General features: G+C 45.9%; 4 protein-coding genes across 4 annotated transcripts; 1 reads left to right on the forward strand and 3 right to left on the reverse strand.

Annotated features, from left to right (window-relative positions):
- Window positions 1-2240: 2240 nt before the first annotated feature.
- Window positions 2241-49477, reverse strand: VANGL1 (VANGL planar cell polarity protein 1). Its single transcript, XM_030949180.1, has 8 exons — window positions 49383-49477; window positions 41283-41574; window positions 39405-39531; window positions 35553-36160; window positions 15538-15671; window positions 12158-12290; window positions 9402-9636; window positions 2241-8182 (listed from the first exon to the last, which is right to left on the reverse strand). Exons 2-8 carry the CDS (start codon window positions 41363-41365, stop codon window positions 7922-7924), a joined length of 1581 nt encoding a protein of 526 aa, XP_030805040.1. The 5' UTR covers window positions 41366-41574; window positions 49383-49477; the 3' UTR covers window positions 2241-7921.
- Window positions 49478-56345: 6868 nt separating this feature from the next.
- Window positions 56346-79123, reverse strand: CHD1L (chromodomain helicase DNA binding protein 1 like). Its single transcript, XM_030969732.1, has 23 exons — window positions 78991-79123; window positions 77342-77454; window positions 76504-76610; window positions 75120-75234; window positions 74736-74767; window positions 72604-72685; window positions 71204-71366; window positions 70632-70787; window positions 69437-69529; window positions 68899-68995; window positions 67486-67559; window positions 66284-66394; window positions 64590-64704; window positions 64010-64163; window positions 62754-62919; window positions 61289-61434; window positions 60805-60968; window positions 59996-60204; window positions 58857-58955; window positions 58038-58108; window positions 57665-57779; window positions 57384-57492; window positions 56346-56687 (listed from the first exon to the last, which is right to left on the reverse strand). The coding sequence occupies exons 1-23, from the start codon at window positions 79085-79087 to the stop codon at window positions 56609-56611; spliced, it is 2667 nt and encodes an 888-aa protein (XP_030825592.1). The 5' UTR covers window positions 79088-79123; the 3' UTR covers window positions 56346-56608.
- A 56-nt stretch (window positions 79124-79179) lies between these two features.
- LOC115916089 (fatty acid amide hydrolase-like) lies at window positions 79180-95899 on the forward strand. The gene is made up of 20 exons (XM_030969822.1): window positions 79180-79359; window positions 79442-79498; window positions 81019-81056; window positions 82312-82452; window positions 83848-83910; window positions 85066-85186; window positions 85582-85674; window positions 86680-86840; window positions 87907-87992; window positions 88206-88289; window positions 89121-89183; window positions 89327-89404; window positions 89498-89586; window positions 90281-90317; window positions 91534-91682; window positions 91901-91963; window positions 92277-92352; window positions 92730-92814; window positions 92976-93063; window positions 93571-95899. The coding sequence occupies exons 1-20, from the start codon at window positions 79207-79209 to the stop codon at window positions 93679-93681; spliced, it is 1836 nt and encodes a 611-aa protein (XP_030825682.1). The 5' UTR covers window positions 79180-79206; the 3' UTR covers window positions 93682-95899.
- Window positions 95900-96053: 154 nt separating this feature from the next.
- TMEM39A (transmembrane protein 39A) lies at window positions 96054-114907 on the reverse strand. The gene is made up of 9 exons (XM_030969914.1): window positions 114565-114907; window positions 104221-104414; window positions 102445-102667; window positions 101002-101085; window positions 99455-99597; window positions 98677-99019; window positions 97674-97861; window positions 97062-97182; window positions 96054-96538 (listed from the first exon to the last, which is right to left on the reverse strand). The coding sequence occupies exons 2-9, from the start codon at window positions 104331-104333 to the stop codon at window positions 96305-96307; spliced, it is 1449 nt and encodes a 482-aa protein (XP_030825774.1). The 5' UTR covers window positions 104334-104414; window positions 114565-114907; the 3' UTR covers window positions 96054-96304.
- Between the last annotated feature and the right edge of the window lie 9525 nt (window positions 114908-124432).

Below are 124432 nucleotides of genomic sequence, written 5' to 3' on the forward strand. Positions count from 1 at the left end.
TCCCTGCTTCTGCAGACACGTTGTGCTCAGTGCTGTCTTTTCTCTCAGCACCTCCTGACCCAGCAGTCCATGGATGCTCACGTGGAAGGGAATGGATGTCCTTGCCCCAGCGGATTATCTGCCAGTACCGGAAAGGACTGTAACCTAAACCCATCTCCTTCCCAGTCCAACATAAACTCAGGAGTGCTGTTGAAAGCCAAATCAAAGCACTTTGCTTAGCCAACTCCCAGTATGCCTTCCCTTCCTGGACACTTGTGAGACACCATGTCCTGCTGAGAGATCCCCTTCCCTTGCACCTACCCCACCTGTTCTGAGCTCCAGGACCCCGTGGAAACCCTTGAGTTCAACTCCTCTTATACTTCCCAGGAGCTGAGACCTGGGGCTGAAACAGCAGAGCCTGTTCATTGCACCAGGAGGTGTTTAGGGGTTTGAAGCTCTGCCAACCTTCACAGGTGTCTCACTGAACTATTAATTCAGCTAACAATATCACATGGTGAGGTACTGCTAGTGTAGTGCTTCAAGCAAGGCTCTGGAGCCAGTTGCTGAAGGTGACAAATCCCTTTCTTACCCCAGTTGTTATGTCCTGACTGGATGTGGCCCCTTTGCCCCACAGATTCCTACTCCACTCCCCACAGCTGATGTGTCCACAGCTGTGAGGCCTGGTCCCATCACCTACCAGAGCCAATCATGTGAATTAAGCCACAGCTCAGCCACCAACCACCCACAGCAGTGGTTGGTGCTGTGCTGTCCCAGGGCAGCCAGTGTCCTATGCCCATATGGTCAAGAAGGGCACTGCAGGAGAGGCATCTCCTCAAGTCCAGTATGTCCCTCAGCAAAAGGTGCTTACCTCTGGTTCAGGATGCCAGGTCCTCCAAGTGGTTGGTTTTTTCTGTCAGAGGTTTGGGTCTGTAATATGTAACCCAACATTGCACCTGAGGCTCCACCACATCTCAAAGGCCTGTGCAACTTCAGTGAAAAGACTTGACCAAACCAGATCAGCTCCCTCAGCTCTAATTTCTGCTGAGCTACATACCAGAGCCCTTTATGATTCAGGTATGTGTGCTCTGGGTGAAGGCCAAGGGAACTGGTCCCTCTGGCAAAGCCTGTTCCTTCCATCAGCTTCCACAGCCCAGCGCAGGACAGAAAGCGCCACAGCTGGCAGCAGTCAGGTGCTGATTTGGTATCAGCACTACCCCAGAAATGAAACAGAGCATGCTGAATTCACATGTAAAGACACAGCTCTCAAGGCTAAGAGCCTGGAACGAGGCTGACAAGCCCAGTATTTTGTTTATGCCAAATTCCTGCTGCTTTCACCTTCCCATGACACACCTGCAGCCAACTCCCACAGAGCCTTTCCTCCACGGCTCAGGTCCAACAAGTCAGCTCTTCCTCTGGTGGGCAGGAGGGCACCAGCAAGGGCTGCAGCCCCATCTCAGCCTCTGCTGGGCAGCAGCAGTGCTCTTCCCTTTCCTGGCCATTTCTGGGAGCTGACCTGCAAACACTGCAGGGCTGGGCACTGCCAAAGCACCAGGATGAGAGGGAGAGATCAAAAACAAAGATCAAGGGAGGGCAGGAGGCAGAACAGAGCACACCCCCATCCCACCCTTCCTGCTTCCTCCCAGGCCTTAGTTCAGCTCTCTCTAGCCCAAACACCAGCAGAGAGTTACCCATGTGGCTGTTTCTCTCCACAGGCATTTATGTCTGTGCTGCTTATCTTCACAACTGCTGCACTCTTTTTCACTGAAGAGCAGCATCCTGTGGATTTTTCCAGCAGCTGAAGCCACCAAGGAGATCTGCTGGGCTGGCCTGAAGAGGGGGCACCAAAGAACATCTAGACAAAAAAACTGCTCCCACATTTCCTTGGGCACAGCTGCTTGATCTTTCTGAGCTCTTGGTGTGCTAGAGATGAAAACTGATGGTGGGGAAAGCCACACCCAGAGATGCTGTTGAGGTGAGATTCTCTGCACCTTTTTTTAGCAGAGCATAGGCTTGCATCCACACAAACAAGGAGCACTGGCTTTTCTGCCTCTGCCACTCCTCCTCCCCATCAGAGCCAAATAAGGAACTCGGCAGTGAATCCTGCACTTAAATAATTTGTGTGCAAACTATGAGAACACAGGAGGCAGAAAAACCTGTTCCCACTCCAGCCATGCCCCCCACCACCACCCCACTTCCCCAGCTGCATTTGCTCCCCATCATTTGAGATTTCAGGTGTTCAAAGCAGTCACTTACCAGTCTTCCTTCAGGAGTGATAAATGAGTTTGCATTTTACTGTGGCAGGGCAGACCAGAAATGCCTAGAAATGAGGGTGACAAAAAGACAACCTCAAGAAAGCTAAACCACATGTTTGGAGGGCCCCTCCTGCCCACAGCTAAGGAATGCTTGAAGACCAGAAGAGCTTTTTCATCTGAAAGGGTAAGAGAAAGGAGTGGGACAATCAAATCTGGTTTCAGTTTATTTCCAGAATTTTACTGTACAAAATATGCAAAGTGTAAAACGGTTTTATGTTTCAGTTTAAAAAACAACAAAACCCCATCCAGCTATAACTTAAGAGAACCCAGCTTGGAACAGAACAATTTACAAGGCTAAACCCACAGTGCATTAATGTCACAGACACCAGGAATTTGCTTACTTAAGTTCACGATTAGAAAAGAACAGAAAGACCATGTACCACTGCAGTTAAAGTCACATGTGCAAAGAAGAGAAAAGAGAAAGAAATGCTGGTTAGTGTCTATTAATTAGAAAACCTTGGCAAAACCCTTCTTACTATACACAGTGTGTGTAGAAAAAGTATTACACAGTGATAAAGGAGGGTGAGGGAAGGGCATTTTGCTCCCGCCCCCTTCCCCAAGACACAATAATGCTGAATCAAAGAAACAGGCACAGAAGAGTGTAAGATTCCTTCACAGTTACGCCTGTTCAGGTATAGTGGCCACAGCATCTCCCCACTGTGCACACAGGAGATACCCCCAAGCATCGTCAGTGCTGGTGACAGGTGCCCAGGAAGCAGCCAGAGGGAAGGAAGGAAGGAAGGATCCCCTCCCTCCCTCCCTGGGCAGAGCACACCCAGGGCAGGGCTGGCTGCCTGCTGCCCACAGGGCTCCGTGTGCAGCAGGGATAAAACAATGCTGGAGGGACCCAGAGGGGCAGGCAATGCCAGCTGCACCGCTGGCACGGTGGGGACCCTGCTGGGGACGGGCCCAGAGCAATCCACACCGCTGACAGCTGTCGGAAACGGCGACTTTTGGTCATCATCAATGGGAGGCAGCAGCCTGAAGGCAGGAGGATGCACACTCCTGCAGGAGACATCATGGCCCAAAGCCATCTCTTTCAGAACAGAAATTTGGGGAGTTTCCTTTTTCTTTTGTTTGTTTTCTAAAACCAGCTCAATTCCAAGAGCACTTCCTTCTTAAGGACAGCTATAACACTGAGCCACCAAGTCTGGCTTGAGGCTTTAAACATATAATGTGCACACCAGAGGGGGAAAAGCACACAGACACACAAAAGCTGAATGAGAAAACACCTGCACACACACCTCATGAGCAGCTGGGCAGCACTGAGCCCATGTGAGGAGCCAGCCTGGGACCAGACTACAGCACTGTTGCAGAAGATCGCAAGACTTTTTTACCCTTTGAAAAGGGCAGAATTACAAGTTTGGGTGAGCAAGATGAAATTGGCTTGAATAGGTTTCCATGTTTAGCAAGTTATGGATCTCTTCAGTTCCTTCAGCAGCAAGTGTTGGAAGTGAGTACATCTCAAACAAGACCTTTCAAAGTTACTTATGTGGGGCAGGACCAGCTCCAGATATTCCTTCCCTACAGCTTTTGGCTGAACTCAGCAGCAGCAGATTCCCCAGGTGTTGCACAGAGAGCCCCATCCCATAGGAAAAGGTCTAGAGGCTTCATAAGGGCTGGGATTTGTTCAGATCTCCAAACCTGAGCCTTACTGTGCACTGCCTCCAAGCTTCCAAGTGCAGCTTCAACACCTCCCAACCCTGCAGATACGCTTTGGAGGGGAGTGCCACAATGCTTACACTTCCAAAAGTGCTGCCTGCTCAGCTTCCAGGTGTGGGAAAGGACACTGAGACCCAGGGCAGCCTCACAGAGTCTGCACTCACCCACAGCTGAAATCACATGGCAGTGAGAGGCCAACAGATGTGACAACACCACCTGCCCATGCCCAGTTACAGGACTGGCAAAGTATTAAGAGTAGTATTTGCCCCTACACTCCTGGGAGCTGCAAGAAATTAAAATATTTCAATTTATAGCCAGGAAAGAGAAAGCCAGCCTTCATGGAAACCCACAGCCATTTCCATCTGCTCTAGAACACTTGAAAGTCTCAGCTGCATCTGGTTTTGCAAGATCTCAGCATGGCTTTGGATTTAGGCTGTAACAAATCCGAGAGGAAAACCCCAAAGCCTTTAAAGTATCTGAGCAGCATCCTTGAGTTACAGGAAACGTGCCAACATGGAAGAGAGGAGTGAGGCACCACCACTCCTGGCTGGGCAACACAGCACCCTATGAAATGGTTCAGCTCCCAGTGAAGGACATCCAGTGCAAGGATCATCTCCAAGGGGGACACTGACCACTCCATCACCAACAGGACGATGTTAAAAAAGTTAAAAAAACCATTTGAATTCTAATAAACCCCCCCACAATTCCCAACCAGGTACAAACGTCCAGAGTGGGAGAGAGGAAGGAAAATATGTGCAAGGAGACAGTGCAGGATAGGAGAGGCATTCAGAGGGACAGCCTGCACTTGGCTGGCAAACTCTCCAAGTTGTATTTATGCTCAGCTCTTGGCAAGCTCGGCAGAAGTAAGGGCTGCAGGAATTGGATCAGAGCTTCATTCCCTATGACTCCATTCTTACTCATTAGCTGGCTATAAACAGAGTTAAACAAACCAGTCCGCACTCACCACTCAGTATTTTTTACAGAGTTTGAATTCCTACAGATGCCACAGATCCAACTGTGCATCTCAAAGCACTTGAAAGCAAGCTGAGTTTAGCCTCACAACACTCCAGTGAGGTAGGTATGACAGTGGTCCCCTGATTTTGCATGGAAAAGGGAAGCAAGAGAGACCCTGAAAAATGTCACTAAAAAATACCAGAACAGGGAATATGCAGGAATCATGATTCCCCTTTCAGTCTGTCCTCACCTCTAAGCAGGCTGCACCTCTAAAGAGACCATCTGAGAGTCCTCTCCTTCAGATTTCATCACGCAAAGCATTCATGCTGCTGCTATAAGGAAGAGCATTTAATTAGGAGTTGGCCCCTGTTGACGCTGTCCTTTTTGGCAGCAGGCAGAAAAGGCAGTGTTGAACCACAGCACAAAGATGAAGAAGCAGACCCAGACTGAGCACACGCTGCTTCCGTCTGGTTCTCCATGTGTTAAAGGATTTAACAAAATTAAGACATGAGTTTCCTGAGCAGATACTGTCAGACAACCCCTCCTCATGGGGCAGGGAAAAGGAAAGGGGAAGGAAATCCTGGGAAAGTAAAAAAGTTTTGCAGATGTGCCTGTGACAAGGTGCTCTCACACATAGGGCACACCCAAGCCCTTGGCAAGGTGGTTCTTGTTCTGGCTTCACAGAAATGAGCCAACTCAGCCACAGGCAGTAGCCTCCACACAGGTATTCAGCGTTCCACAGTCTCCCAAGCTACTCCCAATCTCTCCCACCCTGCTGGTTATGCACATCATAAAAGCCAGGTGTAGGCATCTTCAGGAGAGCCGAGTGTAAGATACTGTATGCTCACCTTCCTTTTTTTTTTTCTTTTAAAGTAATAAGCCAACCTATTTTTTTCAAAGTAAAACCCTGCGAAGGCCACAGTCAACAAAGGAGTCCTCATACAGACTACCAGAAAGCCTGATCTGACAAAAAACCCAAACACTGAGCTTAGAGAGGGGAAAACACTACCTACTTCCCATCCTTTAAGGGCAAAGGGCATAATCCCATCATGGGCAGTGCCAACCAGATTCTTTACAACCACATCTGGCACATTACACAGACTAAAAAGGACCCAGGAGACTACCACGTGCTTTTAAGAAAGATGCAGGAAACTGCAGGTGTCACTTGGATGGGGAATCAGCACTTTGGACCCTCACTCACCAGGGTGCTCCCTTGATCCCAAGAGAACTGTCGGACATGCCTCTCCACTGCTGCTGAAGCTGGAAGAGGATGGCCCCTCCTGCCCTGTTCCCAGCATCCCTGTTTAAGGTGGCTGCTCCCTGTGGACACGAAGCCAGCCCATGCCTGCCCTGGGAAGGGCTGGGAAAGGCCAAAAGGGACAGGAGGGGCTGTCACAGCCCTCCTCAGAAGACCGTGCAGGCTGGCAATGAAAGGCACCGACTTACACACTGCTGGAATTAGGGCCTTCTTGGTTAAGACACCCATATGGAGAGCAGGCTAGATCCTGCCTGATAAGGAATATTTGCATGGCAAAAGACTGAGCAGAATAAATTGATCATTTACATTCACATGGATCTCAAGGGACCTTCAGGTCACTGCCAGCCTTGCAGCTGGCTCCAGTCACTCCATGCTCTGTGCTGGCAATCACGCTTCAGACACCAATTTGGACTCGCCTTGACAAACAAACCTTCCAAACTCATGTGTGACTAAACTCACACATGAAAGCTGCACTGGTGGGCAAAGGCAGCCTCACAGACAAAACTGCATCTCTCAGAAGCAGATCCCAGTGCTGAGCAGAAACTCCCACAGTACAGCAAGGCCAAGAAAGGCAGGCAGATTTTTAACATTCAGGCATTGTTTGGTATTTCTTAGCTACAGCTGAAGGCGTACGGTGGGCAAGGACTCACTGCAGTGTTTTCAGAGCACAACAGTTCTCCAAAGCAAATGAATGAGGCAGAGGTCAGCCTTTCCCTGGCTGTTCTCCTGAAGGAAGTGTTTTTGCCCCTCTTTTCTCCAGACATACTTGAAGCTGGCTAGAGAGGGAGGGGCACATTCCTGCCTGCACCCCCTTCCCCTCAAAGAGGCTGTCAGATGTAGGGAGGGTCTGTGATTTATCTAAGGAGGAGCCAGCTACTTACTGACCCTGTCCCAGTGCAAATACACAGCCTTTGCAGGTGCAAAAGGAAGCAGCAGTGCCTGGAGAAACATTCAGAAAGCCAGACAGAGGAGACAGAAAAAGGAAGCCTTGGGCCTGCCTGAGAAAGATACTGACAAGCAGGACAGAGAGAAGCAAGGGAGAGGTAGCAGGGAGCCGTAACATGAAGAACAACTTGACTAACAAGCACTGATTAAGGAAAAAAAAATAAATTGAAGAGCTGCAAATGGGCTGATGCAGTTCAAGACAACCAATTTCACAGAGGGCAAAACCATCCCATTATGCCCATACAGGTCTGGCACTGACAGAAGAGGGACGTGGCAAGGAGGAGAAGCAGAATAAAGAATAAAAGTCCCCTCACATCCCCACCTTTTGATATCCCCTCCTCCCCAAGTGAGCAGGGACTGTGGTACCCTGTGCCAGGAGATTTCTGTGAGGGACAGGCGAGCAATGAGCCCTCAGGAGCAGCCACAGTGGCAGTGGCAAAAGCAGAGACACAAGGGTGCAGGTGTGCACGGTGTAAGGCAGCGCTCCAGCAACAACTCTGACACTGCAGCCGTGCAGAGAAAGAGAGCGTGAGGTTTACAGGATGCCTGGAAAGAGGGGCAAAGAAAAAAATCTGTTCTGTCTCCAAGGCTGAGCTAATTGAGCCAAGTCGCCCTGTTGCCTCTTAAGATACTTCTTCCTAGATAAGATATCCCAACTCCCCCCTCCCCTTTCCAAATAAAGTGCAGATGGTCAAATATTACTGGTCCATCATCTGCCAGTTTCAGTCAGCATTGGGGATATTAAACCCAAAAGCACGATATTGAAAAAAACAAAAATAAAAATCTCCCAACAACCCACCCTCAAAATCCCTTAGACTGAAGTCTCAGACTGTAAGCGGAGGACAAATTTATGAGATTTAGGGTCTATGAACTCTTCTGAGAGTTTGATGAAGGGGATTTTTTTCACATTAACAACAAGGCTGAAGTCCAAGCACTTGAGGACAAACACGACGCCATCTTGCAAGCCGCTTGTGACCGCTTCCTCGCTGACCAGTGTCCACTGCTTGGAGAACCAGCGATCCCTGTCATACTGGAGGGTTGGGCCTGGGTTGAGGTAACGCTCCAGGAATGCCTGCCAAGAGCGGGACACGCGTTAGCACCAGCCCCACAGCTCGCCCTGCTCTCTTCCCGTCCCCAAAAACAGCGCCGCGAGCACGGGCTTGCCATGCTGCAAATTGTTTCAGCTTTAACACTTCAGAAGACATCTTCTCCCCAGTCCCTCTCAGCTTTTCAGGCCCAGGAGGAGATACAAACATCAGGAAATCCTCTTTCAGTCCATCCCAGCAAGTTTGCAAAGTTATAGCCCTGACTTCTGCCATCAGCACAGCCATCTGGCAGCAGTTCAGTAGAGCAGAGGTCATTTCTCCCCTACCAGCCCCATTACCGATCCCAAAACTACAGTCCCAGACAGGATAGTGGCTCTCTCCTTCAGGCCAAGCTAAGGTGGTAAACAGGTGTCTCCATGTTTTCAGTCTGAGGGTGCAAAACTGAAAACAGAATGCAAAATGCCATTTGACCTTGTTTTTATTTTGAAGTCCCTCTGCAATCCTAATGGCAGCAGAAATCCCTTTGCATACCTGGGCAAGGTCCCAGGTGGCTCACAGTGAGAGGGTGCTAAGCCCCATCTCTTCACAGCATTTCTGCTCTTACTGCATTAAGTCCTGGGTGAATGTCCAGGAATAAATCCTTCTTTAGGACTGTGGGGTGTTCTTAGAAAGGAAGGTAGAGCGTGGGAAGGGAATTGTGTAACCCTTTTCCCTTATCATTCAGTCCTTCCTTGTGTCTGCAAGTCAACAGTCACAGCCTAGGCACAAAGCAGCAAACTATGTTTGATCAAGCAGCTCATGAATTAGAAACACTGTCAGAGAGACAGAGATTTAGGCAATCATTAGCAGTCCAAAATGCAGCAAGGCAGAGGGGGCAGAAAACCAACAAGATCCTTTGCAGGTTGCCACCTGCATCAGCCTGCTACCAGAAGCCAGCTGGGAAAACTCCTATGACTCAAAGCCACCCTTTCAAACATTTATTAAGCATTCCCTTTGCTGAAATGGATTCAAGAACAAATACCTCATAGGCACTTTCAGAAAAAAGGAGACCAAAGATGCTGCAGAGGAAATATTACTTCCCCGCAAGACCTGATGCAACCTACACCACACTGGTCAATTCACAGGGAGCAACTACGAAAGCCTTCTCCCACCTCCCTTGACAACTTTCTGTTCTGCCTGCACACACAGATGTGCCACCCCCTTCTCCCTCCCTCCTGCAGCAGCGTTAGAGAAAGCATTCACTACCTTTGGTGTCATGTTGTTGGTGATGCAGAAGGACAAGTGTTGCAGGATGCTCTCCATGCTGTGGTACTGCTGCTGGCGGGTGGTGCGAAGGTACTTCTGCAGGGCCCTCGCCATGGAGGGGAAGATGGCCTGGGCTGCTTCTCGGGGGTCCATCATCTCTCCTGGAGCTTTCTGCTGTTCCTCTGCCTGGAGGCGTTTGATGTGAGTGAAAGCCTCTTCTACTGCAACCACGAGCCTGCAGCAAAGTAATCAGGGCAGCAAGAGTCATAACAAGAAGTAGGATGGGCCTGTGGTTAAGGTAGAGCCTGGGAGTCAGGATTTACAAGGCTCCTATTCCCACCTGCTATCAAGTCACTGCCTGCCACCAATTTACACAAAATCTTCTCTACTGACAGTCTGAGGGGTAGAGAGCAGCTCTTCCTTCCTTGCCCAAGCCATCCAGCAACTGAGGGCCATAATCGAGGATTAAGGTTGTAAAGCCCTGAGCACTGCACTTGGTTCTGCCAGTGCAGCATAAACATCAGTGACGTGACTCAAACAAGACACAGCTGCCCTGGCCTTTAACATGGGTCTGAGTACAGCAGTCCCCACACACAGGACAGGCAGGCACCCAGGGGGAGGCTGCCCACACCCCAGTGTCACCCAGAACACAGCATGCTCTGAGACACTCTGTGCTCACAAGTGCAGTCTGCTCCCATTTCCACCCGCTGGGCACAGAGCTCCTGCTGCCCAATGACTGCCCTGCACCCCTCCACTGAACAGCAAGGGTGAAAACACTCCTCCATCTTCACTCCTAACACTGTAGCTTAAGGCATCCTCTGCAAAACACTCCTGTGTTGGCACAGATGAGCAAACATGAAGCCCACACCATAAAAGGGGAACAGGTGTCTTATGACACTCATTCCTTTGGGCTAACTTGCAAGTGAGGGGCTACCCTGCAGATAGTGAGGGAAAAACCAATAATGGAAGAGCCACCCAACAGAACTCTTCAGCCCCTTCAGACAGGACTTGTTTTATACTTAATTTCCTCTCAAATCACCAATGACTGTCCACAATGATTTTACTATCCAATGCATCTTAAAGCCAGGGGCAGCTCCCTCACCACAAGCAAAGGTACAGCATACTGCATTCAGGCTGTACATGAGGAACTGGACAAGATGTCCTGACCCTTGCCCATTTTGTTTGATTTGACATGGGGGAGGTAGGGGTGGAAATCAGTTTTAAACTCCTGGCCTGAAACATCTGGCCTTATGTAGTGACTGATGGTTTCCCCTCTGACTAAGCAGTTGCTCTAACCAAACTCAGCAGGCACAGGAGATGTGCCCAAGTTAGGATGCTACACTTCACAGCAGGGCAAGTTTAAGTTCCTATTGCTCTGAGGTGGAAGAGGGCCTAAAAGACAGAGGTTAAAGAGCACAAGTCAGACTGAAGCAGGCAAGGAGGGGATGTAGTACCAGCACTTTCCCAGTGAAACAAACTGCCAAAAGAAAACTCAAAACAAGTCAGCTCCTTCCAGTTATGACACATTCCTTCCAAACACAGCTCAGTTGCAAGCCTGCCCATAGGCAACTTGCCTCAAACTGTTAGGCATGCTAACTACAGACTGCAATTAGGCTCCTGAGCAAACAGGGGCACTGTCTCAGGTCACCTCAACAAAGCATCAACTCTGCAGCCTAAGCATGACTGGCAGAAGACATATCTATGTTTCAAAATAAAATGTAACTGCTTGTGGTCAAGTCCTTCTGCCTCAAAACACAAATATTCTCCTCACCTATGGATAGGCAACACCAACCACTCCACTGATCCTGTCCCTGGATTACTTCAGCTGACAAACTTGGGCATGAGCAAAAATAATGGGATTTCCTCCAGCAAGTAACCACAGACTTGTGAAGCACTGGACTGCTCCCTAATCCACGACACTGCATTAGCTTATCTGCCTCGTATACCTGAGCTCAGCTGCATGCACGTTCTTCTGATAATTCCAGTGGCAAGTGTCGGGATCTTTAGCTTGTCAGAGTGACCCCGATAAAAGTTGGAAAGTCTCTTTTCCCAGCCTGGTGCTTGAAGAAGGAGTCAGGGCTCTTCATTTCTCGGTCTCAAGGTTGTTTATTGTGTCTTATCTATAAAAAATTTTCTCCTGCGCCACCGAGGTCCGTCCAGCAGGACAGTTCCAGGCACTCTGCCTGCCCCCGGGGCGGTGTTATCTTTTTATACTAAAAACTATGTGTACAATGTTTACAATTACTTTCCAATACCTGTCATCTATCATGTTAGACCTTCTACTCTAGACCAATCTAAAAGTGCCAACATCACAGCAAAAGATGGAGGCCAAGAAGAAGAAGAAGGAGAAAGGCTGGACACATCCAGTTCCCTCCATCTTGCCTCCTGAACCCCCATACCAAAACCCCCAAAATCTACTTTTCCACCCTGTGATAACTTCGCTGTCATTCTACCTAAACTGTTATGGCTTGCTGATTTTCATAGAAGGTTGGTAATTTGCTTCACGGGTCATAATCAAAACCACAAGTATCTTGGGCTCTGTGCCAGGGCCTCTGAGCTCCCTGGCAGGGGTCCTGGCCATCCTGGATTGCCAGAGGGATGTTCTGTGTTCCCACAGGCAAGCTGCCACTGTCCCTCATGCATGTGTGTGCCACAAGCTCCCTCCCTGTGACAGACTTACAGGCAGCCCTCCATGCTGGGCTGGGGGCACCCACGTGGCCCAGCCCCACAGCAGCAGCTGGGGCAGGGTGCCTTACCTGGCCCGGCGTTTCCTGACGCGGCGCTCGTGGTCGGCCTCCTCATAGTAGAGCTCGTTGTGGCTGGAGTCCCTGCGCCGCGCGGCCGCCGCGATCATGGCCCGCGACTGCCCCGACGCGTTGTTACCTGGGCCTGCGGGGACAAGGACGGGCACACAGGGGACAAAGGCAGTGTCAGTGCCACAGGGCTGGGGCTGGGACACACCAGCACCCTAGGGCAGCTGTCACTGTGCTCTGGGGCTGCAGCCTTCCCAGCCAACGATATAAACCCCTCCCCGGCCCTCAGGAGCTCCAGCAGAATCCCTGCAAAGCAGCACAGGCTTGGAGAGGGCTTTCTGGCACATGGACAAGGGAAGTTAGTTGGGTTGGAGGGTTTCACACAATATACACAAAGGCAGAGTGAGGTGAACATGCCAAGGATGCAACTTACCCCCCAGTATATATGCTTTCAGCTTGAAGGCAAGGGCAGCTGGAGCATATCACATTTCAGCATCAAGACAGTGTGAGAGCACAAAAAGTGAGAAGTTGGAAAGAGGAGGGAGACAAACACAAGAACATAATGAGACATGGAGATGAATAAATGAAAGCCAAACTCCAGACAGTTATTCACAGGAAGGGGAAACAGGACACAAGGGACAGTAGGATCATCTTCAGACAAAGCACAGGGTTTTCCAGAAGGGCAGATGCTGGCAGAGCAGCAGTCCCACAACAGGGTAAGATGGGGTCTGTATGTGTACTAGCTTCTCATGGCACACTGAGCAACACCTGCCCCTAGAGCTTCTGCTGCTGTTAACAGATCCTACAAAGCCACAGGAACAGGGAAGCTGCAATCTGCTCTCTAACACCCAGTCAGTCCACAGAGCTGTCTACTACAAGACCTTAACTAGCGACCTTAAAATACAGTAGTTGGTTCTTCAACTCTCCCATGAAGCCCTCAGCTCTGGCTTTCCAGGCAGGGAGAGGGAAAAGGTTGCCCAAGAAGAGTTTACAAGCTCTTCTTTCCAGACAGAGGGCAGAGGTGGGTCTACCCAGAGAGAAGTGGTAGTCTAGGACTAACTCCAAGCCACCAAGAGCTGATTTGTGCCAAACTGCTCTGGCCCACACCCTCAGCTGGCAGTGGTTAAGGCAAATCAATTGCACAGACATGCTCAAAATTATTCTGCTCAAGCAAGGGCAACTCTTTTTAATTTTTTTCCTAAAAAGCCCAAACCAGATTCCAAGACAGAAGCCTGAAATTCAGCAGTGGGAAGAACAAGCACAAATAGCTTCTTAAGAGTCTAAACATTTCAGACTTTGTTTGACAGCCCTGAAATGGAGGATATGACTCAAGGGAGACACTAACTCCGAAATTTGGGTTACATCTGTAATTTGCCTCATTGACTACACCTGGCAATGAAAATCCTGGTTTTGAAGGTGAACCTCCCCACTCTGCATAAGAGAGATTACAGCAATATGTTTTTCTTTCCTGGCTGCTGCAGTATCAAATACAAAAGCTGTCAACAAATTAGGCTGCCTTAATAGCATTACTGTCTCTTTACAAGAAGGGTATAAGAGACTGTCAGGCTGCCAGGGTATAAGCTGCAGCCAGGACTACACTCTGCTCTGTAAGACGGATGGAATCTTCTTAAGGACATGCTTCTAAGCCTGAGATTTCCATGTCCACAAAGGCAGCAGCATTGCAAACTGAACAGCCCGGGCAACCAGTACTGCCCCAGAAGGGAAGGCAGGAGTTTCCAGGCCCTGGCAGGCTCACAAGCTTGACACTTGGAAAGGCTGCCAGCCACATCTGCAGCTAGCTTCTGGTTCCTTCTCTTCTAACAAAGCCACATGAGCCAGCAGCTTCTGAGCCACTCTACCACACTGACAGTCTTTCTCTGAGCCTGTCCCAGCAGGTGCTGCAGGAAAAGAGAGCACACCCACTCCTGAAGAGATGCTGCAGTTCAGGAGAAGACCAGCCAGCAATCAGAATGGCACACCCTGCAGCCAGTCTGGCAGGCAGTGGGGTCTCAATAGTGCGCAGATACCTGGGGCATCAGGAGGCCCTCACCTTCCCTACAGCAGGCCTCACTGACAGCAAGCAGCTGGAATGAATGATTGCACCCCTAGAAAAACACAGAGCACTTCTGTTTGCACATCTGATTCCTTTCGCTCTCCAACACAACTCAACCAAGAGCAGCACTCCAGGCAGCAAAGAACACATGACGGGCAACCTGTCAGTCCCCTTCCTCTGTCAGGATGGGAATATCTCACTGTAAGGATCTAAACCTCCAATTAATATTATGGACCCAGGAGTGTGACATGAGGTTGGAGAAGCCTTTAGGATAAGGTCTTCAAAACTCACCAAAAATGAAAAAAAAATCCAAAAAACCAAAGAGGAAAATGAAAACAAAATAATGCACACCCATAAGGCACTGAAACTTTGTTAAAAGCAAAAGAATCATGTCTCATGTTTTTCAATATGACAGATATTCTTCATATTTCAGTCTCCACAGAGCCACCTTGCCCAGCCAAGTCCCTTCAGTCTCCTCTTCCCAGCTCTCAAAGCCTTTCAATGCTAACAAACTCAAGGGCAGGACGTGCCTTTACCACATTTTGTCACAGGACTTCAGCCATCCTTCACCATAAAAGCTTTGCTACTCGACTCTGACTCCTCCAAAGGAATGTGCACCTCTATGAAGGCTGCTGGGCACACCCTGCTTAAAAAGCATGGCTTTCACCGATAGGGCTTAAGAGTGTCAAATGATTAAGTCCAGTTTTCACTTTGAGCTCCACATATCCAGCCATCCGTCCCCTTTTCTAAAGCCCCAAAGCTTGAAAACAGTTTGTAGAACAGACAAAGCTCAATGGGGATCGTTATCTGTGTTTGAATTTCCATGGCCACGGGTGAGCCAGGCTCATTTAGTGCTGAGGCTGCCGGCTGATGAGCAGCACTTTCATCAGCAACTGCTGCTTATACCGCGGCTCCTTCACCTTCCTGAAGGCTGCATGTGAAAGCAGCACAATAAACGACTGGGGAACTCATTTAAGTTAAAAGTTGTGTTTATTGTCCTATCACAGCTAAAGAGATGACCCAAGGGTGACAAAAAGCAGAGGCTGCTTGAAAGAAGCAGCGGTGCTGAAAAGTGTCAAGCCACACGACAATTAAACCCGACCCAAAACCTGGCCATTTCACCTGGCAAAGACAAAAGCCGTATTGTGGGCTAAACACATCTGTAAAGTCATCTGGAACTGGCAAACTCAGCACTGCTAGGAAGATTTCCAGCAAGAGACAAGGACTTGGCAAATGAAAAAGGTGAGAATGCGTGCATAACAAAGCATAAAGCAAATCCAGCCCTCCTCCATCCCACTCAGTCTCAGAGATCACATTTTACCTCACCTACCATCAACATTGTAGACTTTCAGGCCAGCCATGTGCTTGGCTGCTCGGGATTTGGAGGCTGTTAACAAGGCTGGGTTGTAGACTGTGAAATCTCGGTAGTAATTTTCCAGAACCACCAGTGCAGCTCGTTGGATGCTGGGGAAAGAAGAAAAAACAAAATAAGATAAAACCCCTTTGAGAATGAAATAAGCTTTCTTGTTTCCATAAAATATAAAAAAAAAAAAGGAAGGAAGAATAGTGATATTATGCAGAGCTGTCACACCTACAGGACCGTGCAATACACAGAATATTAATTACTCTCTCTAGGACCTGAAATTTCATTTGAGATGCAAGATAAGTACCTCTGCCCTCAGCTCAATAGGAGGATGTCAGGAAATCCCTAAACAAGGGTGGCAGCACACAAAGTGAAGCACTAGGCTGCCTGCAGCACGGGAAATGACAGAACAAGAGCTCAGTACAATCTCTGAGCTGCAGAGACCTTGCTCAGGCTGGAGACACAACACCACACGGGTTTTGCTGCAGCTGACCAGCCTGGATGGAGGGACCAGCTCCGGATGGATGCTTTTCCCTGAGAGTCATTTCCAGCCGCACCTCACAGCTCCCCGGACCTCCGCCATCCCAACTCTGGACAAGAGTGTGATCTCTTGAGCTTTCACAGCAAGATAAGATCGCTGCCTGAGGAGCACGGCTGCCGGAGACGGGATTACTCAGTACTGCTTGTTAAATCCCTGGCTAGGGACAGAATGAGGAGCAGTGACACTCCCTCCGTCCCTTTGAAGGGATGCCTCTACATAAAATGACGACATATGGGAGCAAAACAAACACACGCGCCAGCAGCAGGAATGGCTCAACCCAGAGGTATCTTGCTTTGCAACCCAGAGGTTATCTTCCTTTGCGATCATTTTGAATCGGAGAGAGATGTCTGTAGGCACCGTTACCAACAAACAGAGCATCACTTCAAAACAAGCCCGGGCTCTGGTGTTTAAAGATGCGGGAACAGGACACAGCTCTCTCCATGCTGCTCCGGCTCTGTGCCTCAGCGTGGCACCGGCACTCTCAGCAAGTCACCAAGATCACCCATTCAGCCAAAGGGAGTTTGCCAAGGACCACACTAAAAGTAATTTTTGCACTTCAAAACTGAAGTGTAACTGCCAACACATTTGTTGCCAGTTAATTGGAAAGCTCACACTCACCAACAAGACATCTCCGAAAGAAAGCAAAAAAGGTATTCTCACACATGTTAAAACACAGGAAGAAATCATTACAAAGACAGTAATGTGGGAAAATAAGACATTATCAAATTAAGCCCTAAATTCAGTGCTCGGCACTGGCACAGATTCTGCGTGTGTTCCCGGAGGAGCAATTTACATTTTCCTGCGCTTTGTGCTAATATTAAACTTCTGCATCACACCCAAGTAATTTAAACACACACACTCATCCCACCATCCTCACTCTACAGCTGCCACACTCCCACTGATCAGTGAATGAAGCACAGATGCCAGCCCATTCAAGAGATTCTGAGAAAGAAGAACAAACCCAGACCTGTTCACTGAGTACCTTCATCAGTCAGTATTATGGCACATCACCATTCACTTGCTGCATACCTTTAAGATGATAAATTTAGCTTTTGAAGCAAATTCCATCCTTAGGATTGTTTGGAGGGATCCAGCTAGAATGTCGTAAGGAAGCTTTACCTTTCAGGTGCCACTCCTTCGTATTTCCTCGGCTTACATTTGGTAAAAGCAACTCCACTAATGCACTCAGCTACTGATTTGTGATAAAGAGCCACTAGTTAACCAAGGAAACAATCTTCCTTTGATAGAGAAGTACAGACTGACCCACTGCCAGACACACATAGATGCTGACACAGAACAGATGAAAGCCCATTTATTTCTCCCTGCAAAGTTCTGATTTCTACTGTGAATTTGCTGCAGCCTATAAACAAAATTTCATAAAAGTAATAATGTGGCAGAAACACATATTCCCCCTTCTGACTGCATTCAAACATGATCAAGTTTTTCCATCTCTGCTTCTCAGGAAGATAAAACTCCATAGAGTTTCATCACAAAATACAATGTTTGGAAAATTAGGACCAACTCAAAACAGGAAGATAAAAATGAACAGAGTTATTCTCTGTTAATACACTGTACTCATATCAAACAGCACTGGAACTTCCATCCCAGCAGTGTGAAATGTTTGGGAGCTCCACTGACCAACTTGCTCTATTAGGACAAAACACAATGCATCACAGCAGAGAATAATTTATTTTTATACATACACATTCTCCCTAGACCCCACTGACAGCATTATCATCAGGATGCCAGCGTTCCCCACCCAACATCCCTTCTATCCCCTCATTAAATAACCTTCCCCACCAATTCATTGGCACATGCACTCAAAATCCAAACATAACAAAGCTTTTACATTGCAGCAAACAATGATTATTGTTCTGAAAATTAAAGCCCAGGTATTTGTTGCTGATGCAAATCCAGCAGATGCTCAATCCCACACATGAGACACCCCAGCCACACGGAGAAGTCTGTTTTCTGGAAGAGAAATGTAATAAACATCAGTTTCCTGAATTTCTGCCAGCCCATTTCTGTCTCCTGTGTAGTCCATCCTAAGTGTGGCAGGTTAGGAAGACAGCTACAACTACAACTTCCAATTCTCTGTTACAGGGAAAAAAAAATTAGAAGCTGCAGACAAGTAAATTAAAAGGGCCACAATGATTTGCAAGAGCAAGGAAAAGGCTGAATCAGGGCCTCCTGGGCTGTGTTGCTCAACCTCTTCCCCCACATCAAGGGGAAGCCTCACCCTGGCCGGCGCAGGACAGCCAGCCCTGCCCCACACGGTGCTGCAAAGCCACAAGAACCTGTGTCTCGGGACTCTTGCTGGTCAGAGTGACCCCGAGATACGTTAGAAAGTCTCTTTTCCCAGCCCAGTGGTCGAAGAAGGAGTTGGAGCTCTTCATTTCTCGGTCTCAAGGTTGTTTATTTTATCTTATCTATAAAATTCTTTCTCCTGTCCAGCCGAGGTCCGTTCAGCAAGACAGTCAGAGGCACTCTGCCTGTCCTCAGGGCAGTGTTATCTTTTTATACTAAAAACTACATGTACAATATTTACAATTACTTTCCAATAGCTATGTTAGACAGTGAGCTTCTGCTCTAAACCAATCTAAAAGTGCCAACATCACAGCAGAAGATGGAGGCCAAGAAGAAGAAGAGGAAGGAGAAAGGCTGGACATGCCCAGATTCCTCCATCTTACCCCCCGAATCCCCATTCTAAAAACACCAAAAATCTATTTTTCACCCTGTGATAAATTCACTGTCATTCCACTTAAACTGTGGCTTGCAGATCTTCATCTAAGGTTGGTAATTTGCTCCACGGGTCATAATCAAAACCACAAGCGTCTTGGGCTCTGTGCCAGGGTCTCTGAGCCCCCGGCAGGGGTCTTGGCAGTCCAGGACAGCCAGAGGGATGTCCTGGATCCTGACACCTGTGCCCACCCCGGCACAGCAGGGCTCTGGAGCAGCACCACGCCAGCAGGAGGGCAACCATGGGCACGGCAGCAAAGCAAGCCCTTGCAAGGAAATCTGCTGCCTCCCAAGAGCAATCCAGGCTCTTGGGGCTCCCCAAGCAGGGCAGACCCTCCGCTGCCCTGCGAGCAAGGTGGAGCGGCCGCAGGAAGCCGCCTCTCCACCCACACGGCAGTTCCAGCGGGAATGGGAGCTGGCAGCCTTCCTGGAGGCCTTGTCTGGAGAGGCGGCTTCCTTGCCCGCTGCCTCGGGAGGAGTTCAGCACCATGTCGGTCACTGCATTCATTCACCCCGCGTTTCAGCCAGCCGCGCCGGGGCTTCCCTTTTGTTCAGCACTTGGAAAGAATGGGGAGGGGCAGGAAGAGAACAAACAGAAAGTTTCGATATTTAATCGCCCGTATGAAAGAGGTCAGACTGAGGACTTGTTCGCACGTCCCATCGAGAGGGTCTGGCAGCCCAGCATATTTCAGGCATTGTAGCAAACTACCAGAACGCAGGAAAAGCGTATCACAGAAACACAGAAATCATCACAGAAAGGCTTGGGTTGGAAGGGACCTTCAAGATCATCTAGTTCTAACCCCACCCCCGCCATGGGCAGAGTACAAAATTCAGGACACAAAAAGCATTTCCATGGAACCGTTACGATTCAAAACTTATGGCACAAGAGGAAAACCTCTTGCACGACCCAGCAGCCGACTGGAAACAGAGTTTTCCTGGCAGGCAGCGTCAGTGAGGCTCTGGGCTTTGGTGCTCTGTGTTTTGTGCAGTTGGAGGGTGGCTTGTATCTCATGATTAGTTTCACTGCCCTGGAGAAGGCCATGTCACAGCATGCTGCCAGGAGGGAAAGCAAACAAGCAGGCCCAGCAGAAAAGCACACGGTACCCCAGCGGCGTTTGGCAGCAGAGAAATGCAGAGCCCTTTACTAACAGTAATGAACTAACTTTTACAGGGCATCCGCGGAAGTGGAGGAGGGGACTGTGCGACACAAAGGTAGCAACTACTTTTTTCTCTCAAAGCAGTTTTGCCTGAGTACTTGCTGCTACAAAAGATTTGAATATTTGTAGTTTTGCCATACGCTGCACATCAGAGGCCACTTAGTGTTTGCCTTCTGTGACACAACTACACCAACACTGAAATTGGCTCTTCTTAGTAGATTTCTAGGAAAACAGTCCAATACTATACTGAAGCAAAGCACAAGGAAAGAAGCCTGTTTATATCATCAAAATACTGGCTTTGGACACTGGTGGCTTCTAGGAAAAGGGGTTTGAGTTTTATGAAGTGGTGGCAAGGAGTTGGTGAAAATAAAAAATAAGGAGAGAAAAAAAGATTTAAAATTGAAGCCACACCTCTATGCACCTGTCACTCACATGGTTTTAGCAGTTTTGTGCTCTCCTGCTAAGCTAGAAATGCAGCCTTTCATGGTACTATACCAAACAACAGGAGACACTGAGAATCACTGAGGGCAGAGGAGTGCCCCACACTTTTGCAACAGATCTGTATACACATCCAGAAAGAGCTGAGCTGTTCTACCAGAACATTCTTGCTATGGATGCAGATCTTGCAGCATCAGGGTTTAGAGTGAGCCACACACACCTAAAACACACAGGGATAGTCAGAGGTTTGATGACTGCTGTGCTGATTGAGGGCTGAGGAAGCCTGGAGTTATTTAATCAAATGGCTCCCAGCCAGACTCCTCTCCTCCAAACAACATTTTTTTAACATTCCTCAAAATGGGCACAGTATCAAAACAAGCCAAGGTCTCTGGGCACATTAAACACTCGCCACAGCCAATTGGGAAGTTTGGCACTGCAAAGAAAAGCTGAGAAAAGATTCCACAACTCAGCCTTCCAAGGAGAGCCAGCTTTGCCTTACCAGATGCCTCCAGCCTACAACTGCATCGAGCTTGCCTACTGCAAGAGATACTGAGCTCTCCCGGGGCACTGCCCATCCACAGCACCTTGTACTCTCTAGCAGTGCTGTCAGCTCACACCAACAGGCTCAGAGCACTGCTCCGCCTTCCCTTGCAGTACAACCACATCTCCCTCCCAGAAAACTCCCTTTTTTTCCTTTCTCATACACTTTTGCCAGAGCACAGAGCTAGGGCTCAAGTTCCTGACCCTTCACCCTCTTGGACTGTTCTCCCAGAGCAAAGTCAACAGAGTGAGAAATAAAACTGGAAATAGACAACTGAAGTCAAAATGCTTCCCACACCAACATCCCTGCAGAAGATTATTACAGAAGGGACTGCCACCATCCTCAATGCAGACTTGCCTCGCTGCTCTGCCTGTCCTAGCTACAGATGAGGCCAGCACAGGCTGCCCAGACAGGTGACCCTGGGCAGCACTGCCACACCAGGGACCATGAGCTGGCAAGATGCAAGGGATTTGGTACTCTCTGTCCTTCCCAAGCAACACCTTGGAGCAGGGGTCCCAAGAAAACCATGGTCACGCAGAAGCACTTTGCAGTGCTGGCAGAAGCACAAATGCCTTGGCTACGGTTTTGTCCCCTCCAGTAAACAGAGCCCGAGTCAGATCTCAGCAGAGATGCCAAGACAAGGAACTGCTCCAGCAGCTGTGGCCAAACAAGCAGAGCAGAAAAATGCCTTTTGATCGTCATAACTACGAGAGCATTTCAGTTTGGTACAGTCAAGAGAACAGGACTGCAGCTCCTAGGAAAAGGAAAACCACATTTTCTTGTCAGACAACCACAACTGAGATCTCCACTTGGCTAAGGCAGACAAGCACAATCCTCGCCCTCCCTGGAACAGGCACTGGGCAACCAGGACACAGCAGGTTTGTTTTAGATACCCAACTTCTGGCATTTGTTGAGGCAGAGAAAAGAATTTGCAAGGTCAAACCTTTATCAGGGAAGAGAAGAAAACCTCATCAGAGTAGCAGGTTGTCAGCCTGCTGCCCCCAAGGATGCGAACATCCATCTGTTAATGGTGTCATTTATATGGAACCCAAACACACACAAGGTTTGCCCCAGTCTTGCAGAGACCCAGCTCCATCTTTTCCCTCCCCTCACAGCCTTTTTTAACTACACGGAAGGAAAAGGACAGGAATTTAAAGTGTGTCCCCATCTATATCCAACGCTGGACATCTGAACAACACATGGCTGCTGTAAATTTAAGGAAAGCACCAGCTGAGTTTCTAACAACAGATCTCCCCTTTTCTGCCCTGTGCAGTCCAAGACACATTGCTCTCCAACAGACATTTTAAGTTTCATCTTTTGCAAGACAAAAATCAGAATCAACACACCAGCTGAGCAATACTATAGTTCACTGCTGATGTAGAAGGAATTTCAACATAGAAATTTTATGAATGAGAGAGAGAGGAGTAGAATTAATTTTCAGGTTGGGTTTTAGGTTTGTTTTCCTCAAACCTCAAAAGCAGCCTAGTCAAAACCTTCCAGTACAGGTGAAAAAGATCCCTGCAAGTCTACTACTAGCTTCACAGTCACATTTGAATGTTTTTGTTTTGAAGGGACGCTGTGAGTATTTTTAAAAACCAGGATTTTACAGGAGGGTATGATCAAACTTGGGGGCTGGGGGGAAATAACTCCTTTACCTCATACAAACCAAACAAGCTACTTACTTAAGCCTTCCTGAGGAATCCTATAAAGGCACTCCCAGGCCAGCACTAAAAAGATGCTGCTACAGAAGTACAGAGCACGAAGTTTTAGCCAGCAGCTATAAAACCCCAGTAAACCCAATGGCATGCTCCCACTGCAGTTCTCCTTCTGAGAAACTTCCAAGCCTTTTACCTCAGGAAGTTAACTGGTCTTCAGGGTACCAGCGCACAGCCTGAATGTTTTCCCCAGTCACCTTTATTGGTAGAACCTCAAAACTTGATGAATGCTTTCCCAACAGCTGCACTGCCCTTCCTTCCACTTCCAACAGCTGAAGGCGGCAGCAAGTATAAAAGCCAAGGAAAAACCCCTGAACATGACTGGTAATATATAGTGAGTAGGAGGAAGAGGAGGAGAGCACAGTCCTCTCACTCAAGGAGTGGTCCAAAAGGTCCAATAATATGATTTGCCAGGAAAGAACAATCACTGTGTTGAGGTCAGATGCTGTGACAGCACCACGCTTCTCTTTCTCAGTAACACCGTGAACATCTCGTTTCACGGTATGCAGCTCCAAGGGACACAAAGATCATAAAGACACTTGTTACCTCCAACACCATATTCAACAGACAGAAAATGAAACAAGCTGTAAAAGTCTAACCTGAGTTTTAGAAACAACAGAGGTTCTGGAGCACCAGAAGAGCTTCCTATGCAAGGCAGAAGACTCTCTTTGGAAAAAACCAAGATTTAATCCCTTGCTGAGACTAAGCCTCCTGCCAGGTTCCCTGTATACAATTCTAGGAGGCTTTATTGCAGCAGGTCAGCCTTGGTAAGTGGAAAGGTTGCCTTCCAGTTCCGCACAGAATGGCAAAGGGAGTTTAACATGTGGGAAAACCACATGGCCCCAGTTGCCTCAGCTCATCCATGGGGATGGGTGAGTGTACAACAAGAGCAGCTTCAGGAGCTGCATCTGAAAGAGCAGCTTGTGAAAGCCTGAAGACGTAGTGCAACAAACATCTCCCTCAGAAAGCTGAGGGACCCAGATGCCCGGAGAGCAGGCTCCAAAGCAAACTGCTCACATCCTCTTATGCCGAGACCACCTCTCCAAGGGGAGCAGCATGTGTGGGGAGGTGTTGTCAAGCACTTACTCACCATGCAGATACCTAGCAGAACCACCAAACCCAAATAGCTCATGGATTAGCCAGGGCACAACAGCAGCTTTCAGGCACTCACAGCTTGGGCTGCATTTCAGCCAGCTCCTCAGACACCAATAACTACATGCAGATGCCCCAACAGCTCTCAAACTAGATACCCACTTCCCTTTGATGCCATGCAACACCTTCAAACAGGTGAAGGCACCACCTTCTCACCAAACAGAAAGAGAACACTTGCCACCAGCATCTCATTGCTCCAGGGTCTGCTGCAACACAGACAAGAAACATGAGAGGCAAAGGAGCTGCCTGTGCCCTGCCATGTATCTGCTATGTCCCAGACACCTGCAGTGAACCAAAACAACACCTGGCCAGACATCCACACCTCAAGCCCCACCCAGCACCCTCAGGAACCACTAGTAGTTTAACTGGACCTGGAGAGCAGCAGCTACTGGATCCAGGAGTTAAGAGCTTGGAAAGGGGTTTTCCAAGGGTGCTGCTAGCACACCAAACATTTGTCTCCATGATATGGTTTTGCCAGGTGGTGGGGGTATCCTCCAGGGAGCTAATGAGAGTACTATCTTGCTTATTCATGAGAAAAAAAAACACAAGCAAACCACCAGCTATTGTCTGCTCACACTAAAGCAAAGCCAAAACTGTGAAAGGCTTTCTTCATCTATTGAGCAAATGGGCAGTTTGGGAAGGAAAGCAGTGAGAGAAGAACACAAAGGGGACAACATAAGTGAAAAGGTGATGGGAAGAAACTGCTGCTAAGCTTTCCCCACAAACCTGCACAGCATGGTAGACACAGGCACCCCAGAAATACATAGGTGTTGACAAAGAAGGGACAAATTGGCTTCCCCAGGCACTGTGGGTGTTGCATCCAGGTGCCAGGAGTCCAAAGGGATCCACTTGTCCACATCCAATTCAACACAGACTCATGACCAATTTGAGAGAGTCAGGACACTGCTGAAGCCAGTCTTACAGTTAACATTTGCACAGCTGAGCAGATTATTGAGGCCAATGAGTCCTGTGGAAAGAGACCTGCATGACCCGAGATAATAATTTACAAAGTCCAGTCTCACAGCTGGAGATGTGACTATAAACCAAATCCACAGAAGTAAGTGCCATCCATTTGTGCACCATGTCCAGCTCTGAATCTTCAAGGACATGACCTGAGGTGCTCCAGACTAATCCCTCATGCCTGGCCCAAGGCTGGTCTCCTGTAGGTCAGATGGACTGGGGAGGAGAAGCAAGGACTTGGAGGCTCTCCTTTCCCCAAGGCTCCGCAGAGGAGCAAACTTGCAGACAGAGCTGTGCCCCACCAAGGAGGGCTCCCACAGACTGCAGGAATCTATGGGGCCTGATGGGATTCATGCAATACTCCTCAAAGAGGGGGCTGATGCCATTGCAAAGCCTCTCTTGAGGATTTTTGAGCAGTCACTGTCCCGATTTTCAAGAAAGTCAAAAAGGAAGATCCCAAATATTACACGTCTGCTAGTGTCACTTCAGTGCCTGGTAAAGGGACGGAGAAGATTATTCCAGGAGGTATTGAAAAAAAACCTGAAAGTGTGATGACAACACAGTCACCACTCACAGCCAGCACAGCTTCATGAGAGGAGAGTCCTGCTTATCAAACTTCATTTCCTTTCATGACAAGGTAGCCCAGCTAGTTGATCAAGGGAAGCCAGTTGGTGTCATCTTCTTGGATTTCAGTAAAGCTTTTGAGATTGTCTCTCACAGAATCTCACTGGACAAGATGTCCAGCATTCAGCTGGATAAACACATCATGGGATGGGTGAGCAACTGGGTCAGGCACAAAGGGTTACGGTCAATGGGGTGACACCAGACTGGAGACCTGTCACTAGTGGGGTTCCACAGGGCTCCATCCTCGGCCCCATGCTCTTCAGCATCTTCATAAATGCCCTGGACATTTATGAAAGGGATACTAATCAATTCTGCAGATGATACAAAACTGGGAGGAACAGCTGATGCCCTTGAAGGCAGGCAGGCCCTGCAGAGAGACCTGGGCAAATTACAGGGCTGGGCAATTACCAGCCATGTGAAGTTCCACAAGGGAAAGTGACAGATTCTGCAAGTGGGATTGGGCAATTCTGGATGTACAGACAGACTGGGGAATGAGGTGCTGGACAGCAGTGCCACAGAAAGGGACCTGGAGGTCCTGGTCAATGACATTTTGAATGTCAGTCTGCAGCCATGAGAGAATTCTATCCTGCATCTTTCCTTCAGCTCCACTAAACCCTTCCTCTGCCACCACAAGCCTTTGCAACCATTAAACACCACAAGGGTAGTTAAGAAGACTGCAGAAATTAGGCTGAGCAAAATAATCCAATCAGAAAAATACACACACAAACTGCAAAGCTACATGGACAATAGAGATATCAATTACCAGTTCTCCAATTCCACCAGTGCATTGCTGTGCAACTAGACAATATTTCTTTGGGAGGGGTGAGGAAGGATCAAGCTGTTGACAGGATTTTTTTGTGCAGCAGCATTAGCTTAAGAACTGATGCAGAACTATGATCAAACATTTATGCAATTGAGGGATGTACTGAGTATTTCTGAGGGAGGTGTAACCTCTTTCAAAAGTTTCTACACACTTGAGATTGTATTTAGAATTTAGGGAGTTTCACACAAGTCAGGGGGACAGAACAATACCAAGGTGTTCTTTACCTTCTGAACACAGGAGCAAGGTCACGAGATCACCCTGCATGCAAGGGTGGGCTAAGACAGGCACTTAGTGCAGACACAAGGGATGAAATACCAGACACCCCCAAGCCCTGAACTACAGGGCACCCATCCATCAGCTTCCAGCTCAAGCCTGTGTCCTGCTCAAGCACCCAGGAACCCTGCAGAGGTTGGGAACATATGGGACCTGGGTTACCATTTCCAGTTCCTGGTACATCCACAACAGTGATGCATTTCCTCTTCCCAGCACACACATGCCATGTCTCTGATTAGTTTGAGCTTCAAATGAAAAAAGTATATGCAGGAACTGGCAGGTATGGCAAGAAGTTTGTAAGAGTCTGCATTTAAACAAGATAATTTAAAGCCTGTTCATGCTTCAAATAAGGCCAGTCTTTAGCCAAGGAATTCTGCAAGCTACATGAATGGTGATGAAGTAACTAAGGGTGGGGCTTTTTGTTAGTAGCTTTTTGAGGGTGGGAGAAGGGGTTAGTTGCTGATTTAGGGTTTCTTTTAAGTCAAACTAAGAAGTACAGCTTTAACTCAAAGGAAATAACAAAGTGTTCAAAGCTTCTACTGGCAGTGAAACTCCAGTGCTGTAATAGGACTTTACATTTAGATGCTGCAGCCATGAAACATCAGCATTCAGCTCTTGATCCTACAGCTGCCTGGTCAGATGCTCTCTCAGGAAAGAGGACATCTCTTCTTTGATTCCCAGGTGGGGATGGGATTAACATGGCAGGACTTTGAATGAGGTTGTCTTTTGAGTCAATAGAGCAGCTTTAACTTGTTCTAGGGCTCCTCTAAAACACCTGGGCATGTTGTTCTCCTGCAAGCCACAAAGACAGGCCTGAAGAGGCAGCATCCATGTTAGCCACTAGCAGACCTTTGCACACAGAGAGGTATCAGCTCTCAAACCACAGCCCAGTCTGCCCTGCACAGCATCCCTCCACCACACAGCATCCATCACAAAGATCCACCCCAGCAAGGGGGTAGATAAGCAAGGGCCACCTGATTTTATAACCAGCACTCAGCAATCCTACAAACAACACTGGGGCCACAGGGACATGACCTGCAGCTCCAAGCTGAGAGAAAAAAATCCAGCCCCAGCAAGGATGCAGATAACCTTCTACCAGGACTAGAGGAATGCAAGCCAGTCAGCAGCCTGAAGCTCCAAACCACAGCCAAGGTCCTTACTGCTGTGCCAGGAATCTGTTTTCCTGTCAGACAGGGAATGGCTCTCCCCACATTGTCAGCTGATGTCCCCACCTGACCTACACTGAACAAAAGAAATTTAAGCACTGAAGTTCATTTACGCATGTACTGGAGGGGCAATCAAGTTACAAGTGAAAATATTGCTCTCAAATTTTATAGCCACTACTATACTAAAAAAAAAATTAAATTCTATTACTACCACAGAGCTCCCAGTTAGCTTTTCCTTACTTCTTCAGGATAGTGTCAGGAATTAGCTTCCATATTTATTGGACTTGTGCTGTATAAGAACTATAAATTCCTTGTCCTCTTAGCAAAACGTGAACCTCCTCTTTTCCCCCAAACGGCACACAGCTCACTTCTTTGCAGAATATTTGTATTTCATCATTCACCACAAGAAACAGACCGTCAAAGGCTGAGGGGGTGGATTTTTTTTTTTTTTTTGCAGCATTCAAAGATAAAAGTACCTTCACGGCCACAAAATTTGTTCAGCAGCTTAGGGAGGCCATCTGTCTCTGTGGGTGGTACACACAGGCACTTCAGAGGGCACGGACAGCGGTGGGACAGAAATCCCACAACAAACCCCCTAAGTACAGGGTAGGCTGGAGTGCATACCGTTCTTGGACTTCTGGGCAGTGTTGGTTTTGAAAGACAAGCCAACAAGAAAGGAAATCCCTGCAGATGAACCCAATGGCATTTCCTCCACATCATCTCTTTGAGAAAGACGAGCAGCTCCTCACCAGGGAGCAAGTAACACTGTACTGGCCATATGGGTTAATAATTGACAGCGGGCACTTCACCTGCAAGTAGGCTTGTAAACTTTTAAAGTATTAAGTATTCCAAAAATGCAAGAGTGCTCCAGGGTATAACAATCAGCCTGCACCACTTGCCCTTGCTGCTGGTGCATCTGCAGGAGCGCAAATAAGCCTGGTACCTGGCCTGGTGTCTAGGGCAGTCAGCTCACACTAGATGGTGTGAGCACAGAGGGTGCTGGGGGTGATCAGGGATCAAGATCAAGGAAGGGAGGAGAGAAGGGTAGAAAGATGTGGGCACTTCAGTTCCCCCAGCTCTCTCCCTTTTATCAAAATGAGAAGCAGTTCCATATGAAAAGCCATATGTAACGTCTGGAAACTGTATGCAGAGAGGTAAGAGGCTAGGAAAACATGCTCCTTTCAGAAAAGCACACCCTCCACGGCTTCAGAGGCAGAGTTTACCACATCAGAAACTCCCAGACAAGTTGTGCAGTTGTCAATACTTACAGTCCATCCTAGACTTCCCCTCACCTCTAATGAGAAGTACCTGGAGCTTGCTGTTGACTTCTGTCACAAACAAGCAGCCTCTTAATGAGGTGTTGCTCTGACCCGTGTCGTAAGTCCCAGCTGAACTTCGCTGGCAGCACATGCCTTGCACCACCAAACAGACCCTTGTAAAACAGAACAAGGCACCATTCCCATAACTCATCTGGAACATCAAAGGAGACTGCTCCCTACTTAGCAGGGAACAGAACTTTTTTTTTTTTTCCCAGAGGCTACTGGAAAATTTCCTTCTGCAATTCCAAGGGCACCCTCCTGGCTAGAGCAATCATATCTCTGCAGCACCATCCTCCAGAGGTGAGGCAGCAGACACAGGCAGAGGGGGAAAGTATGGCCTGTGACTAAAAATGGTTAAGAATGTGGCTGAAAATCTCTTCCTACATAGGTCATTAACAGTTCATCCACAAGTCAGAGCTTTCTTCCCTACTCCATGACTACTTCATGGCATGGGGTGTTTGAAATGTGCTAATGCTTAACTGCCCACTGTGAAAAAAGTCCAGCACTTTCAGGACTGGGAGCATGGAAAAGCAGCCCAGATGAGCTGCAAGAAGTCGCAGAGAAGTTGCAAAACGGTGGTCGTGAAAGCAGTTTTGTGAAGTGCTGCTGGAGAGACACTGGGTTGGGGGGATCACAAGTCTGACACCTCTCGGTGCTAAAGAAGCTGCTCTGGCGCAGACCCCTCAGTTTCCCCAGGATCTTCACACTGGCACATGCAATTAACACCCACTCAGCCGGCTATCCCAGAGCTTCTTGGGAGGGGAGACTCCTCAATGCTTGTGCTGTCCCGTTTGGTGATGGGCAGGAGAAAAATCACACAAGTGGGCACCAGGACACCTTGTACAGATTTCAGGACAGGGAAAACGAATTCAAGAACAAGGCTAATTTCACACAGGCTGGAGGCTCTGGCAACAGAGCTGGTCTGCAAAGTCTGTGTAACATGCTGTTACAGCAAGTTCCTGCAATCAAAGCAGCAGGACAGTTAATAATATGTTTTGCTACAGAACAAGGTAAAAACTCATCAGCTGAATCTGTTTCATCAGCATGCATCACTACAGAAGATGGTGAAGTTGAAGAAACCCCAAGGAGAAAGGAGGGTCAGTGTAATTCCTCAGGTCCCTGAGGAACACAGAGCAAACTGCACACAGGGGAGAAGGAAAAGACTGGAGTGTCTCCAGCAGGATTTAGCTGAGCAGGTAGAGCACTGCACTGTGGTGCACCAATGCTTGTCCTGCAGCCCCTTCTGACTGCCCTGCTGGAAACAGAAATATCCCACAAGTGTATGTGGAGGCTCAGTCCTTCGCCAGAAACCAGCAAGATTCCAGCAGCTCTTGTTCAGGGAAGAGATCCAACTGCCTAATCCCATGGTTACAACCATGCTAGAAACAGAAACCAAGGTGTCTATATTCCATGGAAGCTTTCCTTTTGAGGAGTAAAAAGATTTTAAAACAGCATAAGAATTGACACAACTCTAGACAAGAGGACACTGTACAGTTGAAATGCTGACCTCATGCTCTTCATTAGCACCCTTGATATGGGGAGGTATATTTGAGCAACAAGATCAGATGTCAAGACTTACAAATGCAGGCTGGAATATGGAGAAGCCTATTCCCACTCCTTAGCCTTCCACACACTCCCTCAGTGAGTGAACAAAGTACCAGTGGCACCAAGGAATGCCTGACAAGAGAGCACTCATCAGATTAATCAGTAAATACTGACAACCTAGAGATCAGCTTTATAGCAACAGGTCCAACAAACACCCAAAGCAGCTGGGAGACAGACTGAGTGTGATCCCCTTGCACAGAACATGTCTGCACCTCCTTCCTTTTGTGAGTGTGTGCAAGCCACCAGGTTCCTCAGTAAGGTATTGATAATTCCTGCAGGGAAGGTACTGGGTTTTCAGAGACGGGTACTTGCTTTGAGGAAACAGCTGTTCCTTTTATTTTTAAACCACAGTTTAATTTAATTTTTAAACCACAGTTCAGCAAGCACCCATGCAAATGGAGATGGGTAACAAGGGTACAGGGAATGGTCATGCATACTTTTGCCATACAGAGCTGCTACTTCTGAGCACCAAGCTTCTTTTGATTAGATTGACAAGAGAACACTGACCAGCTCACAGCCATAGGCAAAACTTGAACCCTGATTCCAAAGGTGTCACAGGCTTCCCCATCAGCTTCCTAGCCACCTGGTTCATAAAGGCAAGCCCACACCAGAGAGGACAGTGTCCTGGTTTTCTCTAGGATTGCATTACTTTTCTTCCAAGTAAACTGATGTTTGGGTTGTTGCTAAGCACTGCTTACTCTGAGTCAAGGACTTTTCATTTTCCCATGCCCTGCCATTCAGTGATGAGTTGCACAAGAAGCTGGGAGGGAGCACAGCCAGGACAGCTGGCCCAAACTGGCCAAGGGGATATTCCATACCACAGAACATCATGCTGGGTGTATCAACTGAGGACAGCTGGCCAGGAGCCACCAATCACTGCCTGGGAGCAGGCTGGGCATCAGTCAGTGGGTGGAGAGCAACTGTATTGAGCATCACGTGCCTTCCTTGGGTTTTATTTCCCTCCCTCCCCGCTCTTCATTACAATAACAATTACCAACGTCATTATAATCAGTATTATATTTTACATTAATTAAAATATTAAACTTTTCTTATCTCAACCCACAGATTTTACCTTTTTGCTCATTCTTATCCCCATCCTACAGAGCGAGGTGTGAGTGAGGGGCTGCATGGTACTTACCTGCTAGCTGGGGTAAACCACCACAGACAGAAAAGAAGACTGAAACTCCTTTAAACAGTCTGACAAACGATGAACTATCACAGCCCTGCTCCTCACATACCTGCTGCAAGGATGACCAAAAGGGAGGAGAAGGACCCACTCTCAAACATTTCTAACCTCAGGAAACCAAGACTGACTATCCTGCAGCCCAACATCCAGTCTATGTGAAAGATCAGTAATTACCACGTGTATTACAAGACATTCATTTTCTTGAGCTGTCTAGACCAAAGCTCTAGGGTGGGAAAGAGTATTCACTGGATAGGAAGGCAATATGGTTAGCATCCTAACTACAGGAAAGGAGGTGTTTCAACACCAAGATTCTTCCTGCAGAGTTTCTGAGCCATAAAGACAGTACCAAACTCTGGATGACAAGTGTCATCAGCATCACTATTTATAGGGAAAAACCAAAGCTGCAAATCCAAGCCTCCACTCACAAAAGTATCGGCCTTTCAACTGAGAAGTTATCTACTGTTGTGCCCCCCCACCTTTGTTTCCCTTTGTTGTTACTTTCAGAGTCTCGACACTATTCCCACCCAACCTCCTGCATTTTCCCAGGCTTGACCTTTCCTGCGTCTCTGCTGCTCCCTGCTCTTTATCCACACATACCACCAGAAAGCATTTGCCCTGTGTGGCAACCCTTCCTACCAGGAGCAGCAGAGCAGTCAGTGAGCTGAGACTTGGCACTACACTCATCAAGACTCCTATTTAATTTTTACCTCCCCCCTCCAAGCTCCTGAATCAACGCCAAAGGGAACGTTCGTTTTGGCAATCAAGTCTCCCAGAAGAAAAGTTATAGCCAAAGTGCTGGGGGTGGGACCAAGACAGCCTATTAATAGGCTGATTATAATATGAATTTGGGGAACTAGTCCCAAATATGCTTACCCTCCTGGACCTAGGGCCCTCAGGAGTGGAGTGGAATACCTAACTCAGCACTTTCAGCTTCTTTACTGCATCTGCAGCCAAGGAGGGTGGAAAATCCTGTCTGTACCCTGCCTCGCAAAAACACGGTTTGCCAGAAGGGCGGCTGAGCTATTGTTTTCTTCCCTTCTCCCCCAGAAAATAAGTTGCTCTCATAGTTGCATAGCAGCTCCCTCTGCCTCACCAGAGAAGACCTAGAATTGGAAAGCTTCCACCTTTGGATTAAAAAGGGTGATGTCAACAATTTTGCTGTGAAGAAAAAATCCAGAACAACTCCAAGAAGCAACACTGAACAATCTAAGATGTCTCAGGTTCCTTCTCACCACCAGTTTCTCCAGAGCACACTACTGCTGAGGAAGACAGACTCCATGGATTGTTAGTGATCAAAACTTTTAATATATTTGTGAGCATAAAGAGACAAAAGGTTTTGATTTCAGGAGACAGTCTGATTGCTATACCTGTAAAAAGCAAGTTGCTTCCTTCCAGGTGGCAGCTCAAAACCTCTCCAAAACCCCTTCAGAAGTGGTAGGATGAGGCTAGCATGCATGGTGGCAAAAGGAGTCCAAAGGCAGCAGCCAGTGGTACATGCCTAGTCCAGCATAGTTAGAACCACCTCTCCAGCACACCCACAAGGCTGCTTCTCCAGTCTTCCCAAAATCCAGACTGTCCTTGAATGTCTTCGCATTCTCCCATCAAGAGACCTCCCACTCCAGTCCCATGCCTCACCAAGAGAATCAGAGGCAGAAGGCAGCACCTTGTGAACCCAACCTACATTTCATCAGCAGGCATGACAAGACCTTAATGAAAGCTCTGCAAAATTATGCCGTGAAGATGATCAAGTTCTCTTTTTTTTTTCATTTTTCACAAACATCTCACAATCCTAGGCCCTTAAAAGCTGAAGGAGATATTAACTATATTCACTTTTTACAGTTTGTCACATTGGAGCCACACTCATTATCAAGATCAGAAGCTCTTACCACTTACACACAAGTAACACACAGAGAGGACAAACTCTTCCTTAGCTGGGAGACACCTGGCCCCTGATCAAACCTACAGCTTTACCTTTGTAGCAGTAAATGTGGAAAGACACACAGGTTTCAAAACACATGTCAATACACATTATGCTCATCTGTCAAACAAAGGAAAAAGCAACACTAGTTTAGCTTTATCAGACACGCTTGATGAGTCTCTTCTGTAACACAAGACACTGGAGCATCCATGTGCTTCATGGCTTGAATTCAATGTATCAAACAAAACTGAAATCAGCTTGCCAACAAATGAGAAGTCACAAGTTTTCATGTATCTCAGATTTTATCCTAAGTTTTACAACTCTTTGCTGCCTTAGCATCACCCAATGCATTTCAAAACGCTGCTGCAAGGAAGGAGTTGGAGAAAACACTGCTTCTAACACATGCACTATTAAATATTCAGGCGTTGATTCTCTAGCAAATTTTTTGCCTCCAATGGCAAGTTAGACATGCAGACTTTGGCAGGGGTAGGATCTCAATTCCTCTGAACACAAACCCACAATCTACCACCAAGTAAACTCCCTCATACCAAATCTGCTGTGTGTGTACATATGGGTAAATACAGACATATACCAAACTTTCTCTGCTGAATTCACTTATGATTAAACTGCCTCATCATACCTCAAGGCACAATACTGTAGCACAGGGAAACTCTGGTACTCATCTTTCCATCTCTCTCATCATAGAGGTTATGCTGGATCACTGACCACAGAGCAATTAAGCTCAAAAGAACTGATTTCACAAGAAAACCAACAGATTTTTGAAATCCTGAAAGAGACATTTAATTAAGTAAATTGGTGCACTTCCAAGGACTCTCCCCTTCATATTTTACAAAGAAGGAAAACAAAGCAGAGTCCAGACCTACTTCATCCAACAGGCCTCAAGTTCTTCTTTAACCAGGAGAAAATTCCCGGACTTCAGCTTCAGCCACTAAATCTGCTTCAAAGCAATTCCACTGCTAAGCTAATGGCTGCAGGAGACTGCTCCTACATCCACTTAAACCAGCAGATGCTAATCTCTTCATCTGCCACAGATACACATGCCATTGGGGTCTGGACAGGATAAGCTGAACAGATGTTTAAGTGCACATTCAGCCTGGGGAATCATCTCCAGAGCTCAGCTGCCAGCTTCACAGGACACAGGAACTAAGGGATTTCTGGAGGGCTTTGCAGGACACAGGAACTAAGGCAATTCAGACACCTGTCCTTTGTACCATTGCTGAGGGAAGCAGTAATGCCAGCAAGAGGGTGGAACCAGCATGCTTGCGTCATACCTGTGGCTCCCAAATACATCCAACCCAGCAAACTGATCCATACCTAATGGCAAAAAGAGCATCATGCCATAAAACCTTCAGCTCCTGCCACATGGCCTGACCTGGTGTCAGGAGTCTCTGAGCAGTTATGCTCTGCACAGCCTGAAGGGCAGCTCTCAAAGCAGGGTCTGGCCCCTACAATCAAAATGCACAAGGCAGGTCCAACTACACAAGGAGAGCTCTCCACTTTCCTCCAGTAAGGAGACAGGAAAAGAAGCCCAGACAAGGATTTTAAAGACCTCATCAGGCTATTGACTATCCCAAAGTTATGACATCAGCTTTTTTTCATTTACTGAAATGCACAGGACTCCTCTGAGGCAGATACAGCCTCTCCCACACTCAGAGAAGGGGGCAGAGAGATTCAGTTTGGTAACTTCGGAGGGACTCTGGAATTCTTCGGGGGGAAGATTCATGAACCAGCAGCAACACGGACTCAAATGCAGCAGTTGAGCCACACTTATCTGCACCAGAGGACCCCAAGGGCTTGCACATACCTGAGGTGTCCCAAGCTGTAATAGCGCGACTCTCCGTCCGTGGAGCGCACCACCTTGACGGTGAACATGGGCTGCAGCTGCCGCAGCTCCAGCAGCACGATGGCCAGGTAGTGGATGAAGAGCAGGGCATCCACCAGGGACACGGCGTACTGCACTATCCCTTGGTAGTTGGTGTCCTTCGAGTCCAGGATGCGAACGCCATAGAAGAGCCAGTAGGAGAACACAAAGAGGAAGATGAGGACCAGTAGAAGGGCCCGAAACACAAACACCCTGGGTAGGTCTGCCTTGGGCTGGCGGAAGAAAAGAGCCCAGGTCCCGATCAGGAGAATGAGGAGTTTAAACGCCACAGAGATGAACAGTCCCTCACACACAGTACCACACGGCTCCAGATCATCTCGCCACAGGATCTGGGGTAACAGAATGAAGGCAATGGGGGTAAGGAAGACTAGGAGTCCGAGAACAGCTGCCACTGTTAAGCCCAGGTAACGTTTGCAGTCCAGCCCAACGCTGTCTTCCAGATCCTTACTGATCCGGGCAATGTCCTCCTGGGAAATACTGTGCTCAGAGGTGCCTGTGATTGCCGTCGTGGTCTCACCCCAGTTGTCATCCTGAAGGAGGGAGAGATAAATAGAAATAACACTGAAACAATCAGGCCATTCCTTCCAGATGTTCTATTTTTCTTGCCTGGAAAGATTGCTATGACAGTCTTTAAATTCCAGAAAAAATATACAGTAAAATCAACACCTTAAACATAGTGAATAATCAACCCTGACAATTAGTAAAGGTTTGGAAACAACAGCAACTTGTCCAAACCAGTGACTATAAATATTAGGTGCTAAAAGCCCATAACTGCAGAGCAGGTAGCTCAGCTTGCTGTGCCACTCACTGTATCCCTAGAGGTTCTTCTTCCAGCACATTTAACGAGTTACATGACATAAGCCTTGGAAACTCTAGTAATCACCAGTTCCCATGTCCAGGGCAAGGACTAGTATTCTTCCAGCCCACAAATTCTGCAGTGCAACTGCACCACAAAAGCACCTGGAAGGGAAATTTTCATTTCAGCGTTTCAAGCCAGTTGTTGTTGTTACACAATCAAAAACATGTTCACACATTATTTTTCCATCCGTAATAGAAGCAACCACACCTCCAGCAAGTTCCTCCACTTCACTGTCTTTTATTCTCCTCTACAGTAGCACTGCCCTCAGTAGCTGACAATCTAATAAAAGTTTAGTTAAACCAACACATTACAGGTGATCACAAAGGATATTTTCAGGTATGGGGCTTTTAAGTTTAGAGGATCCTGGGCTGCCAAGCAGCTCTGGTATTACAATCCAGGCCATTGTCAGAAGCCACTTACTCACAAAGAGGCTTACCTGAAATACAGTCACCATGCTGGCAAGTTTCAGATTACATTACGTGCTCCGAAAGTCTCATTTCTTCCCTAGCTAACATCAGACAATGTCTGCATTGGTTTTCCCAGGCTACAATGCCTCCAATTGCTCCTTCCAGCTGCTGGCACAGCCAAAGAGCTACACTGACACGTATGGATTTGACTCACAGCTGCTGCTGGAGTGACTCATGCACATGGAGGCTCCTGATGCTTCCCACAAATGCATGCCAAAGAGTGGCAATGCATGTGGCTCTGCTGCTTGGCACCTGGCACCTCTGTAGGCACAATGCTCATTCAGAACCACATTTTTGCTTTTCTTCCTAAGAATATCCTCCTGCAGCTTGTGTCATTAATAGGATTTACAACTTCCCTCAGACTTCTCCAACTGCACATGCTGACCAAAACAACTCATTTGAAAGAGACAGGCATAATTTTAAACCTTATTCACTTCTTTTTAAGAGCTAGAGGAGAGAATCTTTGGGAAAGGACTAGACTGAAGCAGCACAACTACTTGGAACAACTCCCAACTCCATGGATTTAACTTCTAAAGCACTCCAAGACATGAATACCTCCCATGCCTAGAGCAGTAGGGTTTTGAGACAGACCAACCACAAATAGTCAGCATCTTGAATTAATATGAGGGGTTTTTGAGTCACTTCTCACCAAAGCAGAGGCCCCGGAAGAGATCTGCATTGTAGCATGTCCTGAAAAGCAGCATATTCCTGCCACATTGTACTCTTTAACAGCACCTCTGCAATTCAAGCATTTCAACTATTTTATGTTTATGCATTAAGTAGTTCTGCATAGTTTCCTCCATTTGATGAGCTGCAAAATTGTGCAGAAAAGACAAGGGACAGGAACACCAGGGCAGCTTAAGGCCACATCCCAGAAGACAACAGGCAACCCTAGTCACAGTTTAGCCCTTACAACTCTTGCCACTTGAAAAAGTGGACTACAGCCTAATGCAAAAAAATGCGCATTTATATGGAATCAGAGACTCAGAGAATGCTTTGGGTTGAAAGGGACTTTAAAGATCATCCAGTTCCAACCCTCCTGCCATGGGCAGGGTCGTCTTCCACTAGACCAGGTTGCTCAAAGCCCCATCTAACCCAGCCTTGGAACATTTCCAGGGATGGGGCAGCCACAACCTCTCTGTGCAATCTGTTCCAGTGCCTCACCATCCTCACAGCAAATAATTTCTTCCTAATATCCTATCCTAATATCCTAATACCTAACCTCTCTCAGTTTAAAGCCATTCCCCCTTGTCCTATCACTGCCTGCCCTTGTAAAAAGTCCCTCTCTGGCTCTCTTGTAGGCTCCTTTCAGATACTGAAAGGCCACAAAATAAGGTCACCTCTGAGCCTTCTCTTCTTCAGGCTGAACAACCCCACCTGTCTCAGCCTCTCCTCACAGGAGAGGAAATATGAGGCTAAATCTCTAGTGGTACACAGTTGTTGGACCTAACAGAGGACACTCTGCTCCCTAGGAGAAAAGTCTGGCTCACACATCAACTTATTTAGCTTTGGCTTTAATTGAGGAGGGCTGCATGAAAACAAGGACTTAGGAATTCACCAGCGCCTTTAGAAACTATTTGAAATAACAGCTGGGACTCATGAAAAGAAGCAACTGACTACAAAACACCAAATTACAGGACATGAAATGAGCACACCCCTAGGTACATGAATACTGTTACACAGTTTGGCTGGAAACTGCACACTGATTTTTTTTTTTTTTTTGTAAAGACAGAAGTGGAACTCCACCGCCAAGGATTAACAAACCCCAAATCCAGCCCAGGAGGGGTACTGAAGCATCCTGCATTCTAGGCCTTGCAGCACCAGGCATGCTTTGAAAATGAATATGCACCTCTACATCACCTGCTAGAGCAGAGCACTGGATCCATCCTAGGTACAATCCAAATGCAGCATTATTCTAGTTTTTACCAAACCCATTGTTAATGTAGTAGCTTTTTCTGAGTCCACCCTCCTTCACAGCTATTTCACACTAATTTCACATCTCTTCATTCCTTTCTCTATTGGAATCCTGGTTCTAATGCACTTTACAAGATTACCTGGAGCAAATCCTGGATAAAAACTGAAATACACACACAGCTGAACGGGCTGACCTGAATAATGCACAGTGAGACGATGGAAACAGATGTTTGTATAGAGCTTGGCAGATGACACTCTGGAGAAAGAGTCAAAGTAGTGCCCAAGGAGTTGTCACATCAGCACTGGTGCTGTCACAAACAGCACCCTCAGAACAAGACAGAGTGACTTTGGCTGTATGCATGAGCAAAGGGCACCCAAAAGCCATGATTCTCTACTAAGCAGCATGCAAGCAATTCTTTCTTCCTATGAGAAAGAAAGAATTCCCAATTCTCCCAATTCTTCCTTCTCATGAGCCAGCAAGCCCCATGCTCTGTCCCACAACACACCTGCGGGTTTGTTTCCAGCCCTCCTTACCTGGCCCTCCTCTGCCCGGGAGGCGTCATTCCCGAGCAGCGGCTCTGCAGGAGGCGTCTGGATAGTGACCGACTTCTCAGACCGACTGCCGTCTTTGCTTCGCGGAGATTTGTGTCTGTCCCGGCTCCTTTTTCAAAGAGAGGAGGAGGAGAACAATGTTACCAGTTACTCTATGGAGCAGGGCCTGAAAGGTGCTGCACCTCCACCTGCAACAGGTGCCCCAAGCATTAGATCAGCCAGGTTTGTCCTCCTCTTGATCAACATAGACTCAGGCTGCGACAGAACAAGCTCTGGAGGAGGTGGAAAGGGACCTTGCCCAGAGAAGCTGACAGCCTGGAGGCTGGGACAGGCCACTCCCTCAGTGACAGCAGAGGGGAGGACAGGGATCCATGCCCATCACCTCACATTCTCTTAAATCACCTTCCATCAATGCTGTGCTTAAAAGGAAAGCCTGCATGCTCCAAACAACTGGCAATTCCATTTGGAATTTACTGGTCTACACAGTTCTTCGCCTACAAGAAAGTGTCTTGCAGGGACATGCCCAGTTAACATCAGGAATTAATCAATAGAGCTTTAGTTCCTGCAAAGCAGAGTCTTGTCATCTCTGACCTTAACACTGTAGGACAATTGGTGAAGTTTATTTCCACTGGTTAATAACCTCAAGTTAACCTCTCACAAAGAAAGCAAGAACATCAAGGGTACAAGGCCAGTCTTTATTTCCAGAGCACCCTTGCGGACCTCACAGCTTCTCATCTGAGAAAGTCTCAAGATGAATTAAGCCCCACCAATCTGCTCACCAATGCTTTCCTCCCCGTTCCCACATGGACAGGAAAGCAGCACTGGAAACCCTCACTGTGCTGAGGGACTGGCTTAACACTCACGAGTATCCCAACTCTGCCTCCCTTGAAATTACCAAAGCCCAAAGGTTTCATGGGATGACACTTTTTCCAGTTTAAGGACTCAAGGATTTTTATGTTGTTTTTGGAACTCTGAAGGCATCTTTCCCACATAGCATTCTAAGTTTAAAAGGGCAATCTGTATTGGGGGTTGGATGCTAAAGAAGGGAAAAAAGGCAAACAAGACATGTTTTACTCGATAACTGGACTGTGAGCAAAGAGACTTCATGGAAGAATTCTTTTTCCAACCACACAGGGTAATTGCTTCCGAATTGCAAAATTATTTTGGACCAGCTCAGTAATAAGTTGCAAACAGTAAGTGGCACATATTTTACATGTAAAACTAAGTATAGTGTAGGAAAAAAAAAGAAAAGAAAACGTTTCCAAATAACCAGAAGTTTCAGAGCAGATGGGTTTTCAGGCTGTTGAACTACTACAACAGAAAGGACTTGCTATTCAAGTTCAGAAAAGCCTGACTTCTAATCCAATCAACGCTGATAAAGGACTTGTTGCCGACTCAAGTACCACTCAAATTCTATTTAAAAAAACCTCAACACACCATTAACAGAGTAGGCTGGAGGAGGGCGGGGAGAGGCAGGAAACCTTATTATTAGGGAATAAAGAAATGGCATTAGAAGACAACTAGCAATTATCAATTTAGGAAGTCTAACACATCTTCTCCCCAGATATCGTACTCATCCCTCGCCCTTTAAGAGGGGAGTTAGGTGATCTTTTCTTTCTGCTATCTTTGGCACTATCCCAATCTTTTTGGCCATACATAACCCCAGCATGCATCCAACAGGTTGAATATCACTGAATTAGCAGCTTCAGGTCTCCTCACTGTGCTCCCCACGAGGACTTTCTACATCTATCTCCTCCAGACATCTGGGTCCACCGATTTTATCCTGGCTTACAGGTTTTTTCCCCATAGGACACATCCTAACTTAGAGCAGTAAGTAATTAAAAACAAACATTTCCTTACCCTTGTCTGTGAGCTTTTTTGGAGTGACCTGAGTAGTGGGAGTATCCCGAATATGTTGATTCTGTATCCATTGCAGCAGACATCGGGTGTGCACAGAAGGGGCACAGATTTTATTTAGAAGATGAGTTCCTGGTGCTCCTGAGGTGGAGTCCGTGGTAAAAGTGCTTTCCTGGGTACTCTTTGCTTCCCAGTCATCGGTGAGATCTGGTCCTCAGAGACTGAGTAAGCTTCACTTAAAAGGAATCTGATCAGAGGGAAGGGGAGGGAGGGTGCTTGGCTTCTCACGATTGACCTAAGAAACGAGAAACAGGCATGGAAATGCACTCTAAGCAAAGCAAGACATCATCCCTGCTGCAGGAATTCCCTCACTCTGGCCACATATCACACTCATCAAGCCTGTCCTGCTCAGCCTCTCTTTCTGATCTAGTGAAATATATGCATTTGAAGAGCTTTAAATGAATTCAGTGCCTCTGTTTTGCAGAGTTTAGCCCATTAATCTAAAAAGCTGGAAGAGACAGTCTAGGTCACCTGGTTGGGACAGTGACTTGGAGAAGGCACAGCAGCCTTACATATCAAAATTCACTCACAGAAAAATGACCAGGCTTGGCTTCGACACCACATCTCTTGTCCTGCGTGACACACAACCCAAATAACCCCTCTTTCAGAACAGCAGCATTACAGCCTATTTACAGGGGGAAGGGGTGGGGCTGAAGGCAACTTCCCTAGTAGAAATTCTGGAGAGAATCAGCCCACTATGTCTGAACCTGCTTTGTTTTCTTAACTGCAAGGTGTGCCCATTATACAGGCATTAGTTACTGTACAATCAATGGCACTGTGAACACCTCCCCCTCTTTGTAACCTTTGTCTCCAGAAGCTAATTCGGGCCCTGAAGAATTCAATTTTATTAAAAATCATCTCTAAATATACACATACTAATAACACTGGGGAGACTCGATTAGAGATCACATCTAGACTATATGGGCCACGCTTCCTACAATGTACTTCCACTTGGAACAGCAGCTGAAGTCACATCTGTAAAGGGCAGAAGAGGGTCATGCTTTTTGGGGCAGGACCAGGGCAACATTAAAACAATTCCCAACAGTAACACCTCAAAACCCCCGAGCCCTGTGGGAAGGAAGGGTAGACATCATCCCACTTTCCAAATCCACATCCTGAGATAGGTGAGAAGAGACATAGAAAGGAGGGGAGTTAAGGAGTTAACCACCGGTTTGGGGAAACACATGCAAATAGGGAAGAGGGAAGGGTTGCAGCTATGGACAGAGGTACCTTGGCACAGCCCAGCACTCCTATGGCACACAGGAGCACTCTCACATGCCTTCTGCCCAGGCAACTGCTGCCTCCAGCCAACACAGCACTAAAGCCATGCCATGCTTTCAGAGTGGGCAAAGAGCACTTTAATATTAAATTAGATCCCTCCATAATTTTCTGCTCACAGCAGTTTTTGAAGCTGCTAGCAATAAAAAAAGGCAACCACTGCTTTCATCCCTCTCCTTCCCCAAAGACAGAGGGACAACAACAGAAATCCTGCTTTGGCAACTATTCTTGCGAGCCGTAACACCTCCATAACACCTCCACAGAGGCTCGCAGCAGAGCAGAGCTCTGCCACATGCAAGCACTGCCAAAGAACCAAGCCTCTTCCCCACAGGGTTCCTTGGCTGGACATGCAATCTCCAACAAAGTAAAGCAGCACCCCCATTGCATCCAGAGCTGCAGGTATTTGCACAACACTGGCTTTCCAGGGCTCCTGGAAAGCAGAAAGGCATGGGGACTTCTGTGTACAGGATTCCCAAGCTCTAAGGGCACATTGTGCCTCAGAGAATATGGAAAGGACAAATAAGCATGGGACCATAAGGCCCGGTTTCAGGAGGAAAGGAATGAGGATGGATTTAAATACAGTTAAACAAAGCCAAGGCACAGCACAGTTTGGAAAATGGCATCATTACTGTAACAAGAATAAAAATCCCCCAGCCTAGGATGTGATGTTAACACTCGTTAACTCCCTGGATTTGCACACAGCCTGTACCTTACTGCTCCAGCAATAGGCTCATTAAAGCTGATTTTTACCTCTACTGTCCTGCTAGGCAACACAGAAAAATCCTTTCTCTCTGTCTTCCTCTGATAAATGGAGATGAGGCCACGACCCCCCTACATTCAAAAAGCACGATGAGGAGATGGCTACACAGGACTTTACAGTCATTAGGCACCACAGACCAGAAACACCCTCAGCTGAACAAAAGCTGACAAGTTATTGTAGCCTTAAACCACTGTTTATGATGTTACTGGAGTCCCTTTGAGAACAGCCATTACCTTTACAGATAGATATCACTGCATATAGGAAAAGCAAGGAGAGCTGCTGGCATATATCAGTAAAGGTTACGTATTTTTCTAGCCCTCCAGGAAAGTATAAACTCTCATCCTTTTCCTCTAACCACATAGAAGGATTTCCCCCCAAATCCCAGGTAAAAGAAGCAGAGCTGAGGCAGGGACTGGGAATAGAGCACCTCTTTTGACCCCTCTCACCCCATCAGCACAGGACCATACTTCTCTGGAGGCCTCTGGGAACATATCTGCAGGCAGAGGCTGCTGTGGAGATGCACAGGCTGCCTGGGCAGGTACCATGAACAAGCAGTGCCCATTTGATGGTGAGTGAAGTAAGGCAGTGCTTGGGCACCAGGCAGAAAAGACCAACACAGGAACATCAGGGCAGGCTGGATCATGCCAACTTTCCTCTTCTGTGTAAGCAAGAGCAACGGTTTTGACACGGCTCTGTGAAAAGTCAACAAGGCAGCCCCCAAAAACCATCAAGTCTCCTGGATCACTGTCAAAAGCAGTAATCTCAGAGGTATTTCCCAAACTAAATGATTCTATGATGAACTCAGGGACTCTGCACCTCCTCCTTGCCCCAACTGCAGGATACACCAGTGGCTAAATAGATCTTCCTGTCGAGGCACTCATAGGCCAGCCAGGAACAAAATACATCTGCCCAACCTCAGCTGCAAAAAGCAGAAGAACATTGGCTTTGCCTGGTGCCCAGCTGAGACTGACTGTCAAGAAGGCTTCCTAGATTTGTCCAACAGAGGGTAGCCTGGATTGCTAGATAGACACCACTCCCAGCCAAGGAGGGAGGAGCAGAGTCCACACACTCCCCACAGCCATGCCAAGCCAGTTACCCACCTCCTGGTCTGCTTCACAGCAGGAAGGCAGGGCAGCCTTACACCACAAAAGCTTCTGAAACTACTGTGGAGGAGGTAAGGAAGGGACCAAAAGACAATTAACAAGCTAAACTACTTCTCTGGGTTGGAGCTCTTCCAGTGGCGTAGACAGAAGTCAACACTGAATTAGCCATCACCCCAAGAGCACCCACTACTAGAGCCTGAGGAGACCTAGAGAAGACAAGCTGTTGTGTGTCCTTCATAACATAACCATATCCAAACTAAGCACAGTCTTTACACACCTCCACTACTAAATCACTGTTAATGATGATTCCTACCTACCCCTCTGGGCAAGAACAACTGTTCTGCTTAAGCAGCAGCCCCATCATTTGGGGCCTCATCCCTTCACAAAAGAGCCTGAATTCAGAGTACAACGTAGCCAATTGAAATGGCTTCACAAATGATGATTACATCTTGCAGGACTCTGCTGAAGGCATGGTCTGTTTGCAGAGCTTCTGGCCCTGCATGAAACAAAGCTCTGTTGGCCTGAGGGTACAGTTGCACTGTATTTCAGCGTTGACAAGAAAGCTGGTGTAAGTAGCTTCCACCTCCACACCACGGTTCACCACTCTCGGTTGTGTCAACACAATTCTCAGCAAGCAAACAGCACTGCTGGAAAACAAAACAAAAAATCCCTTTTCGCCCCCTGCCACGCTTTTGTCTTGGATCCTTTCCGTGACCTAGTTCACAGCACAGCTCAAAACATCAAAACCAACATCAGGGTGAATAGCAGCACAAGCGAACAGCTAGAGGGGAGATGGGAATGCCTCCTCTGCTCCACCACGACAGTTGTATAAACTGTACACCCAGAACTTTGCTCCCAGTAGGGCCAGCACTCTCACTCTGCCTTTCCCCTATTCACTGATGACAGAAAGAAGCCAAGTACTAGACGGAAAACAATGGTAAGGGCACCCCGAAGTAAATTTTGGGACCCTGTGCTGGCAAGGAGGACTGCCGCACCCTGCATGACTGTGAAGAAATGTAGCTACCCCTGAATACCCCAGAGATCACTGTAATTACAGTTTCTACGCAGCTACACAACTCATTGTAACTCCCTCTTTTCATACGCTCATAAATCTCAAAAAGAGTTCTTCTGAATTGCTATTTTCCACGCTGGAAGCCCAATCCTATTTCCAATGAAGTTTGCTTTGTGATCGTCTTCAAGAGAGAGCAGTTTGGCTCCCAGCCCAAGAGAAATTTAAAAGAGCAAGTTACATCTTTAAATCAAAGAGGGCAAACGCAAACAACAGCTCCCTTTACATCCCATGCTTTCCCAATGGATTTTCCCCTGTGAAGTTGAGGCAAATAACTCCAGAGCAGCTCATCTTTGAAATCTTTGCACAGTTTGAATCTTGCTCTGTTTAAAACTTGCAATCAATTAGAGTTGGTTTACCAGTCAGTTCATGAAGTTGTGTGTATTTGGAAGCGCCATCTGGAGCGCAAAGCAGCCACAAGTGGCTGTGAGGATGTGCGTAGAATTCAGCTCCAAACGCCGTCAGCCTCACTTGTTAAACAGCACCAGCTGTCTACAGGGTAATGGATGCCCACGAGCTATTGCACTGAGAAATCTCTTTTTTCCCTTCATTTAGTGAAACGAAGAGCTTTGCAAATCAAACATACTGAACCTCAAGCGCTGAGGGTTCAAAAGTAAAAACAATTAATACGGCTAAGCAGTGAGGAAGCTTTTCCAACTCCGGCATTGGCCTGGCTGCACAGTACTGCTGCAGCACATTCCCATTATTCACTTCAGGAAAACGAGAAGTTGCGTAACTTCAACTGCAGACATAGTAAGACCTATGAGCAATGCCACAGGAACCTTTTGCTTTTGAATTTCCTGAGCAGGCTCCAATCCAGCAACTTGATCTGGAAGCACATAAGTTCATCCATGCTCATCTACTCACAGAGCCAAGACTTCCAGTTTTAACGGGCAATGAGCTTTGGGAAACAAGGTTTTTCTAAAATATTTATATTTATTTTTGCATGTCATTAAATAAGGTCAATTTTGGCCATATATTTTTTAATATATATATAAAAGTAAAACTAAACCATGGCTTTTACTCTATGGTGGAGGCTCTTGATTTGCAAGCCCCTCATTCTAAAAAACCCATTTAGTAGGCAGCAAATTCAAGCCCTTTAGCAATAAGTTCTCTTTTCTTTTGCTTCTCAGAGGCTCCTCAGAAAGACTTCACAGATCCCCTGGAATTTCCAGCCCCAAAGCTGAAAACCATTAGTCCATGGCATGGGTATTTCAGAAAGAAAAGCCACTTGGTTCATAGAAGCAATCCACTGTTTAATCAGAACATGCAGCAACACAGGTGTGAAAACACAGCAACTGACAAGAGAAATACCCAGGCAAAAACATAACTCAAGTGAGTGGAATTTCCAAGCAGTAACCCCCAGCCTCTTGTCCCCCTATTACACAGCTGGAAGCTCTCTACATGGGGCCCATCTGTGAAGCACTTTGCTGGAGAATGTCCTTTGCCCACTCCAAGAGCCACATCTGTGCTGTCCAGGTTTCTGAAGCACAATGAGCATTTGAGACTGTCATGCAAACTACACCTCAGTGCCATCCTGTCAGACTGGTGAAAGCTTCTGCTATTCACTCATGGGTCTCTTCCATGCTGCCAGATCTTCCAGTGCTCCTCTTAACCCCAGAGCCATGCAACCAGGCACAAGGTAGTGCGGCCTCAACCTCAGGACACCAGGGCACCTGGGACTGTGCACAAGAATACAGTTTTCCATATTGACATTTAAACCAAAACAAATAGGGAAAAGAGTCTCACAAGACACCACTGACTCTGTCTATCCCAACAGGCAGTACCTGTACCTCATTTTCAATATTTGCTTTTAGCCATAGCACTTAGATACTGAGTTAGCATTAAAAGGTATGAACTGGAAAAGGTTTCTCTACTGAAAGAGCACTCCCTCCTTTAAGACACTACATATCTGCCAGCATTTTCTATTTAAATTTAGAACAAAAAAGAAGTCTACAGACCCTGAGAAAATCCCCAGGACACAGCACAGTGGGACTCCACAGAATGGAGTCTCTCTACATCTCCCTCATGCTCAAATCTGTACAAGTCCAATGCCATTCTGCCCTTGCAAGGAGAGAGGGCAAAGGTGTTGACCCCAGAGGAAATAGCCATTGATTTTTAATTTGACCCAAGTCAGAAAATTCTGACATACAGGCTAATGAGGCATTAAAAGAAGTACTAAGATTGTTTTTACATGGGTTCATTTTCTTCTTCCAAGCAACAGTACCAGACATGGAGAAACAGGAGCTCACTATTTCCCACCAGCAGGACTGGACATCACAGCTCTCCACTCAGGTCTGCCTCTCAGGTCCCCACACAGCAGCACAAGCCCTGCAGCAGCAAAGTCACATTTCTGACACCATCCTTTGCTTTGGTTGCAAGAGGTGGGGGTGTAAGGAAGGCAGGCTACAACAGCACAACACGCAGCTCTGCTAGTACAACTGCAGTCATTTGGTAGTGTTGTCCTAGTACTGTATCCCAGTCTCACAATGACAGGAAGCCCTCTCCAGGTGCACATATCCATAAGACAACAGCCACCAGGAACAACTGCCACTGCTAACCAAAACCAAAAGGCCAGAAGCAACCACTGGGAGCTGCTGGTCAGTGGCTAGGAGCAGTTAGATATTTGTCTGGCTGGTTCCAGTACAGCCTGGGATTATTCCAAAATTTCAGCTATAGGGAACATTTTTAAAGGAGGCTTTCTACAAGACTCCATTCATATTTATTTTCAAAATTAACAACTGTAGTGATCACTGAGCCAACAGTGATCCTCGTAGCTGTGGCCAGCTAAATAGCCAAACCCCAGTGGGGGAAAAGAGCCAAGCATGGTCAAAACGAAGCTTTTCAAAGGTGGCAAAGCACTGCTGAAGCTCCCTTCTCCACAACTCTCCTCCTTGAAGTCAGGCTGAGCTCACAGGCAGTGATATCACAGAACATACTTCATAACATCCTAATTTGCACTTCCAGCCAGCGTGACTCCATTTCTTAACTCTTTAGAGCTGCACAGATCTTGTGGGCAGTTCATAACTGACAAACCCGGGGTCAAAAAAATCCCACTGCTCCAAACAGCCACAGAATCGCCCACCTCAGATCGAAAACCCTGCCATCAAGTCACTTATGCTTTCACCGGCTCTGCAATTCAAAGAGTCGAACCCTCGGCATAAGAGTCAGTTCACCACCTCGACAACCTTCTGAATAAAAAAACCAACCCCCCTGTGATATTTCGCAGCAGCTCTCTCTCCCGTCACTGCTGCTCCCCTTCCCGTGCTGCCCAGCGGGATGAGCCCAAACACAGAGCAGTTTGTTTCACACGGCGTGGGCAGGCAAGGCACCACCGGCAGAGCATTCACACCAGCGCGGAGCCTCTCGCACCAACAGCGCACGGGCTCCTTGCAGGGCGAGGCTCGGCAGCAGAGCGCCGCTGCGCCCACGGCCCTCGCCGGCACCGAGCGCCTTCTCCCGGGATGCCGAGACCGCGGACCCGCCGCCCCCGCAGCCTCACGGCGGGCAGGCTGAGCCCCGGCCGGCAGGAGGGAGGCCCCCGCCCGCCTTCCACCATCGCCCAGGCACGAGAAGCAGCGCGCAGCGAGGAAAGCGCCGGGCAGAGCAGCGGGACGCGGCGGGCTGGCCCCGCAGCGGGCACCGCCGGGGCCCTCAGCAGCACCGCCCGGCCGGGCACGGACCCTGCGGCTAGGCGCGGGAGCCGGAGGCTGCCACACCGCCGCCCCAGCAGCGGGGTCCCGGCGGCGGGAGGGCGTGGTGGGGGCAGCGGCATCGCCCGCCCGCACCGCGGCCGGCCCCGCACAGACAGACGGGCGGATGGACGGACTCACCTCCCTCCCGCGGCCGTCCCATGCTGCTGCCGGCACCGACCCGACCCTCCGCCGCCGCGCCGCTCCCCGCCACCTTCCCCGGCGGCGGCCGCCGTCGCTGCTGCCGCTTTCCGCTTCCTGTGCCCGGCACCGCCCCGCACCCCGTCCCTCCCCCGCCGGAGCCACCGCCCCCGGGCGAGGCTCGCCTGCCCTGGCAGTGCCGGCCTGACGGTCCCTGAGACTCCGGCACCCACGTCTCCCCGGAGTCGGGCCCGGTTGCAGCCGCACCTGGCGGGGCTGTGCGGCCGGACCCCCTACTCAGCCCCCGAGGCCCGATTTGCCGCTTGAACCTCTCCCCGTAGTTGAGCCTCCTCTGCACCTCGGGCGTACACACGCTCCTTCACATCTCCTGCCGCTGCTTTCCCCATCGCCGCCCTCCTTGCTCCCGGTGCCCAGCCCACGAGCCCCGCAGCTCTTCCAAGCCTCTGCAGCTCTCCTCCACCCAGCCAAGCTCCTCGCCTGTCCTATGCTGTCACCGTCTCCTCCAAGAGAAAGATCAGTCCCTTGGAGCCATCCCATCCCAGACTACGGTGTCCTTGGGTTTCCTTCAAGGCTAAGTGTATTGCCAGGCACTCTAATGCCTCGCTTTGGGGACGGCTTGGTCTGTTCCTCCACCCAAAGCCTGCAGCTGCAGCGCCCTTTGCCCTGGTCACAAGAGGACTGCCATGAGGAAGGACCTCCTGCCGCCCAGGGAGAAGGGCCTGGTTTGCCTGAAGCCTGCCTTGGGCACCAAATTCCTGGCACCAGGTGCTCTGGACAGATGGGAAGGAAACAGGAGAGTCCTGCGTTAGCACAAGTCATTTTTTCTACATGTAAATGTTGCTCCTATTTCATTTCACCTTTGGGTTGTCTTACCGTTTAAAAATTACCCTTTAAAAATATTTAAGTTTTCAGGACATACAATGAGCTAGCAACTGGGAATGTATGAAGAAAATCCAGACCTCCTAGATTCCAGTCCTGCACTTTAAACTGCTCAGATATGACCCAGGCAACAAATGGAACAAATGCAGAAGAAACTGAAGTTATTGCTATGAGATAGTTTATGTTTTACATCATTGTGGCTTCTGTAGATGGCATCTTTTATTTCCACCTCCACTTTGCCTTCCCTCCCTTTTCCCAAAATAATGCCACAGTTTTATATGTGGTGCTTGCCCCCTACTCAACATCCATAGCCCACAGAATGACTTGACAATGAAACAGTCAACCAGGAATGACAAGAAACCTTTCCATATCCCTCTGATTTGGTAGTTACATTACCTCCTATTTTGCATGGCATACATGCCTACCCAACCCTGTGACTGACTGGAAGAGTCTGATATCAACTGATAGGCTCCATCTTGTATTATGCATCAACATGTGTCTGAACTTGCCCAAGGCCTGAGTACTCTGCTGCATTCCAGGGACTGTCTCTGCCCTGAAAAGCATCTGACACCCTGCTGAAAGCTTCCCTCAGTCTCACTGCCTGCTGAGGGCTCTTCGTGGCTAATGGGCTTGCTCATTTTGTCACATTTCACCCTGCTCAGAGGTGGGTGAAATGTGACAAAAGACAACAGGCTCGAGCTTAAGCAGGACACCCATCTGGGGCAGGAGAGAGACTCGATCCAAGGAGCAAGGTTTTACCTGTGCCATGTGGGGGAGATACTGCCCTGCCTGAAAGGCCATGGAAACTCGGGGGAAAAACATCAACAAGGGAAAGAAACCTTTACCAAAGGTCTTTAACTAGACATCTTTGAAAGCAACAAAGAAACTGTGCTAAATCTCTTTTCCTACCATGTTGCCCCAGCAGCTGCTCAAGAAGATTTAGAGGATTTCTCAATATTCATTTCATGGTTTAGAGCAGCAGGACTTGTTGCAGTACCCCACGGGAAGGAGATTAGGAGATTTCTAGGGATGTACACAAACCTCAGTGAGAACCAGCACCCATGCCCTGCCCAGACCTGGTGCAGATACCTCTTGGACCCAGCAGTGAAGCCCCTCACACCTAACTACACCTAACTAGGTCAAGGTGTTATACAGAAGACTGGCAAATGGGGAAAACACTGAAGATGGGCTCAGGGGCAGATTCTGAGATATTGTTACATGTTTATCTCTCATCATCTGTTTAAACCTCTGAGACATGAGGAAATGTTTCATCTGAGTCAAGCTACCTGTGTAGAAGGGTCATAGTTCAGAAATTTGTGAAGTGCTCTGCTCCTGTACATTACTGAATAGGTAAAATTAGAGTTGATTAGGGTTTTCTTTAACGTACCTGAATGGGTCTTATAGATTCACAAGAGAATTGTTTCAGTTGGATGGACCTCTGGAGGTCCAGTCTTTCCAGTCAGAACAAGGTCAACTAAAGCAGGTTGCTCGGGGCTGTGCCAGGCAGGGTTTTGAACATCTCCAAAGACAAAGAGTCCACAAGCTCCCTGGGCAACCTGTTCCAGTGTTTAACACATGAATAGTAAATATTGGGTTTTTCTCACATTTAAACATAATTTCATGCATCTCAGTTGGCACCTGTTCTCTCCTTTCCTTTCACTAGGTCCCACTGAGAAGAGTCTGGCTCCACTTTTTTACTCCCTTCCAACTGATATTTATACATAGTGATACACATTTACACACATCAACTCCACTCTGAAACCTCTTCTTAAAGCTAAAAAATCCCAGCTCCTGGTGTGTTAGATGTGCCAATCCCTGAATCATGTTAGTGGACTCCAGTATGTCCATGTCAAAGAAAGTTGGTCTCTGGTCCAGAGTGTGCTTGTACTGCAAAACACATTCTCCTCTGCTTTGGTCTCTTCCTGTTCCTTATGGAACAGTGGCCAGGAGATATTTTAGGAAGGATTTGTAAGTGGTCAAGTATATGGTCTGGCCCTGCTTTATGGCATGATCTTAGATGCATGCACAGATAGGTGAGGAACTAGGGCATACATATGAAGCCAGGCCCAAACTGTTCCATGAAGTGGCACACAAGAAAGGAAGATGATTTCAGATTCATCCCTTTCCACAGCAGACTTGAGATCATTTTATGAGATCATAAATACCTTTGATTTGCTCCAAAGTTGTCTCTCTTCTATGGAAAAAAAAAAATACAATCCTTATCATGTGAATGTCAATGCTGCTCAAATTCACTGGAAGCAGCAGAGAAAGGATAGCAGATGCCCTGCACTTATTTCAGCAAGTTATTTAAATAACTATTTTCTGCTTAAGCCACCGAAACCAAAGCCTTTATCAGATTTTACAAAATGCAACTTCTGTCTTTCCTTAACTCTGTTGATTTGCTTTTTTCAACAGCAACATGATTAGCATTCTCATTTCATACAGCTCTTTGAGGGGGTTGTTTCTATCCTTAGCTCTGAAGAAACACACAGGGAAATGTTACAAGTCAAGCAGGAACATTCTCTTCCTGCCTGAAACGTGAGGATCCAGACAGTTCCTGTCTTCATCACATTTTCTCAAGGTTCTACATGCCTTCCCACCAATGCAGTACGGTCTGACCAGGGCCAAGATGGGTGGATGGTGTAGTCCAACATGAAATACACACACTTGCAGGAAATTCAAAATGACACAGACATCTGCATTCTAGAGAAGACACTCATATGTAATTCTGCTAATCCATCTACTGTATTCCTCAGGCTTGGACTTTTCACTGTGAAAAGCATGAGTTGGACAGAAAACCAGAGAGACATGAGGCATTTTCTGAAATGTGGACATTATCCTTTCTTATGGCATATCCTTTAGGGTTTTGAATCATTCTATCTTACACTTTGATTTGCTGATCACAATGCATCAGCAACCTGCTATTCACTGAAATCATCTGAATAAAGGTCTACATTCTCTCTTCCAGGATCATATACTATAAAGCCATGGGAGTTTTCACACAACTTCACATGTATGTTACACTTTTAAGTCATCTCTCAGCTCAAAAGTTTGCTTTTCTTTTTCCTCCAGGACCTTGGCTTCACTTAATTTTTAAATTAATCAATCTCCTTATCCTTATATTTTTCTATTGATCATTTTTGTGGGTCAGATTCTGCTCTGTTTGGAGATACACAGATATGACATTTTTGTTAAGATAGTGAGGCTGGATTCAGTGTAGATTTTTTCCATCACCTTGGAAACCAGTCTTCTTCTTTCCTCAAAATCCAGGCTCCACCTTCCCCAACACACAGTGACATATCCTGATAATTTTTGTCTCTGACAAAATCACAGGTGTACATTAGTGCATAAAACCTGATTGTTTTCTGTGCTAGGTATTGCTTTTACTACTTCCTGAATAGAAGGGAAAGATCATTCTCAAGTTACAGGCCACTAAAGAGAAAATTTGTGTGCATAATGCCCTGAGAATCAGAGGCAATGCTTTGTCAAGAAACACAAGCGTGAGCTGAGCCAGCACAAGTATAAATGTCACTCTGAATTACAGCCTGCTTTTATATAGCATCAGCTGGAGCCTCCAGCATGGGGTGCAAAGTTTTTTCCTGAGAGTGGATGTCACTTCAGAGGTCCTATCTGATGAAACTGCTCGTACAGCCAATCTGAGCTGTGCAAGATTGTGCTCTCAGCTGCTGACCTCACTCCAGCAGCTTACATCCAAAGTTTAAGTGCAATGGCAGGAATGCACAAGGTGCCACTTTTCAGCTCTTCTGCTGCAAAAAATCTTGTTTGAAAGAAGAGAGAGAGAGAGAGAGGCCAGAGGGACATGACTACAAAAGAACTCCTTCCTTCCCTTTTGGGGTGGTTGCTATTTAGAAAGGGAAAATGCATAGTACTGCACAGCTGAAGAAGCAGCATGACACATTTATTTTGTATAGCAACTTGTATAAAAGCTGCTGAGCCCTTTATGGAATTAATTATCTGAAATACATGATTTCTACCCAAATAAAGAGAAATGGTGGTGGGTAGCAACACTAGAAAAACATCACTTTGCTGAGATTCTGAAAAACCCAATTCAGGATTCAGTTGAAATATCACTTCCATTTCAAAGCAGACAGAGGTAGATCTTTTCTTTGGGTTCAGCAGATTTAAAGAATACTAAAGAACATTGTTTAAAAAAAAAGAAAGCAAAAAACCCACAACAAAGTCCCCACACTCCAGAAGTATTTCCTAAGTATATTTAAAGGGAACAAAATGAGCTAGATTTCATCTGTACAGTTGAAAAGGACAAGAGAGGACAAGAACCTGATTTATTTAGTAGCACCTGCGTTAGAGGGCCAGAATCTGTTACATACCATGCCTTTTCCTCTGTGTTACAGATACCTCTCTCTTTTTCCTCTGTGTTACAGGTACAGGCCTTAAGGGCTAAGGGACATTAACAGTCAGCCCTCCTCTCCCCTGTAACTCTAGTCAGTCATAGCAGGGTGGGGGCACAGGACACAGGCTGCAATGAAGGAAGGCATGAGGCCTCAAAAAGGAATGGCTGGCCATAGTGGGGGCAGAAAACTACTTCAGGCTGTTCTGGGGGACCCAGCCACAGGCCAAATCCTCTGTTCATGTGCAACTGGTGGCCAGAGAACCGTAGGTGTGCGTGAAGCTGAGGAACAAGACTGCACACACTGGAATACTTGGGAACTAAAGCTTTGAACAAAGGGCAATAAACATGCAGGAAAAAGAAGAAGTGGAGGAACAGAGCCTTGAGTCTGCAGACTGAAATTGTGTGCTCAGTCAAGCTGCCAAAGAAAAAAGTGTAATTGGTGTTTTAATTCTGGGAAAGAGGGAGCGTTTTTTCCAGGCTGGAGAAGCACTGTGAGCTGCTGCAGCTGATTAACAGTGCCACCAGCCGGCCTGCTGGAAGAGGGCCAGTTTGAGAGACATGGGAAAACAAGGTACATCCACCCCACCACCTCTCACCCCTCCAAGCCCTCACAGTCGGACTCTGATCCTGCGGGCACTTTGCCAAATGCAGAGGGGGCTGTTCGTGGGAACAGCTGCAAGAAAGGTCTTACCCACAGAGGTGCTGTGCAGCACTGGCTGCCCTCAGCTCCAGCAGGGTCAAAAGAGGTAACGAATCCCATGGGCTTGTTTGGTACAGCCAAGAGTGAAGGACAGAGCATCCAGCTCAGGAGGGTTTCTCCTCGTGTGGAGCATACCAGTCAGCATGATGAGCCATGGCAGGCCTGGAATTATTAAATAAGCAGATGGTGCCACAGGGCCAGTGTAAACGCAGCCAGTGAGGTGTATGTTGGCCATGAGATATTTAGGGACATACTTTCCACTGCTTGTGGGGTGATTTCCTATTGGAAGATGAACTTCAAATTCAATTAAGTTTGGCACCTCAAAGTCTCCCTGGTCACAGCACTTATTAGGAAGAGCTACTAATTGCCTGGTCGTACAAAAAGACCCTAAAAATATGTTGGCTAATAATAGTGTCAACAGTGTGAAAAACAGGAAGGTTCTCTTGCAGCACAGTAAAGCCAACATCAAAAACTTTACCCTAAAAAGTGAATCAAAGGGTCATGGAACCTTTCACACAGCTTTTTAGACAGCAGTAAGGAACTGGTTTTGCCCTACAGCTGCCACAAAAAGCTGTGTAATGAAATAAGAGTTGTGGGAGAAGGAAAGGTATCATTTATAGCCAGTCTCAAATTTTGGCAGCCTTGCACACCTTCGCCAAGGATACTGGTCAGCATTTTGCTAGATTATAACCACATGATTAGGTAGCTAAATGTTATATTTGAACAAATAAAAGTCAAATGGATTTCTGAGAAATGAGAAGAGTATAAACAATGTATCCTGTGTGGTTATCATACAGTTGACAGGTTCCTTTCTGCTGAGCTCTGTGTGGACATGTAGACTGAATGCCAAGTAACCACTAAAAAGCTGATTGAAAAGAGGTATAGTGAGATAAGGTATGAAATTTGAGAGGGAGTGAGGGGGCAGGGAAATACAGCTAAACAATACTGTATTCCAAGCCCTAACAATAACTTAATGTAAGGGATAACAATGGACCATCAGTTCAAAGTCTAATTTTCCATCTCTGAAAGAGGTCTGGGATTGAGCCAAGATCCTTCCCCTTTGGACTCTGAAGCCAGAGAGAGTCTCATTCCACTCCAGAGCCACTGACAACATGCAAATGTTGGGGCCAGGCACAGCAGAGAGGTACAGGTGTGAATAATGGCTGTGCAACCCATGTTTCTGACATGAATGCACATGGACTGCCGGAGTGATGGTCACTTTTTGTGCATGTTCTTGGTGAAATTACTTCATCTTCATGGCTTTGAGACTGTTGTTGAAGATGAATATGGCTGTGAAGCAGAGGAAGAACCTTTATTCCTAGAGAAGTAGTATCTAACAGAATGTCAAGGAAATGCTGTCAAGTGTCAACAAGTACCAGACAATGTGTCCACTAACAGATTTACCAAGGAAGAGAGCCAGAATAGTCTGAATACTTTTGTCTTTGTTTCAGGTTTTTGGTTTCATGGAACTGCTGACAGTGTCAGTATAGCAAATGCATGTCTTCCAAAAGAAGTGACAAAACAGAGCCTCCTTGTAAACCTGCTTCCTTTCCTGGAAGGTGAAAGCCTTCCTAAGCCTGTCCTAACACACCAACTTTCATCATGTTCAGCCAAGGAAGCAGGCTATCACCTGTTTGGAACACTGTAATGTTTTTTTATATTCTCACTTTTGCTGCTTTCTGAGTCACTTCCATTAATCTGAAATTCCAGTCATGTCCCCCCACAGATGTGGCATATACAGGTAAGTCCATGCTGTCAACAGAAGACTAGCACCTGGTTCTAACAAATCCTGACAGGCACGCTGAATCACACTCATCTGTCATTATCACCCAAAATGCTAAGCCTTTGAGTACCTGGATGCTGTCAAAAATACTGGATACTGACAGCAAAGTGAGAGAAACCAGTTTTTTTAGCTGGACTGTGGCATCTGTGCCTTGCCTTACTTCCTTGTTTTGCATTTACCAAGATATTTACAGGATCATTTCAGTACTAGATGGTGAACAGAATGAGACACACTCCAAAAGGATACATAAGAGTGGGCACACCCCGAGCTGCCAGGTGCTTTCGGATGAGCCGCTCGGTGCCATACCAGTTAAAGCCTTTGGTTGCATACCCAATCCGTGGGAGATGCACTGTTGCTGAGGAGGGAACAGAGACAATAAAGAACAGAAGAGATACTTTTGAGCAGCCTCCCTGCAATGGAGATCTCACTTCACTTCAGAAAAAACAGTAGAGAGGTGGAAATTGGTCATCATCTTTAGGTGCAACCACACAGGTACAGATTCGCTGTTCTGCTGCACAGACACTTACCATTCCTTTTCTTGGCTGCTAAATAAATCTTCTTCAGGCCCTTTTCCAAAGCTGACAGCTTAATGCCAGACAAGTTGTTGGACCGATCTCGGTGCTGAGCTACAATCAAGGCCAGCTAAGGAGAAAACACAATAAATTGAACTACAATCTATATACAGTACTAAGAGACACAGCGACAGTGCTAGAAACTGCATTACTAACTTTTACCTTTAATAAATGAAGAAAACTCATTATGTCTAATATTTAACTGAAACTCAGCCAGTAATCAGTTCAGTAATCGGTGCCATTATTGTGAAAAAGACATAAGGTTCATTTCACACAGCTTCAAAAACATATGGATAGAGCAAAACAGGAAAGAGCTTCTCATTCTCACCAAATCTTGTCCTTTTTTCCTGGATTTTTTATCATCAATAGGGAATAGCAGGGTTCCTCCTATCTCCAGGTCTGTCCAGAAAAAAAAACAGGACACCAATAAAAATATCAGTCCTGAATAGTAAACAAGCAGGCAATGAAGCAGTGATTTCACTGTCACATTCTGTATTATTCTCTGAGACTGTATCTCCTCATGATGGTTTCAGCAGTCAGATCCTTTGCCCAGGGAAGCAAGACAAACATTTTCCCCCGAGCCACACAATCACACACACACATCCCAATTAAAGACAACAAATGTAAAGAGAGACGCTGAAATGAGAAGAAAGCATCTTGCAGGAAATTAGACAGATCAACAGCTCCATCTTATAGCAAGATGTTAATTCCTAACCAGCTGCAAGTATTTCAAAACTGTTAATATATACTGAGGAAAAGATTAGTGTTTGGAGGGAAGCAAAGGCTCAGCTGAATGGTGCCTGAGGTGGCTTTCATACTTCTTGAAAGCACTTTGACAGAAGATGCAGTGCTCTGTCTTATTTAGTGAAAAGCACTCTGTGAATAATGTACAAGATTGGAGTTTCCCCCCCTTTTTATGACTTGCAGTGGATTGGAATCGTCAACCCCTACACAGAGTTCTCACACTCCAAACAAGCCAAGTCATAGCACCTGCTGAAGTACTACTTTGAGAGCTAGGGATGTACATAACCAGAGAAAGAGTAACACGCGTGAGTATTGAAGTATCCAGGCACTTCACTCCTGCAGTGTCACTGGGGCTTTACCTCTTCCAAGTGTCTTGGCCTCAGGTCATATTTTAATCTCTTACCTTTCATCTTTCCTGCCATCTCATATATTTTCCTTGGCTGATCAGAACGAGCCTCTAGAGCAGTGAATAAACCACCCCTTCCCCAGCGGCCGGAATCATCTAGAATGAAATAACAAGTTAGACTCCTTTCAAAAGTAAGGTTGAGACCACGCCTGCAGGGAAGGCCCCTGCTCTGTACACAGGCAATGAATGATTATCAAAACCAGATATGGGAACTACATACAAACTTAAGTCAACCACCATTCAAGGGACTATCCTAAAGGATAAACCTCAGCCCTGGAGAAAAACAAAGTTATCAGTTCCTTGAAATACTCTACAGAAAAATTCCTTACTCTTCACTGAAAATGCTGAAACAAGCACTAACCATAGCACTGAGCATATAAACCTGACAGTATCCTCACATACATACATACATACATATAGGTACACAGAGCATGCATGTAGTATGTCTCCACATTGGTGCCTTGGGCTTCCCACACCAGGTATTTGATATTTCCAGTCTTTCACTTCTACCTGGCATTTGCACTTCAAACATGAGCTTTCATGCACAGTGTAACATAAGCCAAAGCAGATGTTGATGTTTTGCTCTAGCCCTGGACAGAGAGCAGCTCCAACACTGCTTCAGGAGGAACCCCTTTTCATGTCTTTAATGCCTTAAAAGAGGGCCTTAACTTGGGAGACTAGCCTAGAGCCTCTGTACTGTCAGTGTTGAGAGACAACCACCAAGAAACTCTGACCTCAGCCTCTGGAAGTGTCTGTCTCTCTCTGCTAACCAGAAAAGAAGATGAATTTCAGTATCTCAGTTTGATTCCTACAGCTTCCACAGGATAAACAAAAGGTCCTCCTCTCAGGAACTGTCACCCTTTAGCCACAGACATAAAATTTCAAGCCCTACAGGCCCCTTTGAAGAGGTTTACCCATAAATCCAGAGCAAGCATGCAAAGACCCTTGCACACCTTGCTAGTACTCATGTGGGTTATACATGCTGGAATAAAGGCTGTATTGCTTCTGCACCACTTGAGATTAAGTCAGACTCAAATCCAAATTATTTCAGAATTAGAAACGATGGAACCATTAGGGACAATTCAGCTCCCTTGTTCACCCCACCCAACAATACTCCTGTTGTTCACAAGTCCCACCTAGGCAATGGACAATGATGGCATCTTCCTCTCCTGCTTGGGGGTGGGTTACATCTCCCATGACGTATTTAATATAGTTCTGGTCTCCATCTTTGTAATCTAAATCCACATTCTGCCCCAACTCATCCTCCACAAACTCCTCCTCTGAGCCACTTTCCTCTGAAGGAAGGCAGGTAGATGTGTAATGATTGGCCTCCCACCAGGCCATCCTGAAACCAAGAGAAGAAAGATGATGTTCAATGAAAATCAAAGGTGGGGGCACACAGCTTGGTTTAAATCATTGCAGTGAAACACAGGAGACCTAGACCTGCATTCCCTCTGCTCCCTCCCCATTTTAGGCCAGAACAACAGTTACCAAAGTTCTTATTTATAATATTAGGAGCCACATGCCAACGTGATTAAGCCAATTGCAGGCATGGAAAAAGTGAGCACATAGCAAAGGGCAAGGAGCTACTTGGAGTGGTGAAAAGGAAGAACACCTGGGAAACAAGAAGGAGAAAGTTAAGATGTCCCAGAGAGTCACAGATGTCAGAGCAATTTATAGGGGGTAACTGTGGCACTTCAGAAAGCTTCTCCCAAACGCTCATTAATCACAGGGCTCTTATTCAGGACATCCTCTATGAATTAAAGTAATGTCAGGCAGGGTATTCAGGAAGAAAGAACCCTTGCTAGGGACTCAAGCCATTTTTCCACCTTCACATCCCCATGTTATGCACTTTGGGCATATTATTTCCATCAATCAGACACATTCCAAGAGTACAGTGCAACAGACATCGATTTACAAGTGGTAGATGCAATACAAACCATACTTTTTCTTGTGCTCTGCCTCTGCTTTTGCTGCCTTCTTTTCCTCCATGAGCCTTGCTCTCTTTGCTGCTGCTTCTTGGCGCTTCTTCCTCCGAGCCTCCAGCTCCTCTTCACTCAGCAAGTGCTTCCTCCTGGCCGACTGTTCCCGAAGGCCTGTGAGAAGGGCCTGGAGAAAGAAAGAGGTATCACAGAAACAAACTGCTCATCTGAAAGCCATGCCTGATGCCCTCCTTAATCTACATTCCTTTCCCATTTGTTTACTTGTCCACAAGTCTTAATCATCAGAACTCAACTGTCACGTGGTTTTGTGACCTGAAATTATAGAAGTGCCCTCAACACCCTGATTCCAGAGCCAACTTTAGTACACTGACATCCAAATCTTTTAACATGCCTTCTGCAAGCTGTAGGTAAAGAGAGAAAACTGCCAAGTTTCATTTTCCACAAGCAAATGAAAGAGCATCGTGTTCCTTGTCACATCTGCCTTACGTTTGCTTTGTTCCGGAGAGCTCTCCCTTCCTTACTGGTCTCTTCAATCAGTGCTTTCTGAAGATCCAAGAGCTGATCAAATGCTTTTTTGTCTTCTCTGCTGGGTTCTTTTGAATAATCTTTGCCTTCATACACGTACATGTGATCTTTAAAAAACAGTTAAAAAGTGTGAAAAGGAACTGAAACCTACTAACACCCAAAATGTACAGTGAGATAAAAAAAAAATCTGGCTCCTCTGTGACATTGTTCTACCCTCAGCAGAGAAAGATCTTCACTCTCACAACTTTTTGGTATGACCAGAGTCAGTATCATGTAGAAACAGGAGAATCAAGATTTGCTTCCTCTGACAAAAGCTTTTAATTTAAGATAATTTAACATGTTTAGACTGGCAAGGAAGCTTTCTTCCTATTTTATTTAATTAATTATTTTAAATTGTGGTTCCATCATTGTTCTCTTTGGTCATTCCATCTCTGCCAGTGGAGAATTCAATCAGCTCTGCTATGTAGTTACAGGCAGCTCTTGAAGAGGGAAAGCAAATTTTTCCTTTTGACTTCCCAAATGAAATGAAAGCACAGAACTCTGGCAGCCCAGGGTTGTTGCTCACCACGTGAGTTATCTTTCCTATACTTATTACACAGTGTGGCACCACTGCCTCTCTTTTAAGTCACCACCAGAAAATACCACTCTTTGCTAACTCTCAGCAAATAATTACTCATTGCTGGCAACTGCTGCTGGATGGACAATAACTGTCCTGCAGAGCCATATTTCAGCTTCAGTCACAAATTTATATTTAAGTGCTACTGTGTACCCAGACAAAAATTCAGTCTTTCTCTGGGAAAAAAGCACTGGAAGAGGGAAGTATCCTTAGAATTTATTTTCAGGTAGTATGGGGCTATGAAAAATTAACCACAACTGGATGACATTTGGGCTGGAAAGTAGAGATTTGAAGACAGAGTAGGTTTGTTTTAGTTCTATAGACACCATGACTCTGTGTTTCTTATCTCACCTTTTGGGTTTTCATAACCAGTAATTTTTTAATTGGAGATAAAAAATTAAACACCTGCTACACAGCCTTTCCTTAACTTACTACAACATCTCCAAAACTATAGATCTATCTTAATGGTTCTCTGTGGGAAAAGCAGTAGCTACAATATTAATATTTCCCCATTTCTCAGGAATTTCCATCTGAAGTATTAAAATATGAAAAGGAATTCAACTCTCAGCCACCAAAACTGGGCAAGTATTGTTAACATTATCTTACAAACAGGCAAATAAAGACAGAAAAAAAGAACAAAAATACCCATAAAGACTCAGAAGTAAAGTCTGTGGATAGGCCACAAACAAAATCCAAGTAACTTCATTACAATTCTGCTTTTCTACTTATTGCCTGAAAAATGCCACCCTTGCCTGGGAAGCCTTCTTTACCAGCACTCAAGTGACAAAGATATTTGGATTCTCAACTTACTCTCTGTATTTTCCTCTTCATTCTCTTCCTTTTGTGGCAGCACAGTGTCCATTATCCACTGCCCTCCTTTTGTCTCTCCAAGGATGTTTTCCAGCTCCACATCCTGTACAGTACTTCCCTCAGAGGAAAGCAATTTATCCAGGCCAAATTTCAAGATTTCACTCAGCTTTAACAAAGACAAGGGGAAGTTCAGCATTATTATCCTTTAATTCCATGTCAATCCCAGTGTCTCGAGCTTCTCAGGCTTAAAAACAAAGGATGTATGAGTGGTGGAACCTAAGCTTCAAGGCTGCCTGTCAAAATACTTATTTTTTAATATGCCCCATTCTCCCAGCACCTGACAGGACAAGCCCCAACAACATATCTCCCATAATCATAACTCATCCAGACTTGAACAGTCGTTTTTCTTCAGGGCTAAATGACAAAATAGCACTGTACTGACTGCATTCAAGCAGCTTTCTTCATAGCCAGAAAGGCCAGGCTTGCTTTTGCCCTCGACCTGTTTAAAACAAAAGCCTAAATACCATAAAAATCCAAGGGGAGAAAAATAACAGCATGGAATTTCCTATGGGCTCAGTTCCACTCCTCCCACAGAAACTTTAATTGCTGAGACACACACAAACGGGGCAGGAAGGGCAGGCAGAGCGGAAAGGATACACTAAATCCAAACCTCTCCTAGGTTTAGCTGCATGCAGGGGATATGTTCCCTTAAATGTCACTTCGCTTGATGTTTTGAAGCCAAGTTCTCAACACAAACCTTTCAGGTTAGAATTATAAATCATGCCCTGACTCTTGAGACACTGTATTTGCCAAGAGGCCAAAAGAAGGTTGACCGAGTTTCAGACTAACAACCAAAAGCTGACTAGGTTGTCACCTGACTTCTTATCAGCTCTGTTTGTGAGAGAAAAGCACCAGAGACAGATCAGTTCAAGAAACAACGAGTCCAGCTTCCACTTTTTATAATTTCCACTAATTATAATTGAAAAACAAGTAAAACAAAGAAAGGTTCTGTCTTCCCCTCTTCTCCAAGACAACACACCCTTTCCACAATGAACACACTTCAAAATTGCAAAAACTGTCTTCAAACATCAGATGCTGTCTGGACCTGGGATGTCATTTTGGTTCCTACAGACAGAAGATGTCATGTCAATGCAAAGCTGTTTGCAGAAGTTCAAATCCAACGTAAACACAGAAACATTCTGGCACATTTCTAAGGTGGTTACTGGAGTCAAATTGAGGATACAACTCTGGTTTACCTGTAACTCTGCTGTTCCCTGAGGCTTGGGTGCTCCCAGAGCAAACTGCCCCCCTTCAACAATGGCATTGGTCAGCCGGAGCTTCGAGGCAGCTTTTCGGTAGATGATTTCTTCAACTGTATCTCGCCCAATCAAACGGATAATTTTTACAGGCCTTTAAAAGTTTAAGAAAATTCTTATTACTCACTTTGTTTTGAGGTGCACTAAGGTATTTACTATCCCCTCACCCACTCCTTTGGTAGGTAAAGAAGGCAAGAACAAAATGAGTAAAACTATCAGCAGAAATGTGATGCTGATTCAATTCTGCTTGACACAGGAGAAATGCTCATTGCAAAAGTGCAGGCAAACTTCCACCCTCCATCTCCTACTCCACATTTACAAAGTTCCCACCCAGGATACATGACAAGGACAAGATTGTATGAGGCTGCAGTTGGAAAATGAAGACACAAAATCCTCTCTGCTCCCCTGTGATCTTCAATCTATCCTCATACTTTAACCTTCCACTGCCTATGGAAGGGGAAAGTAATACTGAGAGGCCAAGAGAGTCAGCAACCAAACCACAAGTAGTGACATTTCTCACTTGTGCTGCCCAATCCGGTGAGCTCTTGCTATTGCTTGCAAGTCATTTTGTGGGTTAAAATCACTATCAGTAAAAATAACTGTATCTGCTGCTGTCAGATTCATGCCAACTCCACCTACAAACAAAAGAAGAAGGTCACCAACAGAAAATAAAGGAGAAGCTGGAGAATTTATGCTCTGCAAAGTTCTGTCAAATCTGATCAACTGTATCTAATCCAATCCATCTTTCAAATCTAAGTCTCATAAAGATGTAGACAGATGGGTAAGCCTTCCATTTCCAGCTTCCAGGTTTCTGCAACAGTCCAAAAAAGAAGCTTTAAAATGCAATGTAATCAAAAAACATACGGTGTGAGTGAACCAATGAAAAAGGGACTGATTGTCAAGACTGATGAACATAGACATAATTCTGCTGGCAGGCAGGTTATCCCTGCAAGGATGGGCTTCCCTGAAACCCCTAAGGGACTGTCCAAGTCATGACTTGGCTGCAGCACAGAACCAGCTGTAAATACACCACTGAAACAGTGGAAAACACCAAGCCAAACTATACAATAACCAGAGACCAGGCGTTTATGAGACCTAAAGGTTTTGAGGTTAGAACTTGGGCTCTCATGAAATAAAAATATTTTTAAAAACCCAGTTAATTTTACATTTTAAAATACCTCTACTGTGGCCACATTGTGTAGTTAAAGAGGAGACGGTCTGCTGCCTTACATTTCCCCCAGCTCATGATAAGACACCTTGCCTGTAATCAGAATATCCCTGCAAGTGGAGACAGTCATGCACCTGAAAATCCGTGTCCATAATATAACAACAATGGCAATACTGTTAGCACACCTGCTCCCAGCTGAATTCAAGATGCTTTGGCCAGACATAGCAGTGTGCAGCAAAAAACAACCCTAAGTGTGGCTGGCATGGGAGGGAGAGCTCAGGCACTGTGGTGACAGACACACAGACTCCTGACACACATCCAGCATTAGGGTCTTTCTTTCACTAACCCTGTGTGCTTCCCCCTGTGCACTGTGGTTCAGGCTCATCAACGCAAGTTTAACCAGAAGCCCAAAGGAAGAGCTGGTTCCAGTTTGATGTTTGAGATCAAGCAGTGTGGATTCTTCCTCTGGAGACAAGCAGAAGCCTGGCTCTGAGCTTGTTTGAACAGAAAGACAAGGAGGCTTGAAAACTGTGTAGAAGACACAGATCTGCCCAGGGAGCAAAGAGGGGAAGCAGCACAGATGGCAGTCCCATGGAGTTCTCTGCAGCCTTGGGACAGTAAAAGACTCTCGTTTCAGTCTGTCTGCCAGCTAAAGAGCACGTCCATGTTCATCAAACTTGAGAAGCAATTCCACCAGCTTACTTAAAGGAAGTCTGTTCCTGCCTAAAGACTGATGCTTGCAGAACTAAAATGGTAGTGAGATTCCTTAAGCTCAAACTGGCACAGAGACAGGCATTATGGAACTTGGAATAAAATAAACTCAATAAGCTGCAATATGAAAAGGATCTTGGCATCAGCTGCCAAAAGGAAAGCACAGAAACCAGATGTCCTAGATGAGAGACCCAAGTTCAGGATGTGTCCTGTCTCCCTCAAAAATCCCCCACACAAGCAGGCTCTGCAGGATTCAGAATTCCCTGAAACCTTGCCAGAGGGAATAAAATAAAGAGTGCAGAACCAAGATGGTTTGTTTGTCTCTCCTTACTTACCTGCTCTAGTGCTCAGCAGGAAGATAAAGATGGGCTGTTGACCGAAGTTCTTGATGGCAAGATGTCTCTCCTCACCCCTAACAGAGCCATCCAGCCGCTCGTAGCTGTAGCCTTTCCAAATAAACAGCATAAATGTTTCTGAAACTTTGCCTTTGCTCTTACCCTCTTACCTCATTCTCTGTTGTCTCACTGCTGTCCTGAATCTTTTTGTGCCATATCCTCCTGGCTTGGTTCTCATTTAATTGCCTTCAATTCCTTCATTTTTTCCCAGTTAAACCTCGTATAAACTGAGGCAATGACCCTGACTTCCAGATTAACTGTTGGTAAAGAGTAATTTAGCTGACTCTGAAGCAGAGACTCCTAGCATTTAATTTACTGCTTGGAAACACAACAGGAAAATTCAGAGCCCAAGTAAAAGAACATTAGCACACAGTCCCATTTCAGACTATGCTGTGCTGGCTGTTGGCCCAACAAAGCAGGCCAAGAACCATCAGATCCTCCTTATCCAAACTCCCACGGCCTTCAGTGTGCTTTGCTGTGAGCATGTAGTATGGGATATGGCACTACATTTGGCTTTATCCTACATTATTAGTCGTCCAAAACCATAAACACCAAACAAAAGCCTCTTTCATGGGAAATCCTAAGTAGGCATGGAGCCACGTGGATTGACACAAAAGAAAACGTCCCAAGAACACATTGCTAACCTTGCCAAAAATGGTCTGATCCAACCTGCCCTCAGACATGTTGGGGCCCCACTGTCAACAACTGTTTTAATCAAAAATTAATTTCCTGGTATAACTGTGGCTCAGTTTGTGTTTTGTGCTGGACAAAGTGAATCTAGAGCAAGTCTACTGCCTTTACTGCAATTACTTCAGGACACAGGTACACACGTGAACACAGGCATATACTGAAACATTGCTACCTAGCTGTTCGTTAGCTCCATTTCATCAAGGCACAAAAGCTACTTTGAAGAACACTTAACTGCCAGCTCATTTCAGGAAGCTGCTAACAGCAAAGAGCTGAACTCAAGACCCTCCAACTCACAGAGCTGCTGCAGGAAAATGGTCCCTGTCTACTAAGAACCAAAAAATCTTCATCACATTCCTTTATCCATCCCAGGTGGATCAACCAAAATCACAGGAACACTATCTGGCAGAGATCAGCAGGATAAGCCCTCTCCTACCAAAGTGTGCAGAACATACCTCTATAGTCCATGTAGTCCTGCAGGATATCGAGCAGTTGAGTCATCTGAGAAAAGAGCAACACACGGTGGCCTCTGCAAGAAGAACACAAAACCCTGTGATCCTCAGCACACCGTGACAGCATTTCACAGCATGCTGGGGGGTCACAATGGCTTAACCAGTCATTATCAGTCCCTGTTACACAGCAAGGCCTCCCAGAATCACAGCCTATTCCCTCACCACACATTTTCAGCTCCACATCTAAATGCAATCAGTTAAGCTTTATCTGCCATCATCATTTGCCCTGTCTAGAGTGTGGAGCCAGAGAAGTAACAGGGCTCTGGTACAGCTCTGCTGCTGGCTGGATACAGGCTGGTGAGCAGCCTGTCTAAAAGGACCCCCAGCTTCAGCCTAGCATGATGAGGTCTTCTTCACCACACTAATGCATCTCAAATCACACACTACAATGCATCTGAAATACTGGGAAAATGTAGTGTCAGCATCTCTGTGACAGCAGAACATCTCCTTCTCCAGCAAATAGCCTTCAAAGATCAAGCTCTACCTACAAAGGTGTGTTAAGAAATCAGCTCTCCTCCCTCCCAGCCCTAGGCCTCAGACAGTGCTCTATTTAAATCAGACTTCATCCTAGAGCAGAACACAGACATTTTTTTAAGTCCAGAATTTGCACAGGGCTGGTCCTGCAGCAAACACATTCAGTGGAGAGGCAGCCACTCACAAGGTGCTACACAGCAGGATAAAGATAACAAAATCACATCAGAACTTCACAAGGGCTGTTGAAGCTCTTTCCTTTAGTCTTTGGATTCCAGGTTCTGAACTCACCAGAGTTCTGAACTCACAAGGGGTTGTGAACACCAATCCCAAAACTTCTGAAATTTCAGTTTATCCTTGGGTTTTTCTTTTTCCCATTTGCCATGGATTGTGCCTCCCAGGTGAACACAGGTAGCTAGCACAAAGGAACTCAACTGAGGCATTAGAAACCACTCTCAGGAAACTCACAATCAAAGCAGATATGCTGAATACCAAGTCATATGGTTATTGTCCCAGGCTCTCAAATATGGCAAATATGAGAGCATGTGAGAGAATTAGTCAAGTGCTTTGAGAAATGCTGGTGAAAATGCACCTGAAAATCCCTGTTCCTATAATATAACAACAATAGCAATACTGCTAGCACACCTGCTCCCAGCTGAATACAAGATGCTTTGGCCAGACATAGCAGTGTGCAGTAATCTTCAAGGTTCCTCTACCAGCTCCAATACAGCTTGTTGTACTTCTTTCAGGTAGTGAGTAACGTGGAATAAATAAGTCAGTGCTTGTGTTGTGAAAAATAACTGCTCAGCCTATGGCTAAATACTATAGTTTGCTTTCCCACTTTACTTTTTCTCCCTATGTCAACCCCATCCCAACATGACATACCCAGCGTACAAGAATGAAAGGAGTTTATCCAACAAACACATCTTGCCACTGGCTTCAACAATATGGTCTCCAATCTCAAAGGGTTCTGGCTCAACACCTGGAACAGAAAGGAGTTTCAAAAGCACAGTTAATACCAGAGAAATAACAACTCTGTGGTAAGCCTCAGTGTGTCTGCACTGTCACTTTTGCTGACCGGAGCCACACGACGCTTGCTTGAGATGTGATGGTCCTGCTGTATCTCCAAATTACACCCTCAGTAGTTCACAAAGCATTGTGATTTCTTGCTTTAGATGACAGAAGACATAGAAATAGAAAGCTGCAGTCTGAAACTCAGACTTCACACAGTCTCCTACTTTGTTTGTCATTATTGATGAACTGTCATGTGTTGGAACTGGTCACAAACTCACAGCTGCTACTGATTCAAGTACAAGAGTGTTTATTACTTGCTTCTTCTAAGCATCACACTAATAATAGAAAACCACTGTATAAATCAAGAAAGTGATTTTTTCTGTTCCAAAAGAGAACAGTGCTTTCCTACCATTGAAGAGGTATGGGTGGGCAACACACTTCCGAAGCTGAATTAAGACATTCTGGAGTGTAACCTTCCTTCCCGTTTCATTTTCAAACGCATCTGGAACAAAGAGCAGAGAAAAAAAAAGAGCAGGGAAGCCCATGCTCTATTAATGTCTGTGACTGGGAACCTCTTGGTACTAAGCACTGCTCCAAAGTGCTTCAACACTGGAGTACTTCTCTCTGTGAATCACATCTGGATTTGAATTTCCCATCTCAAGACTAATACATCTGTTTTCATGCGCCAAAAAAAATTTCCCTCACTTTTTGGACAAGCTTTTTAGAAATAAGACCCTGGTAAGCATTACTTTGTCTTGTCAGACTCACTGAACTTTCTGGACTCCCTGGAAAAGGTCACTGTAATTTTTCTGAGTGAAATCATCAAAATAAGTGAAAGAAATTTGGTGCAGTTCATTTGCATTTTCAGAAAAAAAAATATAGAGCACAGTCAAGATCTCCTGGGCAATGAGATCTCCTTGTTGCATTTTTGTGAGGAACAAAAAAAAAGAAAGGCATGCACATATGCTGATTAGAGTAGAAGATGGAAGTTTCAGATTTCCAGATGATGTTCAAGCAAAGTGCTAGAAAGCCATAGAAGAACAAAGCATCTGCAACTCTCCAGTTTTAATCTTCCTAGAACAAATAAGCACTCACAAGTCACATGATGGTAGTGGTTGCATTGTCTACATAACCTGCAGTTTCCCATAAAACTCCTATCTGCATCCAGTAGGTTGAAATTTGCATTATGGCATCTGTGCTACTATTAGAAAATTTGTAGAGAACCACAGATCCAAAATTTCTTGTACCACCCTTTTGTTTGAATATAAAAACATGAAGTAGGAGCAGGCTTACCTTGTGATAAGTATCTTTAATTACTTTAATTAATTTGAGACTGCCCAAAGCAGATCCTCAAGCTGACACTTCCTACCTCACAATACCTGAGCAATAGATCAACTCATATGTCTCTTATTTTGCCACAAGCTAAAATCAAAAATTAAGCAACGCAAATTTGGCATATTTATTCTGTACATACTCTGCAGACCAAAGTAACTTCTGCTTCTTTACAACAGAGCATGCATGTACAATAGGAATTAGTTTGCATGTACAACAGGAATTAGTTTTGCTTTTCAAAATAATTTATTGACTTCAAAATGCCCAGTTACCTAGATCTTTTGTCAAAATGGCCTTGTAGTACTTCTTCTGCAGAGCTGACATTCCATGGTACAGAACCACTTCCACCTTCTTTGGCAGCTCTGCAGCCACCTCAGATTTGACTCTCCGAAGCAGAAATGGCTGCAGAAGACTGTGCAATTCTTTGGCTATGCAGAGGCAGGGAGAAATTTAAAAAAACAAAAATAAACAAACAAAAAACCCACAAAAACCCCACCCAAACACAACAATAACAGAGGAGAATACTGTGTTAAAGGTAAGGAATTCATACAGTACCTTCAGAAGTACACTTTCAATATAAATGTAAAAGGAATCTCACATCTATTGGTGAAACCATTTAAGCCACATTTTACAAAAAGAGAAACCAAAACATAGCTGCATACCTGGAACACTTGGGAGCTACATTAAGAAAGCTCTTGCCTTAAAAGTAATCATTAGTTTTTGTGGCTTGGTTTTAAAGCTTGTCACCATTAAAAGAAAGCAAATAAAGAGGACACAACATGGTTGTTTCCTAGTCAGGATAAAAGCTGGTTCTGATTGAAACACAATGTTGCTTATTACTGACCTGGCTCATTCTCTTTTTCAATAACTTGGTAATACTCAACAAACTCTTTCACTTTTTCCTGAGGAAAGATGTCAGGCTCAATAAGACTGAGTAAGGAGTATAGCTCCTGGAGGCTGTTCTGGACTGGAGTGCCTGTGAGTAGCAGGCTGAAGCCTATTGAGAACTGAAAAAAACCAGCAATAAAACAAAATTATTAGGAAAAAGTATCTGTAATGAAAAGTTAGTTAATATACAAGTTCACCCACACCACTCTTAGGTTTAACTTAGAAGATGAGTGGCAGCACAGAACTGCTTGCAGAATGCTGCAGATTTGCCAAAACCATCCAAACACGAGGTATGGTGTGACAGCTAAACAGCTCCAAACTGACTAGGCTGGCACCAGTGCAAGGAATTCAGTGTAAGCAAAATAAGAACAAAGTACAAAACAGACTCCATTAAAATGTCGGGTCCATGCAGTCTACAGTCTAATGCCACACACTAGCTGTTAGATAAGGAGGGATAATTGGAAAATGCAGTTGGAATAGATCAGTGAAATGAAACTGCGTCAGACTAAGTTCCACTTCTGTTTGCTGAGTAACTCTGACAAACACAGGAACATTATCAGGTCCATGCTGCTCACAGTAATCCCCATAAAGAGACTTGAGAAACAAGTTTACCTTTGGAAAGATACAAATTTCTCTCAAGTTTGGTAATAGAAAATAGGTTAGGAGGAGAGATGAGGTGAATCACGTCTATTTTTTGTGATTATAACCAAAGCTCCTGAATTACAGACATCAGGGACAATATGTTCAGGATATGTAAGACTTTCAGGAATTCAATAAAACCCCCTATTTTCCAAGGTGTATTGTAGTACACTGTTGCTGATGCCAGCACACACCAAACACAGATGTTTCACTGGCATGACAAAAAGTGTAGCCCTCACTCAGGCATTTGGGCTGCTCTGACCATGTGCTTTGGAAGCTGGAGCAATTCTCCTAATTTCTGTAAACAAGGGTGGCTCCATTAAATGGGACAGTGGAAGTCAGCAGTACAACACATGAGGTCTCATGAGCTAGGCAAGGGCTCCTTCACCCTGCCAGAGCTGGAGATGGCCTCTTGTTGCTTAGGTCAGCCAGACATCTACTTCTGCAGCAGCACAGCTGCGGTTCAGCACCATGTCTGGCTGCTTTACTTTTTCAGGTCTTTCAAACTGCTCCAACATGGAAAGCCCAAACATGAAGCAGAATGAGAGGGAAGCTCCAAATACTGCCCACTGCCATGCAAAGCCAACAAGGCCTTTATCTCTGCCACTAAATATGGGAATATTTTCACCAGCTCTGATGGAAATGAGTGATGATTCACATTGAGAATCTGAAAAGGGAAAAGTCTTAAGACACTAGAAGAAAGAGGAGTTACTTTACCTCAGAAAGTGTCTTGTAAAGCAGAGAATTTTGATTTTTCAGTCTGTGAGCTTCATCTACAACCAAGGCAGCCCAGTTAAAGCTGAACAAGCAAAAAACAGCATCTTCAGTTAGGCACTGACAATTCATTCTTGTAAGTACAAAAAGACTGAAGTAAGTGGTGGCTCTGCTTGGCTCAACTTGAGGTGGGGTCCCACCCCATGAACAAAAGCAAACACCCAAAAGTGGGATGGAATTCACAGGTACTGTTTTTGAAGAGCCAACAGAGGTTTTTAACTGTAGTCTGGGTGAGTTTTTTTTTGAAATCAAGACTAAATTCACTTGAATTCTTGCTTGTCTCTTCACCCTTGTTACTATCAGGAAAATGATATAAACACAGGTTTGTTGAACATTCAGGGAGGTCTCTGACTTGGAAAAAGAGACATGAAAGTAGGCCCTAGCACCTGTGCAAAAACACAGCAACAATCACGAGGCAGTGATGTAAGAGTGATCCCAAGGTTTTTACAAAACACGCAAGACAGGAGCTTCAATTTATTCTGTGATCATACAGTTCTATGCAGAGCATCCTCTAGCAGGCTGCAGAATCACTGGTGATCCAGTAGATCCACTAGGCTTACTTGAAACTCCACATCTTCTCAACCCTCAGTGTTTGTGCCTCCTTATCACTAGGGTTTCAACTTCCACATTAGAGTCATTTCCAGTGGAGGGAAAGCATGAACCTCCATCTTTTCTCACCCACACACTTCTCTTCCCAGTGGAATACAACAGCTGAAATCACAGTGACCTACATTCTTCCTAAATAGTCTTTTTATTTGCCTTGATTTCCCTCTCTGCTGTATCAGAGAGGTTCTCCATTGCCAGAACAATCAAGTGTCATTACTTTTATTCTATGAGCTCAGGAGCTGAATTGCCAAAGGACTCTGCACTGTGCAGCATTGCAGAAACTCATGTGCAGAGCAGTCTCATGCCTCATCTATTCCATTACAGCATGGCTCTTGCTCAACTCATTTGTGCTGTTACACTGCTTGTAAGGAGTAGTGGTGGGAAGACATCTGATAACTCTGACCCTCCCTTACAAAGTGCTCCAAATGCTCCCACACAGAACAAGGTACAAATGATTAGCAACCACTTTTTTTTTTCAGAAGGAAGACTAAAGGGCAAAACCCTAAATTTGAGTGACATGCCTTTGAGGTTATTTGTTAGCTTTAGAAGTAGGAAATCACGCTGGAGCTGACATTTCTGTGATACTAGGGCTGGCTACTTGCTCTCCCTGGGTGCTACACTTTAAAATAAACAGAATAATATGCAGCAATACAGAACAGGATGAAACTGTAAGGACAATACAGTCATGGCTACCTTTCATTAGACCTGGTTTCTACCATGATGTGCAGCACAGTCAGCTACTTCAGCAGTGGCCAAGGACAGCTGCTTTGCTGAAAGACAGGAGGGTGCCCATTGTGGGCCTGGCTGACACAAAATTTTGCCAGCAGGGGCCACTGGATTTGTGCTTCTACAAAGATACTGAGCCATTCATTATGTATAGCTGCCCCCAGCATTTGTCATGAAACCATTGCAAGGCACTGGCACTACTGCTAAGAAGAAAGAAAAATTCCTCCTCATTTCAAGTGCAGATGCCTGTGGAATTCTGCATGACTGTGACAGTACCTCCTACAGACTGAATTTGAGTGGAATAATCAGTCTTTGTAGAAGGCATAATGCTTCATAAGCCCTCCACAGTTGTGACTGGAGGCAATAAACATCAGGATATGATAGCACATTTTCACTGTTATATAATGCAGGTCAGTTTCAGTGAATTTTGCAGCTAATACCTTTGCAACCTGAAGCTCTTGAGGATGTCCTCTGCTGGATTGATATTTAATGTACTGCTCTAAGTCACTATGTGTCATATTGCTTTGAGTTAACTGGCTTGAAAACTGTTCTTGGGGGAAGTTCACATATATTTTAGCTGACATTAAAGACTGAAAGTTGGAAAAGGCAAAGTTCTAATCACAAGCCAAGAACATCCCTGTCTCTTGTGAAACAACACAGAATCTTGCACATACAAATATCCACTTAAGAAATTGTTGACAGATATCCAGACTTAAATTTGAAGAAATTAAAACCAGACTCACGACTTTAGAAATGCTGCATCTTTCAGGCAAATCTGCAACGAAAGAAAATGAACTGTGATTTATGATTTAAGTAAATACATCAGTTAAGAAACAGAGCACTTTTCTGTCTGCTTGCAAACTATGGTGAAATGGAGCAGAGTGGAATGAAGGCACTTACTACCTGAGGAAAAAAACATGACAGCTACATGACACCTTCGGCATGTCATGGTTTAACACCACACACCCTCTCACTTGCACTCCACACAGGGAAAGGGGGGAAGAGAACTAGAAGGGTAAAAGTGAGAACACTTGTAGGCTGACAAGGCATGAACTGGGAGGTACAGAGGAATCAAAAAGGCAAGGAAATCTTGTGCCCCCCTTTCAAGTGACAAAGACATCACATACCTCATATGTTGTCAGGAGTGCATGGACGTGAGAGTCTCCTTTCAGATTCTCCTGCAGTTTGGGTCGCTCTTCCTTGCTGCCTACATAAGTTATGAAAGAAAAACCTGGAGCAAACCTGTTGATAAGAGAAAGAGCAGAAACAGTGAGCCAAGCTAAGTCTTTTCACGTGTTTATGACCCTGGACCTCATTACCAAACACAGCCACTGCACAGATGATGAGAATTCCTATCCAAACACCCTACACTCCTGTGAGATGTGTCTGCCTCTCAGCTTTTGAATCTCACTCCTTCATAATTTTCACCTCAGGCTGGTACTTCAGCTGTTGGCTCTGGTTTGGACAAGTCCTAAATAAACCTGCATTCTTTCAGGTGTAAGAGTCCAAGGCAGATGACTGAAAACCAGTCTCATGACCTAACTGCTATTCTGAACTGAAAAAAGTTCCTAAGAAGCAGGTGAATGAATACAGTTGGCCCAGATGAGGCCAAAGAATTGGCCTGAATCATACTAAAATAAAGACAAAAATGTCTGCAGCAAAGAGGTCAAAGTCAGGGCCTCAAAAATATATTCTCTCAGTTAAAAAGCAGATAAAACCAGTTCCAATTGTTGGGACCATAAAATCCCTCCTCATTTAATCCCACCACTGTTATTTACCAAATATTCCTTCTGGAAAGCTGCACTGCTGATCTATGAAGCAATGCACTTTCTCCGAACTATTCCAACCCAAAGTCTATCCAAATCAGGCCAGCTTACTTCAGAATGTAACCTGGATGACTTCAGATGCTGAGAGACAGCATCAGCTGATGGCCACACAGACAGACCTCTGTTCTAACTTTTAACTTCTAGCCTTTCCTCTTGAAAGGAGTCTGTGGGCTACAGACCACAAATGTGCATATTTCAGGCACAGCAGCCTGTCACCCTGATAAACATCAGCACTGTCACCCCAGTGAGGATGGGCTGCACGCACAGGTGGGATGTATTTGTGTGCAAATGTGAGCATGCCCTCCAGCTTGGGTCTTACCTTTCACTATGAAGATTCCTGGCTGTCTTCAGCAGATTTTGCCTAAGAGAGGCTGAGCAGGGAGGGTTACAAATCAATAAAAAGCAAGGAGCTAGTGGAGGCATTTGGACTGATAGCCAATAATATAGGATGGATGGATTCATGTATACCACAGCATGTAAAGACTATGCATTAACTGCATGGTCTGCATTGATTTGTTGGTTTAGTAGCAGCTTCCTTTTTAACTTTCTATCCCTTTGAAAGGATAAAAAGGAAATGTTGGAGTGAGCACATTTGAAAACAATCTTTGCAATCTTGCAACACGCAAACTTTGCAATTGCGAGTCTGAGCAATAATGTAGTAAGCCAGACAACTGTTGAAACTTACCGCTCCAGCTCTTCCTTCCAGTTGCTCAAAACTGACAGAGGACAAAGTATCAGAAATCTCTCTTTGTTGGATAACTTTTTTGTCAAATAAAGAAGTAGAGAAATGGTCTAAAAGGCAAGGAAAATATTTTTTATAACAAGTGAAGGGTTCAATCCAATAGCCAGATCTTACATAAGCTGTCTCCTTGTTGAGCTTTGCAGCTAGTTTCCATAGGTTATCACAAATCAGAGTTAACAGAAGATCAAGTGGGATACAGACAAAAATGCTTAGATTCTAAAACATGACCGCAATATACGAAGCCCCCTTCTTGCACAGTCACAAACCAGCTCTTCCATGCATCACTTTCTAAAACTATTTGTAATTTAAGACCTATTGAATAAAATCAGCTGATCCAAAGCACAGTCATTTTCCAAAAAATTTAAACACACTGAAAAACTTGGAAAAAATCCAACAAACCTCTGAAAAAATGAGATATGTAAATTTTAATCCATGTGTTGACAAACACATAAATCCCCTTGATGTGAGTGCATCAAAAGGACATTATTTTCCCTGTACTGGCTGTGTATTGTGCCTTCAACTCTGCGCACTATGAATTATGCATTAAGGTGTTTGGATAAAATGGCCACTCAGCTTTTTACAAAACCCTGAAACCTATTTAGAGTTACACAGGACTTCACTCAGGACTTGAGTGACAAAAAAGACAATGAGCGCTCACTTGAGTATGGAATTCTGAAGGGGTGGGGGAGAATAATTAGGGTACTTTTTCATTCTGCAGAAACACTAGGCTAAAAACCCCAAAATTTAAGCAAAGATCATTTTCCAGAAGAAGAAGACACACCTGACAAGTCTTCCCAAGGCCCATCTCATCACCCAGGATACAGCCATGCTGGACTTCATAGCATTGCACGAGCCAGTTCACACCTTCTAATTGATAGGGACGAAGTTTAATGCCTGGGAATAAAAGTGATTTGTTACACTTACAGTCACCCAATGCACTCCATACACACAGTAGAAACAGGTCCTGCCCAAAACAGGCCTTCCCAAACATTTGCCTTACAGGAAAAGCACAGCAGCCCTCAGCAGAAGCTGGTTTACCCTCCTGGACAGCAAAGACCCCAATGTTATAGCAATTAAATTAAAGCATATTCAGAAACTTACACAAAAATGCCCTGAGCCATTGCAAGAGACTGTAAAAGGAACCTGATCTAATAATAAAGGCTGGTACTTTGCATTCCTAAAAGACAGCTTGATTTTCAGCCTGAATCACTTTTTAAAATATGTAAGTATTAGAGCCAGGGAGACGCTTTAGGCTACCAGAAATGTTTGTCACAATCTATTATTGTATAATAATAATTTCTCAACAAGATGTTTTCTAGATTTTCTGTACTTAAAGCTAAGGCAGACCTCCACTATAGGCCACAGTCACTACTACCACCATTGCAATCCTTATTGTGGGGCACAATATGTCAAAATGAATACAAGTCACATAGGAGTTTCCTTGTGCTTGGACTCAAGTGCTGTGTATTGTGGCATTGCTGCCCTCTCCTCTCGGGGAAAATGTGCAACTGAGTGCATCAAGTAACACACCAGCCCGCAGGATACACAAACCAGCCTACGGACTGAGGGGAGGATTTCCAGTAAGCTAAGGAAAACGTGCGGGCAGGATTGCCCTGACACTCCCCTTTAACAGCGGACACCACTTTAACTCACGCCCATTTCGAGGCCACTGAACAGGCCAACCCTTGTTTGTGTCGTCCCGAAGCACAGAGCTGCCTGAGGCTGTGCGGAGGCACTGGGGGGGTTAAAGCCGAGCTCAGCCCTGGCCCAAACACCCACCTACCCACAAAGCCAAGGACAGGGACTGCAGCATCCGAAGAAGGCTCACACAGAACGGAGAGCACGGCAGCAACGCCATCTCTGCAGCAGCTGCAGCTCACTTTGACTTTCACTTCATTTGCACTTTTATTTATTCCCGGCCTGAGGGCTGTTGGTACAGAGCTCAGAGAACTGCAGCTGAGAAAATTGGGGCTGTCCAGGCTGGAAAAGTGAAGGCATCCGGGTGACCTAATTGAGGCCTTTCAGTACCCGAAAGGAACTTACAGGAAAGATGGGGCAAGACTATTTAAAGGAGCCTGCAGCGACAGGACAAGACGGAATGTGTTGAAATTAAACGAGAGTATATTTAGATTAGATATTAGGAAAAAATTCTTTACTGTAAAGGTGGTGAGCCACTGGAAGTTGTGTATGTCCCATCCCTCGAGGTGTTCAAGGCCAAGTCGGATGGGGCTTTGGGCAACCTGGTCTAGAGGGAGGCGTCCCTGCCCATGGCAGGGGGGTTGGAACTGGATAATCTTCAAAGTCCCCTTCCAACGCAAGCCATTCTATGAACTGGGCAGCGCGGGGCCCCTCCGCCGCCTCCCGCCATCTCTGACAGCACCCACAGCCCTGAGGCTCCCTGCCGACCCTTTCCCCGGGCTCCCCGCTGACCTGTCAGCCCCCACCGCTGCACGTCCGCCTCCTGCACGCCCGGACCCCCGCCCCGGGCACCGCCGGCACGGCGGAGCGCCTGGAAGAAGCGGGACATGGCGAGACGTCAGTCACCCCCGCCGCCGCTCCGTTCCCGCCGCCGGAGGCCGGCTGCGGGCGGGGCCAGCCCCAGCACCGCCCCGGCAGCGGGAGGGTTCGCCGGGAGGGAGCACCGCGATGGCGCCGCTGCTGCTGGTGCTCCTGCCGCTGCTGTCCGCGGCCGCCGCCGCCTACCTGTGCTGCGGGCGGCGGCACACGGGCAGCGCGGCGGCCGTGCTGCACCGCCGGGGGCCGCGCCAGGCCGGGCCAACGGGCCCGCCGCGGGACATCGTGAGCGCCGGGCCGGGCGGGGGGCGGCGGGCGCGGGGCGGCGGGGCCGGCGCTCACCTCGCTTCTCGCCTTCTCTCCGCAGTGGGCTCCGAGGCTGTGCGGCGCCGGGTTGCGCCTCTTCGTCCATGTGGCTAACACGGTGAGTGCGGGCCGGCAGACGGGGCAGTGAAACCCGGGGCTGCGCGGGGAAAACCGGGCGGGGGCTCCGGAGGGAGCGGGGCTCGGCGGGGAGGTTGTGGCTCTGCGAGCTCTCGGGTTCTCCCGGCCCCACAGGTGTGATGCCGCGGGCACTGAGAGCGCCGGCCTCTGGCTGAGGGGGTCCTGTCTGTCTTCGGGTGTGGGGAGCTTTGGTGCTGCCAGCAGCTTTCCTTGGACATTAAAGGGCTCGGGTCCCTCAGCCGCCCTGTGAGGGGAGTTCCAGCAGGATGCTAAGGCAGCAGTGCCGCTGGGGCTCCCCTCGGCTGGGCTCTGGCGTGTTTGGAGCCTGCGGGCTGATCCCGCTGTGGCACTGGGACCGCTCGGTGTCGGGGTGCAGAGGGGACAAAAGCCTCCATTCCCTGGGCACTGCCCGCCTCGCACCTGCTTCTGCTGGAAGCAGCTGGGTCTGATTGCTGCTGCTGTTGCTTTCCTTTTGAGCGAAGTAGGCACAAAAGTTTCTTTTCAGCCGTGTCGCCTGTTACAAAGCTTGCTATCCGGCTGGGCCTGGAGTGAAACAGCTTCATGGGCTGTGTTTATTTGTGAGAATATCTTAGGAGTGGCTTTCTGTCAAGATGTAACAACCAGAGTACTTTGTTATCTTTTGCTTTGTGGCTGCTTCTGGTGCGTGGCGAAGGGCTTCTTTCCTTTCCCGATACCTCCCTTGGAAGGGGGATGTGAGATTCTCAATCTCCTACGGGATTGTGCTGTGTTAGATTAGATGTAGATTAGGAGCCATGTTTTTTCAAAAAGGTGCTGTTATTCTTATGCAATGTGTGAGGTAACATGACGCTTTGTGGGGCTGGCAGTGTGAGCCTTGCCTCAGACTTGTACTGTGTTTGTACATCTCACAACGTGTTTCTGAAGTCCATTGTTAAGATATTAAGACAGGCCAGGACAAGGCTGGTCTCTTTGGGACTGTTGATGCTGCTACTCTGGGAGCCAGGGTATTGAAAGACTATTTTCTGCTGTCTGCTACCACAGAGTCTCTAAATTTCTCACACTTTTCCAGGTTAACTCATGTTACTGGGGCAGCTGGTTGAGAGATGGGCAAGATCCTAATAGTAAATAAATAATAAGCTTCTGCCTTATCCAGTGTTTGCATAATCTGTGGAACATGAAGAAAGTAACGGATGGGAGCTATATAGATGCTTCTTAACAGTGTTGCAGATGCAGATGAAGGCCTTCTGTGTGAGTCAGGGAAAGACAAATGCAGAAGAATCAGAAGAGTACTCTTTCTATAATTATATAAATATGAAACGTGGGGGGAAAGCATTTCAGGCCATTTTTGTGATGCAAAATGCAAGTGTTTGTGATGTTTCTTTACTGCATAGCATTGTGTGCTCTCTAGGGTGCTCCGAGCCTGCAGCAATCGTGAGCATATTCAGCATTCCTTGTCTAGTGAAAGAAGGTGTTCAGGTCAAAGTTGCTGCAAACCAACATTTTTGCTTGCTTTTTTCCTAGGCTTTTGGGCAGATCTGCTTACTGCCGTTCTTAATGAGGTAAGCGTGGGGACTTTTCTCCCACTCGGTTTCTTTTATTTCTTGTTTTAGGTTTAAGGTACTTGCATTGCACACTGCTTGTAGGTTATCTGAAATTGTATTTATTAAAGAGAAAGCTGCATAATTCGATTGGAGAATAAGATTACTTCATAGATGTTTGCTAGATTATTTTTTCAACTACTGTAATTTGAGTTGGTCTCTCTGAGAAGAAATTAACCTTTTTTCACACTCGTGCAGGTGTGTAGAAACTGTATTCGCCAGCTTTTCTTTCTGCCTTTTGTTTGCCTTTATGTCTCTTTGTCTTTGCTCTTTTGTTAAAAGGACAATCTTTTTTTCAAAGCTGGTGGCTGTGCAAATATGCTGTTCTTATCACTGATAGGGTTAAAAGAATAGTAGTAGTGGGGAAGTGAGGCCAGACATAAAGTTCAGAGGTTTTGGTAAGTTCTTTTTAATGATGTTCTCTGTTTTAGGTCAGCCTTTCTTCTTTCTCTCACATGTGTTTTTGTTCAGAAACTGATTTCAAGTATACATTGCACGAGGAGTAAGAGGACACTTGGGTAAGAGGTTCAGGAACCTCTTCATATTTTTTTCGTATAGTTTGCCCGTCATTTGAAGGGTCATCTGTGCAGATCCCAGTACACTGAGAACTGTGTCGCCCCTGAATTTGACTTGGGATGTGGGCTTTTTGAGCAAATCAAACCCAGGCAAGTGTCACTGCTGTTAAACTGCAGATCATTCCTGGATATCTGTCACAGGGTTTTGATCTCCCTGCTTTGTGTGGTCCAAGCTATGGATTTATGCTGCAATCCCTATTGTATTTGATTGCAAACAAACTATGTTCAAGCAGGTAATGAAAAAGTCTGAAGAGGTGCTTGTTTTAACAGGATTAGTGGTTGAATGTATGGCTTACACTACATTCTCCTTTTATTTTCCTCTCCACTTGTGTCTTGTTTTGTCTGCGAATGAGAGGTCTAATTAAAGTGAATCAAAAACTTCCACCATTTCTTTCCCAGCTCGAGTTTACAGAGGCTGGCTTTATATCAAGATGTAGGAGGCTTTGTTAAACAGGCAGAATAGATTTGATGCTGCCTTTAGGAAATATGTGAGAGAGATTAGCTTGTAACTGTTGCAACTCCCTGCTGTGAAAGCAGACTGCTAAGACAAAATGTTCTTCGGTAAAAGTTCCTTCTGAACAGTCTGAAAAATTAGTCATAGTTGAGGTTGAAAACACCAGCAGTGACTCTCTCTTATTCAGAATGAACAACTTCTCGCTCATGCGTTCCCTCGACATTCACGAAGATCCCACATTTATCCCGGAGGTTGCTGCGGGGGTTACAGAAGACAAGTCTGAAGCTGAAAGCCCTTCAGATGTTATCAAGCAGCTGACAGATGCAAGGTCAGTATGCAATGTGCAAGAGAGAAGTGGAAGAATACACGTGCTGGCACTGTTATGTTAGTGGGAAGCTGTCGTTGTCAGCAATTTAGATTGAATTCTTGTTTCCATGCCCAGCCACTTGACAAAACAAATAGTGCTGTCAGTCATCTTGCCTTTTGTAATTTACAAATCACCAGTAATTACAAGCAATGTAAAAGGGAAGAGTCTGCCTATTGGGGAGAGACCAAATTCTGCCCTTACCAGGGCTCTGGTTGCACTATTAGAGCAGGTACACTTGGTGTTTGGCTAGTCAGTAAATAGATTCCTCTAAGTGACTTTACAGGAGTGCTGTTTCTAGCCTGCAGGGAATCTCAAAGAGAACACCAGGTTTGCTTGGAGGAGAGAAGAAAAACAGGTTCTAAAGAAAATGATGCACAAGAAATTAGCTTTGTTAGTGATGAGAAATGGCCTACTGCTTATGTGCTAGAGCCATTGATTTGGTGTTGAAGCGGTTTGCTTGTGTGTGTATCCTTGTGTGTGCTGCATGGTGCCTTTTCCCACTCCTGCACTACACACCCAGATGTGCTGCTGGCTGTCTCTGGATTGAACTTTTGACAGATGTCCTGGGAGTGGTTTCACAAGTATATTCTATCTAGGCTATAATGTTGTAGTGGTGAGTAGCAAATGTAAGTCTGGAATACATTTTGAAGAGTTAATGACTGCTGTATTCAGTAGGAATATGAAGAAACCAGAACATACTTATACCATTTGCAGGCGACCCCAACATCTGGGAAATGATTGGCATCTGACTCCAAGGCTTTGGAATGCTGAACACTCGCTTTATTAAAACTATATTATATTACATGACATCTATATTAAAGAGATACATACTATGCTATATCATATTTACTTCTAACTACTACTGAAAAACTTGTAACTCCAGACGGACAGTCCGCACAGCTTGGACCTGATAGGCTAATTAACATAAACAATTCCACCTGATCCAATTACCAAATTCCTTCAGGTAAACAGCCTTCCCAACACATCCCACATGTGCAAAATACCAGGAGCAGCAAGCAGAGATAAGAATTGTTTTTTCTTTCTCTGAGGCTCCTTGCTGCAATTCCCAGGAAATATCCTTGGGAAGTTGTGCCTGCTTGCTCTCTATTAAGAGAGCTGCAGCTACACATACACCAGGCAAAACTGGTCCCTGTGGCATCTGTAGTGTGCCTGTTGCCTAGCTTGTGTGCAAGGAGACTGACAGAGTGTGAGCTGCAATGCAGGACCTGGCAATCCACATGGTTTGCTGTGAGTGATGCCCAAATCTGCATTGGGTGGTGATGCTGAAGTCTACAGGTCTGAACAAACCTGGCTGTAGTAGCTCACAGTTGCACATTTTAATCCTTTCTTTTGCAGGTCTGATTCTGCTAGGAATGGGTTTAGCTTCAAAGGGATCAAAGACTATCTGGAATGCTACCGGTAGGTGAAATTATGGTCTGGAAACAACCTGTCCCGCATGTTCCTCTGCTGTGGGCTGCCACTGTTCCACAGGCTCTCAGGCATCTCTTTGTTAGCGTTGTCCTTGAGGTGTCATTGTTTATCAGCACTTCCTGATGTTCTTTCCCTTTAGTAGAATAACAAAGGAAAGTCAGCTGGGAGAGCTAGCGCAACTTTACAAGCCCTGCCAGGATATTTAAATGCCATTTTCTTTGGCTTATTGTCAGTCTTGTCTGAGAGAGATTTCTGCATATCTTGTTTTCTCAAACATGAGTGAGAAGTAGATGAAGGTTGATCTGGATTATGCCAGTTGTGCATACTGTGGGTCTCTGATGAATCCCTTGGTTCTCCAGTTCCTTGTGCTTCTCTGAGCATGACACTTGCTTTCACCCAGTAAACATGTCCAGTTTGGAAAGAGCTGAAAACACCAGCTCGCTCCGGGGTTCCATGAACTGTTGGCTGCCTGGTAATCCTAGTTGCCTCTGGGACATGTGCAAAAAGTGGAGCCCTTGGAAAAATATTATTGCACCCCTAGAACTTGTTCCTCAAGGGCTACCTCTGCCTGCAGGCTATGGCATTGGAGCAGAGGGCTGACACTGCAGTCTGGTGTTACAGGTGCATCTTGGCCACAAGGCTTTTGTGTCAGCCAGAGATTGTGTTACACCACAAACACTCTGCCTTTGCCAGGAGGGAGGGAAGGTTTATTAAAGGTGGGTTAAGACAGTACTGTTGGCAGCCCCTTGTCTGTAATGAGAAGCCTGCATAAAGGGGTCTGACCTCTTGGTCTTAGCTCAACATACTGGGAGTTTCACAGCTTCCAAGCTTTTAGGAGCTTGAGGACTCTCAGTATAGCTGTCAGCTGTTTCTCCCTGTTTATCTGTCTGGTGGTTCAGGAACATTTGGGTGACTCTCCTAGCTTTTGCCTCTCCTCTAAGGAGCATTCTGTGTAGGCAAATTCTCCCCTTAAGGAAAAGAATTTCCTGGCTTGATGGTGTCAACAGTGTTCAGATTGTCACCACACAGAGATTCTTACGCGATTCTTGCTTAAAGCTGTGACGACTGCCATCTTGCTGCATGGGAGACAAACCCTGTGAGGGAAAGTCTTGTAACAAACTTCCAACTTCTCCTGTCCTGTAGGAGTGGGAAGCTGACACCAACCCAGGTAGCCAAGAACATCATTGCCATGTTGGAGGACTGTGACAAATCCACGCCACCACTCAGAGCCATAGTGCAATGGGACCAGGAGCAAATAATGCTGGTAATGTCTGCCTCTGGTAGGAAAGGGGCCTCTGCCACCCCATGCATCCATTAGAAGGGCCAATATGCACAGAAAAATAAGTACATTTTTCCTTACTCTCTGTGTAGAGGACTACAAACAGGTTTGCTTTCCTTCCTGTGAAGAGAGGTAGCATTAAATCAATCTGTTTCATGCTGGATCACTGTTTCTAATAGGATTTCTGTGCTTATGTGGCATCCATTAGTGTAGATGGTTCCAAGTTGTAGTTTCCCACCAGCATATGGTGGAAGAAGGAAACTTTGATAGACTGGCCAAGAAAGCCAGTTTTATATCCATTCCAATACTGGTGATGACCTTCAGCTCAGCTAAATATATATATAGCATATGCTTTATGCTTTTCCTTTTTCTCTGTGCAGATGGCTGAGGCCTCCACTACTCGTTACAGGAATAAGTGTACCCTGTCTTGTCTGGATGGCATCCCAGTGTGCCTGAAAGAAGAGTTCAAAGTGGTGAGTTTCCTTGTCTAGCTGCCAGTTTCTGCTGCAGGTGGTTAACCTGGGCAACTCACTGTGACAAGGTTCTGAGACCAAATTCTCAGCAGAAGCCTGAGAATATGTCTGTAATGAGGGGTTGTATGTGGGTTTGTAGTGAGTAGGATTAACAAGTTTTGCAAGGTGAAGAGAGATCTTGCATACAGCAGACGTGCTCCATATCTTGTACTGATCTTTTTAATCCACGGGGAGTAGAGGGTGGGTGTGGGAAACAGTCTTATGATAAAATGAGAATGTATAAAAGCATCTGTACAGTGGGTGTAACTGTCTGTATTTCTCAGACACTGATTCTGCTCCACTGGCAAAACATCCCTCTCTCCTTAAAATATATGTGCCAGAAATACACAAGTTCCTTTGAAAATTCCTACTGACGAAGATTTTTACCTGTAGCCTAACAACAGCTAACAGTAAATGCTTGTGGCAGTGCCATCAGGCTGTTGTAGGCCCTGCAGAGACCTACCCCTGTGGTGGGAGTCCTGTTTATGTACAGATTCTTCTGTTGCTTCCTCAAAGTAGAGTACTTAGCATATCCTGAAAATAGCCCATCTGTTATTTTGGCATTTAGCTAATCTTGATGCCAGGCTTCAGAGCATGCAGATCTGAAATGTTGTGGCTCTGTCCGTAGACAGATGGAACACAGAGCTGTGTGCCATGGGGCCAAGGTGATCTTCAGCCTCTGGGCATGGCAACTGCATTGCTGCAAGGAGGCAGCCTTTGATCATCCACGTGTTTCTGCTCTTCTGTATCATGATGTGAAAAGGACTTCTCTGCATGGGAGAAGGACCAAATATTGAAGGGTCAAGTCCTGACAGGCACCAACACAGGACAAGTTGAAGAGTGCTGCTCCCTAGCCCTTGCTTACCTCCTTGTCCTAATGTCTGGGATCTGTTGTGATGTTGAAGTGTGCCATGTGCTCTTTTGCTAGGGCTTTAGAATGAATAATTAGATGTCTTCTTTGCTAAGGTACCTTACCATCACCGAGTGGGAACAGTGTATCTTGGGACACAGCCAGAAACAGAAGATGCTACAGTGGCCAGGAAGCTGCGAGAGGCTGGGGCTATCATTATTGGGGTCTCAAACATGCACGAACTAGGGACTGGAACAACTGGATGCAACCCTAATAGGTAAAAATCCCTTTCTTCTCTCTTCTCCCATTCTAGAAATACCTATGACTGTCCAGAACTCACAGGGAAGGCTACAAAAATAAGGGGAAGCCTGACCAAACCCTGGGGGTATCAAAACCCAGTACTGTACATTTGAGGGTTAGAGTAGCTGTGGAAACCTGAAGGCTCCTGAAACCAAAGGAAGGAGAGGCTCCAGGTGTTGTCTGCTGAGTAAGGAACTTGGTTTGTCAGGCCTCACAGGCCTGGAGATGTGAATGTTTATAGTATGAGTGGTACACAAAAGCTGTGACAGAAAGCAAATAAATAGTCATGTAATGCTCAGCCTCAGTGATTGCTGAAGGCCTAGAACATTGAGAAAAAGGTACAGTCATCTCAGGAGAACATAGTGGCTTTACTTCCTAGCTAAAACAGGTTCACTGAATTTGCTTTACTATGGCGAATTCTCCAGCTATAGCCCAGCTGAGAACTCAGCTCCAGAGCAGTGGTGCTCACAGCCTCATGAGCCTTGTGTAGAGGCACACTTGGTGCATGTGCAGCTGGGTGGAACAAGGGCTCCCCCTGGGCTGCAGCAGCGTGCCAGCATTTCCAGCATTTCCTCACCGTGGGAGGGCAGCTGGATACCCAGCAGCTTGGCAGGGCTCTGCTGGCTGGGGCTGTGGTCAGGCTGGAGACGTGGGGAGCTGCTGCTCGGGAATAAAGGGCAGAACTGACTTGCTTGTCCATAAGGATTGCTGGCCACCAACTGCAATTCCACCTTTTGGAATTGCATCATGCACTGTGGCAGGCAGTAATGGCATGGTGCCATTGCCAACAGAAGAGCTGAAGTAGCATCTTTTCTCTTGCTTTGGGCCTCTTTTGGGTGGGCTGCTTATGCTCACAGGGGATTGGACTCTAAGGCAGAAGTCTTTTATGCATCCTGTTTTCTAGGGACAGGCACTTTCTGAGATTAAATGGCGTCTCTTTACCAAGAGATCAGAATCCCTGAGCTGTGTTTCTGGATCTTTTCCTGCCCTATAGTGCACACAGTCCTCCTAAGAAAAGGTTAAACAGTCTTTGTCTGCTTCAGGTACCACAAGATCCCTAGGAATCCCTACAATCCTAACCACTTCACAGGTGGGAGCTCCAGCGGGTCAGCAGCAGCTGTAGCAGCAGGTAGGTGGTCCTAAATGGAGTTGGTGGGGGGCAGGTCCTGAGCCAGAGTACCTCAGGCATTTAGTTTTTATGGGGGGTTTGGGTTTAGCAGCTGGAGGGAACTTGTAGCTAAACAGAGAGCTCTGTGTGTTGTCTTGGATACAGCTGCTGGTAGAATGGACAGGGCAACATGTTGTGTCTCTGATCACAGGCCAATGTGTGGGTTTTTTGTAGGTCTCTGCCCCGTGGCTATTGGCACAGATGGAGGAGGCTCTGTGAGGATTCCTGCTTCGTTCTGTGGTGTGGTGGGACTGAAAGGTAGAGCCATTTAATCATGGAGGGGTGTGTGTTTGTCTTGTTTGCTGTTCCAGATAGAATGCCACAAACAAGTCAGACACTTACTAATTCCTGTGGAGTAAAATTTGACCCGAGAAACTCTGAAATATAACACCCTGAGAGTCATGAGGTTTAGCGCGGCAGCATGGAAGTATTCTCTACTCTCTGTTGAGCACATGTTTAAAAAACCCAACTTACTTACGTCAAATGCTAAACAAAATATGCATTCTGCTTTTCCTTTCTACCCTTTCCTTTCTGCCTTTCATCTGAGACCAGATACTCAGCCATTACTCTCTTTCTGTCCTTCACATGTGGTCAACTTGACGAATCTTGATTCATCTGAGGAAGATGATGATGATAACAAAATGCAAGTGGTCAGAAAGGTGATATGAGTACTTGCAGAATACAGCTGGTGTTAGGCATGAAGTCTCAGCAGTGAAGTGGGTGAGACCTCCCATGGGGTGCTGTCTCCTGCTGTTGATAATCCTGCTCCTGCCTCCCCATCCTCCACACCACAAATGCTGCTTCTGCATATTTAAATACAACTATTCCAAAATGTCCCTGCACATATTTCCCCTCAACTAAATAGTTTCTATGGGGGGAAACCAGTTTCACTACTCACATGTTTCACTGATGAGACAGATTGGGGTCAGCAGAGCAGGGTACTGAAGGATGAGAGACTGGGCTCTGAAACAGCAGACATAAAAGTGACTGGCAGGGGTTTGCTGTTTACCCTGGGTGCACCAGAGCCATGTAGGTGGCTCTTGCCAGTGACTGCTGATAGCCAGCTAAGTCCCATTTCTTGTTCTCCAGGTACATTTGGGCGCATCAGTTGTCATGGCAGCTTGCCACTCTCCTACTCCACAGTCAGCGTAGGTAAGAGGACTTGTGCTCCACTTCAGGGACCTTGTTGTGTGCTGCTCTCTCTCACAGGAGAGGCAATCTCTACCTAGAAAAGATGTGGGCAGGAAGGTACTATTTACCTCTTGTCACTTTTTTATAACTGGTCTCTTTCACAGGCCCTATCTGTACATCAGTGGCAGATGCAGCCATTGTTTACAGTATCCTTGCTGAGCCAGATCTGCTCTATCCATATGGTAGGTGAGCCCTCTCCCTCCCTGACCCCAGATGCTCTCCCTTCCTAGAGGCATCTTGGAATAAAAGGATGAACTCTTCTTTGTTCCCTGCAGGACTAAAACAGCCCAAAGCAACCCTGTCTGATATGTGTGCTCCTGACCTGAAAGGCTTAAAACTGGGAGTGGACTGGACATTTTTTAAGGTGCCTGGTTTATTTCTTGTCTTTCTGCTGCTTTGCAAAATAAGATTTTAAAGGAGCCCAGTGCATTCATTGCTCTCTTGCCTGTCATAATTAAAGCTTCTTATATTTAGTCCTGTAATTGGAAGATAATACAGCCTGTGTGAAAACATCAGCATGGAGATTTTTTTTTCTAAGGCAGTGTTTTGAATAAGAGTCTGTTGGAGGCATGAGGAAAGATCATGACTGCTGCTGATTCTATTGGAAATAATGCTTCTGAACTGATAACAAAAGGTAGTTAGTTTAAAATCAAATGAGGAAAAGGAGTGTATCCACTCGGTGACAGTGCTGTAGCTGCTGATTGTTATGTTGTTATTCCAATGTAGAAATGGGGCTTGCAAGCTAGTGCTGCTTGAAAATTGTAATACAGCCCCACAAATGTATTCAGGATTTCTTCCTGAAGGTACAAAAGAGACTCTTACTGGCTCTGGCACAGTGCAGATGAGGAATATTCTCTGCTCTGAAAAGGTGACCTTTCCTTTTTATTAGGGGTGTGACCTGCAAGCTGTTCTCTTGCAGCATGTGACCTAAGTCCTGTAGGACTGTGTTTCACTGCTGTTAGGGACAGGAACAAGGAAAGCACCATGAGGACTGAAGTCTTGGTGAGTGTGCTCACCAAGATGAGCAGTTACTAAAGTTCTTTCCTCTTATTCTTTAGGCATGTGATGCTGAAGTCCTGTCTGCCTGTGAGAAAGGTAAAGAGGGAAAGTCTCTAAGTCTCTTATTGTGCCAGATATTATGGTGTCACTTCGTGCTCCTCTTGTGTATGCATTAAATAGCTCTTGCCTGAAGTCCTTAAAGTCAGTTGCTTAAAGGAGTCTGCTGGATGAACAGCAGTAACTTTGTATTGGGGAAGCCCCTGACTGCTGAGGGTTAAAAAGCTCAGCAGTTGTAGGCTTGTCAGATTACAATAGAAGAATGCAGTCCAGTGTGCTCAGCCTCTGTGTGTATAAAGACAGATCTGTGCTTGGTAATACTTACTCTGCAAGCTTTAATGGTAAAAGACTTTTAAGGGAAGGCCTTGTTTCACAACATAGTGCTCTGTAGTAATAGAGTACTGGGTCTTTGTGATATATCCAGTCCTCTGGTATTTCCTTGAAATTTGCCAAGTGGTGCCTCTAGGGTGCCTTTGTCAGAGTTTAGACTAAGCAAAATTGACCCTGGTGAGTACTTGGGGGTGGAGGAGAAAGCCTCTACAATGCCTGGTATGGTACTTGCATTGGAGCTGAGTATTCAGGCTTTGCCTGGATTTTCTTCACCCTCCTTATTTCCACAAACACAGTCCTACATTTATAGAGTTTTCTTAGGAGACATGGATCCATAAGCAAGCTTGGGTATTTATGAAGAAGCTGGGGTCACAGAAAGGAGAGGATTCTTTTCAGACTGCAAAAGATTCACTTTTCCCAAAGTCTTGGTGTTCAGCCTTGTTAAAGTGCATCGAGATTTAGTGGCTCTGTATTGTTTACCTGGTCTCCTGAGTATTCCCTGGTTCCTTTACCATTATGGTTCAGAAGAGGCTTTGAATGGGATCTCTTGATGCTAAATAATCACTTCATGCTGACAGAACACTGGTTATGTGAAGTGCTCAGGGAAACATTGCCAGTCCTTCTACTCTTTGGCTTAACTGGGAGGCTAGAGGGGTGCTAGAGGTGAATTTGCCTGAAATAGAGCAGGTAAGTTAGGAACCTGTCTGCAGCCCCTGCCCTGTTGGATACTGAGATGTAGTTAGGTTGAAAGCATTTCCCTGCAGGAAGCAGCTGCAGCTGTGCATGCCACACAGTGCACTGAAGATGCTTGCCCTGCAATGGCATATGGGGTCTCTCACTCTACAGGGGTTGGGGATTTGCAACCTTTCTTTGAAGTCTGGAGAACTCAGGGATGCTGTCTGTGCTTTACCTGTCCTGTACACAGCGGTGAAGCACCTGCAGAGTTTGGGAGCCAGTGTGGTTGAAGTCTCTCTTCCAGAGATGGAGGAAGCCCGAGTGGCACATGTGATCTGCATTCTCAGTGAGATGAGGGACTTCCTGCAACCTGACTTCAATAAACACTTCCATGAAATGGTAAGTAGCAGCAGCTTGGAGCAGTGTCAGTAGTTATTCTGGCTGATACAGATCAAGTGTCATGTCAGTGAGAAACCTGAGGTGCTCCTGCTTCTTCTATGACAAACTACCTGTTGGAGGGCTACTGGTATAGAAGAGCAGACCTGGAAGAGAACTCCTGGGCTGTTACAGTTCAGTTTCCTGCAAGCAGAGCCTTGATCAGTTTTTTTCTATTTCAGAATTTGGAAACTCGGGCTAGCCTGGCCTTGGCCTGCCAGTTCACAGCTCTGGATTATATTAAGGTAAGGAACATACTGGGGTGAAGGCCGAAGGGAGGCACTTAGTGAAACTGTAAAGGTGGGGTAGGGGCTTCTCTTAGCCTCCCCATACCCATGGGAAGATGTGACCCAGCTTTATCTGTCCTCTGCAGTGAAAGCATGCTGGATGGTAGGGCACCACAGAGGACATGCCATCTGTCCTGTACCCTGATTCCAAATTGTGGGAATGGTGTCTTCTTTTGCAAAGGCAGAGATGCTGATGGGCAGAGTCTGCCAATATCAAACATGAATTTTGTGAGCCAAGAGGCCCATCAGACAGTATTCTCTCTGCTTGCAGGCAAATCGACAGAGAACTCGGAGCATGAGATTTTTGCAAGAGATCTTCAGCACTGTGAACTGTATCCTTACACCAGGTATTGGCACTCTTGGCTACAGAGACAGTCCTCAACAGCTGTGTGGTGCCTTTTAAGAGCAGTCACTTCATTAACTTCCCCCCCTCAATTTTGAGAGTCTGACTTTTGTGCACTTTGCTGTGACTTGCATTCTTAAAGGATAATGCAGCCTGATTAGAGAGACCACTGTGTATTTCTAGACTTACTGCTTATATCCATGGTACTGCATCAGGTTGCCCAGACAGCATGCAGGATCTTCGTCCCTGGGAATATACAAAAGCTATTTGGACATGGTCATGGGCACCCTGCACTTGCTGACCATTCCTGAGCCAGCAGGTTAGACAAGATGACTTTCTGAAGTCCCTTTCAAGTTCAGTCATTTTGTGATTCCTCCACAGCTGTTCCTTGCACTGCTCCAAGAATTTTTGAATCTGACCTCTTGACTGGGAGCAGCGATATGACCTCCACAGTCCGGTGCATGAGGTAAGGAAAATGCTACTTGCACTACAGAAACAAACGTTTGGGAACAGCTGGCAAAGAACCTCAGACTGTAAGGTGGGAGAGATTAATCATAGCTGCCTCTACCAAAAAGGATGAATTTGCTGCTGTCGCCAGGAATACCAATGACAGCTTTTTCCCTCTAGGTTCATGCAGCTTGGTAACTTCACTGGGATTCCAGGCCTTGTGGTCCCCATTGGATATTCTACTGCTGGGCTCCCAATTAGCCTCCAGGTGAGTATTTGCTCTTTGTGAATGCTGGGGCACAAAATCCCCAGCTGGCTTTGTCCTGAAGCATCACACTCAACCTGTTTTGCACCTCTCACTTGAGAAGCAAGCAGGTACTGGAAATAAAAGCTTTAATTTGAGGGTGATCTGCCTCACTTCTAAATGGCAGAGGTATCTTTGAGAAAGATTTCTCTGTCTCCCTTTCTACCTGCATGAATACCCAGTATTTGTCACTACCCTTTCCTCTCTTATTTCTTATTTCTGTAACTTCTTTTAAATCCTTTCTGCTTGAAATAAGTCTCATGTAAAGGAAAGATCTATGTTTTGCAATTTAAAGTCACATGACTGCCTTTATCCCAAATACAGTGATGCCATACTTACTGGGGTAAAAGGAGGAAATGTCTTTTGAGGATGTTTAGGTGGGGGGAAATTGTTTCCAAGGCTTTCAAGAGCATCTGTATGATGCTACTTTTTTCATTCATCCTTCTCCTTCTGCCTCTCATCTTCTCCCAGGTCATGGCAAAATGGTGGGATGAAGCTGTTCTTCTGAGGATTGGCCTAAAGCTGGAGCAGTTCCGTGAGCAGACCAAAAAGCCATCCATTTATTATGACATCCTGGCGTGATGGAGCAACCAAGATGGGGAGCAAGTCTGGTTTTTTCCTAGTCTGACCTGACCAAGTATTAGAGTGAACTTGTTTTCAGTGATCATCAGAATAAGGCATAGTAGCAGGCCCATCTGAGGAATGAGGACAAACCACTGATCTAATCAGGCACTGAGGCTGAGCAGACAATTTCTGCTCCCTGCTTGGTGAATGGTCCAGATTATACTAGGGAGACTAACTGTGCTAGCTAGTTGGGTTTTTGCCAACAGGGGAAGCTGCAACTATCTTCTACAATTTATTCCCGTGTAGGAGTCCTGTGTATGGGTGGAAGGCAGTTGCATCTGCAGGGCTGCATGCAGGCAGTTCATACTACTGTACATGGCAAGGTAGAACCTTAGCCTTCTCATAGTACTCCCTCCTCTTCCAGGACAGAACAAAGGTACTGTTTCTGAAGGGGAAAGGCAGCAAACACTGCCTAGCACCCTTGGAATGAGGAGGATCTTAACCCACCTGCACTTAGGCAGTGTTTGTTTTGGCCCTGTACTCAGGCACTGGGTACAAAAACCCAGCAAACCATAAAGCCTGTAGCTAAGGAGGTGCTGCCAACAGTGCAAGGTCAGCCCAACAGCTGCACAGCATCTGGGTGTGCTCACTGCCCCAGAGTCCTGACTCCCTGGCATGCAAGGGAAGGAAAAGCCACACCATGAACCCTCCCTGACTCCACCCCAAAGCCCTGGTGCAGTGTTTGTCTTTCTTTTGCACATCTCCATTTCCCAAGCTAAGCCTTGAAGAGCCTCTTTTCTCCTGCTGGTTGCTTATATATAAGCCTAGTATCAAATGGAAGAAACCACTGGATAATGCTATGAAATACTGTTCAAGGGGTGCTGAGCCAGCTATTAGAAATAGGTGGAAGTTGTAGGAAATGCTACTGAGCTACTGCAAAATTGAAGCTGGATGCAAGAATGGTGTTGCACAAAGAGCAAAAGAGCATATGCAGCAAAGAGCCTGCTCTAGATAAGAAGCCAGCCTTCTCTTATCTTTAAATTACTTCCTAAAGTAATCAAGGTAGACATGGATTACTACATACAGCATGACGTGGCTGTAACCCACCATGCTGTTTTATTGAAAGACTCCAAACTGTAAATTCCCTAGGACCTTTGTCCTGCCAACAACATTAGGACCATGTGAAAGGAAAGGCTTAGGAGTAACTAAACTTAAGCATTTGTGTTCATTTTGGGGTGAATGCTCAGAGGCATCTCCTGTTGTCTACCTTATCAGGCATCCTGGGATTGTGATCGGGCTGCTGGAGCAGTTGTCCTACAGACAGAAGAGATCACTGTATTGTTATGTAGCTTGGAAGGAAAGAAGAAACAGAAAGTAGTTGCAGTTTCTCCCAAACTCAGTACTGGTTTGGGATTTCTTTTTCCCATACCACATACTCCTTAATCAGAGCTAGCACTTTACTAATGGCTGAAGTTGTCAGATGGCATCTGAATCCAAGAACATTGCATTGCTGTCCCCTACTTAATTACCTGAACTAAAACATCAGCTCCCACCATCAGCTATCACCAGCATGCACAGTTAATTGTATGGCTGATAATGCTTTTTATCTTGAATGGGATACTGCCAACAACTGTTTTTTCACTGGAGTTTAGTATAGCTCAGCTTTAGGAAAAACAGTCTCAAAGCAAGGTATTTCCTATATTATTAATGATAAGTTATTAACACTACCAACATAAATTACAGTGAAACTGCAGAAATTTATTGCTTAGCAATAAGGGAGTTGGTAAGAGTTTCACAAGAATAAATTTCAGCTAGGAACATTACTGCTTGAAGGAAATAACTGAATATTTCCTAATACAATGGTATTACTCAATGAATTAAGAGATGAGTGTCTAAAATATTCAGTTATGATCCTGCTAGATTTAAAGCTATTTATTTCAAATCCCTTCCTACATGCCACACTACCCTAAAATTCTAATTTCAATATTTAGTTCATTCTGTGGGTATGGTGAGGGAGCTCAGGTTGCTAGGAGGAGAGAGGCTAAAGTAAACAGTTATTTTTTAAAAATACCTGCATCCTCTTAACAGTGGGAAGAAGAAAGAACTGAGTTTTTACTGGCTGACAGTAACACTGCTTCCTCCCTTTGCCGAAACATATCTCATCAATGCACATTTCCAGTGCAAGAATTTCCTAGTACTGAGGTCACTAAAATAAACTTTACTCATCCTGGTGAAAGGCCCCTGTGTTTCCTTTTTTCCCCTGCCTGTTTATCCAAATTCTACAGCAGACCAGTTCCTAGTTACCAGCAGTTGTGTGAGCAAAGCAAACACAGTGACCACACACACAATCCTGTTGCTTCACATAGATATATGTATGGGTATAGATATACTGTATATACACATGGAATTTTTTTTAATATATATATATATATAAAAATAACACCTTGTTTATAAAGCGACATTTAATTGCCACTGGTTCCCTTCCCACCCCACAAAAACAATAGTATACAAAATATAAAATATTTTAAATATTTATAAACGTCGCAAGAAAAAAATAGAACTGTACGAAAATATTTTTTTTTTCTGAGGTTCCCTCCTGCCCTGTGGGATGAGGAAGAGAAGGGGTACACGTCTGACCGGCCTAGTGTGCCTTGAGTCCATAGTTGTTAAGTGGGTATGAGTATGCCCTGCCTAATACTATCCGGTCCCGGAGGAGCTTAAATAAGACATAATAATTGCAGAAAAGGATGAGGGCCATGGAGAGCGTGTGGTTCCACTTCTCTGAGCGCAGCAGGGAGTAAAGCTGGTAGCAGACCACGCTGCCTTCGATGAGAATCAGCAGGTTGAGCAGCCGTAAGGGACGGTGAAAGAGGAACTGCAGGGAAAGAGTAAAGAAGGAGAGATTTCTGTCATTTGTTGCTGGGTTGAAGTGAGGAGGAATATGGACATAATGCTGTCAGGGACCACTGCAGGGCAGAAGCAGTGCTTGTGCTCCAGCCACCACTAACTGCTACTTAGGGTAAACAGTAAGAAACAAGGCATGTAGACATGGCATTTTGCTTGAGAAAGGGAAGTGGGTGAAATAAACCTATTGGCCTGCTGACACACTTTCCATTTCCCTGGAAGGTGTTAACTAGAACCCTCTCAGGGGAATGCCACTGCCTGATGGGAGAGCTGTGTCACCTCGATGAGGAAGCACTGACAAGGCAGCTGTGGCTCCCATCTTGCCCAGAGGTCACTGTTAGACAGAATGGGAAAGCCCCACTGCTGCCAACATGTATTTTGCTCAACAGCACCAGCCTGTCACGAAACATTGAACTGTCTTCTGCTGCAGCTGGGTTTGAGCCTCTCCTCCCTCCCACAGTCATAAGGCACCAAGCAAGAGAAGAGATACTTGCATAAAAGCGGGCATGGGACACGTCTGAAGGCACTGCTACGTTGTAAGGCCCAACTGCTTTATACAGGCACCGGCTCCGTCGCACCAGAACTCCCTGTGGCCATATTGTGTTTTCTGACCAGCTGTGGGGAAAAAATACCAGACTGTGAACATCTGTGCTCCCAACCCCCTGAACGAGGGTTCACAGGAATGGACTGCATCTTGAAAAATACCAAAGCCTCTGCCACAAGGACATGTCTTAGCTCCCACTGGAAAAGCACAGAGGGTTGATCACAAGCCCATTCAATGGACTCTTAAGTAATAGGAACAAATGGCTCCCAGTGCTACAACCTTGTCCACTGCAGTGGAGGGAGGCACACCCTGCCTCTGCTCAAGATGCTCTCCAGTGGCCAAGAATCTCAGCATTCCTTTCTGTGAAGGAACCAGCAGTGACTGGAGGAGCTCAGACAGCTCTCTAGAGCAGCCATTTCTGTTTTCAGTGAACGAGGCCAGTATTGTTGCATGAGGAGTGGAGACACATCCTCGGTAGATAAACACTGCTGGTATTTGCTCATCCACTAGAAGATCTCAGCCCCTTGCTAGGCATGCCAAGCCCTGCCATCCCCACACTCACATGTGCTGTGGAGCATTGCTGTAGGAGCCGTGTTCTAGTTTCTGCCACTTGCCGAGGTGGGCGGCAGACCTGTGGAGCAGGTCACAGTACTTGGGGGGCAGCAGCTGCGTGGTGAGCATGACAAAGGCATTGATCCACACCATGATGAGGTGCTCGCAGGACCAGCGCATGTCATAGTACTGGGTGCTCTGCAAAGAGACCAGACAAGAACTTGGCACCACTGTCACAAAGCAGGAGGGGGAATGACAAGGGACATACTGCATGTGCATCCAGCAGACCCACACCACACATTACAGGCATGCGCTTTTGGACCGGTGATTTCGGAGGGTTACGGCTTAGGAGGTGCTCAAGGCTCCCTTCTCCTTGAGCTGCAGGAGAAAGGGCAGGGGATGATGCTGCAGCTGGTGCATCTCCTCCTCCAGCAGCAGGTAACAAGGCATCTTGCTTGCCACAGAACTGCTCCAGGAGCACCAATTGCACCAAGACTGCTACATGGACTGTGGAGCCCTGCCCATTTCTCTGCACGAACTGGAGCGTATTCAAGTTAGAGAAATGACAGATGAAAAAATATAACCCCCACACTGACAAGAGGTTCTTGGATTTAGTTTGCCAAGCATCCTAGTTGGCTCTAACAGGCTGACCACCAAAGCCTCTGATCCAAGCACTCAAAAGCCACGATGATGTTGGATCTGAGACGGGTAACAACAGATTCTCTTTTCTAGGAAAAACACAGCTATCCATCTGCCTAGGACAGGGGGTGGGAGAAGGGGAGTTAGTAAGTGGGGTGATGGGACTAGAGGTGCATCACATTTATGGCAATACCTATCTGCCAACCAGGAGCAGTACTAGTGCACTCCGGATGCAGCCATGCTCCGCTATCCGGGCTGCCGAAGGGGAGACAGAGAAAAGGGGAATTAACCAGGAATCTGGCCCGGCAGCAGTTCACACAACATTCAGAAGGAGACAGTGGGCAGGGGCACAGAGAGAGCCAGACAACAGCTACCTTCACAAAGCACAGTGGCAGGAATGCCACGTAGTAGGCACTGAAGAGAGAGTTGAAGAGAACTTCCTTGATCCTGCGGTTGAAGTCTGCTTTTAGGCACTCCACCTCATTGCGGATGAGATCTGGGGAAAGGGGGCAGCTGTGGGTGGGGATGGACGTAGGATTATTGAACTGTTCTCTCAGGGATTCCCACAGGAGCGAGAAGAAGTCTTTGACCAGGCTGCTGACAGCTGAAGCCCCATCATCTGCCACCTGGTCCTGTACCAAGTAACCACAGTCTGCAGGTAGAGGCTGTGCTCTGCTGTCCTGGTGGAAGCAGCACAGAGGGACGTAGACACCAAACCTGCCGTGAAGGAAAGAAAAAAATGGCTGAAATAACAGCCATCCCAACAGGGGACACCTCCTCAACAGGTACAGGCCCTGACAAGAGTGACAGCACATAGGAACCCCCACTCCAGAAGCTAACAGCCAACTCTTCTCCCCACTAAAATGCCAGAGGCTGCAGCTTCAACAGCTGTGCAGAGAAGCTTTTTTAAATCCCATCTGTAGAACAAACAATCCCAAAGACTCAGTTTTCAAGTGACAGTAAAGGCCCCTCACACAAATAACAGCTGAGGCAATTCACTTAATCAACTCCACCTCCTACACCTTCCCCCAGCCACTCCTGCTTCCCTTTTAATCCTAAATTGAGGAGACATTACTGCTTCCCACGGTGGCTCATGGCACCCCCAAGCAGCTGTGCCCCCCTATCCAGAAGGTTCAAAGTGGTGTCACTCACGGGTAGCCCAGGAAGAGAAGGTTGAGAACAGAATGGCTGCGGAAGAGGTTGACCAGAGTCCAGCAGAGCACCCATCCACAGAGGGTGAGCAGCACCAGGCGCACCATGTAGCACATCAGTGATGTGGCACCCACCTGAGAGGCCTGCAAATGGAGAGGAAACGCTCAGCAGTTCTGAAACAACCAGTGCTAGAAGATGAGCACAAGGGATGCCTGTGGAGGAGGAGCAGGGAGAGGGGTGCCAGGAGGTACTAGAAGAGGGATAGGTTCCCTCTTCCTCACAGAAGCAGGAAACTAATTCTCTTACAAACATAAATGCCTTTAATTTTATTAATGATTGACAGGATCCAAAGAGTCAAATAATCACAAGTTGTGAGGCGTGACTGAAATAGGGCCTTTGAAAAAAATTCAGAGCTGCAAAGCAGAAAAATATTTTTGCTGAAGTCCCTTATTGCTCCAATGATAGCCCAGGAGGGCCTGAAACCCATTTCCTCTCTCTCTTTTCTTTAGAAGGATCAGGTCTCAGCATTGTGAAAGTTTGCAGCTGAGGGAAGAGAAGATGTGCACCTTGTCAATCCCAAACCCAGATTTCCATAATTTAGCTCTATTGGATGCGCAGGCTGCAGTGTAGTGAGGAGGCTCCACAGCAAGAAAGCCTGATCCAATCTCCAGAGGAGAGAAGGAAACTGAACTATGAAAAGATTCTTAAGGGTTAGAGCCAATACATGGGATGCACAAGAACCTGCATGGAAGATTTCAATGCAGAAATTTCAGTCTATGGCAAGTCTTACGGAGGATGTGAACTTAAATGAAAATGGAAGGCATCAGTTGAAAAGAGCCCTTCAGAGTTCCCACCTTCTTCACTTATCTGTTCAACAGGACATAACTGTTCCTTTATTTAATTTACCTATTTTTAAACACCGCTTAGTTGCTTAGCCTAGAGCTGTATTAGCTATTTCAGTGGACAAAACTTCTATTTTCCTGAAAATGACCTTTTACAGAGACTTTATTTGGCCTGGTTCTGCTCCCACAAACACAGAGAAGGTCTCAAAATGTGTGGTGACATGACCAGAGTCTGAGTTACTGAGTAACCAGGACTGGAAAAGCAGTTCTACCAGTATTCCTATGTCACTTCAGTGTAGTCAGACATTCTCCGCCTGACTCTTCCCCCTCTGAGCTCCTGTTCATTCTTCTTGTCTTGGCCAGCCTCCTTATTTGCCTTTTTGCTACTTGACTTGCAATTCTCTCAGGCACTTCTCTAGCACGACATAGTGGGGTACAGTATTGTACCTGCAGAGATAAATAAGCAAGTGGGACCATTTAATCTCCTCCTAGATGCAGAGCCAACAGAGCTACCCAATACTACAGGACATGACTGGTCTCAAGGAGAAAACTCCAAGGCAGAAGAGCATCCTCAAAATCTTAGTCCTTCACACCCAGACTCTTCTGAGGGAAGAAACCTTCCAACCTGCAGAATTTTCCTAGGCCATGATGACCATGTTCTGCAGCAAGTTCTACAGGCAGGAGAGGGAACAGTGGGAATGTTACCTCAGAGATAATGGCCCACACCAGCCTCCGTGCCAGCATCACTGTGATGAACGCCGCCAGGTGGTAGTCAATGAGGTGAAAATTCTGAAGGAGGAAAGAAAAAAGATCTTCACCAGGAAAAGGGACTCTGAAACCACCCAGATGGGGTGGGACTAGAAAGCTGGCTGGTGGAGAGTACATTAGCACCTCACATAAGCATTCCTCAAATCTCTCTATTAGGGATGAAGGGAAATCAATAAACATTAGTAACACAGGAACGTCTCCAGAAGCAAGATCTCCTCCACAGGGAGATTCCTTCCCATGGAGAAGTTTCCACAGAAAACAAAACAAACCCACCCTTCAGGCAGGTATTTTTGGGGTCAAAGGGACATCTAGAACCAGAATCCTACCATGGAGAACAGGTTGCACATTCTCCACAGAAAAGCCCCTGAACAATCAGACAAAGGGCAGCCAAACTGGAGTCCAGAGTGAGCACACGAGCTCACTTTCCCTCTTGGTCTCAAAAATGGTCTGTAGCAACCAGTGTTTCCTGATGAAACCAAGCTGACCTGAGAAACCTCATCTTCACTGGCTATGAAGAAGTTCTCTAGCTGCATCAAGTTAGACGCAGCTCTTACAGCTTTTCAGTGAAGCCATCCAATATATTCTGGCCAGAAGAGTTAGTAGACTCTGAATACTGCTGCTTTGGGTACTTCAGGGACATTTTAGGTAAAAAAGAATGCTTGAGTTGTGATGGGAATAAATAAACAACCGTTAAATCCTGGTGGGTAGGGAGCCCCAGACAGAATGCTTTTACTTCTAAGTCAGCTGTGTCCAGCACGGCAGTGCTGAGCAGCAGGCTGGTGACTGGAACACCAGCACCACCTGTCGGTACAGGTAACTGAGGGACCACCTCGTGCTTCCAAGCAGCCTTTAGGACACGGTTCCAGCTGCACAGGCCGGCTTTGCTCACTTGAGGCCTGCTGGCTCACAGGCAGCTTATTGGGACAGCAAGAACACTGAAACCGAGGAGGTCGAGAGCTTTACATAAGCTGATGATCTGACCCCCTCCCCAACTGTGCTGCTCACCTGCTCTGAGATCCCAACAAAAATCTGCACATCTTCCTTCTCTCAGGCTCTGTTGTTTTCACTGGCAAGGGGCACTCACAGCAGGAGACAGCTCCTGGAGTCTCAACTCTGTGTCAAACCCTAGGGACTAGCTAGACCACACAAACATGTGCAAGAAGTTTTCCCCCGAAGGAGTCCTGCTGACTTCTCTCTCTCTCCTGCCGTGATCTTCTCCCCCACAAAATGGGGGATGGCATGGCCCTGACTGATAGGGGTGCATGTGAACTCTCATTCACTCCCTTAATGTCAAATGCTTGGTGATTCCTGGATTGAAGAAGCATGAAAGGAGCAGTGTAATGAAAAAGCCTGAGTGATGGCACTTGCTGGGGAACTCACCAGTGAGGTGCAGGAAGCAGGGTGATTGTATGGGTACCACCAGACAGTCTTGTAGATGTTGATGTACTGAATGAAGAGGGCTACCAGAAGGTAGATGAAGAACAGGAATTCAAAGAGAAGGCTCCCATCCAATGGCAGGTCAGGGATCCGGCAGTGACGCACAGGCTCTGGAGTAATCAGTGCTGTGATCGGAGGCGCCGACAGGCTGATGGCACTACCATTCCTGAAGCAGATGGACATCACTTACTTGGTAAATTCTCCATCATCTCTGACATTTTCCAGGATAGAGTGCTTGAGGTTGTAAATATGAGACTGGGCATTACCAGGGGAGAGGTGACAGCAGTTTTGCATTCCTATTTCTGACATGAGACATGAGGCTGGTGGTGACCTCCATCATCTTAGCTCAGACAAAACCCTTATCCAGAATTTTCTCTGGATGACAGCTTGATCTGTCAGAAGTGCTGTGACATGCCCAGCAACATTTCAGTAAACTTGCAGACTGAGGAGCAGATGTACAGAGCTAAAATCATTAAGGACTCTGCTACACCCAACAGTTAATATTGGCTCTTTCCACCCATCACCAGGACATTACACTAGCACCCAGCATCCTCCAGCACAGCAAAGTGCCCACTGTCTTTCTGTTCATAGTTACTCTTTTTAAAAGATGAGTAACTAAAAATGGAATGGAGTAGTTCAGCCACTTCCTAAAGGCTAACCTCTCAAGTGTTCTCACACTTCCTTCTTTTCTAGCTTTCAGAGGAGGATAGGACAACTAAAAGTTCTGGCATACTGAACTGGTAGAGGAACTATGCTATGTCTGACTGAAACCAGATAAACAACGCTCTCCCAGGACCCTGGAGCCCTGACTCCACAGTCTCAACATCACTTGCTTCCAAAGAACCTCAAACTGTGCTATCTGTCCCTCTGTCCCTGACAGAGAAGTCTGTAAAGGCCAAAGCTAAATGGCTTGGATTTCCCTACTCTGTAAGAATGAACCTATACTAGGGCCCCAGCATGCAGCAAATAGCTTCTCTGGTCTGCCAACTTTTTATGGAAAGAAGTAATGCTGGGCCGTTTCAGTTTTTATACCAAATGTGGTAATCTCAATGTCACTGCATGTCTGTTCCTGTTTCAGCCCCCAGCTTCCCCAGAAAATGCAGGTCATCTTTACCAACTATGAGAATTAGCTTCATCAACCTGCATGTCTAAAACAGAATATGGGCATCCTCCTGCCTTGTGTTTCTATTATGTAGGAGGAGGAGTCACAGCTGTACTCTGACGTGTCACATTAATTCCCCAGGGCAGTGAAGGCAAGTGAGTGAGACAAGGACTCATCATTTGCTAGGACTCACTGCTCTGGAAACTGCTGCAAGAAAGACAAATGAAGCATTGTGAGATTTCCACCCCTGTGTGATTTCTACTGTGGCTGTTGCGACCACAGTGAGTGGTGAAGGAGGGCTGAGACCATTGCCACAATCCCCTCCCATGGGGCTGCTTTTAATGCATGAAGTCAAAAGAGGGGCTGCAGACAGAAGCATGTACCACAGCAGAGCTGAGAAGAGAAGCTGGAAGAGGTTTGTCACACAGGACTTGTTCCCTTTTGGATGAGTGAGCCATCTCATAATGCCACAGTGCAGGGCTCAAGGTTCCCCTCTCCCAATCCCTCATTTTCACCACAAAGCCATGCTCCCACACAGGGTTCCAGTGGATCAAGGCTCCTTGCTTTCAGTGCTGTCCCAGCCACAGATGTCTCAACAGCTCTGCCTCTGTCCTCACCTGTTTCTCAAACCAGTACCGTTTCCACAGCTCCCGCCAACCAGAGTCTGGAGAGAAGGCAAAGCGGAACGGCTTAGCTGCTGCCGGCTGGGTCCCCTCCTTCCACCGGGCATGACCAGGAACCAGTCCACTTCCAGTGCCTCCAGCAGGCTGTGCCCTGACACCCAGACAACGATCCAAAAGCCTTCCCAAATCTGCAAAGGAGGCAGAAACATCACTTAAGCTTAAACTGCTGCTCACACTCACCCAGTTCACGCTCCAGCCAAGCAAATTCATGCAGAAGGAAGTCACTCTCATGCACTCAGAGCCCTGTGGGACAGCCATCAGCACTCTAAAACACTGTGCCACTTCAATGGCAGCAGGTCAGTGTCTGCTTGCACACCCAGAATGAGCACCACTGACACTGTGTCTCTAAAAAGGGGCTGCTTACATTAGCCATCAGTGACTGACAGCACTTATTGCTGGCTGGAAAGCACCACCGAGCATCTCCAGAGCTGGAGATGACACAAATGTGTGCTTTATTTCAAAAGCAAACCCAGGAAGAGCCTTCTCCATGTTCTGGTTGAGCTGCTAGAGCTTCACAGCTCTTTTTAGGCACTCAGCACGTTACTTGCCAGGCTCTGATGCTGGTAGGCAATTTGGACACCCTCTGGCAGAGCTCTGAACAGACAGACTGGTGTCCTTGAAGGAAACTGCATGGTGCAGCTCTCTTCTGTGCTAATGCCCAAATGACACCAAGGTAATACATCCATTTTAAAGTGGGTTTAGTGAGCAGAAAAGTGCAGCAAAACACACATGTATGCATGTACTTCAAATGCACATATGGGCACTCACATAACCTAGCCCTGAAAAGAAAAATAAATCAGAAGTAAACTTGTACATATTTACGTACCTATTTATTTTTAATGACACACTGAAATCTATTGATTTCTTAAAATAAACTAGTATGAGAGAGGCTGGGCAACTCAGAACATCAGAAACAATAGTGTCATTTCTGGCATAGAGCTTATCACTTCCCATACAATTTTTCTTCTATTTCACTGGTCTCCCAGGTGACACTGCAAGGATTTTGGCAGTCAGGAAAGTTTCCAATGGAAACACAGCAGACATAAGGGAGTGAAGGACTGAACTGGAGTGCACACGTGCTGTACAGGAACAAGACACCAAGTGAGCATCTCACTACAAGGACTTCAGTGTGTCTGTGTGCCCGGAGTCGAAATCGGCCACCCTTTGGGAAAAATATCGAAGCCAGAACCAACCCAGGGGCCAAAAAAGCACATCCACCTTCTGGGAAACTCTAGATGTAGCTTTGAAATGTACAGATGGAACCTATGGTCTATTTATAATTCAGTCATCACCTCCTTTAAAATCCGGAGAAATCACAGCTGGCAGAAATGCCAGAAGTTTTGTCAGTGAGTCACAGGACTGTCACCATGAACACAGTCTGCAGGAGTACTTCTCTAAAAAATTCCCTCAAAGAATTGCCCTTTGTATTAAAATTTCCCATCCTTCATCTCTACTCCGATAAAAATTGTCATTATTGAAACCAGGATACCAATTCTCAAACTTTCAACAAAAATCAAGATGTTTCAAAGGATGAATGCTTTCTGCATACCCACAAAAGTCAGTTGGAAAAATCACACCAAACCAAACCCAAAAAAACCACACCAAAACCAGAGATCCCGGAGGGAGAGAGAAAAAAAAATAAAAAGGATATATGAAAATGCATGAAAGGCAAGCAAACATTGGAGAATTTTGGTTTTGAGGTAAATAGTGTGTTTTTGACAGACTTAATACTCTCATATCTCCAATACCACACAACAGAGACTGAAGCCTTCCTTACCTTTCTTGTCAAGCAAGAATTTTCAGACAATTTTCCCTAGGATGTTCTAGAGTTTTATTTGGAAATATTTATATTTCAGGAATTAAACATAAACAAGAAAATTCTCCTGCATGTGTAAGATGAGCAGGGGCAGCAACAAACAACGCAGAATTCACTTAGGGCATTCAGACACTTTTGATAAACAGCTAAAGTGAAGGGAAAAAAATGAGGAAAAACCCCCAAAAAGAACAAACTTGAAAGCCATTTTAAACCAAATTTAGCTACCACAGGCCCTGTGGTAGCTGAAACAATTGGTCTGATTTGACCTACAGGATATTTATGATAATGGATGCAATATGTTGGTGGTCTAATTAGTGCTATTAACAGTGGAAGGTATTTTATAGCACATTCAATAATTCATGTAAATAATTTAACAGATCTCATTAGTATCACCCCATTAGTATGCCTCACACGCTCGCCAATACAGACACTTGGACACAGAGTAATCACAATTCCAGCCCCTGACTTTACAAACCAGTAAAATGCAGGTTTCTACCAGTAAAAACAACTGCCCATGGAAAGGAGCCATCCTTAACGTCAGTGCACATATTTTAAATGCACTTGAATAAGCCCTTTCACAGTGATTCATAAACATATAGACTGGGCAGTTCCTCAAGCCAAGCTTTAAATAACTTTAAATACTGGAGTCAGATCAAATTAGGTAGGCATTTGTTGGAGCAAAATCTGCCTAAGAACCATCCCTTTTTTTGTTTGCTTTTATTTTGTAAAACTAGCCACACAAAGCTGAAGCTCCACAGATAAAGCTAAACAAAGCAGTGAGATTACACATCAGATTGTCTCGAAGTCTGCTTTTTTTTGGCCTCGAACCAATCAACAGCCCTCCTTTTTGAGGAGAAAGACATGGGGAAAAGCATTTTTATAGCTTTCAATTAATACACAAAGGCATGATTCTACTTTGAAAACGAGAAAAACAGGTGGCCATAAACCCCTTACTCCAACATATTATATTCCAAGTCATATTAAGTATTAATGAAGAGTCCACATATTTTATAAAGTCATGCAGAAAAAGTGAGTAATGAAAGATAAAAGCTTTTCCTGACAAGACTCTTCAGTCCATTAATGTGATTCCACACTGTTCTTTCCTATTCACCTACAATTTCTCTCAAAAAATAAGCGACATGCTTGTAGTCCCTTCATCCTCAAATCCTCAGAACTAGTATTACCTAGCCTCCAAGATCTCCTCTCTGAGGCAGATGTGGGCATCATAAAAACACACAGGCAGAATCTGGAGAGCAGCTACAGGAGAGCAGACAGTGGTCCTGCCCATACACGGGGAATGGATGTGGGTATGGACAGCTCTTGGGTCCTAGGGCAGACCATGCTTCAGGACAGAGACAAAACTTTAATTTGTGACACAGTTACAAGAAAATCCAGAAACAGAAGGCATCAGATGCTCTGATTTCCAGTTCCTGCTTTTAGGACCACAGAAAGCGCTTGGTAATTTTTTTATTTTTCTGTGCCACAATACCCTTCCTGCCCATCAGCTCCCCAGCTATCCTGACGAGGCAGGATCGTGGCAGGATCAAGGCAGGCAAGAACCACAGCTGTGTGCAAGACTTGACTGATAAAAAGCTAGGCAGATGAATTACTCACCAATTCAGAGGTGAAACAGTGTGCAGCCCTGTCCTGCTCACCAAGGCCCATCACTCAGAATCTTGTTTCTGCATCAGCAGCTGCCCAAACAGCTCTTTCAAGAGGCAATCAGGAGAGTCAGTGACTCATCAGAATGGAAAGTGTGCCTGTTCCCCATCTCTTTGCTGGAAACACTACAAAGCTCAGTCAGTTATTTTGATGGTGTTAACATTTTTTAATTGGAGAAAACTCTGAGCCTCTCCAGTCCTGTTGGGAAGCTCGCTGCACTGAGACATGAGAACTCCCAGAGTCTGGAAGACATTCAGGTGGCTCTCCTTGGCTCCACAAGTCCTACCACCAGTTACTTGCAAGAGCAGAAAGGGAAACGTGGCCATCCTCACTTGGTGCAATGTGGCTCAAGAAGACCACAGGTCTCTCACTGCAACTCACCATCTCAATTAAAGCAACCTTCTTCCTGCTGAGGAAACATGTGACAGCTGGGGGTGAAGCAACACATGGCCTCTGTGGTGAGGGACTCTCTCTGCCTCCACAGCAACACAGACACTCCTGGCAAGACTTTCCATTCAGGGTGCCCGTGCTTTATGGAAACACACCTGCCACGTGTGCAGAGCTTCCTGGCAGGGAAATGCAGCCAGCCACCCCCACGACACGGCTGCAGAGCACTGCCACAAAGCACAATCAGTTTCTGAAACCAAAAATGCTCTCTTGGTTGCTACTGTCCTCAGCTCAACTCACTGCAGCTGGTCAGCCTAACCCTAAACTTGCAGTTGTCCAGCAATCCTAATATCTTTGCAAATTATCACACAAGTTTTCCTTTGAACTTTGAGAGTCCTAGTTACTATAGGTTATTTTTACTTCCTTTAAGTGTGAACTTCTTATGTATTTATTTAAATTAAAATAAAAAGCAACCAAAACAAAACCATACCCCCATTCTGACAGCTGGAAAAACAGATACAAAGCTAATAATTGACTCACCCAATATAACACCAAAAAGAAAAAAAAAATCACCAGAGAGCCAAGAAACAGAGATAGCTGCACCCAAGCCTTGGTCACAAGGCCACCTTGTCAGCACCCTCACATGTGCCACAACAGAAGCCACAAAGACACACAATTTCTGTGAAAGCCCCAACTGGTCTGGGAATAAAATAAGCATTTGGTTGTTGCAAGGGAGGAAACAACCGACAGGTTATCAGATGGAAAGCTAAATATTTGGCTTGCACAGAGCTGCCCCAGTGCTAAGTCAACACAACCTTTCAACTCCGGCTGGATCCAAAGGCACACACCCGCCACCTGGCCCAGAGCTGGGAGGCTAAACCGGTTAGGAGGGAGGTCTCCAAGTCAGCACATTTTCCAAGTCCTCATGCCATACAGAGCGATGGATTAAGATGGGGATTTGGCACAGAGGGAGACAGAAACCCCCTGAAGTGCAGCCCAAGCACCATCAAACAGGAGAGCTGGGTGGGGAATCACCACTGTCAGGTGGTGCATCAGCAAGACTAATTTTTGCTCGGTGACTAATAACCTCCTCTGTAAAAACAAAACCAACCCATCAAGACCATGTCACTGTAGGCTTTTCTGATACAGCACAACTCTGGCTGAAGAGGCTCCATCTACCAGTCCTCTACACAGATGCCAAAACCAAAGGGTTGAAGTAGCAAGAGTATGGCAAGCATTAACAAACAGGATATGTACTGTATGACTTATTTCTAGTGTTTTCAGCAAGGAAGACTAGAGCTAAGCAGAAAGGTAAGTAGGAAAAATAGAAGTTTTAGCTTAAGACAAGGGGAAGGCAGTGCCTGCCATTTGCAGCTGCCACAGTATTTCAAATACCCACAGACAAAAATGGGAATGGTAAAGAAAAGTTTTTCAGGAAAAGCCTCTCAAAGTTAAAGTGCAGTAAGCTCAGTCAGCTCATTTTGCAAACATGTTAAAGTGTAAGACATTGATTTAAGTTCTTAATACTCCAGATAAACAAAATTTTCTAAGATACTGTAAAAGCCATTTTTAAAAACAGAGAAATCCTTTAAATTCCCTAAAAATCCCCTCAAAGACCTTACTTTAGGGGGTGCAAGGAAGAAGTCTCCAGAGGTATGCAGGCAATAGTATCCTCTTCAGAATATAGGCAAGTTCAGGTTTTTGTGAATCAGAGGAAAGTTGAGACACACACTAAGCGCTCTAAACAAACCTCTGGAGAGTACAAGAACAAAGCCACAATTCCTGGTGTAATAAAACAGTATTACCTTATATTGCCATATAATTACCTTGTGCAACTAACTGCTGCAGCAGGTCAAAACAAACAGCTTAGGAAAACTTCAATGAATGACTGTAGTAATTTTATGAATGAAGACAAGAGAATTTATATTCCAAAAGGAAGTAAAAAAAAAAAAACAAAAAAACCCCAAAGCCACAATGCAAGACCCTCAAGGCTCAGCAGCTCCAAGTGGCCAATAACATTCCTCACCAAGCCAACAAGTATTACACAGCTAGCAGCAAGACATTAACATTTTCTTTGGCTTCTTCTGATGTATACAGCAACACTCCCAGCCAAATAGTGGATCCAGGAATAAAGAAAGCATTGGCTTGTTCTTGTGTGAGAACAAGACAGAATTGCAAAGCTGAGCTTTTCCAGCAGCAGAGAGAAATGCAGGCCTGACCAGTTGGGTCACAGTCTATTTTGGTCCTAGAGTTCCCATGCTTCTGAATTTTCTGGGGAAAGGGACATCAAGCTCAGCCTCATCCAGAGTGAAAGGCCCAAACTAAAGAGCTGGAAGGAATTACTGAGCCAGACAGCTCTCTGAGTATGTAACAACACTGAAGTTTTAACTCCAACTCCACATTACTGATAGAAACTGAAGTTCTGTTTAGAAGGGGACACTGGTTGGGAAGTGAAACACAAGGGCAGTGTTTCAGCAGACACAACACAGGCAAAGCTATCAAAGCTGGCCAATAATACAATTTATCAACACGCACTCACTCCTAAAGTACATCTTGCACCAGAGCTCTTCAGTAAACATTACGCACAGCCACAGCTCTGCTAAAACACAGCTACAGATCACTCTCCATTATACCATGCTATGTGCAGTAACTGGGAAAGTCAGGGAATTTTAGGTATGGCCACTGAATTTCTTTTTCTAAGGTATCAAGGCAAATGCACAACAAAACAGATCACTACTGACATGGAAAAAGAAGAAAAAAAAATAGAAGATGCTCATGCTTTAAGAGCCCATCTTAAAATCTTCCATCAAGCAAGCCACCAAAATAGGCATTCTCCTCCCAGCCTTGAACACAAACCCACATCTAATGGCCTGAGCACAGGCCAGTATATCTTTTGCTTTCTAATCTTTCCTCTTCAACTGACTTCCAGGGAACTTGTTTCACCAATACAGACCTCAGTTTCCTTATCCAAAACAGGATAAACTGTTCAGCAAGTACTTCTCCTCCCAAGGGTCTCTGTATGTAGTAGTGGATAGTTTTTACAGTATTATTTTAGCACTTTAGACAAGCTTTTTTTAAAACAAACAGAAGCAGCTTTCCTGCTGGTTTTGTTCCTCTGCCAATCCCTATGTTTAATTTAATGGAGATCAGCCATGATGACAAATCATGGGGAGTCACTAGGATTTTTCTATTTTGTCCTCAAATAGCTAAAAATAAGGCAGGCATCTGCCATCTGTAGCAATGAGCTTGAACGCATGAAGAAGAACACAAGTTAAAAACCACTTCCTTGAGCCTTACACCAAGTCATCACACTGGGATTCACAGCAGAAAGCATCAGTGAGACAATGCTTTGCACATCCCTGATGCTGCAGAAAAGCAACAATATTGAAGGGAATTTTAAACAAATTGTAATTTGTATAAATCATAAATTCGCATTAAAATATAAACCACATATGAGAATGCATCGATTCTCCTCTACTTGCCCCTTAAACAACGGGTTCAGGTGACATAAATATTCCCCACAAAACAGTAAGTCTTCAATTCAACCTCCATGACTTTGGTAGGCAGGACTCAGAACTTAGTATGACTGTTTACAGAGCAACTAATCCAGCAGATGAAGAAAATGCAATAGGATACATTAATCCCTTGTATAATTAATTATACTGAGACTAATCCAGCTATCTAAATCTGCATCCATGCTCCCTTATATGTATTTCTGGGCAGCAGATGTCTACTGATAATTTTGCTTTAAACCAACAATTCCAAACCTCCCAAAGGATGCCACTGCACCCTGTCTCCAGGACAGCTCTCCTGACCAGGTTGCATAATACCCACTTCTTACCAGAAGTCTCATTTTTCCTTGCAATACCCAAAAAAATCAAGAAAAGGTTGGAAATAACTCGCCAATGACAACAGCCCCCAAAAAACGGCATGTAATCTTCCAAGGCAGTTTGTGAAAGCTAATGAGCTATTTTCCCAAATCACAGAGCTACTACAGATTTACCTCTGATATTAAAAATCCACCTGCTAACAGCTATGCCACTTACTTAACTGTGGTAGGGTTAGAAACAAATGGACTAAAGTTCCAATTTTAACTGCCAGAAGAAAACTTCTTCCAGGATTTCATTATTCTGTGGCACAGGGAAAACACTAAGACTAAGGAGCAGGATGGTCTCAGAATTGCTACTATCTTGTTGCTTTCCACCACATAAATCTTTAGCAACTGTACCTCTACTGAGGAGTACTGAGCAGCCCAATTGGTTTCTGACCTGAATGCTCATGGAAACTGGAAGCCACCTTAACAAACATTTCTAGCACATTTGCTCTTGGCTGTATTCTCAAACATCCAGATTTTGTGCCTATAGAAAGAAAGAAAGTGTTAAGTTTTATGAAAACCAGGTTTGAGTCAATCTGCATTATATATACTTTCAGAGAAAGATTTTTGTTCAGAGCTATTCAGTTTCAAAACCAGTAGAAAGGTGTGGGGCTTCCCGTTTAAACACCGCATACAGAAGTTAATTTTTTAATCTAAAATTTCAAAACAAAGAGGAATGTCTGAAGAATAGACAAAAAAGTGATTATGCCTGTCTGCTTTTGAGTACTAATAACTGTATACCTACATTGACAATGTTACATCAGCACAAATGTTGCTAATACAGGCAGGCCAGTAAGATGAGAATTGCTTTACTTCCTTAGCTTCCACTGAATCTACTGTGGTAAATGCCATTAGTGTCTCTGAAAAAACAAGTAATTCAGCAAGGTGCTTATCTGTATAATGCAAAAATTTTTAATAAGAATTCCTCATCTTACAAGCAGAATAGAAACATGCACTGCGAAGTAGGAAGCAAAATGTTTTATCCCCATTTTACGATCAGAAAGACTAAATATAAAAGTAAGAAAGAAAAGCCCTGCATTTTCAAAATTAATAATGATTTTGAATGCTCTGGGTGAGGAAGTATAGACATCTCTATTAGTAGGAACATGGACACCCAGAGCTTCTAAAAGTCAGGTCTCAAATGCTGCAAAGAGACAGCCAGGAATGAGCTGTACAGGAGGCACGCAGGTGTTCTATGGTCTTGAGATCAGGAGTACACGCTGAGCATGGGTCACTGTGTCACTGATATCACTTGAGCTTCTTGTTGTTCCAAATAAATCAAACCTGGAAAACATTACCACCTGCCGTGCTGGTTTGTACAGCAAAACCCCAGGCAAAGAAGCTCAAGAACATGAACAAGGAGTAGCTGCATCTACACCTGAAGAACTTTCAGTCAGATAAGGGACAAAAAGGAGCACATGAAGTTTCAGCCCAAACCCCAGAGGGGTCAGTATTGCCTGGCTACACACCAGTGAGCCCAGATTTTACCAGCAGAGTATCATCCAAGCACCTTGGCTGAAGGAGTCTGCACTCCAAGAGCTGCAGCTGGAAGGAGGAATGAGCGTCAGAAACAGTCCAACAGCAGGAATGCCAGGAAGTGAGCCATGGAGCAGACTGTGGGTTAAAAAGGGCTGATGTTCTCTGCCTTCAGCATCCTGTAAAATTGGAGCTGAGCCATTCCAGTCCCACCTCTATACTAGTGTATCCCTCTCCCAGAAATCTCTTCTGGTTACAGTGAGTTAACAGACAGAAGGGAGGGCTACAGAAGGGAGGCCTTGTCTCCAAAAATTTTGTAACTCACCCCTTTGTAACAGAGACATCTCATTTCTCCACTTACAGTCATAACAGACGACAGGGACACGAGGGGCCCCTTACTCACAATGGAAAGCATGCATGAGAGCAATCAGAGATTGCAAACAAAGCTGCCTCTGTTTCTGCTGTACGTTCACATGTTAAAATGTTGCTGAGTAGGGAAGGAGCTGCCTCACGTAACAGGGAAAATCTTGCGCCCAACTGCTGCCCTGTATAAGAGAGAATGATTGATACACTGTTTTCACTGCGGTACAAAAAAGAACAGCGACAGAAATGTGCACCCACATCCATTCTGGAAATGGTACCTTATGGCGGGTTGGATTTACCTGGATTTACAGAAGATTTCCTCAGCTCATCTTCCACAGGACAGTGCCCTTGCAGGACAGGTTACGTAGGGGCAGCGGTTTAAAAGCCCACAGCGCACACTGCCCTGACCTCAGCCCAACTTCCTCGTGTTTAATCCTCAACCCTCCTCCCACAGAGCACCCGGCTCCCAGCAGCGTGCGTGGACCTCCTGCTTTAACCCAAACACAGCAGGAAATGTCTCGAAGGAGAAGCCCGGCACCAGATGCCGTAACTTACCAGCAGGACGGAACAAACCCGGCGGAACCTCCCCACCACTCACTCCCACACAGACAGACACACACCCCAGGTTTCGGAGGGGGGCTCCGGCGGTCGCAGCCCGCCGCCCGCCTGGGTGGCCGTGCCTCTCCCGAGCCATACTCACACATCCAAGCGCGGGCGGCGGCGCGGCTCGGACATCAGCCGGCAGCGGGGTCCCCTCCGGCGGCAGCGGCCCGGCGGCGAGACCCGGCCCCGGCAACCCCCGGCCCGCCCGGGGGAACGAGGCTGCGGCGGCGGCGGCGGGAGCCCCGCGGAGCGTCCCTCCTCCCGCCGGGCAGACCCACCTCGCCGCTGCCCCGCGGCGGGGCAGGAGCAGGGGAAGGGATAGGAGGAGAAGAGGAGGCAGGCGAGCGGATCCGGCCTCGGCGCCCCGGCGCGGCCCTGCACAGCGCCGGCTACCCGGGAGACGTGGCAGTGAGGGCTGATGCTCTCATCACGCGGCGACAGCGGCGGCGGCCCGCGGCGGCAGCGGCCGGCCCAGGGAGGGCAGGAGCCGCGGGGAGGGCGGAGCCGCGGCCGCGCCGCGCCGCCATCTTGGGGGTGGCGGTCAGGGCTCAGGTGCTGCCGCCGGCCGGGCCTCGCTGCTGGGGCTCCACAGATCCACACCGAACCACGTAATCAATCAGGTCGGAAAAGACCTCTGAGATCGTGGAGACCAACCTATGGCTGATCACCACCTGGACAACCAGGCCATGGCACTGCGAGCCGCGTCCAGTCTTTTCCTTAAAGGACACCTCCAGGACAGCCCATTCCAATGTCTAATCATCCTTTTAGTTGAAGAAATTCCTCCTAAAGTCCAATCCAAACCTCCTCTGGCACAGTTTAAGACTGTGTCCTTTTATCCTGTTGCTTGTTGCCTGGGAGAAGAGACCAAGAGAGTGATGTAAGGTCCCCCCAAGCTTTCTCTTCCCCAGGCTAAACCCCAGCTCCCTCAGCTGATCCTCAGAGGACTTGTGCTCCAGACCCTTCACCAGCTCCACTGCCCTTCTCTGGACTCGCTCCAGCATCTCAATGCCTTTCTTGTAGTGGGGGGCCCAGAACTGGACACAGGACTCAAAGTGTTGCCATGTTTTGCATCATGAGATGCCATTTAAAACAAAGTCATAACATCGTAATTAACTGCTTCATTACAGCCAGCACATCTATTTATCCCATGGCTGAACATCAGCAGCTGAAAAACCCTTCTGCCATTGCCACCCTCAGCCAAGGTGGAGAAGGTCCATGTTCCCATTTGAAACCAGCCCAGTACCCACCCTTTATTCTACATCATTTACATCATTGCCAGCTCCCATGCTTTCAAATATCCCATCACTCTTCCTGTGTACACACAGATACCATTCCCTAAGTCTGTCTCTATAAAATGTCAATTGAGTTCATTTTGCCCATGACCTTGAGCTCCATTTGCCATTACAGTCTTCCAGGGCAGAGAAGACAGTGTGTGTTGTTGGACTGTTGCATGGTGGAGCCAGTTCTGATTACATCATCATTGCACTTATCCATATTTATCAAAGTTCCTTCTCTAATTACGTGGCAGTCAAAAGGGAGTTGTGTTCAGATCCCTAAATCCAGAGTTGGTGGAGACAGGTGCTGTAAAGTGCCCAATGCACTGATGAGCGTATCACTACCATATATGTGATAGCACACAGTCTTACATAGCAATTACATCAAACAGTTTAATAAATTGTAATTCCCACCCATAATCAAATCCTCCTGAGGCACACACCAGACTTCCCCATCCTTCTGAATTACCCATCAAGGACACCCAAATCCTTGAACAAAAGCAATCCCATGGATTGCTTTTGCATTTGCCTCAGGCAGGAATAACCCAGACTTTTCCCCCCAGCATATTTTTTATATGCACTACTGGAAATTTACCCCATTTTCCAGTATGTAAAAGTTTTGATTGAGCAGTGCCAGCCTGACCAACAGACTCCCTAGTGCTGACTAACCAGGTGGCTTTTGCTAAATGTTTGAAGATTCCACCACCCATTGCTCTCAGTGCAGTCTTTAATAGTTTATTGCACTGCTGAATTTTTCCTGGAGGCTGGTGTGCAATAGGGTGTGTAATATCCACTCAATGCTATGTTTTTGGCCCAGTTGTCTACCAGGTTGTTTTGGAAGAGTCCCATTGTGTAACACAGTTGTTTATGGCCTACCAGGTCCCCACAAAACTTGCTTTTCAAGGCCCAGGATGGTTTTCTGGGGGGTGGTATGGGGCTCAGAATATGTTTCCAGCCCTCCAGACAGACCATGGAGGATTTTTGGGAGTGTGATTCATTCACTCTGCCAGGCCTCCTTGTATTTATATTTCAGCCCCTGTCCTTCATACTAGAGAGTGTTTAAGTACTTGACATGCTTAATTGCAGCATGCTGCACATTCATGGATAACCTGGGTGACGGTGTCCATGGTCAAATCTACCCCTCAATCACTCTCTAATCCATCTATAGTTGCGTCGCTTTCTTGATGGCCTGAGGTGTCATGGGCCCACTGAGCTATAAATAATTCACCTTTATGTTGCCAATCCAGATCCGCCTGAGCCACCTATTGGTTGTTTTGATGTTCTGCAGTGGCCTGACTCGAGCACATGAGCATTTACATGATGCTCCTTCCTAACGAGGTTCTCCACCCAGGCAGCAATATCCTGCCACAGCGCAGCAGCCCAGGTGGATTTACCTCTGCACTGCCAGTTCCTCTGCTTCCATCACTGCAACCCCCTCCACAGGGCATTTGCCATCATCCCTGAGTCAGTAGAGTGGTAAAGTATTGGCCATTTTTGCCATTCAACAATGTCTAAAGCCAGCTGGATGGCTTTCACCTCTGAAAAGTGACTGGACTCACCTTCTCCTTCAGCAGTTTCTGCAACTTGTCATAGGGCACCCCATACAGCTGCCTTCCACCTCCAGTGCTTTCCTACAACACAACAGGACCCATCAATAAACAGGGCATATTGCTTCTCACTTTCTGATAATTTGTCATACAGTGCAGCCTCTTCGCACATGTCACCTTCTCCTATGACCATATTCTGAAATCTTTACCTTCTGGCCAGTTCATGATCGCTTTCAAGATTCCTGGGTGCCTGGGTTTTCCTGTTTGAGCTCATTGTGTGATCAGTGGTATCCCACTTATTCCATGTAGCCTCAGTTGTATGAAGTGCAGAGGAGACCTTCCCTTTGAGCATCCAGTCCAGCAGAGGTAGCCAGGGTGCCTGGAGCAGCTCTGCTTCAGTACCAGTCACTTCCAAAGCAACTCAAACCCCTTCATAAGGTGCAGTTATCTCTTTTTCAGCTGGAATGTAGAAAGCCTTAGATCCTCTGTATCCCTGTCTCCAAAAGCCATGGGGTTGACCGCAAGTCTCCCATGGTGCTTTCTGCCAGAGGTTCTTTGTCAGGTCAATCTCCCGGCTGCAGCAGAGAGCACATTTCTAACATCTTGCCCTGCCCAGACTGGCCCAAGGGCTATTGCATGAACTATCTCCTGTTTAATTTGTTCAAAGACTTCTTGCTGCTCCAGGTCCCATTTGGTACCACTCTTCTGCTGGGTCACTTGATAGAGAGGACTGTCATTTGGAATGTACATTCTCCAAAAACCCATAACACCTAAGAAATCTTGTGTTTCTTTCTTGCTAGATGCTGGACACATGGCTGTTGTTTTGCTGATCACACCTACTGGGATCTAATGATGTCCATCTTGTCTGGGTGATGTATAACATCTTCCTTGAAGAGATGCTTTGACAGAAATCTGCTTCAAAGGCTGCGGACTTGTATCCCTTTCCTAATAAGCTTGTCAGTTCCCCTTTCCCTAGAAAGTAACCCCAAATTCTTGGCTTCCCTACCTTCTAATTCCAGGCTGGTAGTTCCGTTATCCCAGCATTTTAGCCGCACATTGATAATGTGTTCACCTGGACAATAGATGAAATCTTTTCCTATAATGCATAACTCACTCAGTGATAGGGATTGAGTGGTGGTTACCTTTTGTTCTGCTTCTTCCTCCTTTTCTTGGGATGGCCCTGCTTTGTTCCACTTTACTAAATGAGCAGACTTTTGTGTCCATTTCTTCATGTCTATAGGGGTGACTGACACTGGCATGGGTTGGGTTTCTGGCTCAGTTGCAGTCCCTGTCACTGCGGTTGGAGTAGCTGCAGTGCCTAATGCTTTGCCATCAGATCCAGACCATCTCATCCCCGTGAGGTACTGAAGAGTGTTGAACAGGGATCAGTAGGTGTGGGCCAGGCCCCAGCACATCTCAGTGTCTTGTACCTGTCTGGAATTGACAGGGTAACAGCATTCTTTCCCCAAACATTTATTCTGCACTTGTTCATGGAGGAGATTCCAGGACAGTAGAGGTGCCCACTCTCCTAGGTATTTGCCACATGCTATCCCACACATCCTGTTACTTTTAACTATCCAAACTCAGGGAATTCTCTTGGTCTTATTCTTAAATAGTTCTTTAACCATAAACAAGACCTGGAACACATTCAACATTCCTGGAAATATGACTGAGCTGGTTTCAACATCCCAAGGACATTCACAATTTTCAAAATCCTCAAACACTACTGTCATTAGCCTGGCAGGAAAGGGGAAAGTGTGGAAAGATATCTCCTCCATAGGTTGTCTCTTGGAGGAGAAAAGAAAAAAGGTGTGATTATTGGTAGTTCCCAACAGATGGCTCTCGAAGAACAGAGGTGAGCAATGCTGAGTACACACACCAGATTAGTCTTGCAACCAGTAATTCTATCATATCACAAGCCAGCATTACAAAGTACAATAAAACGATAACCTTAGCCCAGACCTCAAAGATGATAAAGCCAAGAGAGGGAACACATGCTGCAAGTAAAGTGCTGCACAATATAGCCCTGAGAACAAGTGCAATGACTCTGAGAGCAAGTAAATCAATGTTGTGACCAGTGATCGTTAAACCAATGCAGTGAATGCTTATAACAAATTTGTTTTAACATGCTCTGGTCAGATCTGTCCTTATCTCAACCCTCAGTGTTTAACGCTGGGTGCCAAAAAGGATATTGACACAGTGTAACAGCAGCTGGCAACTAAATACCACCTGGACTCACTGCCCCACCCACCCCACAGAGGGATGGGGAGGAGAACTGGAAAAAGATCAAATCTGTGGGTTGGGATAAGAGCAACTTAATAATTGACATAAAGTAAAATATTAATGCAACTAGTAATAATTGTCATGAAAACAGAGATAACGGAAAGAGAGAGAGAGAAATAAAGGTCAATATAAGAGATGTCAACAAGCCAACAGCCATGCACAATACAGTTGCTCACCACCCACTGACTGATGCCCAGCCTATGACCTAGAAGCCAGCAGTGACTCCTGGCCAGCTTCTTCCAGTTTTTACACTGAGCATGACATTCTATGGTATGTCGTTGAACCGCCTGGGACAGCTGTCCTGGCCATGCTCCCTCCCAGTTTCTTGTGCACCTGCTCCCTGGCAGATCATGGGAAGCTGAAAAATTCTTCACTTAGGGTAAGCAGTACTTAGCAACAATGACAACATCATTGTATAATCAACATTATTCTCATACTGAATTCAACACACAGCACCGTACCAGGTACTAGGAAGAAAATTGATTCTATCCCGGCCAAACCAGGACAGCTGTTCTGTTTTACTTTTAAAACAAATGTCTGGAAGGGGCTCTGGTAAAGTCTTTTTGGCTTATCAGTGTGATTGGCCTTGTTTCTGACGGAGCATTCTCCCTCTTCACTCCCTGCCAGCAGATCCGGGTCTGTGCCTCATGCATTCATTCACTTTACTTGCTTCTGCCTCAGCAGCATCCTCACATAATTTCCATGTCTACAAACTGGATCCCAGATGCTGCTCAGTGAACAGACTGATTGTGTCTGCCTCACTGCTCTCACACCTCAGCTTTGCTGATCCTTCCCCTTTAGCCACAGAAATGACCAGTGACAGCCCAGCTGTACCAGCAGACTGTGTCTGTAGTTCTGTGTCTGAACCTCTGTAATGCACACCTTGTACTAGGAAATCTGCCAAAGCATTCCATTGCTCCAGATCAGCTGCAAAAAATACCCAAAAAAACAGTGAAATATTTAAGAAGACAAATTGTTCCTATCCTCAGTCCAGGTGTCTCTGAGGCCTGAGATGCCTGCTCCAAGAGAAACCTGATCTTTGCGTGAAATATGCCCAAGAGATCCTAGCTGATGGAACTGTGCAACAAACCACAGTACAGCAGGAGACAGACCTGTGCTAATTCAACAGGGGTGAAATTCCTTCTCAGTCACAAATCTGAACAACAGTTCAAGTCCAGATACATGCAGATGAACTTTACAGCTGCTGTGCATTTTGATTAGAAGAAGTAACTTTGTGCCATTTATAAAAGTTAGGCTTATGAATTGAGTACAGCTTTGGTTGGATGTGTTAAAGGTTTACACACTCTCCTCCCTAGCATATTATGTACTAATTGTTTCGCCTACAGAATTCAATAAAATGGTATGGAGACTTAGGCGTCTCATCTTTTCCTTTCTCATTTTCACATGGAAATGTTAATGTGCCCAGAGCTATCATGGTGTGACAATTTATACCCATCTACCCTTGATATAATATTTCAGAAATAACTTGCATTTGTCTGCCAGGGTCCTTGTGTGCAATCCATGGCATGTTGTATTTTTATCACTGAATTAATCAGAGAGCTGCATGAATGTTTGGGTCCTTGCTTTCCTCATATTTGCAAGGAAACTAATCCAGATTGAGCCAAGGAAACTAGAACTGAGGAACAAGGATCAGGTCAGGCAGAATGGGAAAGGTGAGACCTTCCTTGTCAGGTTTTGTGAAATCTCCCTTAGTTATCAGTCTTCTAACTTATCCTTCTTGGGACTTTACCATAAATCTTTGGGTTATGTGTGTGAGAAGACCATCAAAGTATACAGGCCCAGGCTCAAAAAGACCCTTCTTTGATTAAATGTGCAGCTGCTGCAGGGTCTTTGATAAAACACTCCTACTGAGTCATGCAACACTAGTTTGCCCCAGCAAACACTAATAGTATAAAACTTTTTATGCTGTAAGCCTATTTGATTTTCCTATCTGTTCCTTCCAACTCTCGTTTCCTTTCTGTTATTTAGGTTAATGCCCTTTTCACCTACTTCTTGCTTCTGCTATGCTTCTTGTCTGTTTTCTGCTGTCCCTGAGAAAACATAGAGCCCTTTTACTGCTCACTCTCCCTCCTGTTTCAAATCCTCTTCCTGTCTTACTGGCTCCTCAATTTTTCATTTTATCAAACACCTCCTCTATCCTTTCACTCCTGGGTTGTTGTTCCACAAACTCTGGGACGCAAACAGGTGATCCTGAACAGAAACAATCCTTTAAATTTACCCTGGGAGCACCCAATGTGGACTTTGTGTCCAAGAAAACAGGTCTTCTAAGCATCTTCTAAAAGTATATGTGTTATAAACAAACTTATTTCAAGTCATTGATATCTATGTGTAGATATCAATGTAGGAAACCAACCTGCAGGGTTTCAAAATCTACTGCAGCTAAACAAGTATCAGGATTAACATAGTCAGACCCAAATGACCCATGATCTGATTCTGTTTGCTCAGAAATTCTGCCATTTCTATGGCACAGTATTGAGATAAACTAGTAGTATTAACAACCTGCTGAGAGGGATTTGATTTCTCAGGGAAACCTTTTATGTTGTGCTAGGCAAGTTGATGAGGTATCAGGTTTGCTGTTAATATCATTGCTGCTTCCGGACTGGAAAAAAAATTCTTTTCATCACCTCGATGTAATAATGTTGCTCAGCATGCTCTGTACTGTGTGACCTTCTCCCAGTTGGAGATGTAGCATTCCACTGAAATACCTACTGCTAAATTTACAGATAATTATTTATTGGATGGCATTATTTCCACAACTAATGATCTTTGCTCCTTTTCAAACATTTAAAAAATCATTTTACACCTTGAAAACCTTGAGTCATGGGGAAATTTGGGGAAAATCTGTCTTGCGTTACATTTGCATGCGATGTGGAGCTCAGCAATGGTTGATATTCTGGGTGGGTTAAGTTCAGTCCTTGTCATATTCTACAAGTGAGATTAAAATCAGCAGCTAAAGAGCACACCTAAGACAACATGAATATTTGAGGTAGGGGAAAATGTAAGGTTTGCTTAATACAAGAATAAAGATAGATCACTGAAGGAGACCCCAGATTCAGGCCTTTTCCAAGACTGTTCCCATGAGATCCCCAAGGTTTTGGTTTTTTGGAACAAGTGTAACATTTATTCCAGAAAAAGAAACCTGGTTAAACAAAGTTAGACAAATGTTACATTTGCAAGATAAGAATGTTTGTGGAGGAAAACACAAAGAGAGATTTTTATAGAAATGCAGTGTTCCATGGGCCATAAACAGAGTTAATTGCTGTTCTCAGAATGTTTCCCACATTCCCTGTGATCACTGCCATAGGCCAAGCTTCCATTTACATAGATCCTTTAGAGCCCTGCAGCACAGTATTCCTGATGGCTCAAAGTCCACACAACGCTTTCAGATCCTCTGCATAACTGAGTTTGTTTCTAGCATCTTCCCACATACCTTTGTATTTTATCTCTCCCTTCCCTATCTCATGAGACCACCACCCCAGTAATTTCAGGTTTCACTATTTGCCTCCTTCTCTTTGTTGGTCTGTAGGATGAGTGATTTGCTGCATGCACTGGGATTTAAGATAGATGCTGGTTAAATCTGTGGTATGAGAGTGAACTGACAAAGTGATAATGCCAGTGCACTCTCAATGGGTCAAATAATGATTAACACTGTGGGTCACTCTCTCAGAAGTCTTCTGTATCTACAGTTCTGACTGACACAGCACTACTATATTTGAGACCGATTCACCCTGGTAGATTTGTTTACAATCAGGAAATAGCATCTCGGTCTGACAATTACATAACATCATTAAACTTGACTGAAACTATCAATAGGTGTGACTGATGCCACTAGGAAAGGGGCCACTCATACAGCTAATACTGGACAAGTACTAACATTCCTTTTAATTTTACACTATCAACATTCTTTACCACTTACAAACAGAAGGAATGTAATACTATCTTTCATTCTCCCTCACATCTAATTTTTGACAATTTTATTGTTTTGCCTTTTTTTGATTTCCTACACTTTTAAGCAGAAACTTTCTACTTTCTGGTTCTTTCAACAGAAGTAATTTTTCACCACAAAAGAAAATTAATTTTCCCCTATTCTTTAAGGATTTTTGTAGTGCTTCAGAGCAGATGCCCCATGGGTGCAGGTGTATGAAGTGTGGGTGGTAAATTCCAGCTCCTGGCAGGCACACATGCAGGCCTGTAGAGCAGCAAGCAGCAAGCCTCTAGAGCAGGGCAGCACCATGGTCATCCACACCGCTCCTGTTTTGCTTTCCTTGCTGTGGTGAGTGAAACTGCTTTGTTGTTTGATCACATAATTTAAAATAATTGCCCCTTTCGGCAGGTAGGGGCGGTTAGGGTGAAAAGGTTTGCATGATTAAACAAGCGATGCTAAGTTACAGCAATTTGAACTTTGGTTAATCCATACGGCGATCTGATGTGTAGTGCAGGTAAAGACACCTTTGACTTTTTAGGCTTTTTCCAAATATTAACTTCCTAGCAACAGCACCTTCAGCCATCTGCATGTGGGCACCAAACTTGAAGGGGTTTTCTACACTCTTAGAGTTCGACACCCTGTTGTGATTTCACTTAAGGAAGGGGAACAACATTCCCGTTCCTGAGCTACTAGGTTTTCGAAGCAGGCATTTTAAGTTCTTACCACTAAGAACTCCTGCGGAGCCCCAGTTAATTTTCACTGTAAAGAAGTGCTGAATGCCACAGAGCCGCCGAAGCACAGAAGGCTTCCCGTCGAAAGGACCTTAAGGATTCGCTGGCTCCACCTCCTGCCACGGGCAGGGACATCTTCCATAGATACGTATAGAGAGGAAGTGAGACTCGGCTGCTGAGAAGC

Source organism: Camarhynchus parvulus, chromosome 1 (genome assembly GCF_901933205.1).
Source record: "Camarhynchus parvulus chromosome 1, STF_HiC, whole genome shotgun sequence".
In the NCBI taxonomy this organism is placed as follows: domain Eukaryota; kingdom Metazoa; phylum Chordata; class Aves; order Passeriformes; family Thraupidae; genus Camarhynchus; species Camarhynchus parvulus.

What these genes read in the sequence shown, in the direction of transcription:
- VANGL1 (XM_030949180.1), bottom strand. Translation starts at nt 41,365, where the DNA reads ATGTCTGCTGCAATGGATACAGAATCAACATATTCGGGATACTCCCAC. An exon ending in CCCGGGCAGAGGAGGGCCAG is followed by an intron (nt 36,161 to 39,404) that starts GTAAGGAGGGCT and finishes TCCCTCCTTCAG; the next exon opens with GATGACAACTGGGGTGAGAC. An exon ending in GAAAGTCTACAATGTTGATG is followed by an intron (nt 12,291 to 15,537) that starts GTAGGTGAGGTA and finishes TTGTCCCCGCAG; the next exon opens with GCCCAGGTAACAACGCGTCG.
- CHD1L (XM_030969732.1), bottom strand. Translation starts at nt 79,087, where the DNA reads ATGTCCCGCTTCTTCCAGGCGCTCCGCCGTGCCGGCGGTGCCCGGGGC. An exon ending in CCACCCATACCTCTTCAATG is followed by an intron (nt 68,996 to 69,436) that starts GTAGGAAAGCAC and finishes TTTCTGTTCCAG; the next exon opens with GTGTTGAGCCAGAACCCTTT. An exon ending in CTCTCCGGAACAAAGCAAAC is followed by an intron (nt 60,969 to 61,288) that starts GTAAGGCAGATG and finishes TTCTTTCTCCAG; the next exon opens with GCCCTTCTCACAGGCCTTCG.
- LOC115916089 (XM_030969822.1), top strand. Translation starts at nt 79,207, where the DNA reads ATGGCGCCGCTGCTGCTGGTGCTCCTGCCGCTGCTGTCCGCGGCCGCC. An exon ending in TGGTGTGGTGGGACTGAAAG is followed by an intron (nt 88,290 to 89,120) that starts GTAGAGCCATTT and finishes CTTGTTCTCCAG; the next exon opens with GTACATTTGGGCGCATCAGT. An exon ending in CCTGTCTGCCTGTGAGAAAG is followed by an intron (nt 90,318 to 91,533) that starts GTAAAGAGGGAA and finishes TCCTGTACACAG; the next exon opens with CGGTGAAGCACCTGCAGAGT.
- TMEM39A (XM_030969914.1), bottom strand. Translation starts at nt 104,333, where the DNA reads ATGCCCGGTGGAAGGAGGGGACCCAGCCGGCAGCAGCTAAGCCGTTCC. An exon ending in TGCCACTGTGCTTTGTGAAG is followed by an intron (nt 97,862 to 98,676) that starts GTAGCTGTTGTC and finishes GTCTCTTTGCAG; the next exon opens with AGCACCCAGTACTATGACAT. An exon ending in TGTCCCATGCCCGCTTTTAT is followed by an intron (nt 96,539 to 97,061) that starts GCAAGTATCTCT and finishes CTTTCCCTGCAG; the next exon opens with TTCCTCTTTCACCGTCCCTT.